This window comes from Xiphophorus maculatus, chromosome 10 (assembly GCF_002775205.1).
Source record: "Xiphophorus maculatus strain JP 163 A chromosome 10, X_maculatus-5.0-male, whole genome shotgun sequence".
NCBI lineage: Eukaryota > Metazoa > Chordata > Actinopteri > Cyprinodontiformes > Poeciliidae > Xiphophorus > Xiphophorus maculatus.
The window spans coordinates 10,482,628-10,590,900 of record NC_036452.1 but is presented as its reverse complement, the minus strand read 5'-3'; the positions used below and the strand labels follow the sequence as shown (position 1 = coordinate 10,590,900).

Sequence of the window (108,273 nt, the reverse complement as noted above, 5' to 3'; positions counted from 1 at the left end):
AAGAGACTTATAAGGTTATCAAAAAGCAACTAATTCAAGTTATTATTCCATGCTGAATTATCCTAAATCTTCTGCCATAATGTGAAACCAGTGTATTTTTGCTAAATGTGTTCATGCTGTTTGCAGCTCATGAAGGCCCTTGCCAGGGCAGCACTCCACCAGCCAAGCCTTCATAGTGAAACAGCCCATCCAAATGCGCTAAAAGCTCTCAGAAGCTTATTTAACAAAAGATGCCAAAAAGTACCTGGATGTATCTCAACCCACAAGAAGCAAGATTGTCTGATCTGAAAAAGACAAAGATGGAAAACGTCCTAGTTGGCTGCAACTTGTTAGACTCTGGGCACTGATCATTATCTCATTACTACAATCCCTAGACTACATGGGATAAAGGTAAAGATGGCCGCGGAAAAAATATTGAGCGATCGCAACAGTCTGCTTCGGAGTGCCAAGAAAACATGAGTGGCTTCAGGAAAATTTTGTGACCTAGTGAGAGTTTGGACCAGGACCCACTAGAGCATCTCTAGAGGGATCTGAAAATAGCTGTGCAGTGACTCCCCAACCTGCAGGAGCTTGAATGTTACTGCCAAGACGAATGGGAGTAACTTCCACCGAATAGTAATAATTATCAGATAAAATTATTCCGATGTTTGAGTTTCCTTTCACCAAGTACAAAGTGATGGATCTAAATATTTCAGTCTCATTATTGACACATTTACAAAACTTTTGAAGACCTGTTTTTGCTTTTCTCATGAGAACTCCTACTGGAGTAAAAATAAACTGGCTGCACCATAAGATGATTCTGAAACATGCCAAAATGTGTAAATATTTGAAGGGGATATGCCGTGTTTTTAGTTTCTATCTCCAAGAAATAAAAGTAGCACAGAGAAATGTCTTCTTTACACATCTGCGCCCTAGTTTTAATGATGAAGTGGTAAAAGAAAAAAAGACTGAAGGCAATTCTGTGAAGCTTATTTCGTTATTCTTATCATGTTATCATCTCACTTGGAACTATAGTATTATGAAAAAATGTCAAACCGAAGTCAGATTTTCTTGTCAAATTTTAAAATGATCTTGTTCAGTAGTTCCAATCCCAAGGTTTACCTTTGTTTTTTTTGTTGTTGTTTTTTTTTCTTCATTTTTGTCGATCATTATATTCTAGCTGAACTTGACAGCAAATCCTGGAGGGAATGTTTGAAAATTAGAAGAAGTAGAGACATGGAGGACAAAAAACCCCACATGCCTAAAAATGTATCTACTGCAGATAAACAGAATCTGAAAATAATGCCTGCAAGTTATAAATAAAATAAAATCCGATTTATACGGAAGGTTTGGTGAGTGTTTATGTGAAGGGATGGAAACATACATGGGTGAGTGTGTGTGTGCGTGTGTGTGTGCTTGTGAAGCTGAGTGGGGTGTCAGAGGGCAGAGTTTAGTAGGGTGAAAGCTTTAGGGACAAAGCTGTTCCTGAATCTGGTGGTTTTAGTCCAAAGGCTTCAGTAGCACCTCCCACAGAGCAAACAATCTGTGTGCTGGGTGGAAACAGTTCACTAATGTTTATTGCACAGCCGAGATGCTTCTTGCAGATGTCCTACAAAGGGATGCCCTAGTGATACCTGGGGCAATTCTCGCCACCTTTTTTAATGCCTTTCTGTCTGAGAAAGTGTAGTTCTATAACACAAGACTGACACGGTTATTAAAGGTGACTCATTATGCTTCCTTGAATAGATTAGGGTAAGTCTGTGGGCTTTATAATACATGTTCATCATATTTTTGCACAATATCATTCTTAGATAATACATTTTTAGTCTGGTTGAGCTCCTTTCATAATGAGCTGTGTTAGGGCCTCTTGTCACTTTAAATCCAAATATGCTGTTGTTGGCCACGCCCCCTAACTCAACATTTACACTCGCACGTGAAAATGGTTGCAAATAGGTGTGCAATTATACCACTGTACATCTTTGAAAAGCAGAAGTAAAGCCTCCTGCACAACCAACAAGAAAGCAGTAAGTGGTTTCTGGATGGTAAGTTATTAAAAAAAAAATATTGGTATTTTCTTTTCCAGCAGCATATAGTGAATACAGCATCAAAACCAGCTGACCAAACATGCTGGGCTTTGCTGGGATTGCTACGTAATGTAGCAGTCGGACTCAACAATCAGGTTGCTTTTGAAATGTCTGATTTTCCAAACACCAAAAAGCATTAGCTTATTGCCATAAAATGGCTGTTTTTTAAGTATTTGGACTGTTTTTAGAAGCAGTTGAAACCAGAATGGAAGTACAAAAACATGCAAAATGTGAACCTAATTACATAATTTGTCTCATTTAAGGACGGTCTTGATAGCTCAGCAGTGAAAGTTCATCAGGATGTCTGAAAGGAGATGTTAATGTTAGCTTTCTTCTTTTGTTTTTGTTTGTTGAAAATTCTCCTACAATTTCCTCATGATAGCTTGTTCTTTTTGTTGTTTTAATTAATCCTGAGTGGACCAAACAAACAGAAAGAATTTCCTGTTTCACCAATGAACCTCTTTGTTTTGATTGCAGTAATAATTAATGTGAAGTTTTATAGCAGCCTGGTGCACTGCACTCACCATGGCTGTTGTTGAGCCTCATCTGCATATACCCTAAAAAAATGTGCTGATTGACTTCCTTTTCCTAGATATGACATTAGTGTTTTTTACTTCTAACACTTTAGGCAACTAGCAGGAAAATTCAACCAAATGAAGAACAATCAGCAGATAAATGCCTTTAAGGTACCACTACCTAAAGTATTTAGACACATATTGACTTTTCATTATGTTTTAATGTTGGTTCATCCATTTAACATCACACCATTGGGCATTTTTAACCACTTGCAGGAGATGCCGCTCTTTTTACATCACCATCTTCTCCTTTTGTTTCATTTTATTGTGACAGTGCAAGTAATAAGTGCCAAAGCGGAATCACAAATGGAATGAAGCAAGTTGGTAGCTTTCGATGATGAGGTGGTCATGACTGCGCCATGGGTCAGATTGGAAATTTAGCTGAGCCACCAGGGAAGGTAATTGTTTTCCAGGGATGGCAAGGGTTACATGAAGTGGGGTTGGGGGGGAAGAAATTGGGGAATGATAATGGAAACTGTGAAGGGAGGGTACGAGTAGGTAAAGCAACCCGTAGCGCCGCTCTCTCTTCCTCCTCTTCTCCTCCCCGTTCCTGTCCTTATCAGATAAGCGGACGCCTTCATTTTAAAGCAACTACCAGACATCTCCAATACCCATGGGTGTGTGCGTGCGTGCGTGCGTGTGTGTGTGTGTGTGTGTGTGTTTTGTGACAGTTATGGGAGCTTGTCATCATGCCCCCCCATCCCCAGATCAATGGAGCACAGTTTCCTAGCAACCTGCTGATCGGGAGGAAAGAGGCGGGAGGGAGAGGGGAGGAAGAGAGGGAACGGCATCACATTAGGAATGAAAGAGGGAAGGAAAAGAGGGTGAGATCAGCAGTAAAGAATGCTGTGGTTGGATGACAGGAAAGGGGACCTAAGACAGTAGAGCTTAGCGTGTCAAATCTGTCTTTGTGTGTACAGTAAGTTGTGGGAGGAGGAGGTGGGGGGCTGCAAGTGTAACGTGAGGTGTGCAGCAGCAGCAGTTTGGGACTGACGACTCGATGTTGATGCTATCACGCACAGAAAGCGAACATCAAAGTGGTGACGACAGCAGCACAGTTTCTCTCATTTAGCTGCTGATTTAATTATCTTTATCTTAAAGGGGGAACAAAGTGGTTAAACGCAACGCGTTGGCAGGGAGCAACAGCGACAGGAGAGAAAGGAAAACCTGAAGGGGGGGATGAATTTCCACAAAATAGGGGAAAAAACGAGGTGAGGGGAGGAGAGGAGAGGAGAGGCAAGGACGAGGAGGTAAAAATGGGAGAAAAGAAGAGATAAATAGGAGGGAGTCTGATGATCAGGTGTTGGTTGGCCTCGTGAGAGATGCACACATATGCTCCAAATCGTCTGTGGTATTTGCATATTCTCCCTACTCTCTCTCTGTGCCCACGATGGCAGAAGGAATGAAGAGGAGGAGGAGGAGACAAAGGGAGGATAGGGATGTCATTATGAATAAAAAAAGAAGAGAAGTGAGGGAGAAATAGCTGCACATCCCAGAGGTATCCTCTGTGACTGAGTTAGAATAACATGTGGAGGCAGAGTGGCTGTTAAACTTTATGGAGGATTGAGAATGGACAATTAGCATCTCAACGATTCTCCCTCTGTTGTCATCATACCTCCTCTCCTCCTCCCCTCTATCTGCTCGCACTTCCTAGCTCATATTCCCACCACCCACCTCTCTCTTTCATTTGGCCTCAGAGTTCATAGCTGCACCTACACACTCCTGTGCACGCCGACACGCAAATGGGGCACTTCACAAGTAAAATCAATGCAAACGAAATGTTGAGTGCGTCAAGTCTGGGTTGGTTTTTCATTCAGGGAAATCCTAATGGTCATGCATGCAGTGGATCTGAATGAGAACAGGAGATGATTGTTTCCAGAAGGCTCCTTTATGGGTAAAGACTTAACCACACACAGATGCATCTTAATCAACAACCGTAAGATTTAAGGTTAGATTTATTACACACAGACTGATCTATTTCACTTATTTATTTCTAATTTTGATGATTATGGATTATTGCTCATGAAAAGTTGGGGAGTTTTTAGGAGATTCATGAGCTGGATTCAGAGTTTCAAGAGCCACACTGATGTATCCAGGACATGAACTACAAGTGTCGCATTCCTGGCATATCAACCAGAAACATCAGAAGCATACCTGGATCAAGGAGACGTTTGACTGAACTGTTGCTCAGTGCTCCAAACTCCTCTTTTTAAATGAAAGTCTACCTAGAAATTTCTGATTGTAGTTTTCAGCCCACACTCCCAAATGCACCAATGCCTGATTTGATGACCCGATGATAGAATGGTCAACAAACTGGCCTGAACCCCACAGAGAATTATTGTCAAGAAGAAGATGGGAGATACCAGAACCAACAATACAGATGACCTGAAGGTGTAAGGATTTGTTTTTTCTGTGTGTTTATTTAGGTTTCTGTGTACTGTGGAGTCTCTGTGTTATTCTGTCTATCCCTTGATTAGTTACACCTGTTCCTTGTTTCCCCTGATTGTCTCCCTGTGTATTTAAACCCACCTGTGTTCCTTGTTCTTTGTCGGGTCCTCATCTTGTCTGCTGTGCTGAAGTCTGTCGTCAGTGTATTTCTGCACCAGTTGCTACCAGTATTGAGCTATTAGCCTTCTGCTCATTCTGTGCTGCCTGGACTTGGTATTTCTGACATCATCATCATTAAAATAATCATTTCATTCCCTACAACTTGTGTCTTCTGCATCTGCCTCACCACCTCTCGCTGCAAATCATGACAGAAGGCAGCGGGCTGATCACTTCCATGCCACATCACAGTGGTGCAGTGATTCATGCAAAAGAAGTCCAGACCAAGTACTAAATGTACAATACTTGGAAATAATCTGACATTTCTGCATCCAAATAATAATTTGGATGCCCTTCCTGTATATTTATGGGTTCTCTCTGGGTATTCCAGTTTTCTCCCACTGTCCAAAAAAATGCATAATGGGTTTAATATCTCACTCACTTGATTATTTGTCCTCTGTGTCGCCGTGTTGCCCTCTGACGGAGTGACAGACATTAGCCAGAAGAATGAATGCTAGGAAAAGACGTCAATGCACTATTAGCTTTTCAGCCACAGCTACTGACACCACAACAAAAGACACAGCAGTGTCCAGAATTATGACGCACTTGGCTTGAAAAGGTCTCTACTAAGGATCTTTGTAAATGCTAGTCTAATATTACCTTGCTTTTTTGTGTTTTTGTTAGGTTTCCTGGAAAATTTGCTCATTATTTGTTCTTTTTGTGATTCTAGTTAATCACGAGTGGACAAAACTCAAAGAAAGAGCTTCCAAGAAAGAGCTTCCTGCATTACCAGTGGAGTGCTTTGTTGAGTACCCATTTTGCCCTCTGACCTCTGGAAATTTGCATCAAAATCCTGTAACGATTAAGCAGATAAACGTAAGTATTTGAACTTCATGATGATAACTATTTGTTGAGGTGCAGCTGTATGGCAGCTTTGTGTTGAACTCGAATGTCAGCTTCACTGGCTGAACTGAAAACAAGAGACTTGTGTGGATGTCATTGTTATTGTCTGCTCCAGTACTCTGACTATACAGCTCCAAAGCTCCACCTGATTGTAGGACTTTGTTATCCAACCTCAAAGTTCAACTTGAACTGGAAACAGAAGCTCTAGGAAAGCTGTCAGAGGAAACTGTGCAGTCTCACTCAGAAGGCAAGCATTTAGTCAAACTGCTTCCATTCAATGAATCACAGCTTTGGAATCGTACATATGTAAACAAAAAACATACAACAGACATGGAGGGGAATTATATAGACAAAAGGGAAAGGAAAATAAAAGGGGAAGATACAATGACATTAAGAAAATAAGCTGGAAAATTACTGTTAATGCCATACGTGTTATTTAGTACAAAGTAATGATGGATAATTTAGTGTGAATGTGTGAGCTACATTAATTTTAAACATAATTATAATAAAACTAATAAATATTTAGAAAATATATGGTAAACAGACAAATAATAAAAAAGTGAATAATGAAATATAGATAGCACCACTATATCCACCCACATACATTCACCACCATCAACAATTTTTTTTCCAATTCAAACAAGAAGTTTACATACACCAAATAAAGATAAATTTGCCTTCTTCTTTTTTTTTTACTGTTAAATGAGACCAAACTTTTTTAAGGTACATATATTTGAACTGTATCAAAATGTTTCACAATAGTTTGCTGGGGTTCTTGTTTAACATCAGGGCTTTGTGATTGCCAAACCAAAACATTTATTTTGTTGTCCTTCAGCCATTTTATAACCACTTTGGCTCAATCCTTACGTTCATTGTCCAAGTGGTAGAACAATCTGTTCCAAAACCTTTACTTCCTGGCTGATGTCTTTAGATGTTGCTTCAATATTTCCGCATAATGGTCTTTCCCCATGATGCCATCTCATGTTGTTATTCTCTGTTGGGACCGATGTTCTTACATCCCTTTTCCTCCAGATGTAATGATGCTCATCATGTGACTGGATGGTTATGGTTATTGTCCATTTGAAAGAACTATTTCCAAATGTAACAACGGACATTATGGCCAAACCGTTCCACTTTAGTTTCATCAGATCAGAGGACATTTCTCCAAAAATTGAGGTCTTTGTCCTTGTGTGGATTTACAAACTGAAATCTGACTTTTGAGGGTTTTTTTTAGAATAATGACTTCCTCCTCTCTGAGTGACCTTTCAGCCCATGGCATTTTCATTGTGGAAAATGACAGTTTTAGCATCTTCACTTGCATTTTGTTCTATAATGGTTGCACAACAGAAAAAAATAATGAGTGAATATGTATTTTATCTTTATTTATGAAATTTCTTAAGGCTGGTGTGACTGTTTGCTATTTTGTGCTTGTGAGTTGGTCTCAGGTGGTTCGGTCCAGAGAATGACATTCCCCACCATACGTGGGGAATGTCCCCAGGAGGTACCCTGTTCATTGGGGAGTCATAAATTGACATTTTTTCTCTCATTTCTGTTTCAAGCAAGGTCTCTATTTTATCTTATCCGTTTTATTATTCATGTTTTCTATGTTACTGGAGGAAGGCTGAGTACCAGAACTTGTCTCCCATGCTGTCTGTCTGCTGCGATTCCCTGCAACGAACGTGTTTGTTCCCTCTCCAATCCCCAGTCACTGGAGCCAGGCGATGCAATAATTTATATTTAATACACAGTTACAGATTCAGGTTTTTGGATCATGTTGAATCCTTCAACATTTATTGTTATTGTTATTATTATTATTATTATTATTATTATTATTATTATTATTATTATTATTAGTATTATTATTATTATTGAATAATATTGAAGGTTGACATTCTGTGCCACCAAAATATTATCAGTGGCAGCCATTTTGACAAGTGTATCAACAATCTTTGGTACCTATCTGCCCCAGTGATCTGGGGTATATTTGACAACTAACTTATTTATACATTCATGTGGTAATGTTGCTTTTTACATTCATTAAAAATAAATAATGTCCCAAACAAAATGTAACTGAAAAGTCAGAAAATAACAACAACAAAAAAACATAGTAGAAAACTGATAGGTGGAAAAGCATCTGCATAAACATGTTTTCTGAAAGAAATAACATTAATATGGACCAAAATCACTCAGAACCATTTTTATTTTATATACTGATATGTCCAACGTGAAAAAAAGATGCCTGGTGTTGTTTGGATGTGGTTGAAAAGTTGTTGGTGCTGATTAGTTGGGTTTGAATTTTAACGACTTTGTTTAAAACAAATTTAGACCCAACATATGGGCTATAACAGCTTAACGATTTCTTTGGGTATAAAGCCATAAAAGACATACTGATAAAAACATTTTATTTTCGTCCAGCTTTTGATACTACGGATCTTTACAATTCTTCCAACTACTTTTTGTCGTAAAATCCATGGAAACAGCAAGGGTGTGCTTTTCCATAGCTATCATGACAGTCATGAAATAGTATTATAACTTATGGCTGCACTTCTGTTGTTCCATCTGCATGTTATATAAGCTGGCTCCTATTTAATTGGATTCACATTACACGTATGGTCATTTGGAAATCTTTCCTTCAAATATCTGCACATTCCTCTGGAGAAGTGAATATTTGGCATGCAGAGGTTGTGAGACCACACATGTGAATCTTAAGGTATTTTTATTAGGAAATATCTTTCCTGAATTGGGCAGTCAAACTGGTGTGATCTCATTTTGTATCATAGTAGATGAAATCATGTGTAAGCTGCCTGTCTGTTTAATCTGCAGGTGTTCACTTTTGTGAGACACATGCAGCTCCACCATTAAACCACTAAAGGGTTATCTACAGTATGTGTGCTCTGCACCTAATTTGACATTCTGGAGGCCACAAGACAGAAGGCTAGGAGTCCAGGCAAAAGGTGACAGCATGTTCCTTGTTACTAGTTTCCCTGTTCATTATCCACTCTGTGACGGTGGCCCTTGGATGCAAACTGCTTGGACCCTTGACCTCCGTTCCCGGAGCCGTAGGGCACAGTGTGCCGCAGGCTGAATGGAGCTGCATCACCACGACAACCAGCAGCAGCACTTTGGTCAGGATTTGCTGTCGTTTTGCAGCCCACAGACATACACTGAGCCCTGCAAATATGAACACATCATTAAATCAGTAGTGCACGAGCTAATCAGCTATGGATCTTTCTTTTCCTTTCATTTGGCCACACATGTGAGCACATCCACCCTCATCCATGCAGCCCCTGGCCTTTTATTCTGTCTCTAGTCAGAGTTCCTAAGCATCTTTCACATCAAAATTCAAAACTGTTTTTTGGTCCAAGCAAGGACACAAAAAACCACAATTAATTTGCAACAGATATTTTCTACAGAGGTCGGGCTTTAAGTAAGCAAGCTGCAAACATCACTGGATAGATGAGTCCAATATTTAGACAATCGAAAGGGGAATAAAGTCAAAACATACCTCCAGTTTTTCATACTATACTTTCATTCACACACTTATTCAGCCTAGTAAAACTCTTAGGCCTTGGACCAGCAGTCCAGGGATCAATTCTCCATCAGGGGAGAAAGTATCTTATTCATCTCTCTCTGCCTTTCTTCCTGTCAAGCTATTCTATTGAATAGAGAATTGGTGCTACAAAATCTTTAAGGGGACTTGTGTAAAATTGATATTTTGCACATTTTTATGCTTCCATTTGGATTTTAACTGCTTCTAAAAACAGCCCAAGCGTTTACAAAAACAAAGACATTTTTTGGTTAATAAGTTAAAGATTTTTGGTGTCTGGAAAATGAGACCTTTCACTGCACCATTATGTAGCAACCACAGCCGAGCTCAGCCCGTCACCTAGCAACCCAAGTAGAGCGTGAGACCTTTACTCAACTGGTTTTACAGCTATATGCTCTGTACAATGGCTACTGGGAAGACCAATGTTTTGTTGTTGACATACCATCCAGAAACCACTTGGTGCGTTCTTGTTAGTTGTGCAGAAGGCTCAACCTTCTGAACCTTACTGGCTTTAAAGTGACAAGAGGCCCTAAAACAACTCATTCTGAAAAGATCACAACATAGGCAGACCTAAGCAGAATGAAATCTCATTTTGTAAGAATATTTTTTTTCTCTTGCATAATCCATAGACCTATTCTCACCTGTTCAATCAACCATACTAGGGCACCTTTAAAAGAAAAGAATAACGTAAGTCCAAACCCAGACTACAACAAAACCTTGTGCTTTTCACATACAGACACAAGCACGCAGTCAGACAGGGTTTGTTTGATCCTTGTCGGTCTCTCTCCATCTGCTGGTCAGATGATCAATGCTAATGCCTGCTGAGAGTGCTAATGACACACAGATCCATACACAGATGGACTGCACGTTTACTCCGGTTCGGCCGCGGTGCGTAGGGGCGTCCGGTTGTGCATGCTTGTGCACACATCAACTAATGTTATTTGTGTTTAGAAACTGCAAATCCTTCGATGACGACAGGTCGGTGGTATTGTTATAAATGAGAGTGAGATTGCCGGGAGGTGACCTCTCCCACGCTCGCACACATGCACACACGTGGCTGTTTGCACTATTGGCAAGCGGAATTAGTAAATGTATGAGCTACACAGAAACTCATTACAACACGATTAGAGACAAACCTCCCATTTAATCACATTTAGAAAAGGGTGGGTGCCTGTCAAACGCACTCACAACGACACGCAAAGACTCACTTACACACGCACTGATACACACTCATACTTACGCAGAGATGACCCTTTCTGTATCATCGTTTTATGAGTCCGACTGACTCATAAAATGATGCTCTTATAATTATGTTCTCCCACCACTCTGGAGGTAAGTGTTTCAAATGACACCAAGAGTCTTTCACTTAAACATAATCCCACCTCTGATATTATATTACAGTTAAGAGCCATATTTCTTTACGTGTTACTTCCATTTACAGCTCAAACTACATAAACCTCACTATCTTAAGCTCAGGTGCATCCTCACGGATTGAGTAGTACTACAGACATCCATCTTTCCCAACAAAATATTACTAATGGGAGCTATCAAAATAAAATCCATACAATATTTTGGTATATATATATATATATATATAGAGAGAGAGAGAGAGATAATACTTTTGGATATTTTGTGTGAAATTATATATCTTGATGCTGCTATTACACCTGAATCTCCCCACTGTGAGAAAACAAAGTCTATTCTATTCTATTCTGACAGTATGTAAACTTCAAAACTTTAGGAATTTTCAGGAATATATTATTTTGCAATTTAGTAAATTGCAGTATTCCTATATTATCTGTAAAAAAAAATTAAAACATCTCATCTGGTTTAATGTCAAATAAAGAGATGTTTTTTCTCTCTCTGTAGATAATATATATATATATATATATATATATATATATATATATATATATATATATATATATATATATATACAGTAATATGAATATCTGTTGTAAGATATTTTACTGTGTGTCTGAGTTTATTGTCTAACTTAAAAATCCATCAGAGGTCAAAAATGCCATAAATACATTTCTCCGTTCATCTTTCCTTTAGTGATGTAAAGTCTTTTTGTGTTGTATGATGGAAATCAACCCAATACTTGATGTAGTGTTTTTGGGTTGATGACCAAACAAAAATTAAAATTTGATCTCATTTGATGACACTTTTCCTGTATTTTGTTGGCTTGTTCAAATGTTTACGAACATTAAATGAGGTTAAACATGTTTTTTCTTCAACAGTGGAGTCTTGTGCATAGAGACCTGTACAGTCCTTTTTTTTATTTAGGAAACCTGTACCATTGCAGCTCCAGGTTTTCCTGAAGGCTTCTCAAATTATATATATATATATATTATTTACCCTCAGTATGGTTTGCAGCCTTAGTAGTGGAGAGATTGATAAATTAGTAATTAGAAGCCTTTTCATAGGTATTAGATTGCTTTGTAGATTTCCTTATTTCTGCACCAATTTGTGTTAATTTCTTTGTATGTGTGAACTACTTGATTTTTTTATTTTACCAACATATGATGTAAATTTCATACTCATAGAAACATACTGTATTTACAGAGAGAAACATTGGTATGCTCAATACTTATCCCCATTTCAATGTGGATGCAAGATCAAAATCTGGATGCTGACAGATGAGTTTTTATTTTTGGTTGTATATTCTCTCCACTGGCAGTTTAGACATATATTACCGCTAGCACACATACTGTATATAAAGAAAACCCACACACACATATACAGTGACCTTCTCTCTGCTGAGTAGGCAAAGAGTCAGGGGTCAGCGCTCGCTGTCAGCCTGTCAGAGCGGGGAAGAGAGAAGAGGCCAAGAAAGGCAAAGTGGTGTAGGGGAGGGAAGCACAGAACGAAGCTCTGGTTCATCATTCAATAAGGACTAATGCTAAAAGCTGCAGCCTATATCTGTCTAGCTTAATGTTAGCTGATAGAGTCACAGCAGTTTTAAATGCTTGTGCTGTAATGCATTTTCCCCCCCGTGTGTCTTACAGATGGATGATGCATCACGTCATGCCTTGATGGCTGCTGTTGAAACAGATAACATGTTTAGCAGCATACCCCATTGAGTCTGCCTTATGTCTGATTATTTTCCTCTCTGTTTTTTTTTTTTATTTGCTGTACTAAAATCTTAAATCCAAAGTTTCCTGAACTCTGCTTCTCTAGCTCTCAGAATTATAGCAGATAATTGCACACTCTGCTTCTGTTTTATCATGCAAAAAACAATGCTCCTATGGTGACCACAAAACTTAGTTATATATACATATTAATTTAATTAACTTCATCTTATTATCTTATTAGAGTAGTGGTCAGTGAATACTTACTGGACATTATGTGTGCTTGGTAATCCACAGTTCTTCTGAATTTTTGCCGTTTCTCTTTGCCAAGCACCTATAGAAGGATATTATTGCTACTTAATGCCATTTGGTCTAAAAGGTCAGCCTGGCACAGTGTGGGGCCAAGAGGTAAAGACGGAGCACCAGCAGAGTATGAGGGAGTTGTGGTGGTCTCACCAATGGGAGACGGTGGGCTGATGTTGAGATAGTTTCCATAGTAACACCTCCTCCACCCTGTCTCCTCTTTCTTCTCCCATGTTTCCCCTCGCACACAAGAACACACATACACACGGCTGCACTATTAGACTTCCAATCTTTGTGTCGGCAAAGGTTTTTCTGGTCAAACCCTTTCGGTTTTAACTCTGTTGCTCAAATCATTTTGACTCGTCCTGCTACAGCTGTGTGATAATACTGATGGTGGTTCAACCATAGAGCTGCTTCTCTGCTCCGTCTAACAGTCGGCTGCCTTGCTGGAGTAAATAGAGTATGCACATAAGTAAATACCTCCAAGCACCAAACAACTGTTAGATTAAACAATCCTCCAAAGATGAGAACCACTGTGCAAAAACAGGAGGAAGCAATGTTTTTTGCTGCCAGCTGCACTTCTCCAACAGTCATTGTTTGGAGAGGATCCACAATGATGTCACAGTTTTTCTGCTTTTTACAGGACAGCCCTGCCGCCAGTCAATTCCCCAGCTGCCCTGCTCCCCGGCTTAAGGTGTTGGTAGGAAAAAGCAATTTTAACGGAGCGTCTGAGGGGTGAAGCATGTGTCGGCTTGTCGAAGGCGGACAAACATGGATCCAGGAAATGAGAAGGGGGGAAAAAGAGCAGCAGCTGCGACGGAGAGCCCAGAGAGAGCACTCCTGAGCTGGGCTCAACCCAGCTGGAGTCCCACAGATTTAAAAAAATACACAAAACAAAAAACACGGTATGATGGACCTCTAGGTTATTGGAAAAACATGTCCATCACAACAATTACATGTAGGAATCAACTTTCAAGACTGATAATATTGGCTGCCAATCAGAGACTGCGGCAGCAGGTGTTGTATTACCAATGCTAGTTTACGGGATTGTTTGTATCCTCAGTTGTTAAAGACTCTTGTGGAAATTTTTGAATAATTTTAAGCCACCAACTCAAACATTTTACTCTGACTTTTGAGTGCCTAAATCTCATCCAGGCAATGTTCCTGCTTTAAAGCAAGCAGATGAACTTACCTACATGTGAGAAACGGATTCTGATTCCAACAAGATGAAAATACTTTGAGGTGAATCCGTCCAGCTAAGTTCACTGGACAGCATCAATTGAAATATTCAATTTTTGAAGTGGTTTTGTGAAATGCAGACTCCAAAACCAAACACATAACAGGGTTATGTTGAAGCTAAATCATTATCTGGCATAACATTCTAATCGCCTGCCTATAAAGACTTAGGATGGATTAGTAGTTTACTGAAAAGCAAAGTTACAAAATCATGAAGAGTACACAAATAGGTATACGGAAGAAAAAAAAACACCAAGCCAAGTAGTGACAAATAAATGCGGGGTAGCAGTCCAGAGATTCTGGTAGTGGAAGAATCTGGCAAGAAAATGACTGATGAGGAGCATTTAAACTGTGGAGGACGCTTACCAGAATCAGAACCAGGTGAGCCTAATTAACAGAACACATTGCTGTTATGTGGGAAGCAAGACAAGAGGAGAATAAGGAGAATGACTAACTGACACAAACCTATGCATAAAACCCCCCACCAAACTCTAAGTCAGGGATGATGAGCGATAATAACACTTATTTGTTTTTTCCTTAGGTACAAAATGTTCTCTTGCTGCCTAATATATGTCACCTACTAACATGATGAAGAGGTAATCAGTGTTATTCTCTTCATCTGTCAGTGATCACAATGCTGAGCCTGATTAGTGTATAGTGTATATGTATATTATGATCTATATAGATGGCAGACATGTATGCTAAAATAAGAAAATCATTGGTAGAAGATATCAAGTAACTTTACTGAATTACAAACCTTTATTGTTTGTAAAGGTCTGCTTCAAAATCTGGGAGAAAAATCAATTTAATTCAAAATACTTTATTTAACCAAAGGGAATTAAATGTTGTCATAACTCATCTTTCCAGGAAGGATCTCAGGTAGCAGTCAGTCTCGCAATGAATTTGAAGAGACTTCTGACTGAAGATTGTTTCTATGACAGTGTCATGATGGTCATGACATGCCAACAGATCGATTTCAGCACAGCAGATAACACAAGCAACTGTTGTCAAGCACTGCTAATCCATGTCATTTGCTTATGCTACTCCTCTTTAAATCTTTGTCAGGTTAGAAAGAAAGGTTGGAGTTGAGGTATGATCCTTGCCCATTATGATCAGCGGAGGAGGCAGGCAGGTTAGATTGAACATCTACCATCATCCTCGAAACCCCCTTTTCAAATCCACCGGGGCTTGGGGTTGTAATTCAGACATTATATGAGTTTTTAATACCAAACATCTGCTCCCATTTGTAAAAACAATAGGTTGTTGCCACAGTCACACATCCTAACAACCGTCCGAAAGTTAAAAAGTAAGAGCAACAATTTTTTCAGTCGTACAGCTTCCAAAACCAGAGGGAAAAATTTTCCAAATGACTGCACCAACATTTCTTTTAACAAGACAAAATTTAAAAAGCAATCAGAACTAAAGTAAGAGAGTTATGTCAATATGCTGCCACCTTCAGTGGCACAATTTTAAGAAATCTAAGTCAACAGTATAGTAATTCAGTGAAGACTGGAAATGTAGAAATGTCACTGTTCATGCTTTTTACTGTGCAAAGTAAGATTATGTTCTTTTCTAGGAAAATCATGTTAATATGCAGTGTACAGAGAGACTGATATATATCTTCTGAACTACAGAGCATGTCTTCAAACATTGATAATAATAAATCTGTGTGAAAGCTGAGCCATGCTTCATATTTTGCATGATTCTGTATGTAGCTGGAACTCATTCAGAGCTATTAGAATGGGTCTTTGTTTTATTTGCCCAGTAATTATGAACAAAACCTACAACTGGTCATTTAAAATGCCCAGAATCCAAATGAGAAAAAGCAAAAACCAGTAAAACAAACAATAATCTATCAATCTGTAAGCGATGACCCACTGTGGTAATGATTAACTCAGACCATGTGGGTAGAAGATAAAAATGGATTTTCCAACTGAACATTTGGAGGAACAACAACAAATGTTTTTTCCGTAAATCATTTTCAAAATTCTTACTAACAGCATTGTAGAATTTTAACACATTTATATTAAGCTGTCTTAGGTGCTGATTCTTTTATTTATTTATTTTTTCAAAAAGGCTGCATTGTCTAACGTCTAGACACATGGAAGTTGTAAACATTATCAACGAAAATTTGTTAATGGGGACAGAAATTAGGTCACAGCTCACTGCTCACGTTTTTGAAATCCTGAACAATGAGACCAATTATTGTCATTTAAAATAAAGCATTATTTGATAAAGATCTACTATAATAACATTTTCTCTCGTGAGCAGAACAGACAGCTATCTTAACTAAAATCTTGTAAGGAAGAACTTTTGTTTGTTTACTTTTTAATCACATCGGTCAAAAAAAATGGTTACATGTGTGAGTAGGTTTGTGAATGTTTGGGTAAAGACAATTAAATATAATATACGATTATAGGCTATCTACAAAAGCAGAATAATTAGTTTGTCATTAAGCACAAAATCACACAAGACATTGAGAAAAAATATCTGGTGAGCAACATGAAACTACAAGCCAAAAGGATTTTATGTTTTGTAATTTGGGTGAAAAAAAGACTTTTGATATGTGAACAAGGGCGTAGGACTAATCAATAAATCTGAGGATCATTTTCTCGGTTAGTTATTTGAGGAATGCAAAAATTTAGGTGAGAGGTTGACTCGTTATATCAACCCGTAACTAAAGTAACAGGATTTGTTATGAGATTTTCATGATTGATTTCAGTTATTTAAATTTTGAACCAGTGAGCTGGGTAAAGTTAACAGTGACATGATTTGTGGTTATTACTTCCTCACTGCTTTGTATCAAATCGTGGGGATAGATTTTGATCAGACCATGCCATGTTATACTGCATTTATTTATTTTTTTTAAACAGAGAAAAGGTGCTCTATTTTTAGTGCTTCTGAGTTTTGCAGTCATTTATTCTACTTGGCCTGCCTGATGGTTTCTAAACTCTCGCCTCCACATTCTCAGTCATACTGAGTCATAGGATGAGTTACATTTCATCAAACATTGATCAACAACCCCTCTTATTGTTTAACTTTTTAAACTTCTTTGATTGTTTTTCAAGTTGTGAAAAACACTCATCAATCTTTTATGCACTTTGGAACATTAATTTTTCATGAGCTTTTATTGTTAAAAGATTAATTACTTGTTTTCTAAAGCTAATTCTGTTTCAATTCTATACCCTGCTTTGCTAAAATCTACTATAAGTGAAATGTAAATAAATGTGATTTGTGACTCAACCTTTATGCCAGTAATAAGGTGTAAAAAAGATCAAAACCTTAAGAAATAGTAACTAGTTACATTTACTTGAGCCACTTTTTTTTTTTTTTTTAAATGGTACATTTAAGAGTTGTTTTACACTTACACCGTTTCTGACTGCTGACCTTAATGAGAAATTTGGTCAAGTAAAGATACTTTACTGTGTTCTGCCAAATATACATTACTTACTATACGTATTCAAGTTTTATGTTGAAAATTTGAATTGGGAAAGTGTTTCTTCTGCCTGAATTTATCAATTTGCAAATATGTTATGTATTTGTATTCATTTTTAATTTTAATCTTTAAAGTACCAGAATTTGCACATAACTTTATATTTCTGTCTGTCTGATAACATCATTTGAAAATGATTAAATTAGATGTCATGATCAGATATTCAGTACTTCAGTAACCTTTTTTACCAAGTAGTTAGAGTAATTTCCTGTTAAAGTAGTCCAATTATTACTTGATTATTATTGCTGACCTCTCTGCCCGCCTCTATATATTGTTTTAAAACAAATTAAAATGCTTTACTTTAAAAAAAAAAAAAAGGTTTTTGTGGCCTTTATTAATCAGTAACTGGACAGGAGGAAAGTGAAAACTGCAGTAAGTGGGGCCAGGAACTGAACCAAGGTTCACCGCTGCATACCTTTCACCTGTAGCCGGGCCACAAAACGTGGTTTTACTAAACCACAAACCAAGAGTGAAAGAAAGGTTTTCATTGGTATTTAATAAGGGAAAAAAAGACAAAAAAAGAGAAAGAAATTTTGCTACGATATGTAAAGTGTTGAACACATTAATCGGTGTGCCTCCAGTTATATATATATATATATATATATATATATATGGGTGTGTGTGTGCGTGCGTGCGTGTGTGTGTTTCTATTTCGCGCGAGCCTTGAGTGAGCGCTGTCCAAGGTGCTGCAGCACTGCACGTCCCCTCCCTTTCTCTCCCTTTTCCTCGCACACACACATTTTCTCTCCCTGACAACCACGTGACCCTCCCCTCTGCCGAGTCTGCCGCGAGAGCATCATCAGACTGCACCTTTTCCTCCTCAGGAGAACGGAGGAGAGAGCGACCCAGAGTCAGACAGAGGGAGAGAGAGAGAGAAAGGGAGAGAGAGAGAGAGAAAGAAGGGGGGAGAGCGGGAGGCAATAACACCTTGTCATCTTCAGTCCGAGATCGTAATAGTTGTGTTCCTGTCTGGTCGTTTCCCTTTTTCCTCTCTTCTCCTCTCGCGGATTCAAAAATCCACCTCAAATGGGAAGGGAGATCGATGCGTCGCGCGCGCGGCACTGTTGCCACGGAACCACAGGATGCGCGTGAGGTAAGCAAGGCTCGTTTGAACAAAAGCGGTTCTGTGGCTCTTATTCACAGTAGAAACGGCGCTCTCACATTCTAGTTGGCACAATAAACATCTGCTTTTGTTTATTCATAATGGAAAAAAAAGAGGAACGGAAGCAGGGGATAATATAGTAGTTAGCAGCTAATAGGGCGCAGGTGACGATGAAGCTGAGCAACTGCCACAGGGAGTGAAAGAAAAAAAATGGAGAAGAGGTATGGCTGCAAATCGAGAATCGATAATTCAACCGCATTCATTCACCCCGTCTATCAATACCTGTGATGTCTCCGCTTTCTTTTGCTTTTTTCAACACGGTGTGAAGTCTCCTGTTAGTGTAGTAAACGGCTATATTCGCAGTCAGTGCGGGTTGTGTCCCCCTTTTTTTTTGGTTTGAAGGCGTTCAGACGCTAGAAACTGGGATTTTGGAGCCTAATTCGATTTGAGTCATCCACCGCAGTAGCAGCGGTGGCGGGAGCTGCTCCCGTCTTTGTGATGGGGCTAACTGGAAACCAAGAAGGTGCAGTGAAACAGCTTCTTACCATAAATACCAGAAATATTTTCTCCCTTAAAAATAACAACAAAAATGGAGTCAAAAAGTCGTTCAATAAAGACAGCATTTAGGAAAATATTAAGTGTTTGAGGGATTGTGACTTGAAGCTAAGTTGCAGGTATGCCGCCTAAAAAACCTCCTGCGGCATTATGAATCTCCGTTAGGGAAATGCTGTTGGTGTGTGTGAGTTAAAGTCAAGCTTTTATTACTTATATTAATCCCGATGTGTTTACAGATTGTTCAAATGTGACCAGGCTAGCGGTGCGCTCAAAATCCATGAGAAAGTGTAATTTGAGAATAACAGGCTCAGCTGGCGTGTGTATGTGTGTGTTTTGTATGAATGTGTGTGTTGACCCTGGTTGATTGTGCCGTCTCTGTTCTCTCTGTAGGTCGCTGGAGAGAGTGATGACGCGGCAGTGAGAGACACACATACCTCAACCTGCTGGCACACACTCACATATACACCCCTATTTGCCCACACACGCTTTAAGTCTTGCCCCTCGAAGACAAGGAAGAGGAGAGGGAAAAATACTGCTATGACGGTGTCATTTCTCACCATTACCAGTGTGTGAGCTGCACACACAAGCACACTTGCACTCCGTGTGGAGTTGCCTGCATGGGGGATAAGACCCTATCTAGGGCACAAAGATGGAGTTTGCATCCTGTTTGTCCCACATCTAACACACAAACATACTCACACACACACCTGGAATCTCATGACTGAAATAAGGAATGAAGAGGAGACGCTGAACATCGAAAAGACAAGACAAACACCAGGCCAAGGCATCAGAAGATGTTCAAAGGGTGTTAACAGAACAGAGGGTACTGCCGTCTGACCCCTCCCTCCCTCTCTGGAGGTTCATTGTAGCTGAGCTCTTTGGTTAAAAGCATTACCAAGACAGCAGGGTGGACAGGTGACAGTGTTCTACGAAGTGCCCTGCAGTTGTCACCATGAGCTGTAGGCTAGAGGGAACATCCCAGCTCTAGCCTCTATTTAATTTTGTGTGTGTGGGCGTGTGAGAGCGGGTGTGTGCATGAGTGTAATGGCGGTTTGCGTTTGGGCAGCAGCCCCCCTGCTCTTTCTGGGGCTGTGCCTGTGCAGCGTAGGGGGCCAGGCTCAAGGGGAGGTCCTGGAGTTTGGGGGCGTATCCAGCCAGTGGGGGCGGTTTCCGGTGTGGAACGCTTGTTGCGAGAGCGTGCTGAGTTTCAGCCTGCGGACTCAGAGCCAGGAGGGCCTGCTGCTCTACCTGGATGACGAGGGCTTCTGCGACTTCCTGGAGTTGCTGCTTCTCCACGGGCACCTGCGCCTACGCTTCTCCATCTTTTGTGCTGGGCCAGCTGAGCTGCAGTCAGGCGTGGCGGTGAGTGATGGGCGGTGGCATGCGGTGCGTGTCAAGCGGGACTGGAGGAACACCTCGTTGGAGGTGGATGGGCGACTGGAGGGATGGGCAGAAGTGAAGAGTCAGAGAAGAGACATGACAGTACTCAGTCACACATACATGGGCGGGTTGCCAGCAGATCTCTACTCCTCGCCACTACACCTCACCTCAGTCTCAGTGCGGGAGCACCACCCTGCCTTTCGTGGCTGGATCACAGCAGTGAGCATCAACGGCTTGCTGGTCGCGCTGAACAGCTCAGAGGGCGTCACGGTAACAACTGTCTGCGGGCCGGACCACCAGTGCCAGAACGGAGGGGTGTGCAGCGTGGTCAACGACCAGGCCGTCTGCGACTGCTCCGACACCGGCTACCAAGGCAATGACTGCAGCGAAGGTAAGGCCTGAAACCATGCTGACCCATCATATACATCCCATCCTTTACATATACTGACACACAGACATACAGATTTGTCTTAAACCACTTCTGCAAATTCAACCCGGAAATTCCTTACACTAGCTTCCTTAAAAGAGCATATAATTCACACCTTCCCAGTTCTCCTCGGCTGGCATCTATAGACCAGCAGCCTTCACAAAAAGTGCTAGGCCTGCATACTGATTATGCTTTATATTGATTCCTTGCCTGCAAGCGACTCCCAGCCTACGACGTTCACCCAAACTCAGATATAGGGCTCCTGCTAGGAAGGGCAATCAGTTTAGCGAGGCCTGGACTGAGATGGTGGGAACAGCTGTTAAGTGTCGCAGTAACACGGTAAAGCCTTTGAGTCAGCAGATTGAATACAGATTCCTGAAACCCAATGAAAGTCTCTCCTGGCTGGCCGGCTTTGAAGGCCTACGTTGGTGTATTTGGCAGAACATAGTTCCCATATAGATCCACCATGGATGGGGTAGCTGGATGATGTTGAGAAACTCTAATTACAACAGAGCTAAGAGGCTGGAAATCACCGGTTGTTACATGGCTGACACCTGACTGCCTGTGTTAATGGATTTGGATTGATTTTAGATGGCCTTCAGAGCTACTATGCATAGGGTGTTGAAATGATGTGTGTAGAATCTATCACTTGGCATTAATTTTAACAGCCTCCAGCCTTTCGAGATGCTCTGTTTGCATCTGTGTGATTTGGTATAGTGTGTGTTAATGTGACAGCGCTCCTATAGAAGACAGAAACAGTTCATGAATGAAAAATTATTCAAAAAGGAACAATATGCTTAAATATTTAAACACCACAGAAACACCCTCGTTTAATTCTGCCAAACAAGCATTTGGTCAATATGAGCGCCAATAGGCAGGCCATTGTAATTATGGCCATTACAAAAGCAAAACAGTTGCTTAATGAACTCAGCTACCTTGTTATGGCCCTCAGTGCAAATGCTTTCATTACCACCCCACTAAAGATGTGTGTGTTGTCAGATCTGCTTGACTTCATTGAAAACAAATCTGCATCCTTGATCAATAGCATTAGAAACTGCTGTAAACCAAAGATACCTTCCAGCTTTGCCCAAGCCATTGATTTTTAATTATTATTTTTTTTACTCCCTAGAATTTAATGATACAAATCCATCTGCCAAAAATGGTTGGGTTGCCTTGCAGTTTCTTCACCAGGAAAAAAAAAGACCTCATAGCACCGCTGTCAGCATCACACACATCTCTTTAGCCACCCACCGCATCACACCTTCTCATTTAGTGGGCAGTGGGATGGCCTGGGTTGCCATGGAGACAGGACTAATAAGGAGACCTCATGCCAGATGTGTCTCTTCATCATATTTCTTTCATTTCCCCCTTCGGCGTTGGCCTCCCTTTTTCCTTGGTACCTGCAGGCGGTGCCAGGCTACCCGTGACGTCAGCCGTAATTTTTCCCATCCAAATCTGCATTATCTGAACTTCTTTGTGTGTAGCGTGTACGGTTAATGTGGGAAGCATCAAGCTTTACCAAGCAGCTTTAAAGGTAGATTTACTGCTGCTTTGTGTTCACACGTGCGGAAATAATTAATCCACTGGGGGAGAATTAATAAAATCACGCTCCAACAATTAGTCAATTAGTTGTAGAAAATGAATCATAAAGTAGCTCAATTGTGAACTCTCAGGTAAAAAAAACAACACGCTAATTATTTACAGATTCAAAAATCCTAAATGTATGCTTTTCATGCCTTTTTACTGTCATATATGAAAGTTATTGAGGGATGCACAGTTTTATGGTTCTCTTTGTCTATTCTGATTTTGACCAAAGTTTAAATGTCAAGGACTATAACACATAAAACTGAAAAAAAATGCTTCCAATTTCTTTATAAAAGTAGGTGTTTGAAATCCAACAGATAATTAAGAAATTACAAGATAATTCCTATTTACATATCAAACACTTTGTCCCAGATCTTTATCTGGTTAATATACTCTAAGGTGCATGGTGCTGGGTGACAAAACTGGGGGAAGTCTGAGTTTTGATGCATTTGATGAATAGGAAAAATAATCTGACTTTCCATATTTGATCACTGCTGATCTTGGAAAAATCGTCCAATTCCAATTCCTGGATGACTGATTCTTGCATCTCTAGAGATGTCCCAAAACATCATCTGACAAATAATCTGTACATTACTTGATTACAAAATAAGCTGAGTATTTAGCTGCTCTTGCTTTTAAAAAATGCATACCTTTTCTCTCATTCAATTGTTCATTTAAAATCCTTTATTTTCACACTATAGGTAAAATCAAGCAATTATTTAAAAACAATTATCAAAATCTTTCAATGTAATGTAGAAGATCAAATAGTGATAAAACAGAATATTGATTCATTATTAATAAAATAATTCCAGCCATAAGTGTTTGCAATCAAAGCACTTAGGCTTTCTTAAATACAGGAAGTGACAAGTTAAGCTGTGCAAAGGCTCCCTGCTGCACTGAAAATTACTCTTTATGTGATCCAAGCCAGTCTAATCCAGTCTGCTGTTTTGCTTCTTCTCAGCGACACACTCATACCTCCACAAACATATGCAGCCCAAATATACAAACACATGTAGACACACATAGTGAGCTATGCAGCCTCCAGGACCACCATTATTCACACCACCGCTGATGTACCTGACAGCAGGGCAAGCTCTATGAGCTAAATGGGAGATGCATACATTTTACATAAAGGCTCTCAGCAGAAACATTGCCTACATTGCGCTGGCACTTGTCACTCAACAAGAGACTGCTCGTATCTATGAAGTGGAAGATATATATTCCTAGAAATGGGCTCACATATTAGCTGCGAGTGTTGTGGATAACACCTGGTACACAGATTGTTTTCCCCTCTTGGCAGCAGATCTTCTCCTTAAATGGGTCCACGGGTTGAGCAATAGTATCTTTGACATTGGGGGAAATCATATAGCTTTACAAGAGAAAAATGATACTTATGCTACCTCCTGAATAAAATTACAGAGCTGGATAAAGTATAAGAGGCTATTATTTGTGGGCTGAGTAACAGGATCTCTTTTCTTTTTTTTTTTCTGGTGCCATTTCCATTTCCCGTGTTTGCATATTTGAGATTAAAGGGACAGTTCAGTATAAATGAGATTATGTAAAATGCTCAGGAGCAGTTATTAATCTACATCTTCATTTTGTAAAAATAGTTTCTTCCGGAGGCTAAAGACAACAGCTAGTGAGAAAGTAAACTTTGTCTCTTGTCTGTCACATTTTCACCATTTCCTTTTTTTCGTCCAGATACTCAAAATGCTGCTGCATGAAACAATTTAGTGCTTCTTAAGTCCATTTGCTTCCATGTTGTTGGCAAACAACTTAGGATGGAAGAATATTGTAACTGGCTAAATGTTAGCAGCTAACAATGCTAAAATAAGCATCTGTTGGCAAGTCCTTGTTGTGCTGAAGAGCTTTTACACTGTCCTTGTTAGTGTGGACTGCACTGGATCTTCTTTAATTAAAAATCAAATGTTAATTTTCATTTGTTTATTTATCTTAAACCACGTTTGAAAGAGTTTACCTTCCAGAGCAAAGATGTGGTGTTTTTTTTCTTTAAATAACATTAAATTTAGCTTTGCTTTATCTCTTCCAATTGGCACCTAAATTAAAGACTACTTTGCTGTTTTGATGAATTTGGACTGTTTATATTATCTCTAAATATTAAAAATAATTTCAATATTTAGGTTGGATTAGAGTATAATTCTTGAATAAATAATTTTTGATTTTTTAAAACACTGTTTAGGATTTCTGAAGCTTTTATGTGTGAAACACAAAATATAAGCATTTTTAATGCTTTCTTTGCATTAAAACCTCCTAAGCATTAGACAAGTAAAAAATGTGCAAAAATTGACTTGTCAAACCTTTAATTTACTGACTACAGAAGTGAACGCATTTGCTTGAATTGTAATAAAGAAAGGAATCATCTTCTGGTTCTCCCATAAATGTTGCTAACTTCACCTAATTCTTGTCTCTTTTCGTGCTACTCATAACCTTTTAGCAGAACCAAGCTTAAAAACTACAGAACTATCCCTTTGAGGCGCAATTTCTGTTTCAGAAAGATGGTGGGAAAAAAGGCAATTGATAGTTTGGAAACAGTAATTCAAGTCCCTGTTATGAAAATACAGTAACTTGTGAACATTAGCCCAGGAAACACAGCCAGTGTGCTATTGAACTGAAAGCGTTTCTGAGCAATTTAGCAAAAAGATAAACCTTCAAGAAAAGGGTGCAGTACTCTTTAAAGTGTTTCCAGTTCTTCTCCCATACCCAGTTGATTCATGTTTCTCATTTTCTTTAAATAGTTTAGAGATACAGATAGCTCAGAGAGAAGAATTTAGCAGATGATGTATTTTTGTGGACGAATTAGATTGTGCTTTAAAGTGCCTTTTATGGTCTGAAGTGTTTTTACATCTGGTCCTCCACATACTGCAGTTCATTTTGGTCTGACTAAGATACTGCCTCAGTGTTATGCCTCCATCCACAGTTTGTGCAGGCTGCAGCTAATATTTATGCCACTACCAGGGAGTAGCCTTAATCAACTTAGAGTATGTCTACAGTAAGAACGAGCCAATACGAAGTTACTTGGAGTAAACATAGCATGTATCATGATATAACTGATTTATTTAAAACAAAAAGCACCTACTACAGCTGCTCTAATAATATTACATTAATTAATGTGGTGAAAATGTTTTCTAAGAAACCTATTTATAATCATGTTTTTATATAAATGTGAATAAATGACTGCTAAAATTTAGATGTTGGATCAAGTGGTCATCACACAGAATATTATACCCTTTTTTGCCAAATAATAAGTTTGGCAAAAATATTGCCTGACATCAGGCAGTTAATCTGTTGAGCCTGCTGCAGCTGTAGTCATAAAACAGCATTACCACAATGATATTGATGTATGGAGCTCCTTTAGTTCCATTACTGTCCATGTTTTTCATGACAGTGAATATTTACAAACAAGCGAATTTGTATTTTTGTAAACAAAAGAAACGTGTAGAGCCTTGTAGCAGGCAGCTGACAAGCAGTGGGCAGGTGGGGGAAGAGATAACATTGTGCTACTCTATGCTTCATATAACATCTCTGGTCATTCCTGTTGATTTGGTGTCTCATCAAAAGAAGTTCAAATCATAGAAATGAGACTACGGAAACTTTTAATGGTTGTGGAAGAGCAAAATTTATTACCTCAGTCTACCTTGATACTGGTTACTCTTATCTCAGAAGTGTTGAGGTATTTTGGATGCACTTATTTTAAAGGTCTAACAAACTTATTTTCTGATTTCTCTTTGAAGCTTGACTTCACGATTAATTTGGCTAAGAATTATTTGACTTCTTGGAGCCACTAGTACATTTGAAAACCAAAAACAAACACTAAGCAGAAAACTGTAAATTCCTCACTCTTGATCCCAATACACATGCACTATTCTGAACAGGAGAGAGTACTTAAAAGAAAAGACTTCCACTTTATTTCCTTTACTTTTGGACCCACATTACGGGTTTTACTCCAAAAAACATGACAAACCATAAAGCAGCTTGACAGCAGCTTTAATTTTAAATAAAGGGAACATTTTTAATTTGGAGTTGCAGTAATGACTTGACTGGAGCCTATTTTTGCTTATACTCAGTTAAATTTGAGTGTATTTGTTATTTAAAGTATTCAGGCTTTTTATTCCTTATAATAACAATTCCATTTTATTTATTTTTGACATGCTTCAGGTAGCACCTTCTTTATATATTAAAAAATTTGAAATATTAATCTTGGGGTAAATTCTGCTATTTGGTGTTCAAAGAATTCCATAAGTTTGTTGGAACAAAATAAACTAAATTGAAGTAAAACAGCAATTTTTTTTGTCTAAATAATTTAGATTAATTTAGATTCAGCAATTAGTCCAAAAAGGAATTTGTTCGTGGCAGCCCTAGTTTGAGCAGATCCGTGCCTAAATTTAATCCCTGTCTGACGCATTTTGCCCTGCAGTGAGAGCAGAATGAACCTGGCTTGTTAAGCCTGGCCTGGCTTGCATTGTCCTTGAGGGCAAACCGCTGTTAGCATGCTAATGGCTCCACCTGTTTCTGCCATGCTACTAGCGCGAGGGCAGAGGCAAGGAAACACTCTTCTGACCACGCAAATCAAAACACATGCACACCCCTTCACACACGTACACACACGCAAAAATACATTGACACACACAGCCAGACCCAGCACTGAATCATGCATGCCCCTTGTCCTTTTTTGCACTGCTAATCCATCCCTACATGTTTTCCCAGCTATTTCATGTCATTATTACTGCCATAGTCAATGTTGCTGTGTTTGCGTGAAAGACAGTGAGAGTGTGAGAGGGAATGTGTGTGATTGGGTTTGTGGGGGTGCGTGTGTGTTGCATGCTATCTGTCGGGGTGCTCTGGGGAGAGGAAGCAGCTACAAGGTAAGTTGTGGGGTAAACGGCTCTTGAATCCACATCTACAGGTAGGAATGTATATTGATGCCAACACCCCTTCCCTCTCTTACTTCCACCCTCTCTTCCTACAAAATGTGGGTGCTTGTGTGTGCTGTTAAGACAAGATCTACGGAAAGTTGTGCATTTCTTTAACTTGGCTGCGTGAATATACGTCTAATCAAACCTCAGTTTTGGCTACCAGTGCAGCATGGTATCCATCGTGACGTTTGTGTTGACTTTGCATGCACGAAGCAACGGTAACCCCTGGATGGGTGTGCATGTACAGTAAGTAGCCATGGTGACCCTTGGGCTGAGCATGCATGTTAATGAATGTCTGTCTCTCTCTCTCTTCGCCTGGCCGCCACGCCCTTCCAGAGCACAGCCACACTCCAGGTACGTCACATTATCTATCTATCTATCTATCTATCTATCTATCTATCTATCTATCTATCTATCTATCGCACCAATTTCTTTCATGTCTTTTCTAATCTTCTCTTTCTGCCTTTTGTTCCTCATAACATCTTCTACTGTCTATACAGTAGCACTAAATAGCCAGGGTAGAAGTTAGCCAACTTTAGTATATTCTGGGTCTTGTGTTGTTATGTACAGTAAAGGTTCTTTGCTGTCATCTGGTAAGTACTACATCTCTTGTTGCAATCATCTGAAGCGGCACTCGCCTCAAGGTTACATAGACATAGACAGATAAATACTGCGCCGTGTACGACCCAGTTCATGGCTGTGTGCAAACGTCTTTGTACGTACTTGTTTTGTGCGTAGGATAAGTAAGTGCGTTCAGAATGGTTTTATTCTTATAATTTAGATGACTCATATATATATATATATGTCTATATGCACACACACGCAGAGAAGTAGCCTCCTCCAGCATGCCACTGATAAACTCCTGCACCATTAAAACACATCTATGCATAAGCACTCACACACTTCATGGTCCTTTGCTGTGCTGACTGTGCTCTTGTCTTCCTTCAAGGTCTGGCAAACCTGATGGTTGGCGACCAAGGTATGGCCTCTTCTTACCTCACTTCCTGTTGTCCTCTGCTCTTCCATCACCCCCAACCTCCTCCTCCTCCTCCCTCTCCACCTCACACCCCTACACTCAAAACTCCTTGTATCCCTCCTCCATCTCATCAACACCTGGTGCGGATGGAAGTTGTTTCTCTAGGCACAGAACTCAGGTCAGTCCTTCATGAGATTCCGAATAATTTCGTTATTAAAAGAGGTAGCTTTAATTAGAGATTTCTTTAACCTCTTGACCTGAGAGCAACTTTCACTATATATATGTATATATATGGAGAAACACATATCTACATATATATTCTAGCTGCTTTGCTAGAATTAACTCCAGGTCATGGCAATGGAGCAAAAGGACATGTGACCCACTGACCCATGGATGGCGGATGGTTTGAATTGGTTTTTCCTCTTCATTTCAGTTTCCCTTCTCCGTATGTTGGAGACTGACTGTAGCCATATGGTGTCTGTAGGGGTGTGTGTGTGTGTGTGTGCTTGCTTAATGCTTATACACATATACAAGCATGCCTCAACATAAATCAATGGCAGTTCTCGCTGCACTCCTCCATCGTGCATCAGCTTCCAGCATGTCTCTTTTTATGCCACCACTGGTGCTCAAACGGGCTCCTGCTCATACGCCGGCGAGCGCATGTGATCCCGAACAGCTGTTTGCTGCAGTGTTTGTAAAAAGCAATGCTGTTATACCCCGCAGCCTCTATCTAGTCCATTGTTTTTGAAAGTAGCCTAAAAACAAGAGCTGCAACTGGTGCTTTTAAAAAAGAAAAAAAATGTTTCTTGATAACCAGAACTCACAGTGCCACCCTTTTTTTGTTCTTTCCCTCTTTGTTCTTGCCCACTTTCTCAATGTTTGGAACACCAACTCCTCTGATTTTAGGAAAACCCAGAGGTACACCCATGATTTACTTATGTGTTTGGCTACTGGGTTGCTATGGATGGTGAAGACGTTGCTGAATGTGTTGACAGGCTCTTGACTGCACATTAAATGTGGAGCTTCTTAGCAACAAATTTTGTATATTTGAGATAGAATTGGAATGTGACATTTTTGACAAGGTAAGATGTTGCGGCATGTAAGTGCAAGGGTGTGTGTGTGTGCGTTTGTGGGGGGGGTGTGCCTGCATGAGTGCAAATGAATAGAAGCTCCAACCTACTGTGCTATTGAAAATCTGAAGGTAGGTGCCGCTCGATCATACAGCTCTGCATGACGCTGATGAATACACTGATTGGTGCACATGAAGACAAGTCTGACCGTGACAGGCTATTGTGCTCTCTGATTGGGCAAAAGTAGACATAGTGATGGCTATGCCCCATAGTGAGAGGTTCCCAATGTGCTGTTTAATAGAAAAAGATGAGCTTTGGCTAGCCGCTAGGCCATTCTAATACATTAATATGCTGGGGTATAAAACTATTACATTGCAGCTCTGACTGTATGTTTAGATCTCTGGCCTCAACAGGTTTTCTTGTTTTGTATTTAGCTCCGTCCATCTTCCTATTGTCATCCCAACAAAGAAAAGCCTCTCCATAGCCTGATGCTGCCACATCCATTTTTCACTGTGGGTATGATGCGCTCAAAGTTCTGGCCTCTTGGTTTTCTTCTTTGCACTCATCTGTAACAGGACAAATCTGAAATTAACTGTAGATCTCTGCAGCTCTTCCAGAGTTACCTATTATAAACACGCCTCTGGTCTGGCCTGTGACTTTAGGTGCATGGTAATTTCTTTTTGTAGGTTTGAAGTTTTCATCTTCAGATGATGGATTAAACACAGTTTTGTCCTTCTATACCCCTTTCTCCTCAACCTTTCTGCTGTGTTCCTTGGTCTTCTTGATGCTGTTTGTTGTCTAAAAAACCTCACAAAACAGCTGCATTTATTCTTAGGATAAACTCACAAATTATGCACTACTTTTACATAACTTCCCCCCAAAATACATTAAAGTTTCTAGTTGTAATTTGACGAAAGGTCAGAAAGTTCCAGGGGTGTAAATACTTTTATAAGGCAGTGTAAATACGCTCATAATTCCAGATTCTGCCTCAAAATGTCTGATGTGATTCATCCAGGTGGCACAGAAATTTTAATTGCTTGATCTGGCTTATGCTCAGCATTTTAAATCACCTGCTTAGGTACTGACAGGTATTAACATATGTTTGCAGCGTTATTACACCATGTATTCTGTGTATCTGTTTGCCGGTGCCCCTCACTATGAGGTGTGTTTGGATGCTGATATGCTAAAAGTATAGCTGTTTTTTTTTCAACCTTTGAAGTTTCTGTACACAAGAAAAAAAAGGCATGTGTTTTTGTGTGAGTGTGTTTTTTTGTTCTGCATACTGAGATGTAAAGGCTGTCAAATGGTGCAGACGGAGCCTAGCTTAGGTTAGTTCAGCGTAAAGAGGCTTTTTGAGGAGACCGCAAAGCTGAAATGAGTTTCTTTGAGGGGGTGGATGGGGTGTGCAGTCTTGAAAAGATATACAGCGTGTGTGTACGTGTGTTGGCGTGTGCGTGTGTGGGCATTAGAAATTGAGAAAAAAAGAGACAGCGCCTCTGAGAGACGACCTAAAGAAATGAATGATAGAGGGAGGGGGAGAGGGAAAGAGCGAGAGATAAAGTGAGTCGTCTTCTCGCTCCTGTGATGTAGAGCAACTGGCTGTATCTGCAAAGCGGCAGCGACGGTCTCGCCTGCCCTCCTGGTCCAGTCATTCTCCAAGGGACATCGGTCCTGATGGGGATCCGGGGACCTTTCCCCTCCTCTACAACACACAGTTATCATTCTCTCTGGAAATGATACCCACAGATCACTAATCACTTTGAGTGGGTGAAACGCAACCAATTGTGGAAGGAAGGAAGACAGAAAAGAAGCAGCCAAATTGGATTTTCATAAGTATTGAGCAGCCAAAGGAAGAAGGGGGAAATGGATTTTTTTTCAAAGTATTGAGCAGCAATAATCTGGATGGAAAATGTGCTTAAAGCCAAGTAGCAGATTTAGTCTTTTTTTCTTTTCTCTTTGCTTGGCCAAGAAGTACGCTGGAAGAATGAGAGATTACAGATTTTGAGTAGTTGGTTTATTGTACACTCACCGGTCACTTTATTAGGTACACCTTGCTAATCCATGTTCATTTTAAAAGCACTTTTTAATTTTGTTTTTATCAGACTCTTGACGGAAGTGTGTTATGGCTTCAATCATAATTTACTTTTGATTAAAATTTTAGATTTGACCAAATCTGAGCTGCCATAATCTAACCATAAATACAGACTACTAAAGGAGTGAATTTTTCATTACTGGGGAAAATTATTTTTTGTACATCCAGGTTAAATATTTATGGAACAGATATATACTAAAATTGTACACAGTCAACCTTAGATCTCATAAGATTTAATATCCTTCATATTAGTCTAATATTGATTCAGTCAGGAAAATATCAACGGCTTCTGTCACAGTGTACGTTTTTCAGCTTTAGTTTTCATTTCCTTGGTCTTTACCAAAACTAGGACAAAACAATGTTCGTCAACAAAATCAATACTTATTAGTACCAGATTGGTCTCCCATTTTACCTTCAGAACTGCCCACCTGGTCCAGTCATTCTCCAAGGGACATGAGCTTCTTGGCATACATTCAATTTGGTGTCAGAAAGATTATTCTGAGAGTTTAGTCCATATTAATATCTTTCAGTTGTTGCATATTTTTCTGATGCACATCCATGATGCCAGTCTTTTATTTGAGCTTTGTGACATGGTGAGTTATCCTGTTGGAAGAAGGTATTAGAAGATAGATAAACTGGGTCAGAAACAAGGCTTAGTTTGTACTAAAGGGTCCAGTTTTGAGACTATATCTCCCAAACCATTACACTACCATTACATTGAAATGTTAATACCAGGCAGGATATTTTGTTCATGTGAGTTTTTGACCCTGCAATTGAAATTAATATTGTTGCCCAATGTTGGTGAGACAGTGTGAATTGTAGCCTCACTTTCCTGTTTTTAACTGGCAGCAGTGGCACATGGTGTGGTCTTCTGCTGCTGTAGGTCATCTGCTTCAAGGTTAGACATGAGGTGCATCCTTGAAGAAATGTTTAGTCCATTTTAATTGGACTCTACTTCATTAGAAAGCTCAGTTCGTTTGAGGAGGTGTACATGTGTAATCAAACTCTGATCTCCCTATAAACCTGGGTCTCACTTAAGTTAAAGTGGAATCCGTTCACATTTTCCTCTGTCCACACACACGAACATGACATTGTTGTTTACACAACTGCGATTTACTCAGTATTTTCTCTTTTCAAATCATATTTGCACATAAAAATCCTAATTTTCTGGCCAGCAAAAACATGAAACAACCATGCAACTTTTAAAATCATTAAAAATCACCTTCTGATGCTTGCTTTTAACTCCAACAAGTTGTCTCCATCACGTCTCGATGCCTAAATGCATTGATGTAATAATTCATTCTGATGTGCTATCAGGAAATTGAACAGTTGTACCTAAGAAACTGGTCAGCGAGTTTCGAGCTTTACGGCACAATGTCAACTTAATAATGGCTGTTTGTTTGCAGCCTGTCCAAATGTTCTCAATATCAATCCAAGAATCTATGCACAACCTAGACATGTGGTCAGCCTCTCTTGAGGTGACCTTTAAAAGTATGTGAACGGACGGACAAACGGACAAACACTCACACACAATAACCTTTAGAGAGTGCCTGCTGAGTGTGTGAGCTAGAGTGTGCTGGGTGTAAATATGCATGAGTAAGGCTGCCTGCACATATTCTTCATGGTCAGTGGATGAAGGCAGGAGAGGGATTGAGGCTGTGTCGGGTTGTGTGCGTGTGTGTGTGTGTTCTGGGGAGGTGGATTGTGAGTCATAATTTGTGACTCATAAAGCGTCGGCAACCAAAACGGCTCTTTTTAACACATTGTTTTGTGGCAGAAATGCACAGATGGGGGATGCACTCCACTCCATAACGGGGCACATGTTCAATGTCACACACTTTAGATTTCTCTTAGAATTATTTGCTTGAGTTTTTTTTTTTTTTTGTCCTTTCCGCCACCCATGGCTTTGTCCTGGACATATGAATATCCCACAAACACAGAAAAAGCACAGATAGCCGCAGCAGACGAGCTGCACGCTGACTTCACCATATGTGGGGTTGGGAGTGGTAGCAGATGCCAAGAGAAGAACCAGTTAGTACCAGCAACGCACAGCATGTCTCCTACCTCTTACTCATCAGCATGTACAGTCCTAATAATAAATCAGCCACTGAGTATGAAACAAGTTTAACTTATATTAATTAGTTGAACACACTTTTGACTTACTCCTTTTATAGTCTGTTGCTTTACGAAAGAACCGTAATTCTATTGGCGCTTAATGAAATTAATATTCTGTTTCTTTCATAGAACCTGGGGACAAAATTTATGATCATATTAGTAAGACCTGACGTTGCAATGTTACTATTGAGTTTTACGATGGCAATATTGATTTAATTTGGCCCAAATTTCCCTCACAACTCTCTTACTTTTTCATTATTTCCGTGCTCCTGTCACTTTCCACCAGATTTAGCATTTCAGACTTTGTAGTTTACATCAAATGTGGACATCAAGGGCATCGAGAGTCCATTTCATTGGCTAAATATGTTTCTTCCAAACAGAGCTTGAAAAATGACAAGATACTCAATATTGCATACAAGCAGTCCATTGCAGATGCAGTATTGCAAAAATGCATATTCAGAGATGCACCGATCAGGCTTTCCCTGGTGGAAACCAATTTCCGTTCTCTTTAAGGTCCAACCTGCCATGTCCTATTTAAACCAATGACTATTACTCATAAAAAATGGGATCAGAGTTTTATTGATGTAGTACTTTTGAGTCTAGCAGAAAAGGTAATAAGGACAAGATTATTCTCATTTTCACATCAAAGCAGACATCCATAAGCTTTATTTGAATGGAAAAAGTGCATCAAAAAGCAGGCTGTTGTAAACTGGAAATGTTGTAAGTTCTTCATTTGGTGCATTTACTGAATAGGGAAAAATCAGACAGATTGAATGATCTACCTTGAATGATTTCACATTTGTGACTGCAAATGAAACTTAACTGGAGTCGAAATACAACAATGAGAAACTATGAGATCATGTGAAGATTTACTGTATTATTGTTTCTTCATTTTTTTGTTTTTAATTCTAATCCTGGTGGTACCGAGTCAGTTTGAAAGTACATATCATGTGATTGGACTGAAGTGGGATGCAGTTCAGCTTAATCTAGATTGACACCAACTGAATGGTTGTCTTAGTCCTTATAAATTCGCATTCAAGTGCAGATTAAATGTAAGAAAAGAAAATCCTTAAATGTATGGAAGTAAATTATTGCCACCAATAATTCAAAATTACTCTACTAATCCCAAAGACAATTTAATAAAAAAAAAAACAAAAAAACAGCAAAGTGTATCCTAGCTATTTGTATCCCACATTTTTTATTTTTACCAGACATGTAAAATAATCAAAACTACAATAATTTCACTGAAACCTTATGGAAAACATATATAATAATAATAATTATTATAATTATTATTATTATTATTATTATTATTATTATTATTATTATACCAATTTACACTTCCTTGCAAAAGTATGCACTTTGCACCTTTTTGAATTTTGTTAGGTTATAACCACAAATGTAGTTGTGTAAATACAAATCTTAGAAGTGTGAGATGCATTTGTATTATCCTTCCCTGATGCAACAGGGAAGAATACTATTTAACTGCAATGATGCAGTTAAATAGTAATGACCTTTCACTGCAGTGACGTCTACAAGTCCTTAGGAGATGTCTCTATAATCTTTCTAAAAATTGAATGGTGTTAATCGGTGATTTTTACGTTTAGAATTGTCGTCCTACAGTCTTTTGCTGCTTCCAAAAGGAAAACTGACTTTTTTTCCTGCTTCTGATAAAGGCATTCATTCCCACAGCATAATGATGTCACCTCCCTGTTTTAACATAGGGATGGTGTTTAGAAGTAGACTTGGTGTGTTCGTTTTCTGACACTCTGTTCTGCGTAAAGGGAAACAAGCAAATTCTTTGATACGTTTAAAAATAGATATATATTTGTCATGTCTACCTTAGCTTTTGGTCTCTTTAGCTCCTCCAGAGTTACACTGGACTGATTGGCTGCTTCTCTCAACGCCCTGACAGCCAGATCTGTTTGTTTAGGTGCAAAAATAACATTTTAATAGAATACAATGAAGTTTGTGCTTGACAAAATGTAGAATGGTCCAAGGGAAATTAATACTTCAGTGTAGATTTATCGATCTCTCTGTCAGTTTGCAGTCAATAATTAGTTTGAGAACCTATAGAATATTTGCCCCCATTGTTTCTTGCTGAAACATATAACGTCACATGTTACCAGAAACATAATTATCAGAAAAAAATATTTTAAGTTTACAAAACTTCTTAATCGTCTAGGAAAATCTGCAGAATAGACTGCATAATTGTCAATGAAGAATCCTTACTCGACACATTAGTCGGTAATGGTTGCGTAATCTCACAAGACGAGCAAATGAGCAGTGTCCAACACAAGACGGAGAAAGAGAGAGACGCTTGGTGTTAAGAGGCAAGTGTCTGTTGATTGGCTTCCTGCCTCACTGACTGGCGTGAATTTGGATTTTGATGGCTACATCTTGAGCTGTGAAAAAAACTGTCCCCTCTGGCCGTCAACACTCGAGAAGCAATTGGTGCAAAGTTTTTTTTTACTGCGAGATGCTCAATTTTCCTGGATTTTCCTCCCTGTCTAATGGGACTAATTCTGCCTCTTCTCAATTTTGCTAACACACATTACAGTAGAACGCTCATTATTGCTTAACACCCATGCAACTCTTGTAATGAAAGTCATAGCGCCACATACAGAGTTCTGCCCCCACATTATCAAGGAAATACACAGCTACTAGATTCAACAAGAGAGATGTGTAATCCCACTGATAAATGTAGACGTTTTTCCCGGTAATTGTATGCAATTATTATCCTGTTAGGACGTGTACATATTAATACCTTTAGCGTTCATTGCTACTAATAAGGAACAGTAAAACCGACGGTCTTTGTAATCGCCTAAAAATAAAGACATCAAACGGACACCACGGTTTTTAGAGGATGGAGAAGGGGGGAAAGATAGAGCGGAGGCTGGGAGGGAGTGTGCAAGGAGGATAGGGCATGAGGAGTGTGGAAAAGTGATGGTGAGGAAAGATACGAACGCTTTCGGAAAGCGGGAGAAGAGAGGTGGAAAGAGAAGGTCGAAGACGTACATGGAGACAGGGAGGGAGATAAGACTGCGGCGTTTCTCAGCAGGAGAACTGCATCTCTCCTTGGGCTCAACAACACGACACAGTCTCAGAATCAACCCGGATGGTTTTCATCAGCGATGCAGATTCCTCAAACAGCACAGTACACACACACACACTTGTCATTTTGGAATGAAAGAGGGAGTCTAGTGGGTGCTCCAATTGTCTCTTACCTGCTCCAGCAATTTCCATCATTTCTGGGCGGGTGCTGGAAGTAGCGGCCCAATTGGCGATTCACTCCAGTACCCCATCTGGCATTTCGTGTTCATTTCTTTGCCGCTTGCCAAAACAAGAACATACACACATTGATTTAGAGCGCTTGTTTGGCATTTAGATAATTGAAATAGCCACAATACTAATTATGGGCCCATTATATTACCTTTATGAAAATATTTCCTTATGTCCTCATTATTTGTTAACAAGCATTTGGAAGAGAGTGTCAGTATTTTCTTTTGTGCGTATATCTCCACGGGTTTGTCCTTGTTGCTATACAAACGACCTGCGTAAATGTACATTTTTCACATTGTGCATGCTTTGCCATCCCTCTGTGATCCTCGCTGTGCGTTTGCAACATGATACCGCTGCGCTTATTTCTGTGTGCGTTTGTCTAAAAAGGAATGAAACTGACTCTGATCTTATCCAGCTTAAGACAAATACGCTGTTCCGCCTGAAGACATTGTCATGGAAACAAACCGGTTTCCCTGGGTACCAGAGAGAAGGCCAAATTCAAACTCTACAGATGGAGGCAGAAGGGAAGGAGAGATATGGGCAAAAGACACACGAAAAGAAAAGATTTAGCACAGGGGCAGGAGGCGCTTTTCTCATTACTTTACCTAAAATGAAAGTCAGAGGTATTTAAATGACTCTTAAGTGTGACGAAAACACATTTAGAACTTGTAAATCTGCTGTTATGCAAAAGGGTTTTGTTGTCATCAATGTTAGTTTAATGTATTTAAAACAGTGCAGCATAAAGTATAGAAATGAACACAGTACAACACCTGACAGTCCATTATTAATGCCATGTATTCACGCTCTGCATGCCAATAATATTGTTGACTAATTAAATGAACCCTTGATGTCTGCTGTCTCAATCTAAAAAGACAAAAACTAAAATCACACAACCTATGGTGTAAAATAACAAGAGTCGAGTAAAATATAGGTAAAGCTAAAAGGGATCATCTAAAGCTGGAAAATGTCAGCAAAAATATCATTAAAGCTTAATAAATATCTTAAATCAAGAAGACATATGCAAATTTGAAATACTGTTTCTTCAGATTTCAATTTGGATCAATTTCCATTTCTTTTTCCCCAAAGACTGTTATGCATAAAAAAGATAAATGTACTTTTGAATCCAACAGAAATTGAAGAAATTAAAAAATGAATCCAATTGATAAATCAAAGGATGGTCCCCTGACCTGTACCAGATTTTTTATTTAACCTAAAATGTTCTCACTGTACAAATAGTTTTGATGCACTTAACGAATAGAAAAGCTGGTCAAGTTAAAAATGGCCAGTTCTGATCTCTATTTTCTCCAATCATATCAATTGTTTTGCACTGATTTGTTATTCCTCATCTTACTTTCTGCAACCCGTGTGGCTTCTCAAACTAGGAGCCAACGTCTTCATTTTAACAACAAAAAAAAAAGGAGAAAAAGAGATCCTGTGTTTGAGACAGCCGATCCGTCACTGCGTCCTGACAGTAATATCCTCCTCTACAGTATTGCTCCCCTGGCTGTGATGTGATAACCCAATCGGTTTCTAAGCCAGACGTGGTATATCACAGAGCAGAGATGGAAACAGCAGTCGTTTAGCGAGCTCGCCTTTTACTGACTGAATTTTCAGATGTGAAGGCACTACTATCGGAACGTTATATGCACTGAAATACATTAACATACATTTCCAACTCTGGACATCTACATCTATACACTGTATATGAGTTTTTAGTTAATCCACCTGTCGGTTATTAAGAAGGAATGCCTTCATGCAGGATGTTTGCAATATAAATGTGTGTGTGTGTGTGTGTGTCTGAGTGGAGCTGATAGCAGAACTGCATGGTGGGCTAAAAACGAGGTGCAGGGGAATTGCAGTGTGCTATCTCCAGAATGACAGGGCTGCCATGATTGAGGCTTGCAACACCAGGATTTAGATACACCAGCATTTTTCTCTGTTTCATTCTCTCCGGCCAGCCGGCCCAGCCCCTCGATCTGCCACTCCCATGCCTCGAGCCGTCTTGCTATCCCTCCATTTCTCCCATCTCAATGAGTGCCTCAATTCCCCGTTTCTCCTTTCAAATCCCCCCTGTGCATTTCTCTCTTTTCTCTCCCGTGCTTCTTTCCACCCTGCTCCCTCTATCAGGTGCTGTATAATGAAGGCTCCCCTGATGTGCTCCTAGCCTCCATCCGCCATTTTGATTCAGTACAGCTGTCCATGATAATGTACTGTTCACTCAATCACTCTCTCTCTCTTCTCCTCCTTCACCATCTTTCTTCCTGTCTCTCTTTCTCTGAAAGACACATGCACACTTGTATTTCTTTTTTTTGCTGGAGCCCCCTGTAACATAGGGTTGCTATGGAGAAACCAAATTACTCTGTGAAACATTGAGGAGGAGACCCATGAGATGAGACAAAGCCGTAAATGACACGACACACACACACCATATGTGCACCAGCATACAGGAAAATCCGTGTGATGTGTATTTGATTATTTGAGGGGAGGTACAGTTGCAGCTGGTCCCTCGGAGCAGCAGAGATCCTATCAGCTTTTCCATCTCTCCCCGCCTCCCCACAGATTGCCTTATTCATAAGAGCAGCCGCTTTCAAGGTCCAACGCCAATCATCTTTAAATTTCTGCTTATTCCCGCTCCTCCTCTAGCTTTGATTGCAAGATCTTACTTCTTTTGAACACTATTCACGTATATTTTCAGATTCATTTCTTAGATTCACTTTTTTTTTCCTTCTTCCTTCTTTCATCCTCACCTCTTATAGTTTATGACTGCAAGGTCAATAGATCTATACTTCAATTCCAGTTTTATTCTGTTCAGCCTTCCTGTTATCTGCTGAAAGTCTCACTCTTTTTTGCGTAGGTCATTGTAAGTACAGTTTTCTTTCACATAGATTCCTACATGGGCTTCCTCTGACTTAATTTGAAAAACCAAAATAATTAACCTTATGTCTTCTTCCTTAAGTGACACCACATATACTAAAGAATATTGAAAACAGTAAAATGTTTTAGTGTTTCGGATACATTAGTCCCAAAACAGAGCAGTTCCAGATGAAAAACAGCATATTTTAATTTCTAATTACTGAATTTTTAGGTTATTCAGTCAGGGCACTTTTCTGCATAGTCCACCTCCTTCATGCTTTGCTGAGTGGCAAAACATTTAAGGTGGCAACTATTGTTAGCAGTTGGATAAGGGGTAATTAAATATTTACAACTGTTTGACTCAAAGGAGATTCTTGTGACCAACAAAAAGATTATTCTGAATACAAAATCACACTAAAGCATAGACATGAGTTGCCTGTTATTTATGCATTACGTATTTCAATAGTGAAAATTTTGCAAAGCAAAGTCTGGGCCCATTTAAATTCCTGGCTATGCATGGACTCAAAACAGGAGGTATGATCAATCTCAAGTAAGTGAAGAACCTGAGTGGACATTTTAGCTGTATCTTCGCACATACAGTTGCCTGCTGGCATTTTCTGTAAAAATGAAATTATACATTTTAATTCACAGTACTGCCTATGATAGCCTATGTATGACGTCAGTGCAGATGTGAATGAATACCTGGAGAGGGCAGAAATGCACATTAAAAAGCAAAAATATGTAAAGTTAGATTACATCTTGTGTAGGTTTTAACTGCAAAATGTGAAAGATAGTTGTACAGTACAAGCACATTATTTAGGTTCTGTAGGACCAAAATGTTGGTCGATAAGAGGCATATAAGGATGCAAAAATAAAGAAGTTTAACCCTCCAGACTGAACATATCTGTGACAACCCAGCCAAATTTGCAGTACCGTAATTCCACCACACTTTGCACTATTGGAAAAATTTCTGAAAGAGGAGATGTTGCACTTTCCAGTCAACATCGGGGTCATTATGGTAATTTCACCCCCACCGTAGCAGGAAGTGAAATTAATCTGAGGGGAACTCTTAATAGATGGTAAATTGTGAAAATAACTTGCTAGATATTGAATCTTCCAGTTGTTATGGATAAATAGGAATATATATTTACTCACAGGACATTTAAAGAACTGTGTACAATTAAAATAAGCAAAAGTATCAAAGTGGATATTTTAAACTTGGCTCTAAAAAGGTTAATGAGGCAAAGGGGGGCTAATGAAAACTGAAACCAGAGTCCAAAAATCTAGGAACCAAAATCTAACACATGAAAAAATAATGAAGAGCAGGATAAATCCAAATCCAAAACAAGAACCAGAAGAGACAGACTCACCCAAAGAGGGATATATACTGAGGAGAGGTGATCAGTGAAACATTACACAGGTGGAGACTAATCAACCAGAGTGAGAGCAGCTGATTGAGAAAAGCAGATAGCAGAGACAGAGGGAATGTAATGGAATAAGTGACTGAACAGAAACGATCAATCACGAAACAGAACACAATCAGGCATTAGAGTGACCAAAGGAGACAAAGAAACTGTGAAGCAGGAGAGAAAGACTACAGAAAGTAAAGAAGAGGCAGAACAGGAAGGACATGATCTGAAAACAGCTGAAGTAGTAGCTGATCTCTGATTCCTTGGCATCACAGAGTTGTTCTCCTTGAGCTTTGGGTTTTAAGAAACAAAGAAAATTCATTTCTCATTTTGTAGCAGAGGTTTTTATTTTTTGAACATCTTTTTGAAAGATTTTCACTAAAACTAAACCAAAAAACATACTAAGAACTGATTTATTTGTTTGTATGGTTATGCTATAACAGCTTAAGCAAAATAATGTTTGACATTTAAAAAAAAAAAAAATTGGCTGTTTTTTTCACTTCATCTTTAAAATTAACCAGCTAAATCTCCTGGAGACAGGAATCCAGTTTGAGGGTTGGACTCTGTCTGTTCTGTTGTTTGTTCAACTGAATCTAATCAGACTGTATTGTTGAGATGGTTTCTGAGAGGCAAGGCCAGACGAATAAAAGCCAGACAGACCTCAGACCACTTTTACCACAATTAAATTCAACAAAAATTTATAGCTCATGATAATACTTGAAACAGGCACACAGTGCCTCACACAGATATTCATACCTCTTTAACATTTTCATATTTGGTCCCACTGGAGACAAATGCTAAAGGACAGAGTTTAGGATGCCCACATGAGAAAGAGAAGAAAGATGAAGATTAAAATAGTCATTGCAATATTTACAAATATTCTCATGTAGCAAGATTTTCTAATATCATGTAGCCCTAATATTCTCTGATCTAAGTGGTTTCGCTTGTCAGACAGGTTATATTTAAGTGATGTCTTTGTTGGCCAGATAGTAATGAAGCCTGAGTATTAGTGATATTAAACCAAAAATGGTTTAGTTTCACCATTTTCCAGACTTACTAGATGTTTTATCTATTAGACTTCAGCCGCAGTCTCAGGTCTTTTTCAGAATTATGCACTCCTTTCACAAAAACGATCACAAATATGATTCATTGAAGTTTGGGGGACAAAGTTTAAGAAAAATAAATACTTTTGCAGATCACTAGATTTTAGAAATTGTGTTTTTCTTCTCCTTAGTTTATTGCTAATTTCAGGTAATTGTTGAGCGTCTCCGTGTCAGGGCCACTGTACTCCTACATCCTCCAACTCCCTGGCGTTGATCGACAGTGCTTTCCACAGGATGAAGTGTGACATGTGGTGTGTATGTCGGTGTCTGCTTCAGTGTTTACTCTGAGCTAATACTGACTCACTCCATTAATCTGAGCTACAACAGATCCACTCCAACCTGCCCACTTGAGGGAGATGAAGAGGAGGAGGCTGTTTCAGATGCACGCTCAACACATGGTCTCCGTCGCGTTCGCGTAACCCCACGTATGCATTTCCCTTCTGATTTGCACGCGTGATGTAACAGAGCGAGCGTTCGCGGGCCGGGACGTCCAAATCGATGCGGAGATGCTTTATGTTCTCCTGTCTGCTCTAATGACGTGTCTGTAAATTAACAACAGAATAGCGGAGCAGCGCTCTGAAACCTAATGGCACCTCTGTAAATTACCGCTGAATGCTGCTGGACGCCTGCGTGTGTTCTCATTGTAAACACACCGCCATCCCCTTTTCCCTTCTTTCTTTGTTGGCACCTCATCTACATTTGTCTGAGGTTGTGTTTTTTGTGTGATTGTGTTAACACTGTTGCTTGTTGTTTCAGTCTGAGTGTGTGTTTTTTGTGTGTGCCCCTCTCTCTCTCCCTTTCCCTCGCTCTTTCAGTAAAGACTAGCCTGAGGCCTTGAGTTGGTAATAGCTTTTCTGACAACTATACACCAATATTTACAGAGACCAGCACCCACCCACACCCACACATATTTAATGCACATATAAAATAATATGTAGTTTCCCGTGCACACTTTCACATGCCTAAATGCAGAGCTGCACACAGTGTTTTCTTTCTGCAGGCGCACACACACAGTCTTAATTAACATGCTGAGAGGGAAGGAGTCACACACCAGAGGAACTCTCACACATGCTGGCAAACAACGTGTTGTTTCTCACTCGTATATTGGCATTCACACTCTGGGTTGTTGTTTTTTCATGCAGCAGGACCACAGAAAGACAATTTGCCACAATTTGGCCCTTAAATTGTGATATATTCTCACTTTTTCCTCCTCATTATTCTCTTTGCATTACATTCACTCAAGTGCAATTCCATTCTAGCGCTCCTCTCCCTTCCTCTCGCCACCTTAATAACCTATTACACTTCAGTCTATTCATTATGTGGCGATCCTTTCTACCCCTGGACTCTTTGGCAGTTCCCTTGCCAAGTGTCTGTCTTTCTGCGGCTTCACCTGGTCTGCGTTAAACTCCTCCTCTCTTCTCCTCGATATGGCGAACTACAAGATGGTGGTTGTGCCCGAAGAAGAGAGCGGAAAAGAAAAGGAAAAGAAAAAGAGACCAACAAGATGTGTGGAGAGGAATGGTGGCATGATGCCAGGAGGGAGGTGTGAGAGATATTGGGATGCAGAGGAAGGGTGATGCTTTGGTAGAGGAGAGATAATGTCATCTCTTACTTGTTTATGCGATCGTTTTTGTTTTCTTGTTCTCGCTTGCATGTTTTTGTTTTTTTTTCTCTGCTTGCTTTGCATTGATGTGTGAGTAGGTGTAAGAGTAGATAAGTAAATGTGAGCTTAAGTATGATGGATTGTGAAACCTTGGTTTAGTGTCCTTGGAGGTCACAGAGGGTTTTCAAGGTAAGTTTCCATTGGCCGAATGCCTGGTTCTCTGAATTTCACAGCAGCTTGCAAAAGGATTCATACTCCTTAAACTTTTTTCACACTGTGTCATGTTTGAAATAAAATTTTCAGTCTACATTGTTGTGATTTTATGCGACAGACTTACACAAAGGAGGGGATAGAAAATGATACGTGGGTTTCAAAATGTTGCATAAATAAACTCTAAAAAGTGGAGAATGTATGTTTGCATTCAGCCCCTCTGAATTAATACTGTAAAATCAGCTCAAATAAGCACCATTAGACATTAAAATTTTAGCTTCATCCACCTTCTGGGTGCTTTGCATGTTCAGGGTTCGTACTAGTGCTTAAAATCCTTGAAAATGCTTGAATTTCAACTAGGCGTTTTCAAGGTTTGATAAGTGCTTGATATTCAAACTGTAGCAGTTTTGTAATTAAGTGCAATTTAGCATTTGATTAAAAGCCTAAATTTGGAAAACATTACTAACAAATTAAACCAGATATTTTCATAAGCTTAATAAAAAGAAAAACCTTTTTTTTCTCACTTATTACACTTTTCTTGTAGTAAGAAGAAAAGTACTACTTATTAACATAGAATTATGTTAATAATTCTAACATTATTAATTCTAATAATGTTAGAATTACCAACATTATTCCAATTGCTAAATGCCAGAAAGCTCATCAAGAACATTTTCTAGAGATATTTTTTGTAACTTTCTTTGTATATTGTGTTTAAACATTAAATTTAACCTTAACATGATTTGTTTAGACTGTTTTAATGTAAAGATTATTAATTAGAATAAATTTCTCAATGACTTATCGATCTGGGTAATTGAAATAAAGTTTGTATATTACATGTTAAACAACGTTACTGAAATTGGACAGTGTTTTGTTAAATTTGTGACCTGATGGCCTTCTTTTTTCACTAATTTGAAGTTAGTTGGTTGTGTTGGGTTTTAATTAGTAATATCACACCTTTCAGATCTTTATTTGGAAGAAAAATGGACAACCATGTATCATTTCCACTTTACTTAATAATCATGCACTGCCTTGTGTTGGTGTACCACATAAAATCGAAGCAGTATGCATCACAATTTGGGTTGTGTGACGAAATGTGAAAAAGTTCAAGGGCTATGAATATATTTGCAAGGGACCATAATTGGCTTTGGCTGCCATGAAGCTTACAGGCTGCTCTTCTCCATTTCCATTGGCAGTTTTTCCCACCCTTATCAAATTCCTCCAAACCTCGACTGCTGCCGCACAAAGTTACACCAAAAAATTGTGTCTTTTTCCGAATGTCGAGAAATGAGCCTTGTTGTCAAACAAGACCACATCACTTTCGACTGCCAGCACAGCTGTTCTCTCAAAAGAGAGCGTGGCAGGTTTCATAACGAGTTTGGAACGCTTTACTCTCACGACTGTCTCTCTCATATCCACACTGTTTAATCTCTAACCCACATGACTGATCAAAGCTTGTTTACCCACCACTCCATGGTGCGATTAGAGGTACTGAAGGAAGTGTTTCTTCCAACTGCTGGCATCAGTGAGGCTTTGCTTGACAATAACAACATTTTCAGCATCTTAAGGAATATGTTTTTGTACTGAGCATTGGAATCAAATTTAACCAGCCAGCTGAGATTTGTTTTACTCGACTGGCTCTGATGAACACCCACCATTTTCTTTCCCTGAGCGGTTTATGAAGAGCAGTGTGGGAAGAGGCATTATAGCTGAGATAATGTGCTAATCATTAGAATAATGTTCAACAGCCCTGTAACATTTACAAACGCATTTGTTCTTTTTTCCCCCCACTTGCCTCTCTTTATAGCTCGTGAGGAGTATGTTGCCACCTTTAAGGGCTCTGAGTACTTCTGCTACGACTTGTCGCCCAACCCCATCCAGTCCAGCAGCGACGAAATCACGCTGTCCTTCAAGACGTTGCAGCGCAACGGCCTGATGCTGCACACGGGCAAGTCAGCCGACTACGTGAACCTGGCACTAAAGAATGGTGCCGTGTCCCTTGTCATTAATCTCGGCTCTGGGGCCTTCGAAGCCCTGGTGGAGCCCGTCAACGGCAAGTTCAACGACAACGCCTGGCACGACGTGAAAGTCACCCGCAACCTGAGACAGGTAACCAGACTACAACAGGTAGAGAGAGGAGTGAGCGGCCGAGAGGAAAGGAGAAGCAATGATAAAGAGTTAAATTAACAGAGGGACAAAAAAAAAAAAAAGACAGGAAGTACATCAGAATATAGAACCGGCATTTTATTGGTTAAATAACGCACATAAATCTATGGCGGTATAATAAATTATTATATGTTAATTATTCCCCATAATATTTTTCATTGAAGTGATTCCATGGTGATCAGCCATAGAATCATAACTATAAAATGTTTACTAGGTAACAACTTCACAATTAACTGAGAATCTATTGATTTATATCTTCACTTAAGCTTGATTTCTCTCCAAAATAGATGGTGTTTTGAGTAATACTACTTGGCACTGTCTTTTTTGACAATGTCTTTTTAGTGACAAGACTGTGGGTCATATATCTATATATGTTTTGTTTTTTTTAATCTCAAAAATATGTCTTTTTTCGTCAACTATTTTCCCACCTGAAACAACAGAAATATGGAGCATTTAGAAAACATAGGACCATATTTTTTGGTGTCTGATATAAAATTTAATTCACACGACAAGTAAAAATATTTCATAGTTGAATACTGTTTTATGAAGCTTTTTTTCCTACATTTTCTGTTACTTACCCTGACTAGAAATGTTTCACTAATCTTGTTCTCAGTATGTGTTTCACACAGGAAGATAATTAAAGGTGCGCCACCTCCTACCCTAATTTTCATGAACTAATCACCTGCTTCTGTGTTAATAAAAACCCAGTGGAAATGTAATAACGCTTTAAAGATTCATAAAACACTGCTGGCATAAATGACGTTAATGATTTTTTTAGACTGGAGGAGTTTTTGTCTTATTAAGCTGTTGGTGTTAGCATCTGGGAGAAACTAATCTAGAATTTAATTAAATAAAGAATAATTGAATTTTCTGCTAACTCTTAAACTGTCTTTTTAAAATTGATAGTTTCTGACTCCATAAAGATTGTAAAATTTGATTGAAAAATTAGAAAATAGTCATTTTAACTGCTATTATGTTAGCAGAGTTAGCTCATGAGGCTGTTCAGCAATCACTTACAGTTGCCTCCAACTCTGTTAGATAATTTATTAGACAACATTTTTGTGGTAGATGGAAACAACATCAAAGAATATGGCCACTGGCTAACCGTTAGTTGCTAACGGCTAAAGTTAGCGTCTGCGTTTCAGTTACTTTTCTGCTCAAAGTTAATTGGCTGTTTTAGCTGGGTGTTTTTGCTCCTTTATCATCTTTAGACTCAATTAAAAACAGTCAGACTAATCAACTTTTTACTGAATCATTAAACACAACCAAATTTGAGATTTATAAAAACTTTATTCTACTTTTCAATGGCTGTTTGGTGTTTGATTAGCATTTTAAATGGAGATAATTGAGTAAATTACAAATTTTTAGCTTGGTTTTGGCTTTTCACGATGAGGTTTTACTTTTTAAAAAGCCTTTTTATGTCAGAATGGTTAAATGTCACCTCAGGCTATTTAAAATTGGTTTAAACCATGACTAACCATTTTCTGACACCAAAGCTCTATCCTCGCTAAATTCAAAATGAAAATACTGATAAAAAAATAAATAAATCCTGAATGTATTTTTTATATTTAAGTAATGTAACACAGATTGAACTGACGAATGTGTTTAGTTTTAGGCAGCTTCTGTGTGTGTTTGACTTTGGTGAACCGCATAGCCTGCTGCAAATGAAGGGCAGACTGTAGTCCGCAGGAAGAAAATAATCAATGTAGAAGCTGCCGTCAGCGCACTGTTGTTCAGCTGCAGCGATGCTGTGGTAGTAAGAAAACACCTGAGGTTTCGGTCTTAGTTTACAGTGGGTTAACCACCAGGCCAGCTCTGCTTTCAGCTCTAGGTGAGTGCTTTCCCAGTCGAGTGTGTGCTTGTGAGCGAGTGTGTAAATGAACAAATAAAGCGAGAGAGTGAACTAGAAAAACACTAAGGATCCACCGGCACTCAGGTGCTTCCTATGCCCTGCCTCGACCGTTTGCCTGTCTGTACTACTAACTTGACTACTAACTGAACTAACCTGCTAGTGAAACTAACCACCATCCATGGAATGATTCATTCTACTAACCTAACCTGTGCCCTTCTCCTAGCAAAACCACTCCAACCAACCTACTAATCTCACCAGAGGCCTTCTAGCTTTTTCCTTTTTTTTGTTCCCGGAGTTGTTCTGTTCACAGTTTTTTGCCTTCCTTTCTCCCCCTCTCCTACAAAGCACTCAGGCATTGGACACGCTATGGTAAACAAACTCCATTGTTCGGTAGATATCATTCTAATTGTTTCTTAGTTTGGGTTTTCCCCGTGTCTATTTCCTTTTGAATCATAGACATCAAAAATAAACCAATAAAAGGATAAATGCGGTTGGTAATCTCTTACGTTTAAATAGCCTCTCTCCCCTTCTCCTTGCCAACCACGTTTTTATAACAAAAATCCCTTTCCTCCCCTATTTCTATGATTTTTTTTTCACTCCATCACTTTGTGACTGACTTGTAGGCGTGCACAGATTGGCTCATCTCTCACATGCACGCAAATGTCGAGCCCCACCCTCCCTGCATGTCCTGATTAAGAAATCCTTCTCTGATTATTCCACAAATTGATTGAGAGGTTCCCCCTTCCCTCCTTTCTTTTATCCTTCTTTTGAATTTTTCGTCCTACGATCTGTCATGCATGTTCCTCATGGTGCCTCTGAGTCATGCCGTTCTTTGTTTTTTGATCTCCTGTATCCTCTTTGCCAGTGGTTGCATGCAGAGAGAGGAGCAGGCTGCATGTCTTTTTGCTATTTATATATATATATATGTGTGTGTGTGTGTGTGCGCGGAATGAGCCTTCGCCCTGCTAACACCTGTATGTACATCAATACGTGTGTTTTCTTCTGTGTGTCATCTCATTCAGACTCGCTGATCCAACAAACCCCCCTCAGACCACAAACTAACACCATCATCACAACTCACACAGCAACATGACATCATCACACCTACTAACAGCATCAAAAATCATTAACCCTGATCTCAGTAACCCACCACAAGTAACACCACTTTGCTTGCCAGCAGTGCTGCAACTAACAACTACTAACCAGTAAATAGCACTAACACCTGCTGTGTAGCACGAAGATGCCTGTGAATACCTAACTAACAGCTGCCTGGCTGGGCAAAATTTGCCTGGCGATGCTAACACTGTATCTTAGTGGGAAAGTAATGTGCTCACAAGCTTTATAGGTAGTTTAACATGGTCAGTAATGTACTGCTGAAAATCTGAGTGATAAAAGTAATTGCAACTTGCATGTGACAGCATTAGATCTCTGTGACAGCTAAAAGCCCCTATAGAGGCCATTAGGCAGCAGAGTGAGCTAATTTAATTACAGGAGAACTAGTGTCTCTGTAGGTAAACCATTTAGGGGAAATGTTGTTTGTATACCAGTAAGTAAATCCTACTGCATTTCTCTACCTAAGCTGTACAGCAGCTTAGAAGCTAATCATAAGAAAACATTAATTAGTAAAGAAAGAAGAATACTTGCTCTAGTTCTGCATAAAGCAGGACGGATTAGTTTATTATATAATGTCAGTAATTTGCAGTTGAAGTTAAAGGAAAGTGTCAAGAGTACAAATTCAGTATTGGGTGCGCCAAAGCTTTGAGTTTCAGCAAGTCCAAGTTAATCACACACAGAGTCACCATCCTGAATAATGAACTGACTACTATCTCCAGTCTGAAGATGCCAGACCACATGGAGTAATATGGCACAAATATTATGCTAGTTCCAGCATCACCACAATCAGATCTGCTCAGTAAAACGTCACAGTCAGCACTGATCCAAATGCATTAAATCAAATCCCACCAGAAGCACAACCATCCCTTCTCCAAAACCAATCCAGGCTTTTCCAAACAGAAGGCACATACATTTGGTTACTACAGTAACGGGGGCTAATTTGGCTAGTCAGCGCCTAGCTAGCGCTTAGCGCTGCCTTTGGTGTGAGTATATAGCGTGTCCTTTCCCTGTGCTTTGTTGTGTAGGTGACGATCTCCGTGGACGGGATCCTGACCACGACGGGATACACGCAGGAGGACTACACCATGCTGGGCTCTGACGACTTCTTCTACGTGGGAGGAAGTCCCAGCACAGCGGACCTTCCTGGTTCTCCTGTCAGCAACAACTTCATGGGTTGTCTCAAAGAGGTGCGATGCATGCTCAATGGTGTAAATATACACTCAAATTGTGATTGAAAACTGTGATAGTGGTGAAAAGATGTAGCTCAAAACAATTCACACCTCTGGCAGATTTTAATTTACTGAATTACTTATAAACTGAACATTTAAAAAAAAATCTCTCATTGTTTTCTGTAAAAATGCAAAATGCTAAAAAGAAATTGTCTTTACAGTCTTTACAAAGCAAAAATTGAAATCCACATCAAAATCCTTCCAAAGGCAGGAAATGGCTGCAAAAAAACGAGAGACTGGGGCACCAATGAACTAAACATATAGAGCCAGAGAAAACTAGATCAATGCATAATAATATGTTGGAATGGCCCAGTCAAAGTTCAGATCTAGATCTACTTGAGAACCTTTGATAGAATTACCATTTACAGTTATTTGCTGTTTTGTATTGGTCTACCATAAAAGACCATTACAATGCAGTGAAGTTTGTGGTTGTAACAAAACAATATGTGAGACAGTTCTAAAATATGAATAGTTTTGCAAGGCGCTGTATTCTTAATTTATTCCCTTCATTAAAAGTCAGTAAACTATAACTTTTGAGCATAGCCTGTCTTATTTTATGCTTTCATCCTGCACAAATTTAAGTTTTCATAAAATAGACTTCTTTTTCTTATGCTTTGTTTCCTTCTACTGCTCTCCCCCTTTCTCTCTCTCTCTGTCACGCAAGACAAACATTTCACACACATTATCTTCTAATACGCACACACCAAAATTCTTCCATTTGGCAGACTCACACAAACAGTCCCAGACACACACAACCCATCCAGCATCAGACAGAATCAGTGATGAGTGTCGTTGAGGGAGAAGATACAGCACTAAGCTCTAACATGCTAATTAGCTACGCCACAGAGACGCTCCATCCATCCGCTCTGCTTGAAATGGGCCACAACGCCACAGCAGCAAAGACTAGCATGACATACCGACGAGAACACGCAAACGCACACAACATTATGCCAATAAATGTAGTCTTTTGCACAAATTTGCCCAAAAAATGCAGAGAAAATTAAAATGATCAAACCAAAATGAGTGCACCTTTGAATGCAAACCACTTTTCTCAGACATCGTCTTGCTTATGTAATACACAACCTGACTGAGTTTCCCTTTCGCTCACAGGATTCACACAGAGGCATAAACAAACAACCCAACAAGCCGACAGATGATGTGCCAAACAGAGAGCTATCTGTATCGGCGCTGAATGCTCTCTGTGTTGCTTCATTAAGACTGATGGTGTTTAAACAAGACCGCCACAGTCAAAGGGAACCCTCCACTGCCAAATTTGCATATTTAATACAATGATATGATAATCCATGTGAGCAAATTAAGATGTATGCAGCAAATCACATGCGTGAACAATCGCGGCTATAACAATTCTAGGCATTCGATGCGCCGTAGGCTCATTCTTCCACACAAACGCGCTCCCACATGCTAACACCACTTTGCAGAAGTTATTATTTTCAAGAGTCACCTTAGTATCACTGCAAACACACCCAAATGCCCCTGACGAACAGTAAATGAGAAAACAGCGGTGGAAAGTCTGTGTTGTTGCTCAAAGGTCATATGAGAAGATCTGGTTTATTAAAGAGGAGCTTGTGTGAGCTTGTCCCTGTCAGCATCAGAATGCTCAGCACAGGCACACTCTTTACACTCACGCGGCTCAGCGATAATGCAGACTGTGTCGAAGAAGGGGGAACTAGAGAAAAGCAAAAGCAAAGAGGATAAAATTGAAAAACCTCTTATGAAAGTGGCAGGGTCAGGATGTTTCAGAGGATTCATCTCAAAGAAGCTCAGCGTGCTCTTAAGGTTGCTGCGTTTGAATGAAAATGCTAAAAACATTTGAACTGGAAAAAAATGTGGCGATAGTAAAGGAATACAGCGAAGCCTTGAGGTTTCTCACATTTTCTTGTTTCACAATCACATATATACTATGTACTGTATTTAAATGAGTTTTTATGCAATAGCACAACAAAATGTAGACAATAATTGTGTGGTAAAAAGAAAATGGCACATGGTTTTCAAATATTTTCACCCCCTTTTACTCTGATACTGTCAAATAAAATCCATGTAACTTCAAAAATCAGAATAAGTGCAGCTGTAGGCCTCAGAGGTTTGACAGGGAGCATTAGAAAAGAAACAGCATCATGAAACTCAAGGAGACAGAGTTGATTTAGATCTAAACATATCCATGTGTTAAAGTGGCCCAGTCAAAGTCCAGACTAAAAAAAATAGGAATATATAGGATGTCTTGAAAATTTATGTTAACTGGTACCTTTTCTCCAATCTGACTGAGCTTGAGTTATTTTATAGAGCAGAATGAACACAAAAGTCAGTTTCTATGTGTATAAAGCTGGTAGAGGATGAAGAAACGTCTCACTTTTCACAAATACACTGAACCCCATTGAAAACCTCCTGGTTATTCCACCAAAAATTGATTTCTGAACTCTTCCTGAGTTAAAACATTAGTATTGTTGTTTCTAAATTAATATAAACTTGTTTTCTTTGCATTATCTGAGGTCTGAAAGCTCTGCATCTTTTTTTGTTATTTTGACTATTTTCTAAAAAGAAATATAAAATTTTTACTTGGGATTTCAGAAACATATTGTCAGAACAATGTTCATTTTACTGAAACATATAACTTTAAATAAACATTTTAAGTGGCCTCTTAATTTTTTATTTCAGATTTATGCTCAATTGTGTGTTGGGTTATCATAAAATCCTGTTACTATATATACACGTGCATTTTTATGTTTTATGGATGAGTTATGTCTTCAAGTTTTTCTCACTTCATTCACTACTGAGATACACATAAGACAATTAAAAGCTTGTTTTTTCATTTTCTTTCTGTAAAGGTGGTATACAAGAACAACGATGTACGGTTGGAGCTTTCAAGACTGGCCAAAGAGGGCGACCCAAAGATGAAGGTATTCACTTTTAACTACATTAAACAATGCATTATCCTCTTACACACTGAACATGTGCACTTTTTTGTATCATAACCCCCTGCCATGTCCCATGAGTCTTTAACTGTAAAGAATTCAACTAAATGGGATTACATTTGTTAAAGGCACTCAACCTCTTTGGTCTTTTACTCTGTTCACAGCTGGGAGCTGGCTTCATTTCAGCCTCAGACTATAAAGGAGCCGTTTTTGGCCTTGATTTTTAGTGCTAAATGTCTCAAACCGTTTTACATTTTAGTTTTTCTGCAACCTTCACAGGTCAGTGGTGTGGTGTCCTTTAAGTGCGAGAGCGTGGCAACGCTGGATCCAGTGACGTTTGACACCCCAGAGTCATTCGTGGCTTTGAACAAGTGGATGGCGAAGAAGGCGGGATCCATTTCGTTTGACTTCAGGACCACAGAGCCGAACGGGCTGATGCTTTTCAGCCATGGCAAATCCAGACAACAGCAGCGCAAAGACCCCCGCACCCCTCCTACCGTCAAGGTGAAGCTAGCAAAGCACCACTACCAACTTTAAGCTGAAACAGACTAAAACCATGAATAGCTAATCAAAAGACGATGCTTGATTGCTCGCCAATCAAAGTAAAAACCTTTGTGCTTTATGTTGAACATCAGTTATTTTTTTCCGTCCAATTAAAAATTTGAGATTGAGCCCCTCAAAATTATTCCTTTAATTGTCTTTTGTATGTGAATTGAGTTCTGATTTTTTAAGACATCGATATTTAGGTTTTAAAATGACAACTACTAGAAAACTGTGAATCCTCATTCATATTTTTAAGTCATATTCATTTTTAAGTCATATTCATGACTTAAAAATATCATTTTTAAACATAATTGCAGGCAAAGATACAGTTTCCTCCACATTGGTAAAGATGCTAAAAGAAAACTTAAAATAGATTAATCTTTTTCTAGAGCATCCACCTTGGAAAATGTAGAAAAAAATCTATGTTAGGGTATCATACTTCTACAATTCTCCCAAATATAACTGAATGATATTATTGCAGTGATTATTACACACAGTGTTTCATAATTTTCTCCAGGTTTGTAGAGGACGTGTCCACCAGGAAACTGTCCACTCAGCTATTTTCTCTATGACTTCATAGATTAAAACATGACCATATTACGTTTCTGCATCAAAAATTCTTCTTTTTTCATCTTTTCATAAGCTTTTAAACTCTGCTAATTATCAAAATTAGATGTGTTAGATACTGTGCATGTTATTTATAAATATATATGTTTTGAGAGATATTATGTGTGTGAGATGATTGGGTTACAAAAATATTTTTCTGAAAGTCTGTGTGTTTTCAACTGAATCAGGATTATTTTTGCACTGCTGAATCCAAAAGTTACATCCATTTTTCTCAATCAGGTCAGATTTTTATTCTAATTTCACTCGGAGAAATCCGATCTGACAAAATTGATGACATTTTTGTGACATTATGAGTTAATCTCCATTAATATTTCTCAGCCAAAAAAGGTTTTTGGATAAAAAAAAAAGTTTTCTAACAGAGTGTATTAATTAAATGTTACAAACTTTGATTTCTGTATATTGAATAATAAACACAGATAAGGGTAAGTACATGTAAATTGAACATTATATCTTCATCTCTCCTCTTGCTCATCACTCATTAATCCAGATTCTCTGGAAATCGACCCAAATGTGAGAACAAGTCATGCATTTTGATGCTAATGTTGCATCCATAGTTTCTAATGTTGACCTGGTTGAGCAAAACCAATGTGATTTTTGGACTCAGCACATCAAAATGACCCTAAAACAGTTGAAAAACTCAGACAATTTTTTGGCTGTTGACCAGTGTTATCGGATTAGACATCTTCATTTGGACTTTTTGCTCATGCATACATGCAACAGCACTTTACATTTTCTGCCATTTTCCCAGCGTGTTGATGATTTTTATGTTAATTGTACAGGTGGATTTTTTTGCCATTGAAATGCTGGATGGTCACCTGTACCTGCTGCTGGACATGGGATCTGGGACCACAAAGACCAAGGCCATCGACAAAAAGGTCAACGACGGGGAATGGTATCACGTTGACTTCCAGAGAGATGGACGCTCAGGTAAACTTTCTCTGAAATGTGATGTAAACATTAAAATGATTCCCATGTTTTAATGACTCATAGCTCCTAAATGCACCTGAAGCTTTTGCAGGCATTTTATTCAAGATAGTGACCGCAATTGACCTGAAAGAGTTTTTTTTTTTAAAAGCATTGATTCGTAAAACACTTTTATACAGACATATCTGCTATATATTTTTTTAAATCAAAAGAAATATACAGCAAATATACATCATTTACGCTGATGATGAAAATACTGCTGGTTAATGAAGAATATCTTTTACCGGTAGGATGTTAGAACAGCTAAATAGTTTTCTGTGTGTCTTGGTCGATGACATCACAACAAGGGCAAGATGTGATCTGATCAGCTTAGATTTGTAAACATAACGTCAGAAAAACAACTTTTAACACATTTTGACCAAAAGTCTGATGCATTTGAACTTTATTGCATTCTAGCCTTTCACAAACTGTTTTTTAGGAGAAATTTGATTAAAAAACCTAAAAAACAAACAAACAAAAAATACAAACAGATGAACTCAAAAGAGCTCAGATCAACAGCTTTATCCTTTTTGTAATGTCACCATATTGACTTTTTAACATTTCTCCACTAAACTGTAAAATAAATTAATACAAGCTGCCCATGATAACTTTCTATTGATAAAAAACCATATCAAACAAAAATGTGGCTAATTTTAAAGAAAAGTCTTGCTGGTAATTTTAACCTATTTCTTTCAGTGTACTTAAAGAGAGCCTTGGAAAAACCGAAGATTTATTTTAATCAGCTTGTTCCGCGGAGCCTTGCACTTGTGCAGCTATTGTTCTACCTCTGTGTAAATTATAGACTAAAAGCCTTCAGTAGAGGCTGCCAGTGTTCTTGACAGGGGTCTTGTTTGAATGTTGTAACTGAATAAATGTCTGAAAATAAGGGAATTAATGATTTATTGGTGGCACAATATTGAATGTAGCACTTTTAGCCCAGCTGGAGTTGGCAAAAATAAAGAAAAAACAAAAACAAATAGTCACTCTCTGTTGTAGCGCCATCACTTCATCTTAGCATGGGCTTAATTAAATGGTTTTATATGCTCCAAAAATAAAACACTATTAGCAGAAATATGCAACTCCTCTTCTATTATTACTCTGTTCTACCACAGAAATGGCCAAAGTCTCCTATCCGGGGTCAGCAAAAACATACGAATGCAACTCTGACCCTTTTTGTTTACTTCAATTAACAAGATTAATTAGTTTTAGGCTTTAGAGAGAAACATAAAAAATGTTTTAGAGCAATTAAAATCAAAGCATTTGTGTTACTTTATCCACTACAACCGCCATCATGGAAATGTTTAGGTTAAAAACTGAAATTTTAGTAGTTAACTAAAGCACTAAATCACATACTAGAGCTAAAAAAGCAAAGCAAAACAAAAAATAGTTCAGCAAACATTTGTTTTTAACAGTTTTAACAATGTATTTATAATATTGTATAAATAGGCTGAAGTGGTTAAATAAAAATCTGAAGCATTTGCCTTTGTAGGAAACATTTAGCAATTTTTAATCAGATAAAAAATGCGCAAATTTTTATCTGACTAATACATTAATCATCAGAGAAATCGATAGAATAATTAATTACCAAGATAATCTTTAGTTTCAGGTAAGCTAATTGACTAAGCTGTCAATACCTTGGGTTAATAAAGTATTTTCTGTTTGTTCATTATTAAAATAACTTAGCAAGGTCCACTAAGACTCGCAGAAAGTGAAGTTATTGAATTATTATTACATTTTTACTCAGCACATCCCAGCTTTCAGGGTGATGACTAAGACAAGTGTCGTTTGGGATTTTAATTGCCTCTGACTATAACAGTGATGTGTGGGTGATGATGAGGAAGAGAAAGATTGACGTTGGTGATGATGACTCTGTAGATTGTGATGCGAATGATCACGCTGAAGGTCAGCACAGTTTTAAAGGTTGTTTTGATGTACACAGGAACCATCTCGGTGAACAGCGTGAGAACGGCGTACACGGCTCCGGGGGACAGTGAGATCCTGGACCTGGATGACACGCTGTACCTCGGAGGACTTCCTGAGGATCGCGGCGGACTCATTTTCCCCACAGAGGTTTGTGTGTGGCATATTTAATTTCACAGCAGCACAGCAATCTTTTCTTAGAGAAGACGTTGCGATATGATGGATGAAGCTAAACGCCGGTTAATCCGGAATGAAAAGCTTGGAAGCCGCAAAAGATTTAAGGCTGGGCCGTATGTTCACCTTGCAGCAGGACAACGACCCTAAACATGGAGCCAGAGGTACAAGGAGAGCACAGATCAAAGAATTTCATGACTGCAACTTGCCCTGACCTAACTCTATCTAACTCTAATCAAGAATCAGTGGCAATACTTAAAACATTCTCTCTCCTTCCAATTTAACCGAACTTCAGAAGAAAGGGCGAAACTTTCAGTCTATAGATGTACAAACCGCAAAACCTCAACAAACTTGTCATTTTAATTGCAGCAAAAAGTGGTTCCACAAAGCATCGACCGGGCTAACTACAAATGATCAGCACACTTTTTGGATCAAATACTTTGAGAATCATGTATCATTTTGTAAAGTAAAATGCATTGAAGGTTATGGTTGTAATGCTATAAAGCTGAAATTTTGCGAGGTTCTGTAGTTAGTTGATTAACATAAATAATTTAAGTTTATTTGAAAGAAAATATCCGACTGGAGTAATTGGACACTATATTGATCCACCTGCTTTGTAGCGTTTTATTTAACTTGCCTCATCCAGCAGGCAAACAAGCAAAAATAGGCATTTTCGATTTTTCTCAAATCACTTTACCAATAGATAATTATTTGTCTGATTAATTTTTAATTGGTTGGACTTTTGTTGCTCCTTTTTAGAGGTTAAGCTTTGGGGAAAAAACAGTAGTTTAAGCTGTGCAAAGATGTGCTGCATCATTTAAGGCACATATCAGGTGATTCTTTTGCTAGATACCTTACTCAGATTTCACAGCAAAGTTGCATTTATGCCGACATTTATAATACATAACACAACTGGGCTGATACCTCAAATAAGGTAATCTAAAATGGATACAAAAATCCACCGTATCAGCTGAAAAACACTGCGTACTAGGCTCTGCATTAACCAGAAGTTGATTGATGATGTGTGTTTTTCTTTGTGGCACTTTGCTCGTACGTGATTAATGGCAGAATTAACCATGATGGTTCTGATAGATCCACGGTGCTTTAAAGTGACGCCTTCTCCCACCTGCAAATAGTTCGAACTTCATGAAAGAAGCTCACTCTGCACTAGAATCCACTCATTATTTCTAGGTAGTTTATGCACAGGTGATATGCAAAAGTGTAGAATCGGTTTTGCCATCTACTACTTGCTTTTTCCTTGCATTACCATCCTGCTACAAATTCAGACTCCTTGGTTTTCAATCTACTTTGCCAGATCTTCTATTTATAATCTGTGGATGTTTTTAGTCTCTCATGGCATAAAACGTACCATTATATCTAATGTAAGATTTCTCCAAAACTAGCTTAAAAGGTCAAATCACCCCTGCATAAAATATTTGTGACCCTTCGCAACTCTAATTTTCACACTAAGGTATAACAACTGCCACAAATATATGACAATTTTTTAATTAATCTTGATTAAACCTCATTACATTTCATGTGTCAACAGGAGTAGAAATGCTGACCAGATCATAAAATGGTGTACTGAACCACACCGACCCATTCATTAAAGCTCTCATCTTCACATGTACAAAAACAACCAGACAGCACTTGGCAAAACACATGACAAAAATATAGAGGAGCTATACCCCTAACAAGAACTGAAACATGTTTATATATATGTAAAAAAAGAAAAACGCATCACAAATTAAAAAATACGATTATTTGTTCTTCAGGTGTGGACAGCCCTGCTGAACTACGGCTACGTAGGCTGCATCAGAGACCTGTTTGTGGACGGGCAGAGTAAAGACATCAGGCGGCTTGCTGAGGCCCAGCGGGCGGTCGGAGTGAAGCCTTCGTGCTCCAGAGAGCTGCCCAAACAATGCTTGTCCAACCCCTGCCAGCACAACGGCAACTGCAGGGAGGGCTGGAACCGCTACGTCTGCGACTGCTCCGGTACTGGATACCTGGGGCGCTCCTGTGAGCGAGGTGAGAATGACGAGATGCTAGCGAGGAAGATGGTGAGAAATAAACTCTTCAACTGGACTCTTGGCAGGCTATTGTCACGCTCGTCGATGACAAACTCTTTTTCTTACAATAGAGATGAGTCAGATAACTAAAAACAGCCTTAAACACCAACATTTTGTGAAAGATATTTCAAATGTCATGACAGCCGTAATGACAGATATGTCATTTGTCATCCTGAGAATAATGCCTATGGAATGAGTGACAGAAGACGGATGATAAAGGGTGGAAAGTCAGAAGTAGTCCTAGTCAAAAACACCCTCGTCCACAGTCGGAAATACATTATGATCATCGGTTATACTGGGCCATAAAATCTTTATTCATTATACCTTTGAGTTATGCTTTTATTTCTTTAAAGGCCCCATCCTAGCAGATTACATCAGCATGACAGTACTCGCGCTGATGTGCTAAAAAGCCACGCTCATAAAAATTTATGGTAGATAAAAATGTGACTAAAGTCCTTTTCAAATAAAAGAGCTGAAATGGAGTTTACCCTCAACTGCCTCTCTTCTGATGCGGAGAGGAGGGCAGAAGAAGAGCGCAGTAGATAGGGGTAGATGCTATGCAGGCATATTGGTAGACCACCACTCAAAGTGCTTTACAGAAAATTACATAAAAAACAAAATACATAAATAGTAAAATCACATTTAAAACAAATTAATAGATAAGAAAAGGTCAATTTAACTGTATTCTATATATATCAAGTGCTAAGGAGCATTGAAACTAGACGCTGCCTCTCTTTCTTTAGTTCTGGTCCTGTGAACACTGAGTGGTCTCTCTTGACCTGAGGGGTTTAGATTATAGATTATTGACCAGTAATTAGATTTCAAAGTGGACTATTTTCAAACAGGGAGCCGGTGCAGTTACTTAAAGTCTGCTGGGATTTATTTTCCTGTTGTTAACAAACAAGAGGAAATTCTGACTCATTCCACTAATTGATGTTTCAGACACACTTTGTGGTTGAAAGGGATTGTGTTTGTGTCCTGATTAAGAAATGCAATGTTAGAATACATATGGCAAGAGAATTAGCGGTTCTTCATTATCTGACCTATGGGGAAGATCTTAGATAAGGGGTGTGCGACTTGTGGCTCCGGAGTCACATGTGGCTCTTTGGACCTTCCATAATGACTCTTAACAACTTTGGCAAAAAATTAAAATGAACTATTTAATGTTTTTAAACACAGATGCAAATTTTTTTATTGTTTTGTAATTTTTTTTCCAGCAATATATGTACTGAATTTTCACAAAAAAATTACTCTAAAAGTACCAATATGTTTTTAGATCTGTTTTCCTTGTCATTAGGTTCAAATGTGCTTATTTTAAAAGAAAGTGTACATCTTTAGAACATAAAGATAAACATTTTTGAAATAGATATTGTGTTTTTCAAAATTATGTAACATTTGCTAATCTAAATAAGTTTCATTTGGCTGTCCTGAGAGCAAAATGTCAATCTAAGTTGTAAAGGTTGCAGACCCCTAATCTGGATATTAAATAAAAGTATCCCGAGAATTAAGCTTTGAGGAACCACAAATGTGATTTCTGATTTTTTTAAATTATTGCTAAATAAGACAAAGTGGTCCTTCTCTGCTAAATGATAACCTTAACCAATTTTGCACACAACCAAGTCCTGCTCCAATCCACTAACCAGTATGTTAAGTGTGTTAATTGTGTTGGTATAAAATGCTCAGCAGCAAAATAACAGTAGTAGCTCTGGTTTAATCTCTTTGGCTGAACCTGCTTTTCTATTTTATTCAAAAGTACACATTTTCTGTGTTGGAGGCAGAGTAGTAAAATGCAGGCAGAAAACAGAGAGGAAGGAACAAAGGTGAAAGAAAAGTGGTGGGAGGAAGCAGAGCTGCAGACAGGGCTATTGGACGGCTATAGATGTAGTGACTGGGAATCGATGAGAGAGGAAATGTGCAGAAAGCGGGGAGCGGGAGCCATGACAGAGAAGGGAGGAGAGAAGGAGGGGGAGGATTCACCGGGCTGGAACCACCATATGACAGAGTGTGAGATGGGAATAGAAAATCTGCCTGAGAGGGAGAGAGTTATGAGAAAAGGTATGAGTTCACATCGAAAGCGAATCGACAGAGGGACTGATAGAGGCCTGTTGGAAGAAGCGAGATGGAGTCAGACAAGAAAAAAAAAATAAGGACGAAATGTTGTTTGTGTCACAACCAGTGATGCGTCTCAAGTGATGATTGTACTATCATCTAACAACAGATATACAGTGCACACACAAATGCACACAGGCTTCCTGAAAGGTGTTGATATGAAAATGTTTTATTTCAGAGGACAAGAATCTGAAGCGAGCCCTTCTCTCCTGTTTTCCGTTGCTCTTTCTTCCTATCTTTATCTTTCTTCATCCCTCTCTGTGTGCACTGAGGGGTCACTAACTGGTGGTTCAGTGGATTGAGGAAGCACAGATGGAGAAGCAGATGGAGGGAGTGATTGCCCGTGTTTATGCCTTCTACCTGCGGTTTCTCCATCCCTCTTTTTTTCTTCCTCATTCTCCCACTCGCTTTGTTATCCCCTCTCTCTCTACTTTATTAAACAAACACAGTTACTGTGCTTCGGCACAGAGGTTTTTTTAATTTTACCACGTATTTTGAGTTACATCTTGCCTTTCTTTCATATGATGACAGAATGAGTTAAGAGAATAACAAAAGAATATAACAGCTTTGCAAGGCTTCAATTCTGAAGGCTTGCAAAATAGAAATGCAGTAAGTAATTAACTAAAATTTAAATGTATACACTATTGTTATCTGTTCCACTATGCATAAAAAGCTTCTTCTCAGTCGCAGTAATAAGATTTCACAATGAAAAATTAGGAAAAAACTCCTACCTTTTGATTCAGGCACATATACTAATTGGGGAAACTTATCCCACGTTTGAAAAACTGTTGTCAACAAAATCACCAGTCTCATAATTATTTCTTTGAAATTAATGCAACTAAAGGAATTCAACTGAAGAAATTTTGTAATCTATAAATTTCCAAATTTGAAGTTTCTGTTTCAGTGATTTCCACTTCTCTTAGCCACTCTTTAAAATGGGAAAGACAAGAGCACATGCCGTCTAAGCAAGGAGGTAGTAGAATGTAAATGTTTTGTTTTTACTGTGCCTCCTACCACCACTCTATTACTTTCCCTTTTTATCCTACTTAGTGTCTCTCTTGCTTTTACCCACCTCTGATTACAACTGGTTTAGAGAATAATTTGAGAAGAAATGTCAACAAGAAAAAAAAGCTATATTTTAAATAGAAATCAAATTAGCCTTGTTAATAATTTATTCATATAAATGTTTAATATCTACAGTGGCCTCTATTATTATGGCACCCTTGATAAAAAATTCGTAGAAAGCATTGAAATAACGCTTTTTTGGGTCAAATTTCTTTTTGTCAAAAATATTTGACAAATTTTACTTTAATTTGAGTACATTTATCTAGTGGAGAAAAATAGTTTTTAATAAAAAAAATATTCTTTCTTAGATTGATTACAGTGCCTAGGAACCTTCATTTAATAATCCGGTTTTTCGGGGGTAGAACTATGACGTGACACAGAAGTGTGTTGATATCATGTGTTTTTTCAGTGGTTTATTTTGCTAATATAAACTATTTTTAGATGTATTTATAAAAAACAGATGTAGTTACAGTAATTCCAACCAGGCATAACCACAGTTTGACATCAGGACAGAGCAGATGATACCTGAAACCTGACTGGACCAGAAAAATCTTTTCCATTTTTAAGACTAACGGTATATCTACCCAGATATAGATACACATAAAGTAGTACCACCAACACATTGAGGAGAAAGAATACATTTAAGAAATTATAGCATACTGAATTGAAATAAAGGAGTATATTGCACTCATTTGCATTTGAAAGATTTGTGGATTACAGACCTATGACTGCATTTTTTCTGATGGAAATATCTACATACTGTAATGCACAAAACAGTGTAATTAAAAAGTGAATAGTGTAAAAGTATGTCAATAGGTGGGACTTAGTTTCTCTTTATCCAGACTTAAACAACTCTTAGCACTGTAATTTTAACCATCCTTTTACAGCTAAGAACTAAAAACATCCTGAAAATATGAAATTGCTGAATTAAAACTGCGTGTCGTTTGTAAAACAACTCAAAAACACATTGTTTGCGCTGGAAGTGCTTTATATAAAAGTGCTACACTTGGTGGCAAGTCGTCACAGCAAAATTCAATCTAATGTTCACCCTCTTCTTTATTTAGTTCACTTGTTCAGCTGCTTGTTAACAAATAGCAAATCAGCCAATTAGATGATGACAAATTGCAGAAGATCAAACCCAGCATCAGAACGCGAAGAAAATCAGATTTAGGTTACTTTTAGAGCGTCATTGTTGTTGGTTTTCAGGGTGGGCATTTCTCATATAGTTCATCACTTACCATAATAAATTTCTTAGTATGATGAAAATTCATTGTTGTCACAATAAATTCCAATTACTGATGTTTAGAATGACTAAAAGTCATCAATATTGTCAGGATTTTTAGTTTAGAAAATGGAGGGTATAGTTCATACAGGATCAACAAAGTTGAGAAAAACAGATAGAGAAAACTTTCCCTGGGCTGATACGTCTTGACTTCAGCTGCTATATTCACATTTAATAAAATCAACATACAAACAGAGATCAAACCTTCCTGGTATCAATGATGTGGTTAATATATATATATAGATTGTTTTACAGGACTTAAACTTGTTACTTAACATATCATATATGGAAATGATGGGTTGGGATCTGCTCACCAGAGATAAGGTTAAACAGAAATTAAGATATAAAGCCATATTTTGCCTTAGAGTCACGATGAGGTCCTTGACACCAGGGAAAATATTGGATGCCACCATCTTTGTTCCTTATTCTTCCTGGTATGAACCATTTAGTGGAAGCTACAGGCGTTTAATGGTTTGTGACACAGCCAGTGTGCATTTTGCTGTCGCTTTCTTTTCCATTTCCTGGCATAAATAGACCTGCACTCTTCCTTCTCACTGACTCTCCATCCTCTGTTTGGCTGGTTGTGAGTCAGGTGCTGTGGTTTGGAAAATTTAGTCAGCTGTCTCGCTTATCAAAAATGTATGCACGTGTGCGCCCGAGTGGGTGTATGTGTGGCTGTTAGTTATGTTATCTGTGATATAACAGGCCAACCACCTTCTTTTTTTTCATCAAGTTAATGAGGATTCATTTGCATTTTAGCCAAGAGCTTTGCTGCCTCTCCCTCGTCTTTTTCCTCCCTTTCGTGCTCTGTCCTTATTTTCTCTCCCCCTGCTCTCACTTTACTAAACCCCTCTCTGTTCACACTTAAATTCACTCACTTATTCTGACATGCACACACACACACTATCTCTCTCTTTCCCTCCTTCTTAGCTCATCAGTATTCATGACGCCTTACTCCCTTCCTGTTCTCTTGTTTTTTTTTTCTGGTTTTTTTTTGCCTCAGTTTCAACCGTCTCCCACAGAAACAGGGTGAGCGAATCCAAAGCATAAATTGCGTGGAGAGATATATGGGGAATGGAAGAAGGAGGAGAGGAGATAACGATGCAGATGCATGGAGAGCGCATGTAGTTGTGTGGATGTAATTGTCCAATAAAAACAGGGACTCTCAAAGGTAAACAGTTTAGCAGTTGGGGACTGGCCTCAGCAGGTAGCAGGGAGAGAAGATTATGAATATGCAAATGAGTATGCAAAAGACATTAAAGTGGGATCACCTGAGCTTGTTACATTATGACTCCGGGGTCCGGGATGTCAGCGGCGGTGGCTAACACACTCGGCACCTTGCATTTTGATTTAAGCGGATAATGGGGCCAGACAACCAGCTGCAGCTATTTTTGCACCCTCTCCTCCAAGGCGAGGGAGTGATGATGAATCAGGGTTGGGAAAGTGACGGGATAATTTTGTCGGAAGCAGGTTTTGAGTCTCAACATGTCGCGACGGGGGAAATAAGGGAGTGCGGCAGTACCGAAACATACTTTGTCATGTTTAAATCTGATTCACTCTTTGTCAGAGAATGCTTTTGTGCTTTTCTCTTCCCCTACCTCGTGTTTCTTCCCCCTTCCGTCAATCACCATTCTGCCATTTCTCCGTTTTGTACGTTTCCTGCACAGATGCGACCATCCTCTCCTACGACGGCAGTAAGTTTATGAAGGTACAGCTGCCTGTGGCGATGCACACTGAGGCGGAGGACGTCTCGCTACGCTTTCGCTCCCAGCGGGCCTACGGCATTCTCATGGCAACCACATCCCGGAACTCGGCAGACACCCTTCGTCTGGAGCTGGACGGCGGCCGAGTCCGACTCACTGTAAACCTAGGTACACCCAACCGCACCCATATGTACACACACACAGCAGAATCTTAAATTTTAATTACCTGTCAGGGGAATGCAGCTGACACCAGCCTCATGGCTATTTCCTGCACAGATTTATATGTTGAATAATAATTCTGTCTTACTATTCTGAACAAATCTAGAAAATTCAGCTATATCTGTGGTAATTTGACTCATTCTTGACAGAGTTACAGACTTTGGTAGGAATTCAAATTTATTTCCTGGTGAAGATCTATAAAAACCTTCAACATAAATTCATCTTTTATCACAGTGGCACAATACCAATTATGTTACTGCTGTAAAATCCAACCTTTATTTTAAGGACATTCATTCAGTGGAAATAATAATTTTTTAGCAAAATCATAAACTTTTAAATCTTAAAAAATGCTTGTAACACTTTCTGCGTTTTTTGTATCTGTGGGCATCTTGTTAAACATGTCTGTGGTGATTCTTCTGTATGTTTTGGATCGTCAAACTGATCAAACATTTTCAGTATTCTTGCAGAGGTCACCAGATTTTCACAGAATATGAATCCCAGGGCCTTTGGAAGAGAAACAGGCCCAAAGTATCATGCGTCTTCCACCATACTTAACAGTGGACATGGGGTGTTTCTTCACAGATTCATCCCTCAGGAGTCTGCAACCTGTAACTCCATAATTTATTTACTGCAACCTAATTAGCCACTGAGCTAAATAGGTTGCAGACCAATGCTCTAGACCCGTCAAGTGTTTTAACTGCTATAGTCTGATCTGAATCAGGTAATGAGTCTAGTTAAAGTTTCAGCAAATTTGAGCAAATGTGATGGAAGCTCAGAAAAGGGTTTTTTTACGGCATGGTGTCCAAACAAAGGTTGCTATGGATACTTGGTGAACAAAAATACCAGTTTTTACAGTTCACTAACAGTGAGCTTTGGAGATTCTTTTATTATTCAATAAAATGGTCTCACTGTGAGTGGTAGCAAATTTAATTTGCGTCATGGATCATAAGTCAACTTCTAAAGGTATCACACATCTGCCTTAATTGGATGCTGTTTTCTCTTGTCTTTCCCATTTTGAGAGGTGGCTGAAAGAGGCTGACCTTTGTTCCACGCAAATTTATATCCCAGGGAAACAGAAAGTCATTAATTACTAATTAGAAGTTCCTGTTTAATGTGCATAAGTATAAAATAGAAATGCTTCAGCTGCATATATTTTAAAGCTATTGTTAGCTGAAACAATAATTGTACAACTGATTAAAAAAAACATTACTCACCAAATCGAGATGTATTTATTAAGATTTTTTTCCTAAATGTCTAATGTTCTCAAATTAAAGGTTGGTGCAAAAAGAGTTTAAGATTTTTAATTTATCTTAAGGTTTTATACACACCTTTACCAGGAAGGCCAATTTATGTGAACCAGAGGTTTATTTTATCATCTGTATGTTGCTCACGGTGTATAAATACACACCATACACACCAACAAGTACAGTCGAACAGAGGGTCAAGCCTTGAGCTGCATTCTCTCTGCTCACTCCCAGCAGACCTGTGCATCCCCAACATCCTCAAACATCTCAGAGCAACAACATACAACTACTTAACTTCACACGTACAAGCAGCTCATTTTTCTACTTCATTTCAGTCTTAGTTTGCACATGAGTTTAAATGCTTACACAAAGTAACACACACGCACACACGTCCTCACAGAGGGGTGCATGTGTTGGTCTCTGGTTGTCTGCAGCCACGTCTTTTCTGTGGTTGACGCCACACGACACACCAAGGCATTGTGGGTTATAAAAAAGAAAAAAAGGAGAGAAGGTTTAATCTTCCAGGCTTTTTGTGAAGGTTATTCCTCTAAAGGGGCAACTAAACTTCTGGCATGTGTTCGGTGTAGCGGCAATCAACTACTTTAATTCATTTAATAGTCGATAAACCGGTAATTCTCATAGGTTACTAAAAATCCAATCAGTCTCATAGTCTGTCAATAAAACTAATTGCGGCTAATGGGTAAATTTTACCTTTTTATTGAGTTAACTGCACTTAAAAAACAGAGAGGAAGTTTTATCATTTTCATGATTAATATTAATTGAATGAATCAATATAGAAAATTAACAGTTTATTGGTCCCTGAAGACAAATTAGATCTACTAATCATTTAATGTCTAGGTACTACTGATAAAACAAGCTAAATAAAATAGGATGGACATAAACTAATTACCTAAACACAATTAAGGCATTTTAACAAAAAACAAATGCATGTTTATACAGGAATTAAAGCTGATTAAACACCTTAAAGTTATGAAGAATTTGTTTCACACAAAGATGTCAAGAGTAAGGTTCTTTTAATGGTCTAATTCAGACTTTCATGACCTATTTTAATGGTTGAAGAGGCAGATAATCCTTCCACGTTCAGTTTCAGAATAGCATATATGGGAGAGTGTAAGACGTCTTACTTTGGTCTGACACCCACCAACGATAATCTAATGTCTTTTGGAGGGAAAAACCGCATAGCTGGCCAAGTGGAGGGTTTATCTGATTCAGAATCAGATGACATACCTGGAGAAAACTCATGTAAACACACATCCGACTTGTGTGTTTTACAAAAATCAGGTAACTATCGTAAAAGTGCTGCACGATATTAGAAAATCATCATTTAGGATAATATCAACCAATATGGCAACGGTTATATCAAGTGCTATAAATCCTAGTTTTCTCCACTCTTCCCATTTGTGTCCGTCAGCAATTTGGGAACTATAGTCTGCATCAGCTGCGGACTATTATCTTAGTTTATCTTAGTGATACTCCACCAATTAAAATTATCCTATAATGCATTAACATGAAATATGTGCACTCAAAACTCTAAAAATATAATAGTTATTGCAGCCCAAACAGTACTTTGTAAAAGTATTACCTATTTCTTGTGCAGCCTCAAAGAATGATCACTCTGGCTTCTTTGATTAGCTAAATTGTGTCACAAAGAACAAAGCAACCAATCAAGAGTGGATTTTGCTGCAACCATGGTAACTAATTATTGTGAGAGGGAATATCACATTACCAAATTTGAATTGCCTCTTTAACATCAGACAGACAAAGCTTGTGCAGATGCAATGTGTCAATAAGGACCTGAGTCAAAATAATTTTGATTACTATACAAGCAAGATGATAAAGCAGCTAGGACTGTTGGAGAAAACATAAATTATCTTCAGAAAATATTCTATATTTTCAAAAAGCTTTTGTAATAGAGAAACTGAAGTTTTTCCTTGTCTAAATCAGAAAACCCAGAAAAGCAAAGAGTCATTCTAAGGCCAAAATCCAAAAAGTTGGTTCACGCTACAGCTGTCAATACACAAACTGACTCACATGACCCATCTCACTCTAAAGCCATCGCTCAGGCCAGTGCAGCCAGTAGCCGTGCTGCTTTACGCCCAAATTGAAATATTCCGATTTTTCTCCAGACTTACCAACAAATTTCACGCTCGGAGGAGATGAATTTTGCAGCACACTGTTATAAGAAAACACAGAGTCCATTTTATGGTCCAGTGAGTGTTTCCTCAGCAGTGTATTTGCAAAGCGTACGCGCAGGGTGTGTCGACGTGTGCGTCCCCAGGGCGTGGGGAGTATATGTCTGTGTGTGCAGCATTAACCCTCTGCTCTGCTCTCCCTCCAGACTGTATCAGGATAAACTGTACAGCCAGTAAGTGATCCTCCATCTCACCTAACTCCTCCCCTCCTCTTCCTCAGTATGTGTGTGTGTGTGTCTATTGTAGAGAGTGCTTTTAATGTGTCCAACTAGTTTTTACTCCTTTTGTCATGTTCATCTGTTTCATCTTAATCTCTTATTCAACCATCTTCGTGCCATATGTCAGCTTGCAGATACACACGCGTGACATAGAACGAAGGCAGTATGGGAGTGGAGTGTGTGCATGTTAGGTTACACTGCAGGGAGAGGCGCGATAATTTTTTTGCTGAGGGCCAGGGTTTTCCAGGTCGGCCATTTTAGCCGAGAAGGATAGATGGAGGAGAGGAAGTGAAGGGAGTGTAAGTGAAAGAAAAAACGGGAGGAAGAGGAGAGAAGATGAGTAGGAGGGGTGATGAGGAAATTAAGAAGAAAGGAGAGGAAGCAGGTGGATGAGTGAACGACTTCTCCTCTCGCTTGTTGTTTTACATTTAAACACACAACCTATTGTTGAGCGGTGTTTCCTTTTTATTGTCCACACGAGAGGGTGCATTTTTCTGGCCGATGTTTCCGTTCGTCCCGCTGCGATCCGAGCCGAGTCCCCCGACGGAGTTTTAATTCCCTCACGTGGAGTTCCTGTCACGACCGCGGAGAAGGAGCGAGATGGAGTAAGGAGAGAGCGTTGGGTTGGGTGGGGGAGAGGCAAACACTCCATGACGGCAAAGAGGTGGTGAAATGGACGACTGCAGTTGCCATAGAAACTCTGCTAGCCACACAGCGCTGCCGTTCCGAATGTCTGCTGGCCAATTTTAGACCGGTCGTCTCAATGAAGATTTCAGTAGGCAGCCGCTTTTCTGGCACACTGTGCATACAATAAATTATGCATATCATATTCAAGGGGGGGAAGAAGAAATTTATTTAACAACCAGGCGCCACTGAAACAGTCCACTCAGCAGTCAAATAAAAGCCTCGGCATTGCAGAGATTTGAGGCTTATCGTTCAGGAAAAAAAAGCCATTTGTTATTTAGAGCTAATGAAATATGAATTGCTTTTCTCCATTTTGTTTTCATTATTCCCCTCTTATAATCCTCGGTGGTTTATTTTATTTGCTTTGATTTGTGTTTCCTCTGCAGCAAACAGCCGACAGACTGCAGACAGTCTATTAGTCTCAACTCATCATGCTCGATGCCCTTTTAACTCTTACCCAAAAATAGGTGCATGTTTGTCTGCTCCTAGGTTGAGACAGATCACTGCCTCGCTCTCACTTCAGTCTGCTCATTCTCAGCGTATTCAGTTACATGTGGAGACCCACACACACACACATGCATCAACTCACACAAGCTCACACATATTCTCCTGCCTTACTCCGGTGCTAAGCAGTGATCCATGGTAACTGGATGAGATGCATTGCCCAGAGCACAGCTGAGTCTCCTCAGGGGAACCCTGTGTCCTCTCTTAATGCACAACGCGCTCTTTCAGCTCTGCAAACGCACACTCGGCCGTTTCACGCTGCCACTTCCATTCTGATCGACTTCTCATATTTGTTTAATTAAGTTTGCTTGTCAGCATTTCTCTCTACCTCCCTACCTGCGAGTTTGTGTTTGCCTGTGTGCCTCCGTGATTGATGTAGACATGCTTGACATTTTCTGCAGCAGAATCTGTTCGGGTCAGTTTACTTCTCGCCTCCTCTCTCCACCCCACCGTCATTACCTCCTATAGGTCACTGTAAGCAGATTCAGTCACACCTCACAAGCCCAAAGCTCTTCTGAGAAGGAAAGGGACTTCTGTGTGTGTGTGTGGGAGTGTCGTGTTCAAGGTTGGAGGGGCGGCTGTAAAGTGTAGAGCAAGGGGACGCTGTCAGTCTGTCAAATGTGTGCAGTCAAGTATGTGAAGATATGAGGTTGTAGATGGACAGGGAGAGAGACATCATGCAAAGACATCACGGCTTCTTTCATTTTGCTGCACATCAGCACCTTGGAGAGCACTCTGTTGCTCATCCGTGAGTGTAGTGCCACCTTGAGGCCTGCCGAAGCAATGCGCTCCTGGTGGAAAGCTAATTAAAATTGCATTTTCTTGTAAAAGTATTTGTACCTCTGGAGCGTTTTCATATTTTTCTACCTTTACAACTACAAACATCTATGTATTTTATCAGGACTTTTGTGATTGATTAACACAAAGTAGTGGATAATTATTAAGCGGAAGAGAAAGTACATGCTTTTCAGAGTTCCCTTTACTATCATACCCCAAAATAAAATTCACCATACTCAAATGCCTTTAGAAGTCACGCTAATTGCAAATAAAGTCCATCTTTGTGTGATTTAATCTCAGTATACATCCTGTCAGCTGTTCTGTGAAGGTTTCAGTGGTTTGTTAAAAAACATTTGAGAAAAAACAGCTTCATGAAGACCAGGAAACACAACAGACAAGTCAGGGATAAAGATGTTGAGATCTTAAGGCATTTGACATTTCACTGGTCACTGTTCAACCTTTCATCTACGAAATGTAAATAGTATGACACAACTGCAAACTGACACGAAGGGGCAAACATCTGGAAGAAGGTGCTCTACTCGGATGAGACCAAAATTGAGTTTTTTGACCTACAGACAAAAGGCTTAGTTTAAAGGAAAGCGAAAACTGCTTAGCACCGTAAACACACCATCCCCCAAGTGAAATATGGTGGTCACGGCATCATGCTGTGGAGAGACTTTTCTTCAGCAGAGACACGAAGGCAGCTGGGCTTCATGGGAAAATTAAGGAAGCTTAGTACAGACTCACAGCTTCCATCTTAGGCATGTATTAGAATAGCCCGAAGTTCAGATTTCATCTGATCTGTATCAAAAGTTGAGAATAGATGCTTTTAATCCACCCTTACTTTGCGTGAGATATTTTACCAACAAATGGACAAAATGTTCAGTCTCTATTTGTATAAAGCTAGTGGAAGAATACCAAAATAATACCCAATACTACAAAGTATTAACCTAGGGAGGTCGAATACAAATACAGTACAAAATAGATGCTTCGGAATTAGAAACTACTTTGTATTCATCCATCATAAAATCACATTAAACTGTCATTAGGTTTGTAGTGGTGAGAATGTGAAAGCGTTCAAGTCCCTGTAGAGTGTGTGAAGGGTTTGGGGGCAGTTAAAGCAGATATGAGTGTGTGGGGTGTGTGTGTTTGTGTGGGGTGTAGGTGGTCATGGCGAAGTCGTTTATCCACAGACGGATTGTCTTAGCATGGGCCTGTTGTGACTCACAGCCTCCATCTTAGGCACCCGAAGCATTCCCCTATGTGTCTCATCACCTGTCTCTCTGCTGTGTCTTAAAGGAGACATGTCTGTCTGTCTGTCTGAGATGGCACAGAGGTGTTTGTCTCCCCAGGATATGTATGATTCCTTTCCCCTCTGCTCCCAGCTTCCATTTCCTCGAACTTCTGTCCTCATTTTTCTTATTCAACCTGCCTGGCTTTCTGCTTTCTGGTTTTCTTCTCCTGTCTCTACAACTCTTTTTCTCTCCACCTCTTTGTGCATTTGGTTAATGGTGCTCTGGGCTATGTGTAGGTAAAGGCCCAGAGACAATCTTTGCTGGGTCGGGCCTCAATGATAATGAATGGCACACGGTGAGGGTAGTCCGACGCGGCAAGAGCCTCAAACTCACCGTGGACGACCTGCAGACTGTCGAAGGTAACCACTGCAGCCTTGTAATGTGGAAAGGTTTTTCTTAATATTTTACTTTCAAGGAGAGAGATTGTTTTGCATTCTTTAAGGGTCTTAATTTCTGAAGGTCTTGATTTCTGAAGGTCTTTCAGTTTTTTCTTTGGACAATGGCTGCTTCTTCATTAATTTCAGTTTCAGTCCAGTAAGTTGCCATTTTCAAATGAATACATGCTAGTTAATTCTGACTTTTGAATCATTCAGGCATAAAATCTGTCACAAAATGGTGGAAAATGGACAAGAATAGGATCAAAATTGAAGGATCTCAGAGGAACAAGATGACTGGAACCAAAAGTAGATAAAGACTAAATCAAAACTGAAGCCGCAAACATTTAACCAGTCCTCCCAACTACGAAATGCTGACATTCAAATAGAAATACGGACTTCGATGTGTGAAGCACAGGCCGGGGAAACAGACAGCCTGACAAAAGTAGACCATATATACACACAGTCAGGCTGACGAGACACAGGTGCAAACAGTGAAGACAATAATAAGGAAGACAAGCAGTGAAAGTTCAAGTTAGACTTTTCCAAATAAAGCAGGAAGCAAAGTTTCTCAAAAATAACACAATACAACTAAAGCTGCTGAGGTTAAAGCCGTGGTGAAATCTGGGAGCAAAAACAACAGCATGACAGAAATGTATCTGGAGTTAGGTCTACATTTAGAATCTCAAAATCTAGTCCTGGAAGGCCTATATTCTGCAACTTTTGGATGTGTTTCTGCTTTAACACTGCTGATATAAATAATTAGGTTATTAACAGGACGTTCATGATCACATGCTGAGGAGGTAAAGACCAAAAATGCATCCAAAAATTGCAGGACACCCGCCCCTCGAGGACTTAAATTGTAATTTTTGGCAGTTTCAGACTATCACTTTTAGAAAAGCTTAGCTAAATATAAGCTTGACATAATATTGTATTTAGGCACTAGTGAGGTAAATCCCAAATATTTGTTGATCAACTAATCTTGGAGATACTTTTTTAAAGACAACTTTCACAGACTTCCATATGGTGTGAATAAGCAGAGGCCAGTTTTTTAATACAACATACTGAGATTTTAAGAAGTTACGTTTCAAAACCACTAAAGCACAGTGGAAAAAGAGGCAGTATTTATCTTGATAAACACTTCTTTCTTTAATTAACATATAAACACAATAAAGAGGTGTTAATGCAGCAAAATAATCCTTATTTGAGCTGCTATTTTTGTTTAAAATAAAAAATACAGAAAAATCAGCCAAAGTCCAAAGACGAAACTTTAAAGATCTTCAAAATGTACAACGTATTGCTTATCTCTATAAAGATAAGCAATACGTTGTATTGGGGGTGTCCAAAGTGTGGCCCAGAGGCCATTCGTGGCTCTTGAAATTATTTTTGATTGGTCCCAACCACAAATTAAGAGCGATAAAAATTTGGCCAACAAAATAGAAAATAACTAATGATCCCAAAATCTGCAAATAGTCTGTTTATCTTTTAGTAAGCCCACAGTCTGAACAAAGTTTTTTTTATGTTATGCATCTGTAAGGATTCATAGATTTCATAAAAATTTTGTTTATTATCATACAGGTAAAACCAAATTACAAATTAATTTTTGCATTTTTAATTTAATGAATTTTGTGGCCCAAGAGAAGCTTAAATTTGCCAGTTTTGGTCCCAGAGGCAAAACATTTGGACATCACTGCTTTAAAGGATTTCAGGAAAGTTTGATTTCTTTTGAACAAAATATAAAGATATAAATTTCATAGCATAGTGATTGGTTGCAAGCATTGGTTCATGGGGGACATATTTAACTGTTAATGAAACAGTATCTGTTGTGTTGGAAAAAGTATTTGCTTTAGTGTAAATCCCAAGCCCTCACCTCTGAAGTTTACCCCCCCACCGCCACCAGGTCAAATGGCGGGTGACCACACCCAGCTCGAGTTCCACAACGTGGAGACGGGCATCGTGACGGAGAAGCGCTTCATGCCCATCGTGCCCTCAAACTTCATCGGCCACCTGCAGGGCCTGACGCTGAACGGCATGCCCTACATCGACCTGTGCAAGAACGGCGACATTGACTACTGTGAGCTCAATGCCGTCATCGGCTACAAGAGCATCGTGGCTGACCCCATCACCTTCCGCTCCCGCTCCAGCTTCGTCACGCTGCCCACGCTGCAGGCCTACTACTCCATGCACCTCTTCATGCAGTTCAAGACAACGTCCCCAGACGGCCTTATTCTCTTCAACAGGGGAGACGGCAATGACTTCATAGTCATTGAGTTGGTTAAAGGGTGAGCTGAATAATAAAACTGTGGGTGATAATATGGAGGATCCTCTTTTACTGTGATGTATTAACCTATATGACATGGATTTGAAACTAAATATTTATATACACTGAATAAAAAACCACATCATCTTTTCTCACTTTTCAACATTATATCAGGTGATTTTATTTTTCCTGGTTTGCATCATTTAGGATGTAAGCATTTGAATTACATACAGTACATGTCCTTAATGTTATAGAAGGGATTTTAAACTTGGGTCAAATGTTTTGCATTTCCTTCCACAAGTCTCCCACAATAGTTTGCTGGAGTTCTGGCACATTCCTCCTGACAGAACCGGTCATGTTTGTCCACACAGCTTTCCATCACTCCCTTTAAATTTTCTATAGAACTAAGATCAGGGCTGCATGAAGGCTGCTTTAAAACATTAACTTTGTTGTCCTTAAGCCACTTCATCTAGTTATAGAAGCCATTTGTGCTCAAGTCTCAACATTCTGGTTGATGTTTTCAAATATTGCCTCAATATTTTTGACATAAAGCCATCTATTTTGTGAAGTGCACCAGTCCATCTTGCTGCAAAACACTCCCAAATGTTTATCCTGTACTTCACAGCTGGAGGGTGATCTCAGACTTGCAAACTTCTCTCTTTCCCTCCAAATGTAAAAATGGTCCTTATGGCCAAACAGTCCAGCTTTAATCTGGCTTTTTTGTGTTTCTTTTGGAGTAATGGCTTCCTCCTTGCTTAGTGGCCTTTCAGCCCATGAAAGTAGAGGATATGGCACACTGTGGAAAAATCACACTGTCTTTCCAGCTTCAGCAGCATCTCCACAAGGTCTTTGGCTTTTTATTCTGGGATGGATTTGCACATTTCAGATCAAAACATGTTCTTCTCTGGCACACAGAACCCGTCTCCTTCCTCAGCGGTGTGATAGTTGGACATTCCCAACATGTCTATACTTGCGTATAAATATTTCATATTTATTCTCATGCTGCTTTTAATGATTTCTTTCTCCCTGAGTTGCATTTCAGCCTTTCTGTGAATATAATTCTCTTACTGGCTTCCACCATCGTCTTTACAAAGTCTTACTTTTCTTCAAATGTTTAAAACCGCCATTTTGCGCTAAAACCCATTTATCTCTGGGACACAGTCGCTCCGTTGGGCGATATGGTGGCTGGACATTTCCGTTATGTTCATACTTCCATTTAGGCGTTTGAACAGATGAAAATGGCAATAGTACCCAAGGCTGAACCAGACTTGTATTTAAAAGTAAAACACAAATTTACTTTCTTTATTGTGCTTGATGTGTTAAATGAAATTACATCCAAATGTGTGTCTCAACTACTGTGAATACATTAGCTTACCAAGCCTCATTATCTGCTGGTTTAAAAGCCAAGTCTATGTAAATTCTGACTGTTTAAAAAGTAAAAAAATATTTAAAGACATTCTCTGTCAATATTGTGGCATCTAGAAAATCTAAATAATTTGGTCATCCTAACTGAGCTAAAACAGGAAAGTTTGGCTTGAGAAACAAGTGGTTGTGTCTTTTTATAAAGACTATGAAAATCTCTGGTTTCTATTGTAAATGAAAATATTTTTTTTCAATTTAAAGCAAGTTTGCCCTTGATAAAGAGAAAAGAAGCTGACAGTGAGGTTAAAATGGCCTGTTAAATGTCCAATATAAAAAATGCACCAACCCAGCACCTCTTTTTTAAGTCTTGTAATTAAGCTTGTACAAGACAGTTAATAATGCCCCGAAGTGTGTGACCCTGTGTTGTTCTTCATCACGAAAGTGATTAATTTGCTTTCTCTCTCCTCCACACTCTGCTTAACCCCTTCCTTTCTCCATTTGTTCCCCAGCTACCTTCATTACATCTCTGACCTGGGAAACGGAGCGCACTTGATCAAGGGCAACTCCAACAGTCCGCTTAATGACAACCACTGGCACAATGTGCACATTTCCCGGGACACGAACAATCTGCACACAGTCAAGATTGACACCAAAGTTACCACTCAGACCACAATGGGAGCCAAGAACCTTGACCTAAAAGGTACGAAAAAGAAAAAATAGAATATCAGGGTTGAGGTTGATGGAGCTTGTTACCTTGAATTATTAGCCTGATATTTCATAGAAGACTGTTTTGGCATTTAGTGATTAAACACTCATTAGTCCTAGAATGATTGGAAGGTTAAAGGAGAAATTTGGGCTTTGAGGAATAGACAGAATAAAAGATTGCCTACCACTCTTAAGTCAGCTAATTAACATCTTGCCTCTCTTTAATTAGTGCAAAAACAAAGACTGAAACCAATTTAGTTATTTCTTTTACAAAGTTAAGTGGCAGACTATTCCCTACCAATCAGCTAAGAGAGTTTTTCTTCTTGCCTTTGGATAGAGTTAAGCTTCCTCTATCTGTTATATTCCAGTCTTCGTGCTAAACTAAGTTAAGTGTCTCCAGGCACAAGCTGCGTATTATCATGAAGACATGAGAGCAGTATCTTTTTTTTCTGAGTTGCATTCATTAAAAAAGCAATTAACCATACTTCCCGCTGGAACATTTTTGGGGTAAAAGCATGTATAATCGATTAATTGTTTTTAAATTATTAAATCAAACTGACAGCTATTCACTGTCAATTTATGGTTCCTGCCACATGACTGCTAACTGCAACATGGACTGGTGTGAGATTCTGAGAGGATGATAACCTTAACAAATACTAAGATTTAATTGCGGTTAAAATGTTTATATTATTTTAGAAAAGTTAATAATATTGTTTAATTATTGTTATTTTAAGAACAGTAGATCTACTGTTCTTTTTCTGCTAAAATATCAAAATGATATTAGCTTCAAACCACTGTCAGCTACTGGTATTTGGATGATCACATTTTAAAGCTCAATCAAATGTCAGGTATTAAGGAAGGATTAGTAATAAATCTTCCCAAAAACCACGTTTATTATTGAGGATCTAATCATTGGCTTAACAATTATTCCAAAAATGTATTAGATTGTAAACTAAGTGTGATTTTTTTTTAGCATATTTATTTTTTGTTTCTTTGCATATTTAGTCTCATTTGATTTCACCCAGCTCAGCTGAATTTGAGCTGGGTGAAGTCACTATGCCATTTGAGCAATTCTGGATAAAACATATTTACAAACAAAGTTTTTTTTTTTACTTTTAAACACAAAATTAATATTTTTTAGGGTTTTGGTTTAAGTACTGCTCTGAATAAATTGTACTTTCATTAATTGGCTTTTGTTGAGTCTATATTCTCCTGTTATCGATTAATGAATTGCTAAATTATTTGCCGGCGATTATTTCAAAAACCAATTCATCACGATTAATCATATTAATCGTTTCAGCCCTAGTGACAGTAACTTGTATATTTTAAACCTGAATCAGAATAAATGGGCAAGATTTGTGTAGAGAGTGCATCATAAGTGATTCAAACATTTTCGTTGCCTTGCCCATGCATTGTGTTTCTGTTGCAATCTAAAGACTTTGGGTTGAGGAATCTTTTCATATTTTTTTCATAGATTAATTAATAATAGATCAAGTAGCTTATGCTGCATCCTTTCATGCTTCACCACAGGTGATCTGTACATTGGTGGTGTTACTAAAGAGATGTACCGTGAGCTGCCGAAGTTGGTTCACTCCCGGGAGGGATTTCAAGGTTGCCTGGCAACACTAGATCTAAATGGCCGCCTTCCGGACCTCCTTGCTGACGCCTTGACGACCGTGGGGCAAGTGGAGAGAGGTTGTGAAGGTGAGGCGCCATGCCATCAGTTGTGTTGCAGCCCCCCATGTCCCTTCCTCTTTTGCTTTCAGTTTTCATTTAACTCACTGCTGTTACGATAACCCACTAACACAGCTTTCGTTCCACTAGCTGTAATTTTTACTCTGTCTCCTTAGCCGGTCTTTCGTTTTGTTTTGTTTTTTTCTGCATTCAGTTTTCTCTCTCACCTCCACTCTTAGAGCAGTTCACAGGCATCTGTGTGCATTGACTAACCATCTAACTTGCTTGTTTGCTTTTTTGTTTGGCCGACAAAAGTTACATTGATGAAAGCTGACCTGCAAGGTATATCGCTTTGTGTGAGCATGTAGGACGTGTGAGTGTGAGCGACTGAGTATGCCTAAAACTACCCAGTGATGTTTAGTGTTTGTGTGGATCACAGCGATCCAGAGTCAAAGGTCAGAGTTGATTTTTCCTCTCCTAACTGTTAGAGACATTACATCCGCTTGACTTGAGTTCCCCACTATTCCAGTTTTCTGGCTTATTAACTGCATGCTTTGTGCCCTTTTCCTAAAGACTCGTAGCTACAATTCAATACTCCACTGATGAATCATTTCACAGCCTTTCCTCCATGCCTCATGTTAGAACTTCAACGAGGGAATTAAGTTTCAAGGTTTGATGTTTTCTTCCTCATGAGGCACAGAGAGGAAACTGACAGAATGATGAAGACTGAGTATTGGGATCTATGCCTTTATAGCTAAACTCCTTCTCCAGCCTCTGACCCAAACATCAAGTCTCACTACATGCATGTCCTCCTCATTTCACTCTTTTCACATGGTAACAATCCAGTTTAGGTTCAGTTCTCTTTATATTGTATTACAGCATCATTCTACTAGTGAGTCTATCCACAAAATCCTTGTAGGCATTTACAGTGCTGGCCACGTTTATTGATACCCCTGCTAAAAATGTGCAGAAAAAAACTTTACATAAATTAAATTTTATTGCAGTAACTTAATATTACACTGAAAAAATTAGGGAAAAAAATCAACCATTACTGTGATTATGTTTTTATTTATTTATTACAGGTGGCACACTTATTGGTAACCCTACTGGTCATACTGTGTACATTTTTACTTAGAACATCTTGGTATTTCAACAAGTCCATGATGCTGTGCAGTGAAGTGAAGTAAAGTTTCTTCAAAGATCCTTCACATAAACTAACAGTTATGAGATATGAGTAAGTTTCCCTTGTTTCAAGCCCATCTGGAGAGTTTATTGGGTCCCGTTTATGTCCCAGGTGGGGTTCCCTGGGTTAGACATTTCTAATCGCAGAACCGCTTTATCTTGGGATTGATCCCAATACTAATATCCCTTGGCATCTGATTCAGATGTTGCATGGAATGTTAGTAAACACTGTGTATTTTTACTTTGTTTTTTAGTCTTTTTTATACAGACTTATTGTGGTTTTTCTTTGATTTTGCTGCATTTCATTACCATTTTGTCTGTAAAACTTTTTAGTCAACTTTGGTTATTGCTATATAAATATTCATATTGAAATTAAACATTTCTCAAATTAAAGGTTGCATTTTTTCTTAAATTTTCAGTTTGATAGTATTCAGGTGCAATAAAAAATCAATTTATTGTACGGCATTTTACACATTTTTCCCAGGGTACAGATAAATATGGCCAGCACTGTATATGATTAATTATGCCATTACAGCACAACAGTTTCAGTCTGCAAAGTTTTTCAATTAAATGTGGCCCAAAAATAACAACACTACTGTGAACAACCCTGTCATTAACAACAATGGGCTGCAGTATAAACCACAACAAAGTGTTTTTATGATTCTTTTCAACCAATTTTTTGCAACCGCCATGTCTGTCACTGCAGGTCCCAGCACAACATGTCAAGAAGACTCCTGCTCAAATCAAGGAGTCTGTTTGCAGCAGTGGGAGGGCTTCACCTGTGACTGCAGCATGACATCATACGCCGGGCCGCTCTGCAATGATGGTGATTATTCTCCTACATTCTGTCCTACAAATAAATCATGCAGCCGGTTAAGGCTGTAAAATCTATTTCTTCTTAAATATCTGCTTTATCTTGCAGATAAAATGTAAGATTTTCATTTAATATTTAGGTATTTGATGTTTCTCTGCCTTTTTTAAAGGGATCCTTTTGCAAACTTAGCCAGATAAATGTTCACCTACTTTTTATAAACTGTATAATGGAGTTTTGGTATGCATTAATCAGAGCCACCACAGGAGGGCGCTGTCAACTACTTCTAAAATGAAATAAAAACTCCAACCTTTTAAGTTGAATTCCTAAAAGTGCTGTGTTTCAAACAACAAAATCGCTGCATTCAATTCTTTAAACAGCAGATTTTTCCCTGTTCCCTCATTTATAAGTGACATACACAATAGTTTTGTTGCTGCCCTCTGAGTCAAACAAATGCATGAGTTGGTATTTGCATGAGTCATCCCAGCCTCCTGCAGTAATGATGAATAATTTGGGAAACACAGATTTTAGATCTTATTCAAGCCTGTAGGAGGAACAGTTAAACTGTGACATTTAAAGCTTCTATTACATTTCTAATTTACCAAATGCTCCTTATTTGTGAAACATTTAGTACCATATGAGCGATGGTACTATCCGCTATGAGGACTGTGATTTATAATCATGTTGGTTTTTCTCTGTGCTGTCCAGCTGGGACCACCTATATCTTTGGCCGGGACGGCGGCGTGGTGATTTACACGTGGCCGCCTAATGAGCGTCCCAGCACCAGGGCGGACCGGCTGGCTCTTGGCTTCAGCACCCAGCAGAAACACGCCGTTCTGCTCCGAGTGGACAGTGCATCTGGCCTTGGAGACTACCTCCAGCTGCAGATAGTAAGACTGCGCAGTCACTTTTAAGCAATAGCAGCATTTAGGCCTATGCAGGTATTTTTTCTACATGCAAAGAAAAGAAATTAAGTTTTATTTAATTAATTCAATTCAAGAAGTGGAGCTTGTTTATTGATATAGAGCTGATTCACAACAGGCCATCTCAATATATATATATATATATATATAGCCAAAACAAGTCAAAACAATCATATAAACTTAATTTAAAGTCAAATCCATCCATTCCAAATTTGATCCTATTTATAAAACAGTGCTGCGTTTATTTTGCCAATAGGTAAATATCTTATTGCTAAGGAAACCCAGACGATTGCATCAAGTCTCCAATTTTGCCGCATTCCTCCTCCTGAAGGAGCATATAGCAACAGCATATGGTTGATTGCATTGACTCGTTAACTTTGCATTAATCCTTCATAGGATAGATGGAGCCTGCATGTAGCAAAATAGGAAAGGAGAACTGAAGGTTTGACAAGACTGCACTACAGCTGCAACTAATAATTATTTTAGTAATCGATTATTCTATCAATGATTCTGAGAAAAAAGCAATTGTATTTTTTTAAATAGTCACATTCTGCAGATTTTTCATTTAACCACTTAAGCTTTTTATATATTAGAAATGCATTAAAAAATTTTAATAAAATATTTCATTTCATTTTTTAAAATAAGAAAATATACACTTTATTACCTAAAATGCATTGGATGTTTGATCGTTTAATGTAAAGGATGCAGCTAAAAAAAAATGACCAACAAAATGTGGAAAGTTCAGGTTTTTATTCTTGATTTGACACAAATACAACATAGGGCTAATCTGTTGACTTTTTTGTTGTTTTTTGGAATAATTGATTAATAATTAGATATAGAAAGGTGCTTAAGAGGGGATTTCATTTTACACAATCTGAACCTCCTTTGTGAGGTGTTCTGTAAAGAATACATTTACAGACAAAGATTGTTGTTTTTTTTTTAAGTCTTAAAAAATTATTTGACTAAAACGATTAATCTGATTTATTGTTTCAGCCCTAGACAGCACAGACACACAAAAAAAAACTCAGCATCAAATGTCCAGAAGGACCTACTATGTTAAAGGAACTGTATAAGGTTAATGGAAGCAGCAGATCCTTGAATTACTTCATTTAGAAAAGAAGCAAAGCTAAATAAACATATAGGACTTTTAAGCCAGTTGTAAACAGTAGTACATACAGTCAGATATAGCATCTTCAGTAGCTTCATCTAGACGAGACAACGTGATATTAGACTTTCTTTACATTTCTCTCAAGGTTGAGGTTATTCCTGTTGCTTACGCAACTTTTGATGCTCCAATTATTTTCTTTCACTCAGCTTTCCATTAAGCAGCACTGTGAATAGTAAGCTGTTAAAGGTGATCTTTTTTTAAGATTTTCAATAGTGGTTATAGATCTAAATAAGGTTGGAGTTTCACTTCTTGAACTGAATTACAATGCTAACTCAGAGAGTTGAACCTATATTGCTCTCGCCTAAATAAACACACACAGCAGATCTATCATCACTAAAAATTGGTAAAACTTGTCATTATAAAATAAATCTACCAAAATTATCTCAATCTGCTTTGCGTGCAGCTGCCCCACGTTTTTGATGTAAATGGTTCATTAATTGCATTAATTCTTTCAGATGTAATCTTAATGCTTTATGGTTTATCCTATTTATTTGCTAATGAGGGGGGAAACATGAACAAACAGAGCAGCTGCGGCTGTTCAGCCATGTTTCTGCATTTGAGTTATCTGACAGCCTCATTAATCAACCATGTTTCAGAGTCTTCACAAATCTGTATGTTAGCTGTAATAATGAGCGGACTGGCATTATGGGCAATTACTGGAAATGTTATGCAAAAATGTGCAGAGCTAATCCTAGCTATTCCCACTTTCTAAGAATCATCAAACAGTAATATGAAAGTATAAATAATATTTATTGCAATAGAAATCTGGTGAAAAAGGCTAATACTAATGCGTTTTCCATGCTTTTAGATTATTTTCTGTTCCTTTAAAAACAACTAGGTTAATAAAAAATTCACCGTGGATGGAAAACTCCAGAGTGTTTTAAAGAACCTCAAGTTGTATTTAACTTTTGAATTTTGAAGATTATCATATTATTGAGTTTCACCTATTTTAATAAAATATTTGGAGGTTAATTATGTCCCTTTTAGCTGCTGGATAAACAGTGAGGCTTGAATTTATAAACTAGGCCTGTAAGAAACACTGGATTCATTACAATAATAATACAACACAAGTTTTGATTTTGTAGACTTATGATCTAATTATAAACATTAGTACCTGGTACTTAACCACGGAGGTATATATATTTATGAACACTGAAGTGTCTTTCTGGTCTTGTTGAACTCAAAGTACTGTAACATCACAGGGTACATTCACCAGTGCAGAGTTTAGTGTTTTACCCAGAGAAAAGTCAAGATCAAACCACTCTGTTTTCTGTTACAGAGGTACCAAACAGTGGAATGTGATTTTAGGGTCTTCAAGGTCTGGATAGAATTGGAAAAGGCATTGTCCAAACATCCTAAGTTTTCCATTCCTCCATCCATCTGGTTGCATCATCCATTTGGTTTCGCCTGCTTTTCCATCCACTCATATCTGCCTGTCCTTCCTTCCATTCATCCATTTATTTGTCCATCATAGCTCAATTTGTCCTTCCTTCCTTCATAAGCTCTGTTTATACTTAAAAGGACAGAGAATCCATGACTTCTATTAATGAAAGAAGCATTTTCTCAAAGTATTCTACACTAAAATCGTTCTTAAATTTCTCCTCTTAGAGCGAGTCTTTAAGTAATAGACATCATCAATACTCCTCTCCTCCTCAGGACAAGGGCAACATTAGGGTGGTGTTCAATGTCGGCACAGATGACATCAATATTGAGGAGAGCTCCAAGTTCGTCAATGACGGGAAGTACCACGTAGTCCGGTTCACCAGAAGCGGTGGCAACGCGACGCTGCAGCTGGACGACCTGCCGGTCATAGAGCGGTACCCCTCAGGTAGGCCCTGCCCCACCTGTACAACCCAGTCCCGACTCCGCCTGTCCTGAGGCAGACCCAACCACACCTCAGTCCAAATCAAGCCATCTTTTCCTGACTGAAGAATGATAAACTTTTGTTTCTTTCTGTTTATTTCCACAAACTAAGATTGAGGAAATTTGTTTTACTGTTATTGTGTTTGAAATGAAATATGTTTGATCTGACATGAAATATGACTTTTTAAACCATAAAATGAGATCAGCCATTACAGTAGCTTGTATACTCGTCAGTTGTGTTATTTTAGGCCTGTTAAATAGAGTTAAAGGTAATTTATGTAAATAGTAAATTCAGCTGTTAGTGTTTTATCTCACCATAAAAGAAAATAATAACAGTTGGTGCATTTTTGGATAAATAATAATTTTAAAACTTGGCATATTTTGAGATAAATGTTTAACTAGAGAGAAAAATAAGGTAAAAGAAAAAGTGTATTTTGTTGAATATATCTGTTTGTTTTTACATTTAAAAGTGGTAGTCGTAGGTAACATAATGAGGCTTCAGATAGGTAAAATGATAAAAGATAGTTGTTGTGAGGTGTGTGTGTATGTAATCTAAACTCAGTCAGTATGTGGCAGCTGTAACATTATTTCCCTGTGCTCTTGCAGATGTTAACCCCTGAAATGTTTTTTTAAATTAAACCCAATGAACAGAGAGTAAGAGTCCGCTCACTGGAAACGTAATGAGTGCATCTTCTCTTCTGTTAGGAAAAAAAATAACAAAACATAAACACAGTGACATGCCGACAATGAGCAGACCATTACTTTCTTTTCATTGCTGTTCTTTGTGTATCCAGCTCCTGTACCACGTATGGATGTGCGTAATTACTACTGTGTTTTCATCTCTAAATTAAAGGCAACAATGATAACGAGCGCCTGGCCATCGCCAGACAGCGAATCCCCTATCGGCTCGGTCGAGTAGTTGACGATTGGCTACTCGACAAAGGTAAAAACCCTGATTAAAATTCCTTAAAACTTTGAGCTTAAAAATACAACATGAAGGCAGATGATTATACTATATTGTGCACCATCAACTAACATCTAAAAATCTAAATCCATAACTAAGTAATTAAAAGTTGGGCAGGCTGTAGTGTGTAATACTGTGTAAACTCTAGTGCCTGTGAACGTATCTTGTTAGTGTGTATCTGATAATATCAGGTTAAAGGGACGATGGAGAGATTTAAATGTGAATAAATCGGAAAATAGAAAAAGAAGTACTGATAAAAGATGCTTTATTAAGACTGGTAAATAATTTTACTATCAAATTGTAAACAATAAAGCATTTATTAAAGATTTAATGTATTGAAAAAAAATTGTAATCAAGTTAAAGTACATGCAAATTATTGTTTAAGAATTATGTAAATTTGAAATGACTAAAAGAGCAATGCTTTTTGAAAAATATGTAAAAGTTTTCCACCTAAACTTCAGCAAAGCTACTTAAATTAGCCTCTAGTCCCTTTAACAGTGAGCAGTGCTAGAGCTTATAACCTGTGCATGCTTTATAGGGCTGTGACAACCGTTCTCTAGATCTCTGTCTCTCTGTCTGCCTGTCTGTTGCTCCTTCAGATACGATGTTGTGCTGCACAGCCATCACCACATCAACCATCTCTCAGCCCTGTCTTCTCGGGGTCTTCTGATTCCTCTTCTTCTCCTCCTTTTTTTGCTCTCCTTCATCTGCTCTGCTCAGACTCCTCGGTCTCTTTCCCTCCTTTTCTCTGTTTTCTGTCATCACTCTTATCTCTCAGTCTCCTCCACGGTTCTCCACGGCTTCGATTTGCTCTGCCATGCTTAATCTATCCCATCCTCTCGCCATGCCTCGGGGGGGGGAGGATTGTGTAACACTCAAACAATGTTGTATGTCTGTGTGCGTGTGTGTGCGTATGCACGTATGTGACCACTGGCGTGTGTGTGTGTTTGTCTGTCCACTCTTTTTTTCTTGATGCGTTGTGGTGTATTGGGTGCGATTGGTTGTGTTCGTGCAGGTCGGCAGCTGACCATCTTCAACAGCCAGACGACAGTTCGTGTCGGCGGAGGCGAGCAAGGTTCTGCCATGTTCCAGGGCCAGCTGTCCGGCCTTTACTACAACGGCCTCCGCATCCTCAACATGGCCGCCGAGGGCCACCCGCACATCAGAGTGGAGGGCAGCGCGCGGCTGGTCGGCGACATGCCATCCTCCTCCATCACACCCCAGTCCAGTGCCGCAGCCGGCGCCAACCGGTCAGACTCCGCCCCCTCGATCAGTGACATCACAACCACCACGGCGACGAATAAGAAGCAAGTGGTGACACAGGTCAGCACAATGTCCCAGTTTTGTGTTTTGTCTGTAAACGTCTGATAGGGTTCGTACACAGTCTGGAAAAGTGTGGAAACTGATTTTATTTATTTCCAGGTGGAAAAGTGCAAAGAATATCAACTTAAAAGTAGGGCTGGACAATACGGCTGAAAAATATATCACAATATAAGGCTTTTATATCAGTTGATATCAGTAACACTGGGTTATGCTAAGGAAAATGATTATTTAATGCTAAAAATACACTTAATCTTACGACATGTGTAAAGGGATAGCCAACACTTTATTTGGAACAGTTTTCTGTGGAACATGGGGGAGCTCACAATAGCAGACATTCAAACAAAGCAGGGCCCTTTTCCTCCCCCGCTGACACACAGAGCAATAAAATTTACAGTCCGAAAGGGGTCAGAGACTTCTTGGCGCCTCTCGGCCCGGGTCGGATGGAGATGGGCACGAAGTGGTCCGCCTTTACTTAGATAAAAAACAGACACCTTTGCTATAAATCAGGAAGTCCCAACTTTCTTTGGGGGGCCGAACAGGTCGCTGATTGGTCAGACAACGGAGCGCCTCCTTTGCATATATTAAATAGGGAAACGCCTCTTTGGTTAAAATTTCAGGGCAGCACCGGAGAGGGGCTGAGAGAGTTTTTTCATCTTTTCTCCACGTGGGCGCCTTTGTCTGTCTCTGTGTTCGTTTGTCTTCCCTTGTGTGTTTTTATTTTCATGAGAAAATGCATATCTCTGTTCCTCTGCAGCTTTGTTGTCGATTGCTCTGTATGAATTAAACTCTGTGATCTGTGACGTCATTCTGTTTCGCCGTACTTTTGCAGCCGTGATGACATCCGCTCGCGACCCGGCTAACAGGAGGAAAAGGAGAGCCATGCTTTTTTCCAAAATTTAAGCTAACATAATAACTTTTCCCCTTAACAGTTACAAATAAATATTTTTGAAAATTGTCTTTGTTTTTTCAACTGAATTAGGTTCTATTTTGCCTATGGCATCCATTTTTCTCAAATCAGGTCAGGTTTTTATCCTAATTTGATTTAGAGAAATCCAATCTTCTCACTAAATTCATTTTTGTGACATTATCAGTTAGTTTCCGTTAATAGTAGTTCTTGGATGGGCTAACATCACTCTGAACTATGAAAACTCAAGAAGTACAAAAATCCAAATTTTTCCAAAAATGTAATCTTCAAAACAAGAAAATTTGATAAACCAATAAAATCGATTTATTCTCCAGTCCTACTAATAAGTATTTTAATTTCCAGACTGTATTCCCCATCTCATTGTCTAAATGTTGTCCTTTTTCTACTGTCCATTCTTCTTTCCTATACTTTCTTCTGTCCTTCCTCACTCATATCCTTCCTTTTTTCCTTTGTACCCTTTCTTCTTTCACTTCTTTTACCTTTCCTTTCTTTTATTTCCTCTTCATGTCTTTCCTTCTTCTCCTTGGGTCCTTCCTTCGTCTCGTATCCTACCTTCCTCCCTTTTATCTGTGTCCTACATCCCCTCCTTCTTTTCTTTATTGTCCTTCATTTTACTCTTCTTTCTTTCCTATCCTTCCTAGGGATATCTTGTAATGGCAATGTTGGTAAATTTTGTAATGACGTTGCGATATTTTCTTCTTTCCTCTCTTTCCCATCTGTACTTCCTTGACCTTTACCATTTTAGGCAGTGTCATTCGGTGTGAGCATCTGTTGTCGTGAGTCTGTGTCTAGCTGGCTAAATATTACATTAGCATGTAAAATGTGAGTTCATAACGCTTGGAATATATTAGCCAACAGTTATTGCTTTCCAATTATTTGTGCTGGGTGACACGTTTAACTAGAAGTGGAGACCCTAATCAAATTCTGCTTTGGGTCTTACCCAATCTTTGGGTGACTCGGTGGTCATATCTCTTGTTCGGATGTAATTCTTCAGACTTCCTCAGCACACGAGTCTTATCAGTACCCTGCCATCATCCTTTAGTATGGCAAAAGGTAATTAAAATCGTAATTTGCTTTGATAAGATTCATTATGAGTGCTGTAAGAGGATTAGTATGCACACACCCCATTCATCAAGACCAGCAGAATATCAAGATGTGTCGAAGGGAGTAGGATTGTGTTTTTTTTTTTACTCTGCTAGTGTTAAAGGGAGTTTATTCATGTGTCATATGCTTCAGGCACTGAGACAAACTAAAGCGTCCCACCAAATACATTACTCATGTAAAATATGAAGCACCGACTGAGACATTACACATTATGGATGAAAAATAACAATGATTGATGATGGTGACTAAAAATTAAGTTCCATTCAAACTGTTCCAAGCATTTTAGTCAAAATTATCTTAAAAGTTTATGTTTTTATCCTCTAAATAGAAATATTGCTTATCTGTTTTGAAGTTGTCAAAAATGTAAGAAAATAGTTTACAAGCTTAAAATCCAATTCATATTCAATTCAAAAACACTTTATTTATCCTAAAGGCAAATTCAATGTTGTAACTCGTATCATCCAAGTATCTTTAAAGAATGATGCTGTTGGTAGGACAGATCTGCAGTAGGAGTCCATCCTGCAATAAATCTGACCAAAAACTGTATGACGGTTTTATGACATACTAACAACTTAATTTCTGGCTAACAGAGACGATATTCCACAGTAGCAAATCCTGGATGACACCATCAGTTATTGGTCAGCACTGCTAATCCACCTTGTTTGCTTTTGCTGCTCCTCTTAAGATCTCTAGAGAATTATTTAAATTTTTTTACTTTTTTGAGACTCAGTAGTTTGTTTTTAAGTATGGTCAATAATGTCTTTTAATAAGGCATAAGGCATCATTACCAGGTCAAATGTCCTGTAAACTTTAAAAACTTTAAACATTTTTAACATAAAAACATGGTGGACCACTGGTGGACTTTATTAGGGGAAATCCTGCCATGTTGCCACGAATATGCATCATAACAACTGTGTAAAAAAAAAAAGAGAAGAGAACAAATACTTTTAGCATTCATAATAGTCCAAACATACAATGACTCAACCCAAAAACATTATGAACAAAAGTCAACTAGAAGAACAAATCAGCAGAATTACTCCAACATTCTGCTAACATGAGTGGCGTAATTCTAGAAGCAGCTTCTTTTTTACAAATTGTAACTGCAAGGAAGAATTTTTAAGAGTGGACTGAAGTAATCAGAAATCAGATTATTGAGCTTAAAAAAGATGGAGTGCAAAAATCAATTTGGACATTTTATGCTGCAGAAAATGTATTATTATCATCATTATCATTATACAATCCTACACTGTAGTTGTTTCATGGAACCACAATGTGAGCTGCCTCCAAGCACCTCACAATCATTCCCTCTTCAAGCTGTCATTAAATTCAGCGAAACTTTGGAAATTTCAACATTGAATATATATCAAAAATAATAAATATTTCCAAATATTCTGATAGAAAAGACGGATAATATAACCACAAAATACGTTTTTGTTTCTTGTTGCTGCTGTTGCATAAAGTGATGTATAATTTTTTCCTCATCTTTGTTCTGTAATCCTGTCTGAACAGACTTCAAGGTCTGTGAGAAGAAAGGTATTTTGTGTACAGTGGCTCCCTGCATTTCTCTGCAACAACACATTCACCTAAATGGATTAGACGGTAAATTCTCACCTAATTGATCCCTCTGCTGACTTACGGGGCTATAAATGTTTCTGCTAATGGAGAACGGAATAGCTTTTACAAAATATGTGTTCAGTAATCCAGTGAGATTGAGACAACAGAAGGACATAATAGTTATTGATACATAATTATTGTGGCTGGAACAGGAGAGTTGGTGTTAAAATAAGAGGAGACAAACTCCACAGCTTCACCTCAGACTTTTTTCGCTCTATTGTTCAGATCACTACAATCGAAATGTTGTCAAGCTCTTAGTGGGCGTCTGTGTCTGCTGCAGTTCTTCTTCTGAGTTATAAAACAGCCGCACCGGAAAAAAAATCCTACATGATACCAGTTGCCATGGAAATAGTGGGCCCCACTACCCGCAGCTTACTTTCTCTCTTTCTCTCGCATCCAGACTCCCACAGAGAGTTGTTCCTCTGTGTATAAACCACCAGCTGTTTCAGACGTAAATAATGGAGCACTGATAGCTGTGAGCTAAGCCTCAGGCATCAATAATGGATTACGTGAGCTGGATGGATACGGCTGTAGAGTGACACCGCTGTCACAGGGGCTTCTTTTCACACCTCACTTCTCAGTGTCTCCCTGTGTGTGTGTGCGTGTGTGCGTGCGTGTGTGCGCGTGTGTGTGTTAGATGAACGGCTCTAGCTTTGTGAAGTCCTGATGTCAAGGTTAAATCTGACATGCAGCGTTTTATGGTGGAATTGAAACCACCTGATGTGAACTAGGTCAGACCTACTATATGCTCAATATACTGAAGAGAGGTTTTGCGCTTATGAGTCAAGTCACTCATGTCAACTCTTAAATTCTGTTTGTAGCAGTTATTTTCAGCGTGAAATGCTCGCTCGCTGAGTTTTACACAAAATTAGGATATTTCATAACGCTAATTAGAATCATTAATCATGGGAAGGACTCCTGCCTTTACTTTCTCAAGAATAGCAAACCACAAAATGTTGTTCACTGTTCACAAAGTAGTGTATCCAAACATATTACTAGAAAGTTGAGTGGAAAGAAAAACTGTGGAAGAAAAAGGTTTGCAACGAAACAGAAACAACCACAACATTCAAAGCATTGTGAATAAAGAATTATGTGCTCTAAAATATTGCACTAACACCAAAAGAAATCATCCAAAAATACATACTTTCAATTCATATTTTCATAATATTCTCTCAAGTCCAAAAGCAAAGGTAGAGAAAGGAATGAGCTATTAGTCAAGTTTCAATAATTAGCAGTCAACATTAGGCAGAGGGGATAAAATCAAAAGTTATTAGATGCACCACTATGCGGACATGGACGCCTCTGAATCAATAATAAAAACTTGGATTAATTTATAGCCAAAGTTTGATCATGGCCAGGTCAGTTTGCCACAATCAGAATGACATAATCAAAACAAGTGTTAAATTGTACAATGATGTCAAAGCTTATTACAACTTTTTCTTCTCTTCTGCTATAGTTGGTAGAATAGAATAGAATTTAACCCAGTGAAGTACTGAACCTAATAACGATAAAGATTAGATTATTACTAAATTAAAAATTAAAGAGAGAATTATTAAGCTGGAGAAAGTCGCACACTCAGCCCACAGTGTTCTTTGACCTGTTTCTATTTATTTTTACCACCTCGTAAATTTTCAGAAAATTTTCTAGCAAATATAAAATTACCGGTTAAACCTTAAATGCCAGAAATTGTTAACAGACATAGTGAACAAGTAGACAATTCAAAAACAAATTATTGGCTCTGGGTATCATCATTACAATAGAACAGAAGAGAAATGCTTCTTATTGTCCCACGGTGGAGAAAGTCAGATGTACCAGCAGCAAGTTAAATATAAATGGAAGCACGCATATTCAAACAAATTCAGTAAAATTCCCCTATTAAACGCCATTTACTATTCAGTTAGTAATTAGGTAATTCAAACAGGCTAGCCCTGTAAAAAAAATAAAATAAAAAAATCTAATTTACGGTAAAATACCGTCAGTTGTGGTTGCCAGAATTTTACCGTATAAATACAGTAAAATCCATATTTATACAAGAAAATGTGTACATCCCAGATTTGTACCGTATTTATACTGCCGGTATTTTACCATAACAGTTTTTTTTTCAGTGTACACTGTACTGATGTTAGCTGAAGCAGCAAGGCCTCATCTAAGTATTATTTTGTAATTTTTAGCTGCGCATGCATTCTTTCCAACAAATGCTTAAGCATACGTTGAAGGAATGCTGTTATCACATTTTAGGCCATTAGATATTTATTTTTTATTTAGAAAAAGGAATTGTTTCTTTGCCTTTCTTACGTATTTTTATTATATAAAATATGCTAAAGTGGTTAAATGAAAGATGTGACATTTTTTCAACCAATTAATCAATTAATCATCAGAATAATTAACTACTAAATTAATTGTTAGTTGCAGTCCCACTGATGTAAACTCCTTTCAATATTGAGTTTATAGTCCTCTACCTAGTACAAGAAAAAAAGCAGTTTGAATTTTGAGCCCCACTAAAAACTCTGACCATATAATGTCCAAGTGGACAGTGTGAACACAGCTTCTGTCTTGTTTGAGAAGAGTCTACAGCCTCCCTATTGAGGTTGCCTTGTGTTGCCAGGCAACTAACCTGGCCTTAACCACCACACACAAAAAGTGTAGATAAAAACAGATCGTGAACACACAAACACTCAGGTGGATATAGAACAATAGACCTGTATTGCAACACATTGCATCACAGGTGGGGCAGTGGGATATGTCTTATTAAAGGCGTTACAACTACAAATAATTGAGCAATTTGCGCTTTGGTTTGCGTATGTGTGGAAGTGTGTCTGCTCGCGTCGCCAGTGGGTTTCTCTGGTTTCTGCTTTGTGCAGAAAGAATGTTTTCAGCAGCGTCTCCTGAAGTCCACAGTGAGTTGATTTCTGTGTGTTTGTGTGTGCTGAAAAAGTGGAAGGGATTAATAATGCATGACAGCTGAGAACCAGCGAAGAGATTGTGTGAGTGTTTATGCTAGAGGCGCGCTCTGAGTCACAGACCCCGGTTTGGGTTTGATGCTCGCTGTCTGTGGATGCAAAAGCTTCGGCTCCTGCGTACGTGAGCTTTTGTGTTCAATGCAAAGATTGATAGATGAAACCTGGGGCTCAGAGGGGCCGTCCGATTGGCTAAGAGGAATCAGCTGACATGTCCACGAGCTCTTTGAATATTTGTTGTACATCCACTCCCTCCCTCCCTTTCTTTCTTTTTCTTCTTCACAATCTTCACATCTTTGTCTCCATCTTTTCGTCCACCCGCTGTTCATCTTTTAAATCTCCCTGCTCACTTTTTTTTCCTTCTCACTTTCCCTTTCTCTCTCCCATCCTCCATATCTTTCCATATTTACTCACTACCCTCTCCTCCTCCTCTGCCTCCTCTTCGTGTCCTGTACCCCCCTCCCTCCCAGTCTGTGGTTGAGCTCCAGTGATAGGCTGTTAATGCAGGCGTTGTATGAGTCTATCTCACCATCTGCAGTAGTGGAGCTAGCTCCTCTCCTCTCTCTCATCGGGATCTCTTCATCAGCCCTCCAACTTCATCCTGGTTTGCTGTATGCCTGTGTAGACGAGTCTATATAGAAACAGACCAGTAGAGCATGCTTGGCTGATATAGGAAGTGTGTGTACATGTGTGTGAAAGTAGCAGACAAGCTGTTGAATCTTCTGCAGGAGTGTGTGAGGACTTAGAGCAAGTATTATGTGTGAACTAGGCAGTCAGGGAGGCTTGGATGGCCGCTGGCACTGCTCAGCTGCTCAGGTAGAGACTTTACTCTTTAAGCATGCTTCTTGTCGGTTTACTACTCTGTGCATTTCTTCCGTTAACATTTATTTGTCTGTATGTCAGCATGTTCTGTTGTTGGACTTTAAAAAGTTGGTGAGAGACGGAGCATCTGGTAGATTTTACGAGTCGGCAGTAGGGTGTAAATTGATTTTGTTTTCTTGTGCCCTGCGCAATAGGTGGATCGATACTCACAATTGACACCTTCCCATTTGAACATTGCGCTCAGCTGATTTTGTGATGTCACAAATTCGAGGAGGGACCTTGTAAAATTTTACTTGTTCGATTCCGATTCTGCAGGGCACGTTGGTTTCTTCGGATCAATGATTGAGCACGATCTGCTGGGCATTGATCGGTGGCAGATGACACGGGTGATGTGGTTCATGTGCTGGTCGCGTCCTGGCAAAGGCACAGAGGTTTTATTGACTGGCTGGATGCCAGCGGCTAATCTCACCCCAGCTGAGTTTGACAGCCCAGTGGGCAGAACTGATTGGAAACCCAGTGAAGGGAAGAGACAAAGCCAAGCATCAATGACCTAATGCATGTTTCAGGCCAACATAAACCACAGAAGACTTGTTTGGACCACCGTCGTACCTTACAAGGCCTGGGCAGACTTTATTAGACAGTAAAGTAATAAAATCTTGTCTTTTGCTGATACAGCCCATGTTCTTACAAAGACAAGTTGATGAGGAAGACATTTTTAGTGGGTTTGTTACTCCAAGACATCATGGACCAATTAGTGCTTTGATTAGACTCCAATTCTCCTCCAGTTTGGATGTAATCTTCCTCTCAAGCTCTGCTGCTCTCACTGGGTTACTAACATCCACTGCAATGCATCACAATCCAATTTTAATTTAGAGCCGGCACAGAGCGCCCGGCATGGTTAAAATGCACGCACACACGTTTAAAAATCTCTCATGCCAAGGCGTCACAGGCAGGCGATGTTTAACGGTAGCCCATGAATATGCGGGGCGCATTAGCGTTAAAGAAAGACAGCTCGCTTTTATCAAAGCCCTCATCTCCTTTTTTCCTATTTTTTTCCTCCAGAACTGCTTGTTCTAAAACATAAAAAGAAAATCCTCTTCATCCCACCATCTATCTTTAACCAACTCTCTCTCTCTCTTCTGTCCGCTCCACACTCAGGCAGGAATAGCAAATCAATGCACAGGTCCCCATTGAGGGTGCACACTCCCTTTTTTTTTTCTTTTTTATATTCCCCATCATTTTTAACAGCCTGAACTTAGAGTTGCCATGGCAACAGGCGGAGCAGGGATGGAGAGGGAAAAAGGGTGCCTTTTTTCCACAGACGGAGAAAGGATCTGTTGTTGAGGTATTCACTTTTAAGACATAGACAGGTGCTGGGGAAAAAGAAATAAAAAGAGGAAGAGCTTGTTTAATGTTTTGCTGCTTATGCCGCATTTAACTCCCAATATGAGGTGAAGGGAGGCGGGGGGGAGGCTGTACACAGGAAGTGGAGAAATAAAAAGGCTGGCTGGAGGAAATGAAAGGGGGAGGGCTGAAAGAGCAGGAGATAACGAGTGGTTCCCTTGTGGGTTAAACAGGATTCATAGTCGTCCCCCCACCCGGCGCTCCTCCCTGCTTCTTTTCTTCTTCTCCTCTTGATGTTGGCTGCCAGCCATTCTTACAGGCCAAAGCGTTGGCAAAAGTGTGGTCGATGGATGTGCTTTCTGTGAGCTCAAAGGTGTTGAAAATAAACAGAACGGATGCGGAGCACAAACTGTCTCTGTACCCTGTGTCTTATATTTATTTTTTTAAATCTCCATGTCTTCTCTCCACAGACGGTAGACGACCTGCTGGTCGCGTCCGCCGAGTGTCCGAGCGACGATGAAGACATTGACCCCTGTGACAGCTCAGGTGAGACAAGTGCTAAAAAAATACATGTGTCACATTGATTTCTCCGCTAGTTTTTCATGTGTCGCTCAGTTGTCGTTTTCTTCCCCTTGGTCACTCCCTGCTATGAATTTTTCATTTCCACTTTGGTTTCTGTCTCCTGGCACCACTTTTTATCTTTATGCCTTTCTCTGCTTTTGCTTGCTCCCATCACCTTCTCCTACTCTTTTGTTATTCACTCCTTATTCTTGGGAAATGTATCTTTTTCTTCATCACATATAAAAAAAATTGAATAGAAAAAAGTACAGCAGTGATCTTATGTAATAGACCAACACAAAGTAGCTCTTATTTGTGAATTAGAAAGGTATAGGATTCAATGGTGAGCAGCAATATATAAAAAGTTAGTTACACAAACCCTAAATCACCATTGACATTGGTTCCACTAAAGCAAAGGCATTATACACTATACACAGTATTTGGTGGAAGTTAATGCTAAAATGCTACACCAACATTATATTTTGCAAAAGTTAATGTTAAATTGGCATATCACCATGGTATTACCCAGTAGCTAATGCTAAAGTACAACACCAATATTGTATTTACCAGAAGGTAATGCTAAAATGCTATACCAACATGGTATTTAGCAAAAGCTAATGCTAAAGAGCTAAATTCAATCATCTTGATACCCACGATGTGTCAATGATGATGTGCACATCACTGCATGATATTGACCCAGAAGCACTATCTGTACAGTTAGCTCATTTGCACATGCGTTACAATAAATAGTTCTGGATCATTGTAAAAATGAAGATCTAACTAAACTTTACTAGCTATCAAACAACCTATTTTCCTAGGAAATGTTACAAATCCCTTAATGAATAATTGTCATAATTTAGATTGAAGATGGTACTTAAGTAGAAATCTGTGTATTGTACTGTAATGTATACTCTGATGTCCCTGTAAACACTATGAGATTTATTGATTGTGTTTTCAGAAAGTACAACGCTGCACCCCTTATGCTGATAGGATACTACTTTATTACTCTATTTTTATTACTCCATCATGTTTGGCTATTGTATACAGGAAAATAACCTGGTTAGTTTTTTAGAAAATAGTCAAAGCAGTATAGCAAAATCCAAATAAACAATTTTATCTATATTTGTTATTATTCTCTTTAAATCGGATTTATTTTAGTACATGCACAAATGAGCAAATGGTGCAGATCTTGGAGTGACGATGAAGTACACTTAACTATAAATTTTGCGCTTCGGGAAGTGATTCTGTGGAACAGACCTTTCACTTATGGTGTAAATTTTATAGTTGTTGAGTATTGCTAACTCTGCAAACACCGAATCACAACTGAAAATTTACAAAACAGTAAATTTTGTGTTTTAGAATGCATCCAGAAAAATGTATTTATGGGAAGCTAAGGATACACCTGACTTAATAAATGGTAAGGAGGTGACACAATCATTTGAATCAGCTTTTCTGGAGCAGCAAAACATCCAAAATATGCACAACAGGGTTAGCAGTTTCTGCTCTAATTGGAGAAACAGATGTTTCTACAAAATATTGAGTCAATGGGGTTGAAAACAAATCCATCCTACCCTAAAAAGAAATTATTTTCCTTCCCTTCAAAACCACTTTCCAACAAAAGCCTATTAAAGTACATTGAAGTTTGTGACTAAATATCTTTGCAAGGCACTGCATTTGGACTGAAATGATTAATCAGATAAATCGTGATTAATCAATTATTAAAATAATTGTCAACTAATTTAGTAATCGATTAATTGTTAACTGGAGTATACAGACTCAAAAAATAGCTTTGTCTTTGTCTGTAAATATGTTATATCCAGAACTCAAGTAGCACAGTCTTAGCTTCACCCTTTAAATTCCGTAAAGAAAATCTCCTACTGAACATCTTGCTATCTAATTATTAATCAGTTAATCCAAAAGATAATCACCAGATCAGACCTACACTTTATTGATGTTAAGTCGAGCAGAAATGGCTGAGCAATTAACGTTGATGTTAGAAATAATTTCTCAGCGCCAGCTTGCATCCTTTGATGCAAATGATCAAATGCTGGTTATTTGTATCGGAATGCCGTTGTTGTATTTTAGGGGTTTTTTAATAGAAATTTAATTATTTGTTTATTTCCATCTTTAAATGTATGTCTAATGTATAAAATGACTTTGGTGGATAAATTAAAAATATGTAAAATGTGTTTTTTTTATCTGATTAATCAATTAATCATCAGAATAATTAATAACAAAAACAATCCTTTGTTGCACCCCCATAATGCATGTCATAAAGTGTAAGAACTATAATTTATTTGTTCTGGACCTCCTTTTCGTCATGTAATCTGCAGTCAGACGATATGTAAACAACTTTGGCTCTAATCTCCATTTTACACTTGACAGGCTGCCATTATGCAAAATCCTTATCAAATAATTCATCATGATGATGCATTATGTCTTCTTGCTCCCCACCCACTGCCTTTGCATGTAATTCAAATTAATAATGCATAAAGCTATTTGAAAAAAATCACATAGCTTTTCTCACCTCTCCTTTGCCGACAGCCCGCCCTCCGCCGCCAGATGTGAAGGTGTTTCCTGGTCCGTCCGAGGTGGTGCGGGAGAGCAGCAGCACCACCGGCATGGTGGTGGGCATCGTGGCGGCCGCCGCCCTCTGCATCCTCATCCTCCTCTACGCCATGTACAAGTACCGCAACCGCGACGAAGGCTCCTATCATGTGGACGAGAGCCGCAACTACATCAGCAACTCGGCCACGCAGCCCAACGGCAGCGCCAAGGACAAACCGCTGGGCATCGCTAAGATCTCTAAGAACAAGAAGAACAAAGACAAGGAGTATTATGTCTGAGGCGGACACGCCTTTCCCCTCCCCCTGAAACAGACAAATATGCGTACACCTTTATATATTACAATATGTGTATATAGATAGATATATTCTCCAAGAAAAAAAAAGAAACAGTCATACACAGGGACATAGACATGATGATTTTAATGTTTACTCTCCAATAATCACACCTGCACACATTCTGTCAAGCACAAACACACACAAAAAAGTCCACACGCACACATTTAAGCACAAACATACACTCACAGACGGACCTGGGGGCCCGGGCCCTCACTGTACAGTATTTACCAATGAGCAGAGCCTCTGACAGAGGCTTGTTTTATGAGCATTAACACCATTCCGAATGAGTTAGAAAGCACCAGTTCAACCACCATTTTGGCTCCAGCCTGGTCTGCCACAGTCTCTTCAGACTGCGAGGGGTGAAAACCAGACTTTAAGTGAAGCACACGGTGGGCCGAGAGAGAGGCAGTGCACCCGAACAAAGAAGATGTAAAAGCACTAAGTGTCTCTTCCAAGCTTCTTGGCCTTCCTCCCTGTTAGCAGACAGGACTCGATGAAGCACAGCGGACGGTGAAGAAACAAGCACACCAGTGGCTCAAAGTTTAGCCTCGCAGCTACAGGACAGGAACTCACAGGAACTCAATGTGTAGCCATAGAGACAGTGAATTACTACAAGAAAAACAGGCACAGGCAGGGCTGGGTGAGCTGCTGTTGTTATGCTGCAGAGCTGATGTTTTTTACAGCCTCCTGTATAAATCACAACGAAGGAAGCAGAGGAAACAAGGAGATGTTTTCCTGCACAGGATACTTGAGACTTTAGATGCTACCTACAGACACCAGTGAGGCGTGGCCGCTGTGTCTCCCCTCGCGTACATACGGCACAACATAAACTGACTCTGAAGACAACAAGACGGTGAATCGATCACTACGATGAAGACGAATATCAAGGAACATTTGGACAGTACAGACTTTGGGGAAGGGAGGTGTGGGGGGGAATCTTATTGCACGTGAATTATCTTACTCCGTGTGATTTATACTTCGTTGAAACTCCAGATACACCACCATCGTAAACTCCACCACCTCGGCTTCAAGTATTCCCAAACATTCGCTTCAAATAGTTTGGTTTTCAACAGTAATTTAAGGCCCCGCCCACACTGACAGAGATTTTAATCAAAATTGAAATGGTTCTTCTGTAATTTGCAACTTCTTTGTTTTAAAACAATATTTTTTAATCTGTTTTCTAAAGTGGAGATTTGCTTACATATTAGATATTAAACAAAGTGCAATAGAAGCCTGTTTTGCACAAGGATGAAAATTAGAGGATTAAAATTAATTTAATGTTTTTTTTCCATTGACTGCCTCGCCTTGTCCTGATGGCGTTTCCAACCAACTCTAAGTGTCAGCTGAATAACTGAAAGATAGGTGTATGGACAGATTTGAATGCTTCTGGCTTTATTTCCCAGAAAGAAAGTCAGAAGAAACTTTTAGACAATTTGCTAAACGTCTCCTTACATCCAACTTTCTTGTTGTCTTTCCATTCTATCCTTCCTTTCTTCCATAACTGTTCCTACTCTGTTTTTGTCCTTTATCTTCTTTGTATTCTTTGCATTCTTCATCTTTCCTTCCTTTTGTTGTATTTGTTTCTTCTCCCTTCCCTTCCCTTCATCGTCTTATCATGTTAAAATGTCTTATCACGATAAAAATTTTGATTTATCGTTGTGAGAAATTCCAATTCAGGCTGTATTGAAAAAAACAAAACTGTCCATATTGTCAGGTTCTACTTTGTTCAATGAGAATATCAATAAATATGAATAAATATGGAAAATATGATTAAATGCAGTTACTGTGAGCAGTTTAGTGATACCAATCACATCTTTTTTGTGATTGGTATCACTAAACGCTCACCCTTAATGTTTAGCCTAACTTTGCTTTAGCCATGCTCATAATCTTCTTTCCTTTTATGTAATTAATGTTGACACTCAACACCTGCTGATTCAAGAACGGTATTACACCAACATTTTTAATTTGAATTTCTCAAACCCTACAGAGGTTTACTTGGTATAAACTGATAAAAAGAAACATTGTTTATAAAAAAAATCTCCAGAGCAGTGCAGCCGGGGCCTGAATCTTTGAATTAAATCTCAATTTGAATCTTTTATTGATGAAGTGTGACCATCTGGACTGTGCTGCATGCCTGAGTCTCTGAGCTGTGCTGTGGAGTGGTGGTGTGTCCAAACCCTACAGAGGTTTACTTGGTTTAAACTGGTGGAGGAGGTTGCCATGCAACACCTGGATGTATATCTGCGTGTGTGTGAGTTGGGGTGTGTGTGTGTGTGTGTGTGTGTGGGCCATGCCCTATTTTCTAGTTTGATGTCCTATTGGCCACGCCCACTACACCTGCTCCAATCGACCACCTTTCAAAGCGAAAACCAGCCGAGGAAAAGACCGACCAAGAGAACAAAGTAGATGTTTCCACATGTTGCTAATAGATAGACAAGTCCCGTTCTTGATGCTATCAGCTACACGACACCTTGAGTTTTCTCTCTTTCAATTTACCTCCATGCTCCGTCTGCCCTGACACAACCGTTCTGTTGGGCTTTCCTTACAAACTTTTGAAGTGTGTAAACCCTCTGCAGCTCCTGATTTGACACAAGCAGTGCCATGATTCAAGCAAAGCCCCTTCCAGTTCTTCCGAAAACGTGACCCAACCAGGCGGATGCATGTAATACGGACCAGGGGCTTGGAAGAACATGAAACTGACTGAAGCGTGTGAGATTTCAGTGTATCGTCAAAATTAACAGAACATGTTTGCATATTTTATTCATCCTAAACTGGCCTTTTTGCCCTCTTTTCCCTGATTTTCGTCCCCCTCTCTCTCTTCTCCTTTATCCACGTCTATGGCTTTCTTTCCCCTCTATCTCCATGTTGTGTTGCCATTCGAAACAAAGGGAGGCGTCTCCACAGATGGGATCCCACATTTAGGTGTTCATTAACCATGTTTATTTTCTATATGTACAATTTTTCTACAGTATTTACTTTTATTTTTATTGTTACGGTTCTTTGATGAACATAAAGTGGAAATTTATTATAAAAAATAGTTTTGAAGATTAATGAGTAAATAAAATATTACCCAAGTGAGCCTGGAGTGTGTCAGAAGAGTGTTGGGTTTTCTTTTATTGCTGCAGTCTGCCTGCAGTCAGCGCTTCAGTCTGTCATCAGGAAACATTACAGTCGGCCATGAAGGCAGATAACTGTCAAATTAAAACTGAGCTGTCAAATTTGCATAACTTTTTCTAAGCGGAGCTTTAGGCAAAAGAAGACGAATGCTCCTTTTATGTTTGTTCTTTAATTAAAATTGGGCCTATAGACTGACTGTTTATACATTCTTCTTTAAGTATGTTTATATAAATATAGGCTTATTTACAGGGGTTGGTAGATTTCACAAACTCAAAACCCATTATGAATAGCATTTAAGTCCTATATCTAAGCAGAAATATACAAACTTAGACCAGTCAACTGTCGATAAATTTGCACTTACCAATAATAGACGCAAAAAAGTTAGCTAGCCGGCAAGGGAATGCTAGCAGCTAGGTAGCGGTAGCCTCCATGAGCCTCAGTCGTCTCGGACTCAGTGAAGAGGTCTGAGTGCGACCCAAATTTTGCCTGACAGAAAAGTCCCGAGAGACAAAAAAAAAAAAGCGTAAAATATGCAACGTTAGATAGTCCTGTCAAGACAAAATGTATATGTGATTATCATATTAAATGCCAATTTAGTTATTTTTTCATAAATTAATTTAAGACATTTTAAGGTCTTAATTTTAGACCTTTAAAATAAGACTTTTAAAGGATCTCTGATTTATGGTAAAATGTGTAGCTCAAACCCAGTAACATACATCAATCTGATTATCTTTGCAAGCAGGACCAGATTTAGAAGGAGAAGAACCCCTGGGCTAGTGCCATTTTTGGTGCCCTATCAATAAATAAATGAAAATAAGAATTTTACTCAAGCAAATGACAGTACATTGATAGTTGGGATATTTGACATGTCCCATGCAAGATAGTTTCAATTATAGTTCCAAACAGATTTACTAAATATTTTAACATTATACACATTAACAAAAATTATTAATGTGTATTTATGTGTATTTAAGTGTGTTTATATATATATATACATATATATATATATATATACATATATATATATATATATATATATATATATATATATATATATATATATATATATATATATATATATATATATATATGTATATATATATAAACTCACTTCATATAAGCTTATGCATTTTGCATAAAGTACAATCTGTCATTAACTGAGAGGCAGGGAACAGCCTCAACATGTCACCAGTCTGTCACAGGGCAACACAGAGACACACAAGACAAACAACTATGCACACACACACACTCACCTGAGGACAGCGGGAGGACAGCTGGAGGGAACCGTACATTCATCAGAAGTAAAACAAACAAAAAAAACGGTCGTATCAGAACACCCCTAAAATTTAGTCAACAAATATACCAGAGCAGTGATACATTTTTATAACCTTTCCTAAGAAAGTAGATATTAAATATCCTCATTTCATTTTACATCTTTTTATTGTTTGTTGACTAAAATAACAAAAACCCATCTAATAGGACACCAAATGTAATTTTAGACCTTTTTATACTTGTTTAAAAGAAGAATAGAAATTTTGCTTTGACAGTAAAGAGCCAAATAGACCTGCAGTGTTTAGCAGATGTATGTAAACTCTTATAATTTGGAGGGGGGTGGGGGGGGGTCTTTTTTACTTAACAGCAACAAACTTTTATGTTAGTTGACAATTTTAGTGTTGATAATTGTGAGGTGGATGGAAAGGGAACCCAAAATGATTCTCACACTGTAACCCCATCAGATTAATGTACTTCCTGCATCAACTAAAGGAGCTGCTGGTCATCCTTTTCATGTTGTCATGGTTTCACCTTCTTCCACATGTATGCTGTGTCCCAAACTACAAGGAAGTCGCGTATAAGATTTCCAACGGCAAACAAGACCAAACTCATGGAGGGCACAACTAATAATTATCCTATCAACAGATTTCTCCTCTTGAGCTGTGGATGTCTCAGGGCGTCTTGCCTCCTCTGATAAATGCTCCCTGTGTCTGGTCTGTCGGTTTTGGTAGATGGCCACAACTTGCTGGATTTGCTCTGTTTTAATTTCATATGATGGATTGAACAGAGCTCAGTGAGATGCTCATGGCTTGAGATCTTGTTTCATAACCCAACCGAGTTGATGATCTCCTAAAAAAATCTCTGAGGCGTTTACGGCTAGATTTATTCTGAGATTAAATTACACACATGCAGATTCAGCTAAGTGACTTGGTTGTGGTGGATTTTATTATTTTCCTGGTTTCATCACAGAAAATCCCAATAAAAGATATTGAAGTTTTTGACAAAATGTGGTACAGTTCAAGAGGTGTGAATAATTTATGAAGGCACTGCAGAGAGTTTTTTGTGTGTGTGTCAGTTTAGGTTTCGCTGCAGTTTTATTCAACACTTAAAAGCATTTCTCAAACAATCTGAGTCTAATGGAAGCTGCACATATCCCCTCCTTTTTGTTTTCACCTTCAGCCTCATCAAAATACAGAAAGCGCCACCTTTTCTTGCAGAGTCGTGCTCTGGGACCGCAGACATATAAATACTCCCATGCACACAAAAAGCAGGTCTTTGAAGTCTGAGTCAGTGCAGTAAATGGTGCGAGTCTCTGCAGAGTTACTTTTTTTTTTTTGCTGGATGAAAGATTCCTGAGACTGCAAAGCTGAGCATCCTCAGGTGAGAGCAGCTACAAGGACTAGCTATTTCAATAAACACCTCCCAATTCTCCCTAGCTTGTTCTTTCGTGGTTTGTTTTTCCATAACTTCCTGCTGAACAGTCTGTCCTCGACAAAAGGTTTGTGTTCGGCTGTAGCCATCTGCTGCTTCGCTGTCCTTGAGAACAGGCAGCCAGCACTAAGATAAAGAGATATTCAAGCAATTTTTCTGGGGAGAATACAAAACAATTTCAGTGCTAATCAGCACTTAATCAGTAAGCAACAACAGAAGTCTGCAAAATTCAAAGAAAAAAACACAAATACACCAATTATTTAGCAAGTGTGAGGCAGATGTGTTTTTTGAGACCAGTGTCTACTTAATTTAAGAGGTAATTTAAATCAGGAAAAAAAAAATATCATCTTTGGAGTATTCTGTGTTACTATTAGAGTACCATCCGGTGCTGGGTGGCTCAGTTGGCTGATCACGAGCAACATGTACCTACGCTCAGCGTTCTCCTGCTTCACGTATCTTGAGCATATTGCTGCATGTCTTCAAACTCTGTCAAATGGCCAGCCCAGCAATTATGCAAGGGTAAAGATCCCATTGCGGTCAAATGAGGTCAAAACCATTATATGAGGTTCCAAATTTGCCAAAAACTGTTTGCATATATATATATATATATATATATATATATATATATATATATATATATATATATATATATATATATATATATATATATATATATATGAATTAACATTAATATGAATTAACAATTAAGAATGTTGATGTAACTGCCAGTAAAGTCTCTGCAGAATTAATCTACTTTTGTCTACTAAAATGTCCTTGTAAATCACCAATCTGAATAAAAGGAATTACTAATTTAATGACAATTTTTGTGATGTTGTGTTGTCCTTGTGTTGTCTTTCTGGTCCTGTCCCTGTGCTCTTTGGACATGTTGATCTACTTGTCAGAAGTGATCTATTTTACATGTTTGGCTTCCCATAGAGAGAGAGAGAAGGATGGGGGGAGGGAGGGACAGACTGTTATAGAATCATAATTTATTTATATTCTGGGTCATTGTGCTAATTATTTATTTTTATCTGTTTCATTCTTTCAGTACTTCTGTATATATATTATTTTTTTGTATATATTTCTTTATCTACATGTATATAGATATATTCAAAAAAAATGATTTAGTGATTTACCGTTTATTTATGTATTTATTTATTCGGTTTTACATTTATGTCTTAATTGAAGTAGATGACTGTATGGTTTGTATGAGCTGATACAAGAGGTCAGGGGGAAGAAATGGGGTGTCCAGGAATTTTCCAGGGTAGCCATGGCCCCCCTCTGGGCACCTCTTGGGGACACCACTGTCAGCATGCTTTTGGCAAAAGTCTTCATTTCCGTTATCAACCTACAACTGTAAGTGCTCCATCTGGAGCTCCAGCCACAAGGATTAACATAGAAAATAAATATTAATCTATGCTTTATGGTGAATTATACTTATTATTATTCACAAGAAGAGTGCCAGACAATTGACCACTGAATTAGGCCAGCATTTAAAAACAACTCTGAGCTATCTTTGACTCCCACACATGTTCTAGACTCACCTTCCTGCACTTTCTTCCTTTGCCTTCAGTGAAGAAAAGTCCTGTTTCTTCCTTCAGCTCAGTCTGGGTCAGGAGCTCCAGCAGATCAAGGCTCCGTCGTCTCCTCAACTCTGCTCTGGGTGTTTTTCACTCAACAGGATGCCTGTTTTTCAAATGTAAATAAGGTTCTTAGCACTTTTCAACCAAAAATAGGAATACCTTCTCAACATAAATATTGATACTCGGTGAGAAGGCATTCTGGTGTCGTATGTGGGTGTGTGTGAAAACAGAAAAGATGAATCAGAAACAAATGTGCTGCAGGTTGCTTAAAATAACTCAACTCAAATGTCAAAGAGACAATAAGACACATAATTGGTTTGGTTCGCAGTGTTTATTGTTTCTTATTTTCAGATTAAATGACTAGATGGGACATGTTCCATTAATTCTTTTTTTTTACTTTGAGGTTTTTCCATTCTCATTTTTTCTCATTTGATGTCCATAAATACAGAAAATCTTTGGCTAAACATTTGCCTTCACTCAATGGACCCAGAGCTTCAAACTGTGATGTGGTAACATGCAAATTATATCCTTTGGATTGTTTCTGGTTCTATTGTTTCCTAAATCTCTGTCCATCTTAAACACGGTGCCTTGCAAAAATATTCACACCCACACACTCATGTTACAAACACAATCTGTGTAATTCACTGGGATTTGACATGAAGGACCAACACAGTAGAGCATAATTGTGAACAGGAAAGTAAAACA

General features: G+C 38.8%; 1 protein-coding gene across 15 annotated transcripts; it reads left to right on the top strand.

Annotated features, from left to right (window-relative positions):
• Nucleotides 1-18,541: 18,541 nt before the first annotated feature.
• Nucleotides 18,542-103,258, top strand: LOC102216809 (neurexin-1a-like). Of its 15 annotated transcripts, XM_014475602.2 has the most exons (26): nucleotides 18,544-18,831; nucleotides 19,786-21,166; nucleotides 28,057-28,074; nucleotides 28,670-28,699; nucleotides 29,603-29,614; nucleotides 46,238-46,539; nucleotides 48,794-48,817; nucleotides 50,587-50,748; nucleotides 53,634-53,705; nucleotides 54,000-54,224; nucleotides 55,670-55,817; nucleotides 57,793-57,923; nucleotides 59,723-59,975; nucleotides 66,140-66,343; nucleotides 69,998-70,024; nucleotides 73,566-73,688; nucleotides 75,604-75,985; nucleotides 77,835-78,025; nucleotides 79,561-79,734; nucleotides 81,593-81,712; nucleotides 82,406-82,587; nucleotides 85,445-85,616; nucleotides 86,505-86,594; nucleotides 87,631-87,938; nucleotides 97,175-97,250; nucleotides 99,807-103,258. In XM_014475602.2, the coding sequence occupies exons 2-26, from the start codon at nucleotides 20,431-20,433 to the stop codon at nucleotides 100,106-100,108; spliced, it is 4,464 nt and encodes a 1,487-aa protein (XP_014331088.1). In that variant the 5' UTR covers nucleotides 18,544-18,831; nucleotides 19,786-20,430; the 3' UTR covers nucleotides 100,109-103,258. The 15 variants fall into 15 exon arrangements, with proteins under 15 accessions (XP_023197167.1, XP_023197172.1, XP_023197166.1 ...); XM_023341398.1 differs by lacking the exon at nucleotides 86,505-86,594 and having other exon boundaries at nucleotides 18,543-18,831; XM_023341393.1 differs by lacking the exon at nucleotides 28,057-28,074.
• The last annotated feature ends 5,015 nt before the right edge of the window (nucleotides 103,259-108,273 follow it).

Excerpts from the sequence above, each read along its gene's own strand:
- LOC102216809 (XM_014475602.2), top strand. The coding sequence starts at position 20,431 with ATGAGTGTAATGGCGGTTTGCGTTTGGGCAGCAGCCCCCCTGCTCTTT. Across the intron at positions 48,818-50,586 it reads CAGGCATTGGACACGCTATG|GTGACGATCTCCGTGGACGG; the intron begins GTAAACAAACTC and ends TTTGTTGTGTAG. Across the intron at positions 66,344-69,997 it reads CCGACTCACTGTAAACCTAG|ACTGTATCAGGATAAACTGT; the intron begins GTACACCCAACC and ends CTCTCCCTCCAG.